This window comes from Spea bombifrons, chromosome 7, assembly GCF_027358695.1.
Source record: "Spea bombifrons isolate aSpeBom1 chromosome 7, aSpeBom1.2.pri, whole genome shotgun sequence".
Classification (NCBI taxonomy): domain Eukaryota; kingdom Metazoa; phylum Chordata; class Amphibia; order Anura; family Pelobatidae; genus Spea; species Spea bombifrons.
In genome coordinates, this window is record NC_071093.1 from 11,154,439 (window position 1) to 11,293,883 (window position 139,445).

The window sequence follows — 139,445 nt, forward strand, 5'->3', positions numbered from 1 at the left end:
CCTTAATCAGCTAATATTCTTACTGTTTATTTGCAGCGGTGATATTTATGACGCTGTGGAACCCATTTTACCTAGAGAGTTGGATACTAGTATGACATCAGGTATGTATTCTTCAAAATATTAGTATTCTGAAATTCTGCTATGTATATATATATCATTTTAAACATTAATACAATTATACTTTCTTAGCCCAAAATACAAACAGCAGTTATACATCCTTGCTTTATTACTGCCCATTTATGTGTTGCCTATTCCCTGTAGTGCTAGGGATAATAGGGTAGGGGGTCTTATGGCATTCTCACGTGGTATTTTCCTCTTTGTAGTTGAACAGGCAACCACAGGATCTCTATCACAATCTACTCAAAATCGTAGCATCAAAAACAAGTCGCCAGATTCTAGTGAAGAAGATGAAAGCAATGATGAAAGAGAAGGAGCACCCACAGAGTTACTCGCAGAGGTGTAGCTTGCATGGATTAGCCACTGTGTACACACAATATTTATTCCAACTTTAGCTGAATATATATGTAGCTTGGGATACCCGTGTCAGTCCAGGAGTGTAAACTGAAAAAGAAAAAACAATTGAAAATTGAATGTTAGTCCAATAAAAGGGTATTATTCTATTTTTCAGTATTTTTTGTTTTATATATATATATATATATATATATATATATATATATTATACCCATTAGTATGAAGACAGTACCGTTGGCAGGTATAGTCTTCTCAATTAGTGACATGTAATGGTTTTCCAACAGGGATCTGCATCATCCATGATATGGCTCCTTACCAGGCCACTGTTCATTTGCTACTAAATACTACATTTTTTTTGAGGTCAGGCACCGTTATTGAGAGAAACCACAGCTTTAGCCACTCCTTCAATACTACAAAGAAGCCAGAGAAATAAATACTTAAAGTGCTGCCACAATTAAATTTGACGTAATTTAAAATTGTCACCTAGCATTAAAATATTCATTTCACTTTGTTTCATTTTTGCCAGTTTCTCAAGGCTGTAATGGATAAAGAGTATAAAGTAGCCCAGAAGCTTTGCCGAATGAGTAAGTATTTGTAACTCCATTACCACGGTAATGTGTACATTAACTGGTGTAAACACCTACTGTTAATAAGTAAAATACAGACTAACACTTCTAAGCTAAAACTGTTTAGGTTGTACATACCCCTTATGTAAAGTTTGACCCCCCCCCCCCAGAGTTATTACTGTTTTGTTTCTATAATTTCCCTGCCCTGCAAACTGTAGTAGTTAGTTACAATGCGGAGTATGGATGTGCTTGTTTATGTAAGAACCAATGTGTTTTGTCTTTTTGTATTTAATTACAGTCCTCCTATATGAACCTGAAAATACAGAAGCTAAAGCTTTTTCCCCACTTATTGAAGAAATGCTGCAAATTGGTAAGCATTAGAAAAGTTACTTCAAACAATAAGCCATACAAGTGAACTTGTAACATATACTAGAGTATAGTCCCTAACACAGGAGTGTTTGGAATATTGTAGTTTGCTGACTTCAATCTACATTATCAAGGTCGAGGCATGAGTGAGATAAGAAATCCCCCATATTAACTGTGTACCATGAAGGGGTAGATGCAGAAGCTCAATGGGGTTGGCGCTTTATAATACTTATTAAAAAAAGGAAGCTTGTGAACAAATGTTATTATACTATGTATGTAAGAAACAAAAAAATACTTGCAATCTCAATAATGTTAACTTTTTAAAAACAATGTTCCAGAAGATGAGCCAGACTCCAGTGATGATACAGATGATACAGATGATTCCACTGATCTTGATGATGATGATGATGACACAGATGGAGACAGCTGTGATGTTGATAGTGACGAAAGTGAAGAAGGTTCCACAGGAACATCCAAATCTTCAAGTAAAGATGATAGTGATGACTAGCTTGGTTCTTTTGGAATATTGATTTATGGTCTATCATTATGCACGTTGGTCATGTGTGCGCTGGTTATCTGTATATTTTAAAAAGCCATGTTGCTAGAGACTTCTGCCTACTTTTAACTACTTGCTTGGTGGCTGGCCATTGGACACTTAATGAGAGAGGTTTTGTGATAATTAAGAGCTTCCTTATACTGAATGGGTGAGGCTCGTTTCTATGAGGTGTACTAACATCTAGTTTATTTTTAAAGAACGTTAAATAAAATTTTAGAATTTTTTTGAATTGTCGCTTCTGTGGGGAGTTACAGGTTTTGTTGTTTGGAGGCCCATTGCTTGCCCAACATTTTAGTGAAGCATGATTGTACTGTAAGATCTGTGGGTTTTTTTTTGTTAAAGGAACAGTCTTACCCCCAAACTTCTTTTATAATGTATACTGGAGTACATTTCTTATCCAATACATTTTACTGAATGTAAATCATTGCAGGCATTCTTTAGTTACAACATTAGACCTCTTTCTCACCCGCCTCCCCCTGGCTGCTGATGCTGAAAGCCCAAAGCTTACTTAAGTATTCCTGCATGTAGGGCTGCCATTTGGATAAATCAGTACTTATCCATTATCCAAGACCATCGGGGAGGCATCCCAAATGTATTCTTCAGCATTATAACGACCCCAAACATGGAGCCAAAGTCATTAAGAACCAAGGAGAAGTTATTAAGAAGTCCTAGAAGGTATGAAGGTATGGCCCCCCACAGAGCCCTAATCTCAACTGCCGTAAGGGGGGAAATGAGTCCCCAGCACTCATAGGGTTAATAATGCACAGTTACTGGGATGACATAATTGGTTTTATCCTCTCTAAATAATAAACTGTAGAATTGTGTAGAAATGTGAACTATGGAATATTAAAAAAATAAAAGGTCTGATTGGCAAAGGTAAAAAGTAATAAGATTCAGGTTTTGAAATTATAAACCAGTTGCGACAGAGTAGCTACATTCTCCGAAGGTATCAATGCATGAAGTTGACATTTAGGCAGCATTACAGATTTCAGTGAAAATGTCATCTATGGAAATTGAAAAAAAAAACAGACATTAAAGTATATACTATGCATTCAGAGGACGTCTGCAAAAAGGCACAACGCATACGCATCAGGATGATAGGAGTTGTATTACTTTACGTCTAGAGACATCAACGTGTTCAGCAGACGAAAGTTAAAAAGGGGCATTACGAAAAAACCTTTGTGAGTAATAGAAAGAAACCTGTGCTAAAGCATTTCTATATCAGGTCAAATGCGAGTTAGTAGTTCGAAAGATGATCTTCTTGATTTTAGTCTCTACGTTATTAGATTTAAATACATTTTCTCAGATGTATGAAATGTTCAAGGTCTAGTTCCCCTAGTTATGTGATAAGGCAGCCATGATGACCAAAGATTGATAAATTAGAAATAAATTGATACAGAGGAAGAGAACTGTACAGTGGAATGGAAAAACCTTCATATCACTAAGGCTCTGCTCAGACCTGTGGTTATAAATAATATTTAGGACATATTTATTTAAAGTAGCAAAAATATTAAGTTCATACCGTGTAGGTTTTATGCTTGTTCTCGCACCCTACCGACAATACGAAAATACAACTTACTGTATATAAAAGAAATTGTGTGAGTTTTTCATTTAAATAAATGAATAATTCTGTTGGAGCAGCATATGGAAGATGGCATGACATGGTGTGGCTAAATATGTGCATGGTACGCTCAAAAATAGGTAACATATTTTATCCAAGCTTTAGTGTCAGGGAGGCCACCGATGGTTTGTATAACGTAGCACACAAGCACATCACAAGTACACCACAAGGCAATTTTTGTGTTTTCAGATCTCCCAAGAAAGTCTTCCGAAGCCGAAGGATCTCATCAACATGTAAAGTCTTAAACAGAAACAATTTACAATACGTAATCACTGTTCCTGGAGCGTGAAGAAAAATATAATTTATACATAAGTGGATTAATAAATTGAGAAGAACTCTCGCCACATTTATATCCCCTAAACGCATAGTCGATACGGCACAGGCAGAATTTCAAACTCTATAATGTTCTCCCAGTATGGATTATCCAAGATTAGGTCTTCAAGGATGAATTTAATACTTTTTCAGTCACCGGTTTCTTTATTAAAATGCCCATCTGAGATTTCACTTTTAGGATTTGGATAATAGATTTTGAACGGCAAATGTTGAAGTGAAATATAAAATTTAATTCTTGCCTTTGAAAAATCTAAATGCAGTAATGGAAAAAAAAAACACAATGCTACAATTCAAACAATGCCGCTGATCACTGAGTACATTTGACTCATTGTGATAATGTAGCATTTCTTGTAACTGTTATTAAGGGGGGAGCTTTTAATTCAAAAGTTACTATAAAATAACTTCCTTTGTGTATTTCAAAGAGAGATAAAGAAATAAATCGCTAATTCGTATAGGAAAAAATCAGTAGATTAACTGTGGTTGAAAGTTGAAGGGTTTAAAACTCTAGATGACTACTTTGGTCTTAATTTTGTTATTCAAAGTAAGATGGTAAATAGGATGCATGAAACAGCTCCTCTGAATCGCCGGTCTCTCCTATTTATTATATTTATTAGTTCTAAGGAAGGATGAAACTGGAATTGGAGTCCACACGCACTTTTTAATCATGGAAGAACTGGTAACTTTCACTAGAGTGGGAAGACCAGGGAACAAATATATAGTGTCCACAAATAAACATCTGAGTAGATTGTTGGTTTTGGCCACTAGAATTGGTTAAAGGTGCTGTTCTTAGTGGATTTGTATGGCACCTTCCCTGTATGGTGACTGCCTACCACCTTCCTTTTGTAGTCAATTCGTCTTCTTAAAATATTGGTTACTTAGAAAGTGTAGTTTAGGTTTAAAAGTGGCCCAACCAATGGAATTATCCAGTAAGCAGGAACATTCTACATTGTTGATATGGTAATAAAGATTTAATCCATGGCACTAGAATGGTCTCCTAGTCCCAACAAATAGTAGGAGAAGATTAATGTCTCAGTCCTGGAAGAGCGGGTCAGAACCAAGCCAACTAAAGTCCTCTTTGACTTCCATACTGATGTCTGAAGTCTTCATACATGTTCGGCGAGCTTTCTTTATGTGAGCCGGACCCAGCATGTGACTTGGTTTGTGCCTAACCACATCATATGGACAAGGTTTCTGCCCAGCTTGTGCTGCCTTCAGGCTTCTCCTGGCCAGTGCCACCCACTAACGCCTGCATACTGGGCATAAGAAGACCGAAAATATATTACTTATTGAAGCAGCTGCATTGAAGTGAGCATGTTAGTGGTTTGCTTTTCCTTTAATTCCAGGAACCATTTTTGAAATGAATCATTATTTTGTCTCATTTCTCATTTTCTAGAGGTAATTTTCTTGTGAATCATCTTTCAAATTACAGCAATTTTCTACCTAAAAATAAATCCCATTGGTGCCCACAGATTTTTTTTGTTCAAAATAGATTTTATGCCTTAGTTATTTAAATCAATTCTCTTATTTTCCATCACTTTTTATTTCACGTCACCTTATTTCTCCAACTGCTTTCCTTGCAGCTGTCCCTGATTGCTTCCAGACATCTTCATTGAACCCTGCAGGCTTACCGGACAAAATTATGGGGAGAAGGAAGTTGAAGGAGGGGGTCTGTTCATGACAATGTGTGGCCCCGTGAACTAGAACCGCTCCAGCTTTGTCTTCATATGTATAGAAAATACCTCTAACTATTGAAGAAGAAAAATCACTTTTGTTATATTACCCTAGCTGTATTGTTCTGTTCTCCCGGTTCTTTTAGTCACTTTGTCAGTAATAATCTGAGAAGCGGGGGTGCCAGACACAGCACAATAGTAATTAACGTGCTGAATCGCAGGGTAATTGCCATGTATCGAACATACAGCTGGGATTCACAGAATGACGCGCCACTTAAATCATGTACAACCTTAGGTAAGCTGTGTATGCAGATTCTCCATCCAGGATCTCGGGGTTCTCCCCAAGTGTAAAGGTCATGGACCTCCTTGTCTAGAAAGATACCAACTGCACCCCACTGAAGAAGCCCAGGAGAGGCCAAAAGGAATGGCTGCGGTTGTTGGTTGCATTGTGTGGAGGAACTTTGTCTTGGATTTTGGTTCTAGGGCTTTTGCCTTGTGGGCACAGTTAGATATATTGATGAAGGTTTTCCTTCTGTAATGGTACAGGAGAGATCAAAATTGAGGCTCCCTTTAGACTAAGAGCCATGGCTCTTGTTAGAAATGGTTAAATTTCCAGCCGGATATCACTGGCCTCTTGAATAAATGCAATGATTATTTCTGAGCACGATAAAGAAAGAATACCTGCATCAATTAGTAAGCGGGTCAATGCAAATGCAAATAAATGGAATGATTATTTGGCTGGAATGGACCTTTAAAATGGAACAAATGGGAAAATGCCACAGATGATCAGAATATTAAAAAATGCCTATTTTCGGTAATAACTGTTTTCAACATGGAAGTTTGAATGATGTTTGAAATAAGCAATTTGCACAGCTATTTCCCATCTCTTCTGCTGAGAAGCTTGTGTCCCAGCATGGAGCTGACCTTCCCTTTTGAAAATGGCTACTTATCTAACAGATTGAAATACCTGTAACTTTTTTCAATTGATGAAGTTTCAAGGGAATGCCAACAATACCCATAGCAGCATTGTTTCCGCAGCACACAAGCTCAGTCCTTGAATTGAAGAATCAGAAAACCTTCCATAAAAATGCTAAAAACGTGTAGTTGTTTATCACTTGTTCATTAATCCCTAATGAAAGTGAATGGTTTTTAGACGAGTGATCCATTTTAAAAAAAACCTTAAAAAAGTAGGCAATTAGGCACGTGTCACTGTGGAAAAATAAGGATATTAAACTTGTAATATGGAGTGCTTGAGTTATAATACAGCCCAGGCAAGGATACTGCCTATTACCGCAGATCGTAATCACTATAGCAGATGATTGAGGAATATAATGTGCTCCCAGGTATATTTCTGTCCAAAAGAATTGTTGTGGGTTACTTCCAGCGAATGATGTGATGGATGAATCAGTTTCAGGTACCTGCGGAGGATGAGCTATGGGTTCAGAGAACTTTGGGGCACACTGCCCTCTAGTGGAGCAGAAGCCAATGTTTCATTTCTTCTGCAAAAAAAGTGTGATTTTATAAAAGACAAGAGCCAGCTGTCCATCTCACAGTGAATAGTAATAAAATAGACCCAAAAAAGGAAAACGTTTTAAAAATATGCCTTTATTTACACTGAAGCTTGCCTGAACATCATTTTACCTTTAGGGTACAAAAAAGCCAAAGAGCACTGCCCCACTTAGGGCATATTTATACTGAGGATCAAGGACTATTATTTACTGAACCAGTTCCCGTTTCTTTCCAATGTTCATGCAGTCTTCGTCATCATTTTATCATAGCCATATTCCATCTCTTCATCACAATAACACAAATGCCACATGCCAGCACATTTCAGCTATCTCAACTACTCACCAACATATTGCTATCGCATTCACCTGCAAATCCATTATCTTTTTGGCCCTATGGCCCAATGATATATATATATATATGCTCATCCAAGGAGATATTCAGAAACTGTGGAGACCTTCATATACAACCTATACTGTATTGTATAAGCAGATATATCATGTCCTGAAGAACCTCTGTGTATAAATCAAAAATCCATCACTAGAAGACCTGCTATGGTGTTTTAATAATGAACAAAAGCCAAGTAGACTCAAAGACACCATTAAAAAATTGGATCCATGCACATAAAGAATATTCTATAAGAATATATTATTACACACTCTGTACCCCCAACAGAAAGGCTTGTCTCGCTACAGTACACAGTTACACTGCTACATTTTCTGCATTAGGAAAGAAACCCCTATGCAAAACAAGAAGCAGCTCATGGCTTTGGGTATACAGCAAGCTATCAGGCTATGCCCTCACCTGGACAAGCAATACCTCCACCTGGATTCTCCAATGACTTGTTAAGAATGGGGGAACGTGTTCAATGCTTTGCCCATCCCTCTGGAAAGAAAAGATTTAATATAAAAAGCACATCTTTCCCCATACTTTGAAGTATTACATCCACTATAAATCAGCTTGTTTGGGAGTTCATATTATGCTGATTAATGTGTCAGATCTAGATTATTAAAGCTCTAGCCTATGTTGGCGATTTCTAGGTTCTCAGCTTATAGTATATTCATCAAGTGGGTGATACAGTGTTGTGTGAGATGATATCAATTCATTGCTATTTTATTATGGGGACAATTCATCAAAATGTCTAAAATAACTCACTGATTGATGAATGAGCCCCACAAAATAACACAGCATAAAGTGATGGTATCTTAAATAAGATCATATCAACCATTTGATAAATAAGGCCTATTCATTGTGAACTGTATTGGTGACATGGTTAAGTGGTTACATTTTATTAATTCATGTTTTACAGACTATTAGAATTTAATATTGAGTGTAAAAATATGTAACGGTTTAAAGGGAAAGTGATGTCAATTCTTCCAGGCATCAGTAAGACACACAGTTTACCCTTTATTGTTTATTGTATTGGGGGGCACCACTGCTGGGTTTACTGCATCCAGCTCCTAGGAGGCACCACCACTAGGTCTACAGCACCTACCTTTTGGCAGGCACCACTTTTGAGTCTTCTCTACTGTCTTCTGGCAGGCACCACCACTAGGTCTACAGAACCCACCTCTTCGCAGGCACTACAAACTGAGTTTTTGACTGGGACCACATCCGGCTCTACTGCACCTACTTCCCAGCAGGTACCACCGTTGGGTCTCCTACACTGACCTTTTGGCTGGCCATACCTCTGGGTCTATATGAGCACTTTTACTTATAATAGTGTTTTCCCCTATTGTGGCAGAATTCAGGATAAACAGACCAAGCACATCTCCAGTGAGAAACACTGCCTAGTTATTCACTCAGCAGCTGCCTGATGACCAGAGCCATGTCGTATGGGGTTGTGGCACCGTATGGAAGCTTTATCTCCATAATGCTTGCTAACAGAACAGAGATCTATGTTACGGTGCCCCTAACCAGTTCAGTGCCCATAGGCACCCACCTAGGTTGCAATATGGAATAGCCACTCTGCAAATTACCACATGTTTAAAAGAAAAGTGACAAGGGTACCAGTAGAAACATTATGGCGGATAATTAGATAAACGTGATATTTGGTGAAAAAATTCTCTGCCCAAAGAAATGTATAAAAAATCACAATACTTCTCCTATTTCACAGCTGCTACCCTAGAACAGCATTCTCCAGATGCTGATATCAAACAACAAACTTCAGCTTAGGGGCGCTCGTGAAAAAAGAGAGAAGAAAAAAAACAACAATAGTGTAGCCAATAATAACATATATAATATCTCATTTGGTAGTAAGTATTGCACTCATGATCATGTTTGTCAGGAGCTCCAAGTTTCTGTTACACACAAACATGTATCTATATATATATATACAGTATATATATATATATACACAGTATATATATATATATATATATATATATAATTTCTGTGGGAGCGGTGTCTGTATAATCTATGGCTCTGGGCAGGGTCGGACTGGTGATGACCAGGTGACCCTGGCACTTTAAGGCCAGCGGCTGCCTGATGACGCAAGTTCATCTGACGGCTGGATACATTTTTGTGCTCACGTGGTGTGCAGCGGGACACATCCAGCCGGTGGCCGCACGCTCCAGCACCTTATCTGCCTCTGGAGTGATAGATTGGGTGAGTATGTGGTGCTCTCTGCAACTAAAATGCAAAGCTGATACCGTCCTCATACCAGTATTTTAGTTCCAATCATGTTTCTATCCCATGGTATCTCAGAATGTGATTATAATTATTTTTAGAGGGGATTTCAGAGCATTCATTGGTGCTTTGCAGATGCACAGTATGTGTTACCCAGGTGCTGGGGCAGAAATAGATATCTGTCTATATGCTGGCAAAATGAATACATTAGATTTCATTTCGCTTCATAAGCGGCTGATATGTACACGTCAGGCCGGTATTAATGCTGCTTTAGTTCTCTTTTTCAGACGTTCTGCATTCGTTTAGTAATGAAAGGAGGTTTGCTCTGTCAGTCCTATAGCCCAATATATTATAACACGCTTGGAACTAGACTGGCCTTAAAGAAAACAAAGTTTTGTAAAGCAATATTTTGCAAGAAAATGTATTTCTTACATGGTGACAATCCCATGATTAAACAAAATACCAAAAGCTTTTAAATATAAGGGGTTTTGTAAAAATGGTGATTCCGGTGCAATTTTTTTTTAAAAAAGGTCATGTAACCATAGCAACCATGGATCAGCACATTGTCTCTTAATATGGAGTCACCAATAAATCACATGACTACAATGGGGACCATCAGGCTGCAGATAAAACTTTATTGGAACAATGCGAATACAAACATTTCATCAATGCAATACCAAATCACTTTATCCAATACTGTATTTAAGGGAGAGTTAACAGGAGACTTTACAGTAGAGTTGTGTTGAGTTCAGCTCCTTGACTTTCCTATTCATGATGAGCTTCTGCTGTAGAAAGTACTTTGCAGGCCCTGTAAAATGTACAGCTAAATCAGCAAGATTTCTTTCGGTTTACACATTGAGTCATGCATTATACAGGGCAAACTCAGACCTTCTTAATGGGGAAACATACTAATGTTGGCCCTTCATAATGAATAGGGAAGAGGGTTAAAACCACAAATCTCCTTCCAACTATCCCTTTAGTGAATAGACCACAATCAGGGCCAGACTGGGGGTAATGGGGCGGCCCAGACACTTTAAGGACAGCAGCCACTTAATGACATTGGGGCGGCCACCAGCTGGATATGACAGGCTGCTTCTTACATTTTTATGGCCACTTAGAGGGCAGCCGGGCATAGCCAGCCCATGTCCACACACTACAACGCTGGGTCTGCCGCTGGAGGAGATCCCATTTGCCCAGTGTGTCAGATGGCTAGTCCAGGCCTGACCCCAATCATGGTCTATTGCTGCAGAATGGAGAGCTAATGCTTATTGTGCTGTCCTTCTCCATGGTGCTGAATCTGAAAGCTCCCTGCCTTATCCACATGTAATGTGTAATGAATAGCATGAGTTTGGGAAGGAATTGCATGAACAGTGATCCCTGATAGAACTGGCACTGGCATCTACAATGGCTCCATTACTATCCTGATATGTTTTACACAAAACAATAAATTTATACTGTTTCTGCCAAGAATTTGCTTTGATTCTTCTATGCGGCATAATGATCTGTTACAATAATCATATTAATTATTATGTTAATAAAAGTCACATCCACGTATTTGAAAAAAATATATAATAAAGTGCATCAGAACCTGTTGACCAAGTAATTTGCATTAAGGAATTCTAGGCATGCAATTTAGTGGATAATTAAATCGGATGTTCCCTATATGAACAATCTCCCATAAAATGTACATCTGAAATTGTATGATGACCTCTAGAACAATAGTAGATGTTTCAAAAGAGAGATATATTGTTCTGGAAAATGAAATATCTTTTTTTAATCTGAACACTGGCGCCCCCTCGTGTCCGTTTACAAGATCGGTTTGTCTGAAATCCTGTTTCTAAGTCCCTTCCATAAGGAACAGACCTGTTGAATTCTGCCGCATTCTGGAACATTTTAAAGAAATACAAAATTATTCTTTAGAGATCTTTGGGTGTCATAAAATCCCTTTTTTATTTTATATATGATCTTGGCTGTAATATCCAGCCAGATGGCTGAGCCTCATGACAGTCATTGTTCACTGAAGATAGAATGTGGTAGGTGGTGTGAGGGGGGGGGTCCGATTTGGCTCTTGCAAGGAAAGGGTTAATGCAATCCCGGTTACATTGTGTTGTTTCACTGGAGTGTAACAGTAGAGATATAGGTTAAGGAGCTACACCCACTCTCATCACGACCACCCACCCACCCCCACTCGCTACACTCCCCACAGCAACATTCAACATTTCTAAAAATTGCGCTGCGTGCGTAACTGCTTTTTTTTAATGCCGTGTCCTTTTCTGGGGGCATTTTCGTGATATGATTTTATAATCGCCCTATAAAAGCTCCGGGCGGACGGGGATCCGTGTGAATAAGTCACGTTAGCCTTTGGCGGCGCTGACCATGCGGACTGGGCGCAGCGAGTGGTGCGGTCGATATTCTATACCGGAGCAGAAGGCGTGTAACTGACTGATGCTGAGCATCTACTGCTCCTCCACGTCCCAAACTGCAAGGACAAGTACCTGAGGAGCACACGGGGACAATCCCGGTTCCTTTATGACATTCAGACGTCTTTCCTCTCTGGAGTTTTTATAAATTAAAACTGAAGATCTGGAGCAAGAGTGGATCGGAACACCTGCAAGTACATAGCAGGTGAGTATATATATATGTGTGTGTGTGTATATATATATATATTTATATATCTTTTGTTTATATATATATAATCCAATTGGAGCAATCATAATAATGGATAATTGAATATCATATATGCACAATATAATTAATGCATATATGTGTAAATATATATTCAAGAATATAATGCATTATATAAATTATAAATTACAATACATATATATATATATATACACATTAATATATGTAATGCATTATTTTTTTACACACATATGTATATATATGTATATATATATATATATATATATATATATATACATATATATATATATATCTGGTATGATTTTGTGTATATACATATATATACTTTGTATCTTCTGTCTTTTTAAGTTTACTGGAATTGGGTAAAGGAGAAGATTTATTGCTATAACCTGTTACACCATTCTCTATATCACAAGAAGTCTCTTTCTATTATTCCAAGGAGGAGGTTTAAGACGTAATTTTAATATATTACTCGTTTTATCTCCACATCGTGCGAATCTGGTTCGAAAGATAACTCTAATTACCGAACGAATGTTTTAATTTGGTTAATTGCCTTTGGGGGGGGGGGGTTGGTGAGAATAATGCAGTTCGTGTGAATTGATGGATCAGTTTATCAAAGCAGTCATCGGATTGTGTTTACTAGCTGGTTAGTTGTCTAATTAATAATGGCTGCTGGTGACCTGGTTATAATTTCCCCAAATGCCATTAAACTGTTAGTGAGAATTGTCAAGTCCCAGTCTCTATTTAAAACGAATAATATATACAAGGTGCAATAAACCGGACTACGATGCCCCTTACGCAAATTAGATGTTGATAAATGCCCTATTTTGTTTTTGTTTTTGTTATTTTTTTTTAATCTTTTTCTGTATTCTATAAGTATACGACCCCTGCCCCATTTTTCAAGTCATTTGGCTGATGGTTTCGGATTTTTAATGTATCTCAGACAAGCCTGACACAAGTCATTATGGAGTGTCTATTGAAATAATTACTGGAGAATTCATGGTCTACTGATCCGGTTTATTCCACACAGGGCAGAGAGAGAGAGAGAGCTAAGACACAAATAAGACAATAATTTCACTCTCTGGTTTCCAGACTGAGCCCCCTTGTTACCCTTCTCCATAAAACTACCAGTGCCTCTCTCCTGCCTAACAAGCTACAGAGATGTTCTTCTTGACTTGGAATCAAAAGGAAGTGTTGAGAACATGTTCTGGATTCTGATGGTTGCTGCTGAGCTATAGTGTGTCATTCCAGTTCAGGAGGGCTGGTGGTGTCCACAGTCTGAGATCTTGTGCTCTAAAAGTGCAATCATTCTTTATTTGAGGTGGATCAACACACCTTGACCAGGAGGAAACGATTCTGAGCACCTGAGAAGACCATCAACCTAAAGGATTGCTTCACTGGAGAGATGGCATCTTCTTCCCCACCTTCTTCTAGTGCCAACCAGGACACCAACCCAACCAATTTACGACCCACAAGTAGGAATATATTTACATTTGTCTGATTAAATGTGTTTTTGTGTCATTTTGAACATTTATCTCATGCTCACACACCTTTCCCACTTAATAATAAACTGTCTATGGATATTTGTGGGATATGATGTTTACAGCATGATGTACTTCGAATTACATATATTATGGGGGATTTTTAGCGTTTTTATCAGACGCAGTTTGAATTCGTTACTCTTACACTTTGGAGATTTAGAACAACCTCTAATCAGCCTGCATTTTGGGGATAATTGCAGCTATTCAGGATGTAATTGCTATGTGTTTGAGGTCTGCTATTGTCTAGAGAGGGGTGTGAAGGGGTTAAACACAGTGCCTGCACTGCCTGGCAATCTGATGTATTTAAGGCGATCCAAAAGAAGGGGAAAATGAAATAAATAAAAATGGGATGTAGATGACATAATCAGCAGAGACAACGAGCAGAGAGGCAGAGAGAATAAGGCAGGCAGCCAGTCTTACCCCACAAGTGCTGGGAGCTTTGAAGCTTGAAAGAGCTATTATTGTGATTATGGAAAGTGAATGGGATGGAGGGATGGAGAATTCTGATAAACACAGGCTTAGGTTCTTTTCTTTCCCCACCATCACCAGAGATCATGTCAGAGAACATCAAACTGCCTTAAACAATGACATGATGTGACTTAATATAGGTCAGTTTTTGCCATCAGGCAACATTAACTAAGGGACATAAATGACCCAGGCAAAAAAAAAAAATGTTCTTCCAGTTCCTTCTATTCAATGACATTTACTGTGATAGACAATAACACGACAATGGGGGTAATTCATGTGTATCCTCCAGTTTTAATAACTTGGTCTATCGAGGGTTAATGTTTATGTGTCATTTTCATAATGCCTAAGGTATGGCTCCATGTAGGAGCAAATGCATATATCTTAGACTTAGCAGAGGAGGGAACTGTATATTAAAAGCACTGACACTGAAAGGATTAATCATAATTGTATTTATTTGGGTAGTTGGATGAAATGCCATTGAGTGTCCAAACCCCAAGGCTGGTGATGGTATATATGGTTTAATATATATATATACATATACATATATATATATGGAATGCTATCTATCTACTCTTCAGACCTCTGTCCCTGGGCTTCTCATGTTATCCTCACAGTCTCCTAGCCCCTGCCAGTCCTCTAATTGCAGCCTCCCTCCTCTGGAGCCACCTCCCCACACACCTGCCTGCTTTTATCCTCTTTGTTTTATCTCCATTAGGATAGTTGTAGAGCATTGAATTACCTCTGTTTTGTTTTATTGCTTAGAGTGTGTGCTTTAATGTCCCTAAATATTTATTTTATGATATATTTACATTTAAGTTGGTGACCTCTGTAACCTTTTCGTTTTCTGTTAAATTCCAAATGATCTCCAGATGATTAATCGAAATGATTACTCCAGGACTGATGATCTAATTTAAAAAAAAAAAAGCACAACGTACATGATGTGAAACTGTACAATACATAGATTTATCGAAAAACACCTGCTACATGCCTTTTTTTTTAAAGGGGAAAGGTACATGGCAGCTATGACGCCATTGACGTCATTTTATATCTTATCAAGTTAAGTGATCCTCTAGTTACTTAGTTTTCTAAAACATAAGATTAGCCGACACGGTTATATTATTATCACGGTTCTACGTGTATATTAATATTGGTGTCCTAGTTCTTACTCTGCTACAGAATACGCTCCACTTCAAACATAACTCAGCAAAGAAGCGTCAATGTTGGAAAATATTTAACATGGCACTCCTTGGGGGAGCCTGCGACAATGTATTAATTTACAATATCATTATTTACATTATTATAAATTCAATAGTGTAATACACATAATAATGCCATCCACATGGAGGGTAATATTATAGATTATATTTATTATTATATATATAATATATAATATATCCAGCTGGGCATAGAAGAAATAGAATAAAACCCAGGCATACAATATGGAAAAAAGAGAACACACCCAATAACAGAACAAACACTATGTATTGTATAAGGGCTTTAGCTGTACAATAACAGAGTAACTTCTTTTGTGGAAGACCAGGTGCTTCTGTGTTTACAGTCTTGTTCTGGTCTGGGTTCAAATGTGAGTTTTGTTTCTACGATAAAACAGATGAAATAGATCATATAATGTAATGTTCCCACTGGCAGTTACCTCATTAATATTAGTGTATAAGAGAAACAGAGTACTCTGTTACCTTTGTTAAAATCATAATATAAAAAGGGATATTATATTATACATCCAGTATGTATATATATATATATATATATATATATATATATATATATATATATATATATATATATATATATATATGTATGCGTGTGGATATATACCGTATATATATGTGTGTGTGTAGATATATATGTCTGTATGTATATATGTCTGTATATATATATATATATATATATATATATGCATGTGTATGTATGTATATATATATATATATATATATATATACCCATGCATATATTTCATATATTTGTGCCGTGGATATGGTCACCGTGGGAGAGTCCAGATAAAATCAGAGGGAAGGAATGGCATGAAAGGGCAAATTGAAAAGATAATGACGAGCGACTAACACGGGGGATCGATAGCAATGGGCAGTTCGGATAATCTATTGTGCTGTATTTTCCAAAGACATGCATAACATTAAAAGAGACGGCTTCTTTAAATAACCCTGCTGTCTGTCTGTAGGGGCTTCTCAGAGGTAACAGAGGGGATCCGAGGAAAGTGCATTCATTACAATGATCTGTAATGCTTGGCACAGGCACAAAGCATTTAGGAGAGAGGGAGAGATAGAGAGATGAGAGGGAGAGAGAGAAAAGGGAAAAAGAGAGAAAAGAGGAGAGAGTACAAGACAGCAGACTGGGGGGTGATGTGGGGGGTTAATAAAAGAAAAGGCGGAGTGGGTACATTTGGAGAGTAGGGTGTTTTCACCGAGAGGAGAGAGTAGCAGGTAATGGCTTATAAAGAAAGGAGAAGCGAGAGAGACTTAGTGGGGAAAAGGAAAAATACTTAGGAGAAGAAAGAAGGGGAATGAGAGCATGAATACTGTTACTAATATTAATACCCAGTCGTATTCATAGAATTCTCTATAAATCGTTTAATACAAAAAAAAAACAACTAAACGATGCATGGGGTATCGGGAATGGGGTAATATGTTCAGTTTCGGTTGATAATCTCGATGTCTGGGATATTCTACACATTTTACATTTTATCTTTATATCAATAATGTAACATTATCAGGTATATAACATGCTTATTGAACATAAAATGAATATTAGTTGAATTAAATAGTCCTTTAAAGAAAAAAAATATTTCATACGAATACAATCGAAAAAGGGAGTTATTCAGTAAATCTATTTGATCTCATCGAGTCCTTTAATTCCCTGCAGCCAGGTGTCCTGTACGGGCTGGCAGGGAAGGGGTTACCCTGGGGCTTATTGGAAAGATAGAGGGTCCGAGGTGGGGCTCAGATGTGTTCCCAGAATGTCATCCCCCAGCCTATTCCGCCGTAACCGAGAGATCCCGACCAGGCAGATAATTCCGATTTCTCAGTCAATTAATTCTTGCAATTCTTCATGGCCCCATTCCATGGCAGCTCCTGAAACTCTTATTATTACCAATTATTGCATACAGCCATGGGTCCAGAAGAATCTCACCAATGGGGTTATAGGCTACGTTTCATATCTATCTATCCATCTATCTATCATCTATCTTTCTATCTATCCATATCTAAGCAAAACGAATATATATATATATATATATATATATATATATATATTCTCCATATATATATACATATATATTCTCCCTGCCCCCAGCAGCAGAGTCTAGCCCCAGGCAGCAGTGTGTGACAGATCGCCCCTAAACTATACATCGTGTGATAAAATGTGTAACAATACTAAACATGCTCCGACCATGACAGCTACTGGAATAGATTCCTATTATACGGGATGGACGCGAAATATACGAAACCGAAAGGCTTTTGTTTTATGTTATTAATCCGGTACCCTGAGTACTTCAATTTTATGACTCTTGCATATTCGTATAAATAATACTATTCTATATATAATGTTCATAATATTATTATTAGTATTATTATTAGTATTATTATTTTTATTATTATTGTTATTATTATTGCTAATATTATTAATAGTAGTATTATGAGTATTATTACCATTGTGATAATTGTTATAACTAGTAGTAAATGCAAAAGAAAGAAAGAAAGTTTATTTGTATAACGTATAGTACTACTACTAGTAGTAGTGGGAATAATAGTAGTTGTAGTAGCATTAGTAATGAAAAATAAAAAAGTTTTATCGTTATAACGCATATTTTTATTATTATAGCATATGACAGCAATCATACATAATTATTTTTGGTTTGGGATTTGTAATAAATTGTAATTGCATCCATTATTTTTGCGGCATTTCAATTCCTTGTGTTTCTTTGTAGCCTATGACACTTGGTGTGATGTGGCACATGGATGCACCAAGAAACTGGGACTGAAGATATGCGGTAGGTGCAAAACCCACTGGAATGTATTACCGGTTTATGGAAATACCCGCTTGTGTCACCAATTAAACATCACTTATCTCAATGTATTATCATCTCAAAGTATTACTTATGTGAGGCAGGCAGAGGCAGAATTAGTTGTGAAATACCGAATATTGTACTGAACAAAATCATTAATGTTCTAAGGATCTAATGCAATTAATCACATAGACTGAAATACACCATATTCAGGGAAGAATAATCTCTGTAAATTTGAAGGCAATTTTAAAATTAAACTACAGCGCCCCCTTGTGGAAATAATATGCAAGATAGCAGCAAGTGTTAAAAAAAATAGAATATTTCAAAAAGTGATACTTTAAAGACCCTGCTGTTATTTTTTGTTCATTTTTGCATATAAGAATGGAATCATGAAATCGATTATATCGTTAATATAAAATCTAATCTAATTGACTACGTTTGTTTATTTAATTAATTAATTTAAAATGTAATCTAAAATTCTAACTTGTATGTATATATGTTACATATATATATATGTATATATTCATGACTCAGAACACCTAGCCAGTAGAACGAATTTTACTAGATTTCTAAAGATTCCACATTAAAGGCATATTTATTATTGAGATCTTGTGTTTTTAAAATTTATATTTAATTCTAAATTCCAAATTAATTGGATATTTCAATAAGTCCTACCTGAAATTCAGGAAAATTGCATTTTGTTGAACATATGTTTGTTTCAGACAGGTTAGAAACATCTACATTAATAGTCACAATGTAAAAAGTTTAATTATTCTTTTTGGCATGGTTACAGAATAAAAATATCACATTTGGAGATTAATTAAATAGATTTAATGAAATTAATTAGTATGACAATGTCACTTATACATACAATTATTATTTATAGTGTGATCATTAATAACATTACTATCAAACATGTTAAATTAACCTGTTATGTTTCAGATAAGTGCCATTTATTAAGTCCCTTCCAGTATCTAGTTTTCACAATTATCTATCTATATATATATATTCGATTTAATGTGAAAATACTGTTTCCACAATAAAACGATTCATCACCATTCTATATTTTTTATTAAACCTTAATATTGTAACCAATGTAGCAAAATATAAGTAAGAGCACAATTATGTGTCTTTTATGTGTAGGAACAAATTATTTAACCTTATACTTGATGATCAGATGAATCATATATCACAGCTACACAAATACTGCTGATTTCTACGAAAATATTTCTTTTTTAATATTCTGCTCAATTTCTGAGAACAGGTTCATAGGGGGAATGAAAAATATGATGTTTGCTAAACATGCTCAAATAGGGAAATGATGGGGGTCTTGCAACCGGAAAGGGTTAATGTTATTAATTGCCCCATTGATTTGATTGTCCCTGAAGGATGTGGATGGCTGTGGAGGCACCAGATTTACCCCTCTGTTCAATGTGTCAAAACTGTTGAAGCTTATCTGCCTACAAAACACTGATCCTCTGGAAACTAAGATTGATGAGAAGCCCATTATAGAAGATCTGGTTTGGAGAGATAGGATTTGAAAAGGACCTCCTGATCACATACAGCGTTTAACCCTTTAAGTCCCACATCTTTAGAAACCTAGCACAGACTGACTTTGGTTTTTATAGAAAAGATCATTTGCACGCATATTTTCATGTTACCTTTGTAAAACATATTTAGAACATATTACACTGGAAACACTGAATCGAAGTGGTGGTAGCAACCAAATAGATGTGCTTGGAAACAAGTATCCTTTCAGTATATAACATTATGGTTCAGGAGATGTGATTGTAACAGTGAATTTTGTGGGGTTTATAAATACCATCTGGGATGGGTTTGATAGACCATTTCGTTAACAGCCCTTCTACTGTCTGTAGCCTGGTTTTTTTCCCATTATCTTTTTTTAATTTAGTAGGGCAAGCAGAATGGATACATTAATGCACCACTGCACATGGAGAGCAGATTGCACTTTATGGTAGCCATCCTAAAATAGGGAGAGCAGACTTACTGGGGAAGTGCTGGATCACTGGCACACTCAAAGGATGAATATACACTCAGCTGGGGAGTGCAGAGTGCAGACTGAGCACAGTGGGGGTGAGCATATGAGACGTAAGGAAAACTCTCAGTGAGAAAGCACACAGGGTCTCTCAAAAAAGAGACTTTTCCTTGGAAGGTGGGTATTAATAAAGACCCCAAATAGATCACTGGAAAAAGCATGTTCAACAGTAACTCTTCCAGCACTAATGCACAATGATTCAAGATTAAATATATTAAATACTAATTTAAAAAAAAGAGCTAAGGGTTCAATCAGAGTGGCACAAATGTTATGTTCCTGCTTATTTTTCCACCTTCTAGCCTCATTATTTTTTGGGTGAGGCAGAGTGGTATTGGATGGAACTAGTATTTATTCACCTCCAGCTGAACCTGTGAAATGACACACCTGACCTATTCTCCTTTATAGAAAACCTGGTCCTGTGCTGTTTCATGCCTCCTAATGCATTGTCTATCTAACCATTGGCTGGCTGGACTGGAGGTTGTAGCACAGCACCAGGTAGACCACAGGAACTGACCTACATCTGCATCTGTGTATTGGGACAAAACATTTTCATTTAACCATTTCAGTGCTTTTAATTAATTTTTTCGCCGAGTTGTTTGTGTCCTTCACGAACATTTAGTTTTGTATTGAAAAGGTGTCAAGCATTTGATAGAAACGTATATCTGCGTGCAACAATACAGTGACACTTATGTGTCCATGACACGTGGATCTGCTTTGCTGTTGTTGGGCTGCAATTAGTCCATTCGACTTTACAGAGCAATCAGAATTTGCTTCATGGGAGAGAGAAACGTGAATGAATGGATGAATGAATTCAAAATGTAATTCCAGTTCTCTGTCAATATTTAATTGAATGCATTTTCTTGTTTTAAAGAATGAAGTCCCTACCTTGTAGAGATATCATTATTTCTGGGGGCAATATATTGTTTGGTGATCTGGCAGGGCCCACCTGGATTTTTTACCACATCAGAGACCGCTACCTGTTATTTAGGGGCATCATTAGTATACTTTATTATCACAGAAACATTTCCCTCCATGTTCCATATGGTCTTATCTTTTGTATGCAAAGTGATGGGTATTACCCAGTAACATTCATTGAAAGGGGTTGCATAGGCAGGAATAGTTTACCTTGGGAAGACTAGACAAGTACCAGGGGACGCCATTGAAGGCAACAGGAACTGTTGATGGTTGAAGAGTCCATAGAACATTTGCTACAGATGGAGTAGTAAGACATGACAATAAGCTGACCCTCTTGCAATAAAATCTAAAAAGAATACATTTTTGGACCACATACATTCCACATACATTCCTTAAAAGGAAATAATCAGTATTGTTCTTTATTTAGAAAAAAATATTTATTCTTAATTAAATAATACATTGAATCGAAACGCATGTCTACAAAAATGAAACTGATGAAACAGGACAGGCAACCTCCACTGATCCTCTTGTCTTTGACCTAGGACAAGTAAGATAATCCAGAAAGAGGAGAAATCATCATATTGTTCAATATAGTAGCCATGTCTAGGGATGTTTTTTCCAGAATTGGACATAATATCTGCATTCAGGGAGGAGATGAACAGTTTTAGTCCTATGTAACAGTGAATCCAGTGTGGACCTACATACTTTTATGGTAAATGCAATCAATATATAATCTGCTTTCATGTTTTTAATCTGGGTCTGGCATTTAATCACAATCAGCTTGACATACAAGTCCCTAAGTGTCCTTCATCAACAGCAAATGTGTCATAACATATTTGCTAAAGGTCAACCTGAAAATCTGCACAGAAATCCAGTAAAATGTGTAAATGCCTGCAAGCAATTTTTAAGTAAAAGGCATTTTTAACCTTTCCTCAAGCATAGGAAGACCTTTCACCTAACTGTAATTATGTACTAGAACTACAGTATTTTTAAAGGGGGCAGAATAAAACAAGAAGGCTCGCTCAAACAACTGCCTTACACAGTATGAATACCTGGGATCTTTCTTGATAAATATCTTTAATATATTAGCAATCTAATAACCTTAAATATATTGGCATCAAGATTGCATGCAACATCTAGTCAATGGTGGCAACTCAATCATTTTATTACTCAGGTACAAGGTGGTACAAAGGGTCAATGGGTAGTTGGGTTCTAGGGCTTTTTATTCCTGAATAGGAAATTTGTTCCAGTACTGGATCCTTCTTCTGTTTCTTGGTGGGCTCTATATGATGTGTATTATAGGTGATGCTATGTTGGTTACAATACAGAGTTGTGTTCCAACTGCGGTCTCTGGCTTCTGTATAATGGGCCAATTTATATGGGCTAGACATTGCCCTTTCAAACACATATCTTTATAGAAATGTGTCTTTACACTCCATGTACCCTAGTAGAATGGGGATATGCACAAAACAATGGAGTAAAAAGACAGCTGTAAGTTTGTGAATGTCAGTGAGAATGGATGAATGAAGAGAGAATGAGAATGAATGTAAGGTAATTGGTCAATATATAATACAGGGTACTATATATATATATATATATATACACACAGGTATTTATATATATATATGCTATATATGTTACATTATTTTGTATGTAGTAACATAATAACATGAACACACATATGTACTTTGCAGAGAACTGTTTCCATGGGAACAGAGGAATGTAGCTGCAGGATACATAGTAAATTAACATATGCTTTTAATGTGCAATTCAATTAATTTTCTTAATGTGAATCACCATGTCACGGTGTGTGGTTTAGATAGTAAAAAAAAGGAGAATATTATCTTCATTTGGTTGCCTAGTAACTGCATGTTACATTATTCCGGGCAGATCTCCGTCCAGAAGGTGGGAGGTCACCTAATGGGTCTGAATGGGATTGCAATGATTGTAGAGCAGCAGACAATAGGTGAGAGGAATCAGACGTCCCTGTCGAGTGGGAGCGGTAATCACATTTTTATAGTTACAGCCTGTGAAGGGCAATGTGACATGTTCAAGGTCAACAGAATATTGACACAGTGGCATCCTTAGGTATCAAGCATGATGAACTTACTAGAATTACAATTAGCATCATTTTCCTAGAGACTACGTCAGGGTGTTTAATAGTCAATTATTTAACACGCTTGTAATATTCTTCTATTCTGTAATGGTTAAACGTGTTCATATTAACATGATAAAGAAAATGATTCTTTTCTATTATTTGCATTTCATATGAATTAGCGCCAAACATAATGCGACAATAGAAGGATTTTATAAAGAATAATATTACTGATAATTGGATATCATTTAACCTTCTGGTGTTGTACCTTTTACTAGCAATGTATGGAATTGCACAGTCCTTATATCAAGTAACACATATTGTGATTGTGTATTTTCTATAGGGGAGGCTGTAAAATAAGGTCATGGTTCTTATTTAGGTAGTTATGGAACATTGTAAACTTATATTTTATTGTTTATTCTGTAGGAGTTAGCAACAGGATATCAAGTGAAAGTGGCTGTCTCATTAATCATACATCACTTCACCCCCTATCTGGCTGTTAGGTCCATAAACTTTGCCTCCGGGCTGTAATAGAATTGATTCATCCCGAACTGCTTCCCAGTAGCTGACTAGCGAAGTGGAATCTGTCTGATCAACTTAATAAGAATTTAGCACCGCATCAAATGATGGAGAGTCATTTTTTTCTTGCATGGCTGGATTCCTATCACCCTTATTTTTAGCTGATGTCACTTTGAGCTCGTCCTCCTGGGACTAGATACTGACCATAAATAGTCTTTCTGCTGTCCTTTTTACTAGTAGTTTGTGGAATAATCTTTGACTTCACATATTGTTGTAAGCTTGATATCGCACCATGCTGAACGGCGAGAAGTCCATGGCATTGACTTGCTCTCATTTTAACAATATAGGTTTCCTGCAAAGGAACAACAGTTTGGAGGACAAAAGCAGGAATGTGAGCTCCTTCAAAGAGAGACAATCTTCCAAGAACCTTCTGGTCTGTGAGAACATTGAGAAAGATTCCTCCATGTTCCATCGTGCTGAAACTGACTTCTCCAATCTTTATGCCAGAGGTAAGAGTCCATCGGGCAAACTCTGCCTAATTAAGCTGCCCAAAGCTTTCCTTCAGAAAGTAAAATCTGTAGAGATTGTAATAATAATACGCTTTATTTTATGCATTTATGAAAGTTTTGTTATGAGATAGATTGTGAAAACTCTTACAGACAAACCAATCAATAGCCTCAGATTCCACCAAATTAGAATTATTGTAATGTAATTATTTCTGGATTGTAAACTCAGGGCCATCTTTATCTGTTGTTTCTGTAAATCTGCATTGTAATGTACTACTTGTTATGTCCGGTTTACCAGTTGTGTAGCACTGTATATAATGGTACTATTTAAATCACTCAATGTATAGTAATAATAATAAAAATCAATACTAATAATATTATTATTAATAATATGATGATGAAGAAGAAGAGAAATTCCCTCGCATTAATTAAAGTATCTGAAAATAGTTCTAAACAGGAGGGTATTAGAATAGTTATAAAATACCATATTATTACATAAATATTAAATGGCTGTTTCATGCATAGTTTTAGTAAACCTCATAAACCGGGGGGGCAAGAAGAGATTACTCAGAGAAAGATGGGTTATTCCCAACGATGAACTGCTACAGCTATCGAGATGATACGGATAGCACACTTAAGATTTTGTCCAGACAATTTGTAGTCTTCTTGTCTCAGTTATATATAAAGGTCCTAATACCTGGCAGATGCCCGTTACTTGGCGATCCATCTCCTGCACTCGGATTAAGTGAGGGCACACTACTAATTGGTCATTTGCTCCATAGATTTACTGCCTGCCAAGAATGGAGAGGAGTTTACCATGCAATTCCTGTTGGAGGTCGTCGACATTCTCTTGAACTACGTAAAGAAAACATTTGACAGATCCACCAAAGTACTAGACTTTCATCATCCACACCAGCTTTTGGAAGGGATAGAAGGTTTCAATCTGGAGCTGTCTGACAATCCTGAGTCTTTGGAGCAAATCTTGGTCGATTGCAGGGATACCCTGAAATATGGGGTGAGAACAGGTAATACTTCCAGGTCACATGATGTGTATTTCATTATTTCATGATTTTATCAAAAATCCAGCACATGCTGTATAATGTGTATTTTTTTGTAATATTGTGAATAGGTGATCCCATTACTGGCTTCTGGCTCATTGGTGAAATAGCGCATGCACAAGAACACAGAGCGAAGGCATGCTGTATATCACGATCTTTTATATTTCATAGATATCTATTTCATATTTGATTATATTTCATCTCATATTGTAAAATACTATTATAAGATGAATATTTGACTCCAGCAATAGACAACTTCCTTTTTTAAACGTTTTGCCAAAAAGATTTGCCATTCACATAAAACACAAACCCATAAGAATCGCAGGGGAGACATATCATTAGGCTGAATGGCAGTGGATTTAAAGTGATTCTACTTTCAATACACCGGAGGCTCCAATATAACGGCTATTGGTGGGCCGTGAAGCGTGCACTTTCATTTGGAGCCGGCCTGAAAGTACAGTCATGTGTTCATTTCCCTCTTTATGGATAATCTGCTGCAGCCATACACATAATGTCTAGTCTACTACATCTTAATGAAAATGATCTCAATATGCTAAATCCAAGCCCTATATGACAAATAATTTAAGAGTAATGTTCCTGAAGGGAGGCAAGAAAAGCCATATAGTCTTATTGTGTTTATAAAATGTTCTCATTCATCAGTGAGCCTTTACTTGTGACATAGACACTTTGTATTCAGAAGCTTCATTCTTTATAAAGGGCGTTACATTTTATAAAGATTTGGTAATGTTTGAGCTACAACTTCCACAAAGCTTATTCATATGATCCAGAATGATAGGGAGACATACACATACCTTTATTCATTGGATGGGTTGATTCATTCATTAGCCTTCGCAATTACATGTACACATTCTTTAAAAACTACCAGTCGCCATGTCCTGGTTAAATAGGACATTTTAGACAACCTGTGAAATGAAGCCATTTCCACTGCTGCACCATATAGAAAGTTGGACATTGGACAGTTAGGCTATTATCCCAAAAGGGTCTGAGCTCGTCCTGACTTTGGAGATCTGTGGGTTGTTGGCCAAGTACGTATGGTTTGGAAGTCGCCTGTCAAACTTTACATCAGGTGATGCAAGATGTCTGTTTTTCAGGTCACCCTCGCTTCTTCAACCAGCTTTCAACTGGCCTGGATATTATTGGTTTGGCCGGTGAATGGCTGACATCCACTGCTAACACAAATATGTGAGTATTACAAGATACATTCTCTGTAACTTCTGGCATTAAGCTATTTGTTTAGTAATATTTCTCTGTTTAAGAAAAAAGAAATCTTTAGATGGCGCACAGACATGATAATAGAACATTAGGTACGTAGCAAATCCTTGCTTGGATCACCTCCCAACACGTATTAATATAGAATATCTATTCCGGTTTATGACAATATGTTGGCTCATAAATAGCAATTACCATTGTTTTAGGAAAGTGTAGGAATGCCATGTGGTGGAAAGGGTTGAGAGGGTACATAGAAAGTGTGAAATGGTAACTGTAATGGCCGTTACCTTCAGCATCAAAACATATAGATGAAAGTCTTGACGTATATGTGTATCACTCGTGGTTTGGTTGCAGATCCACATACCGTACATTTACCTGCATCCAATAAAACATTATGGTGGTGTAGTGGTAAGTAAGTAAAAGAGTGTTAGTATGAGTGGGGGGGGCACAACATGGGTTCTATGCCCCACAGTCAAGTGACGTTTATTACATTAATCTTACGACTATTCATGAAAAGTTTTTAATGAATTGATCTTATCAATGTAGGTGCATCAGCAGAGCTCAACTCAAATAATTTATAAATTGCTTACAAATGGCCAGAATTTCTTTATAGAATCAAATACAGAACGTGGTTATGGTAATAAATTAGAGACAAATGGGACTGCCAGCATTCAGTATGCTCCATTAGATTGTGTTAAGTGCTGAATAAATAGCCGTTTCGCTAAAACTAGGGCATAGTTTGAAGGTTTTTCTTTTTTTTTCTCTCTCTTTTTAATCATTACTTTTTATTTCAGTCTAGTAAACACCTTGATTATGTTTGACAGAAAAATGTATTGTACGATATAAATAAGTAGCCAGCCATTCAGACACAACTGCTGCTGGCCATTTGAAATTGTATATTGATCTGTGCATCATCTGGAAAGAAAACCGATTTAAATATGAATATGAGGTATGCGAGGCTCTCGTGTTGCTCTTTTAATGAGGGCTGCTTATGTAAAGGCAGGCTGGAGACGAGCATTTAAAAACCAAAATAATAATTTATGTTCTTTATTAGAGCCAGTCCCATTGATGGTTATGGCTGTGATTGATGGGTCCAATAATCTCCCTGGTCCTTCCCCAGCTAGCCTACCTTATCTACGCAGCATCGTAGGGGTTAACGGAAGCGAGTTAAAAGTCTGTACGAACGACCAGTAAAGTAAATGTACAGACCTTTAACTGTTGGAGCAGGGAGACCAGTGGTCTCTGCCGGCCAAGTTGCGTCACCAGGATTTTAAAAGCCTGTACGAGCGACTCTATTGGTCGGCCGGAAGCAGGGGGCTCCTCTGCCTTCAACCAATGAAATACAGGTGTACTCCTTTGGTTGATGGCAGTGGAGGCCCCTGCAGGCGACCAATAGAGTTGCTCGTACGGACCTTTAAAATCCTGGCCCCAAAGCTGCTGCGTAGTCCGTACCGGCACCTCTTTGACCGTCCTTACTCTAGGGGAACAATTTTTTATTTCTATAATGAAAGGTGAGTCCAGAAGGTGTCAGTGATCTCCTCCTTTGGGAACGCCCCGCGAGTGTCATTCCGAATAAAAAAAGGCCCCAAAATGTTTAGGGCGCTTCTCTTATTCACTCTATTACGGCTCATTCCATTCAGTGGTTCCTCTTCCCATCGAGCGGAAATTCCAGTTGACTTCACTTTTGCTTTTAGTTTTTTTGTCACGGGTAATTATAAAATCATCATTTATAATTACCCCTGACAGATATTGACTTAATGATATTGTTGAAACAAAGTTGTCCTTGGGGGGTTTTTACAGGCACAGGCTACATAAATAATTGTATTTGGGTTTTTAAAAGACGACATTCAATGGAACTAATTATGTTGAGTTGTTCGTTGTAAAGACATAGACCCTTTTTTTTTTCATACGGACGATGTGTTGCTTTACAAATTAAAAAACGAAATCAATCACAGGATACGTAGATGTAAGTTTGAGTTTAGAGTCGAGTAATTAGATGCTCCCAACATACTTTTATTACATCTTTCCTATACAGAAATACAGAATATTACCTGGGTACCAAAGCAGTGCAGTTAGATTTAACCCCATTAAGTTGTTTTTTTCTATTAAAAGATATTTATCTCACATGGGCTCACGCTGTGCTTCCCTTGTTTAGGTTTACGTATGAGATCGCTCCTGTGTTTGTCCTTATGGAACAAATCACACTACGGAAAATGCGTGAAATCATTGGATGGTCCGAAAAGGAAGGAGATGGGATATTTTCTCCCGGTAAGTTCTCTGACCTACTAAGGTCTCCATTGTTGGGGAATAGAAGAGTCGCATATTATCCTATCTGAAAGCTAGACAGATGCAAACTTTGGTTATTTGGATCCCAAAGTAAAGTTTCTGATCAGTTTTGTTAATATTATATATTTTTCAAGGTTGGCTCAAATATTAGGGTTGATATTAAATGTGACCAGTCTTTGAGACTTTATCCAATGGGAAATATTTGACGAAACCAAAATGGTGAATGGTTTGGAGGATACAAATTACCAGGAAAACTGGGGAATTCAATATGTATCACTTGGAGAAAAGAAGAGAGAGAGAGGATGTGATAGAAACATTTAAGGAGGTTTAACAAAGCACGGGGGGGAAAGTTTATTTCATAGGAGGAGAAATGTTAGAACAAGAGCTCATAATCTGAAACTAGAGGGTCAGCGGTTTAGATGTAATGAAAGGGGGTTTTAATTATTGAGAGTGATAGATAAATGGGTAAGATCATATATTGTAACCCACTTAATGTTCCCTCATCTTCCATCTGATTCCAGGAGGAGCTATATCCAACATGTACAGTATTATGTGTGCGCGCTACAAATACTTCCCTGAAGTCAAAACCAAAGGAATGGCTGCTGTCCCCAAACTGGTGATCTTTACCTCAGAACATGTACGTTGAATGACATCTTTAAGATGACGTCAGCCAATGACAATTTGTCTAACACTACGTGCATTCAGCATTAGTTTAGCCAATGATAATGTGTATAATAACAGCGGATCACAATAGGAAGGTTTCCCTCTCATTTTTTTAAATGTGATAATGAAATAATATATATTATATATGATTTATATTATATTATAGATTTAGTGGGTGGAACATAAGGAGGAAATAGGCAGATCATGGCCAAAAATGGACATAGTGTAATTAAAAGGGGAGGAGTATGGCTAGAAATGGGTAAATTATAGGCAGGAGGGGGCAGGGTTACTGTAAAGTCTCTCTCCCGAGAAAATGGCACCCGATAGAATGCCCGGTGTTCCTCACTTTCATAATAGGCATTTACAGTTTTACAGGACATTTTCATACTGGAAAGTACCATATCTTGACCATATATAACGTCTTAAAGTTAGACCAGACAACTTTACCCTTATAATTACCTATACAAATGGCACATGATGCAAACATACGAACTTCCCCGCTCCTGGCACCAGGGAACTACAGCAAGCACCACATTGCATGCAGGCCAACCATCCATATATCCCTAGAATTTTATTATTATTGTGTGGTACCCAGTATGGGTTCTGTATACATAGTTGTCTGCGGTCCTGGTAGTTGGTTCTCCTGCAGGACATAGTAGGACATAAGTCCTGCCAATTCAGGATATCGGCAGCCATGAGAATGGGATGTGCGTTGAGCGTTAAGGGATGTTTGAGTGAGGATGTACAATAATGTGTTTGTGATAAAATACAATGCAAAAAAATCACATCATTAGGGTCAAGAAGACTGGAGATCTGCATTTCCATGAAATATTGATACTGTTTTACAGAGTCACTACTCCATGAAAAAAGCAGGAGCTGCGCTTGGATTTGGGACTGAAAACGTGATCCTGGTAAAATGCAATGAGAGGTAAGGATCGCACGGCTCTGTTATATGCGTTGGAGCATGACATTTGTTTTATTGTGCAGAAGGTGCGGCTTCTCGCTATGTGTCAGATGTTAATGCCCTGTTCATAATATTCCAATGAATTAGGCCCTCTGCAACCACCTCCATGTTCCGTATTTATTTAATTTCACACATGTTCCTTTTAACAATAATTACAGAGGGAAGATCATTCCGGCTGATTTGGAAGCAAAAATCCTTGAAGCTAAACAAAAGGTGCAAATTTATTGTTCTGTCTTTAAAATTTCACTGAAAACTTAAAGAAACTCTATTGTCTGATTTTTCCTAAAATACATTAGAGACAACAGGATTTGTTTGTACATATTTACAAAATGTAAAGCTACCACCAGGCCCAGACTGGCCATCTGGCATACCAGGCTAATGCCCGGTAGGCTGCTGGCCATGGACTCCTTGAGGAGCAGATCGGGTGCTGCAGTGTGTGGCCGATGACTGGATATGTCCAGCCACGCACTGCGTTAGCATAAAAACATAATGTGCGGCCGTGCATATCCAGCCGTCAGCCGCACTTACATCATCAGGCTATTGACAGAGCTGCCTTGTTAGCGCCATGACGGCCCTGGCTACTACTATAGTCTGCACCCTTACAGCGCTTGCCCCATCATGTAGGTGATTTGAAGGCTCTCTAGTATGTTCCTTCGGTTCTTTTTGGCCCTTTGCTTTGAGATGAAAGCACTCTTTTTTTACCTACCTCCTGAATTAGGTATAGACTGAAAAAACCTTCAGTCTGTAGTGCGTTGGGAGGAGAGCTGGGGGGGGGGGAGATAGTTAAAAATGCCCATTCCAGTATAAAGGTGAACCCAAGGGAAATGCATGGAGAATTAAATCACTTGGGGTGGGAGTCCATCAATATACTCGCATGCTGCTTTTTTGGGTAGTACCCTAAACATGTGAATCTTATTAAAAGCAGCAAAATATGAATATGCATTGTTCAATCTAATTTAAACTTAGTATATATAACTTAAAATATGTATGCTACAGGGGTACGTTCCACTCTATGTGAATGCGACAGCTGGAACAACGGTATATGGAGCATTTGACCCAATACACGAAATAGCAGATGTATGTGAAAAGTACAACCTTTGGCTTCATGTGGATGTAAGTAGCCGATCTGCATTATAGTCAATGTAACATTAGAATGTACTGGAGAATGACCAAATATTTCTTTTCTCTTTGCCATAGGCTGCATGGGGAGGTGGACTTCTGATGTCCAGAAAGCATCGCCATAAACTGAATGGAATAGAGAGGTACATAACTAGTGGAGATATTTATCAACTTTGTACTCACTTAAAAAAAAATGGCTTTTGCTCCAATTTTAGTTGTTTCATGTAAAATAGAATGTTGCTGTGTAATGGGACCCTTGTCATTTCATAATGAATTCCCTTAAGATAAATGGTGATTGGTAATCAATTCCAACAAACTGAATGATTCAAAACCCAGATAAGTAGAAAACTTTTGAAGTTCCTTTGCAAAGCACCACATTCACTTGTAAAGCGTTTGATTCTTTAGAAACATTTGATTAGACTGTTTAAGGAGGCAAGCTAGTGTGTAAGCTTCTGTATATACACAAGCATGATAGTCACCAACCTATTTTATCTATATTTATAATTATATGATATATATTATGTGTAAAAAAATATAGATATATATTCAATAGAATTTAGTGTTTAATATTTTATATTGGGCCAATGTAGAAAATGATCTAAAGCTGCATAAACCTTTGAGACTTCATAGGTCTCTTCTTCAGGTGGACTTCTGGAGAGGCTTCTGAGGCCCCCAAAAATGGAATGATAGATGGATAGATCGATAGATAGATAGATAGATAGATAGATAGATAGATAGATAGATAGATATTTCTATATTGATGACTTACTTGTTAATACAAGTATTCTCATTAGTATGTATTGATTAGACAGTAGCTGACATCATTAAGCCAATGCGACTCCTGTTTCCATTCCCCCTGGCAGCCAACTGTGATGTGACCTCTTTATTTGCCCCACTGAAATTCAACCACAAAAAACATCTGTGGAAATAAGGCTGCGCTGATTACAAACAAGAGATTGTCTATTGCTTTAAACGTCACACGGTCTATTGTACATGAAAGCCGAGATTGAGTGCTCAAGGCAAGGAGCAATCAGAACAAGTTCTTCTATGTTATATGAAAAATGCACATTGTTTTTAAGCTTCCAATGCCCCGGGCTTTAGAAAAAACGAAGACATTTTAAGGACTTGACATAACCGGGCTATGAAGCACAATCTGACCAACTGCTCACATATTACTTTCATTGTATAGATATAGTTTAGAAATGGCCTGAATATCAAGAACCACTGCTCTTGGACTTCAATGAAGATACAGAAGACTAAACAAACATATTTATGAATCATTAGTTGGAAGAGAGATATTGCAGCTAAAATAAATTATTTAGACTATTATAGCCTTTGAACTGCTGATGGAAGAAATCACGGTAGAAATGTAACATCACATTTAAAAAATGTACAACCTATAGAAGACAAGCACGAGAGAGATTTCGTATCGCATTAGAACAGCATACAGGCATTACTAGGCTAGCGTGTTAAAGCTGCTTTATCTCATTTGAACTATAAACATGGTGTACAAGCAATAAGAGACAAGCATGGCAATACATTCTGTATCATATAGAACAGTATAGGGCCAACCGGGAACAAACACCGCACTGATACTATGTTCCATTACAGCATGAACAGTCTATTGGGTACAAGAATGGCAGATATTCTATATACTTTTAATTGTACATGTTCAAAAATGTCTAACCCCCATTCGATACACAGACTGTACCATTTCCATAGTTCTCCTTTGCAGTCAGTTGTGGGAATAGTCTGCATCAAACCAAGTTACACATCCTTTCTTCTTAACAATTAGAGAATTAATCGATTGCCCACATTGATGAGTTTAGAATGGGCAAAGCCATACATGAGTTGCTACTGTATAATATTCTATGTGTTATCAGCTTCCAGCAAAAATGAATAGATATTCTCATGACGTTTTGTTCATAGAGCTGACTCTGTCACTTGGAATCCACACAAAATGATGGGTGTTCTTCTCCAATGCTCTGCAATTCTCTTAAGGGAAAAGGTAAAACCAGTAGATATGATTAATATCGAATATCATAAATGAGTTCTGATGGCATTAAACTGGAGGGGGGGGTTATGGGGAGAAAGCAATTCTAGTACAAAGCTTGTTATGTTGATATGTATTGCTAATTATATACAACATAGTGTTTTAGACAAGTATGAGGGACTTGAGGGCCACATCTGGTCCAATGGCAGCCTTTTGAAATCCTCGCTTTATGCCGATGCATTGCTCACAGCTTCAGCATTGGATGATATAGCTGACATTTATTCCTTGTTTGTTAAGGGCTCCGGTTATCTGATAAGGTCAAAAACTCTTATCAGATTCTATTAACCTGCTTCATTTAAATGAGAACCTTACAGTCAAAGCAGATCTGGAGCACCACAAATAAGCCGCAAAGTGACAGGTTAACAGAACGGATACATGTAACTAAATAGTGAGCAGAAATATTCAACGATGTTACATAAACAAGTCATTTTAATCAAACTTGTATTATTATTGTATTTATTTTTTTACTTACATTAGATTACATGAGTGTTTATAGGAAGCCAGCAAATTCGCTAGTGCTGTTACAATAGGGGGACAGTGAAAATTAATAATAATGTTAAAACTGATACAATTTGACAATAAGATTGGCACACGGTAAGGTATACTGGTACTAAACGAGAAGAGAGTCTCACAGTGGAGACAACATTTTTAAAATTTCCAAAGTTTTCAGTTTCTACTGAAAGAATGCCATGGTAACCACACAAACGCCCTTGCCAATTAACCCCCTTTTACCACCCTGAGCTAGACGTGTTGGTTTTAATTAACCCTCATTTAACAAGTAAGAATGGGGTAAATTGACCCATATATATACAAAATGAAGAGCGTTCCTACCCTTTTGTCATTCCTTAAATGTTAGGAATGTTAAATTCCTAACATTTTTCATTCCTTAAATCACCTACAACTCACTCTTTATTGGATATATATATAAATATGTATATATATATATATATATATACATGGTGTATATGCACATATATATTTTATATATAGTATATATTATATGTGAGAAAACATGCTGTTTTGCTGTTGTTTAGGGTATTCTCCAAGGTTGCAATCAGATGTGTGCAGGGTACCTCTTTCAGCAAGACAAGCAGTACGACATATCATATGACACCGGAGATAAGGCAATACAGTGCGGACGCCATGTGGATATTTTCAAATTCTGGCTGATGTGGAAAGCAAAGGTAAGAACGCTACCGCCACGGCATATCTTTACAAAGAAACCTAAGCACGTGTTATTTAAAACACTCTCGTTTTTCAGATAAATTTAGTTTTACAAGTTAGGTGATATTCGGCTTGCTTAATTATTAGTTCTTTAGTTTTATCAGTTATATACCTATTTATATTCACAGTTATATAATATGTACATAGGTGGAACTTCCCAGGCTAGACTACCCAGAGCTCAATGTCTTGGTTTTCTGGCCCTTTTTCTAGGAGGGGTTAATACGGGGTTAACACTAACAGCAGCTTTGGCGCCAGGATTTTAGAGGTCCATAAGAGTGACTCTATTGGTCGTCGGCAGGAGGCTCCTCTGGCATCAATGAAGTACAGCTGATCTTTATTGGTTGCTACCAGATGAGCCCCCTGCCTGCAACCAATAGAGTCGCTCTGACAGAATCCTGGCGCCGAAGCCATTGGTCTCCCCAGGCCAAGTTGCTCCGAAGTGTACCTTGCCCTGCCATTTGCCAGGGGGACTAAAATCCCTGTTCCTCCCAGGCCAAGTTGCTCAGAGCAGTTGTCTCAGACTTAGTTGTTGTGATAAATAATCTTCCTCTACTTCATTCCCAAACAGGGCACTGTAGGATTCGAAGCACAGATCAACAAATGTTTGGAGCTTGCAGAGTATCTGTACTCCAAGGTCAACAATCGAGAAGAATTTGAAATGGTCTTCAAAGGAGAGGTAACTTCAGATGTACATTTTTTACATTGAGGAGTGATAACTCATTACAAATATTACAAAATTGTATTGTGAATTATATGATGTTTAATTTAACCATGCATTATTATATATGTATCCGTTACATCTGGCTACCTTATTGACCCTAGGCATGTTTAGGCATATTGTTACAGGTCGATTGAGTTAAAATATATTTGTGTTTACGGAGAAGCATACGTAGATAAAATAGTCTTTGGTGGTTTCATATAAATTTCAAATCAAAGTGGCCAATGTGTGAATAAGGTGAATTTTAGCATTTAAAGGGGGTTTTCCCTACTAGTATGTGAATCCCTACAGTAAAATAAACATTCTTTGAGTCATTTACATTTGTATGACTTTTGCCTTTCAGCCTGAACACACAAATGTCTGCTTCTGGTACATCCCTCCAAGTCTCAGGGGTGTCCCCGACTCTGAAGAGAGGCAGCAGAATCTGCACAGGGTAAGACGTTTGATTTTGAATTGGATACTTGCATGAAATTAAATAACTGAACTAATCGGTTGAAATCAAATACCAATAATTATTGATTGGATCAGATTTGCATTTTTGTTTCTGTTTACTGTCCAGTTTCAATTAGTAAGGAATTATCTGTTATTATTTCTGCGACCCTGGAAGAATCTAGATGTACAACTGTGCTAAGGCATCGTTTGACTTTTTTAGTAACAAAACCAAAATGGTGACACGTAGATTATTTTTTACGGTCCCCGTAAAGGACTTCAGTACAACACTTTGCTGCATCTTACAGGGTTTCGCAATATCTCATGCTTTTATTTCTTTTTTATCTTTAAAGGTTGCTCCGAAAATTAAAGCTCTAATGATGGAATCAGGGACAACAATGGTGGGATACCAACCTCAGGGGGATAAAGCCAACTTTTTCCGAATGGTGATCTCCAACCCGGCGGCCACTAAGTCAGATATCGACTTTCTTATTGAAGAAATTGAGAGATTGGGGCAGGATTTGTAATAGTTGGTTAACCCCATGTGTGCTCATCAGACGACTCCAGCACCGTGAGGGTTAGTGGGTTATTTTCCAGTGCTGGAGTCAGGCAAGGTTTCAAAATATAAGTATTTCCTAAGTGTATGCACAATTCTCTCCTAGCACCTTATTAAATGTAGGTTGCTGACACTTATATGTAGATCATAAAAACACAGATAAATAGATATATAACATTGTCTAATATGTGTACAGTGAAACTTTGTATAAATGTGCTTGTTAGATGGTAACAGAAACCTACGTGAAAAACCAATGGAACGAAATACTGTAACATTAAATAATCAGTAGGTGCTCACTTACAAGTCCCAATATCCTTATGCAAGTGTATGGAGAGCAGGATTCAAGGGTCAAGTCCAAAAATACAAAAGGTTAGATCTATTGCTTGGAGCATTCTAGTAAATGCTGTACGGACGACTGAAGGGTGTATTCAAATCTTTATATTATTTTTTGGGGTTTGAAACTACTTTTTTTTTTACCTGATCGTAAGAGTTTGGACACGGACTCTCATCTCCCCTATTAAAGAGTTCTGAACTGGCTCCGCACATCATAAAATTGCCGGTATATAAACACTTAATAAACACTGCAAATATTGTGGCAATTATGCAAATGATTTTTAAGGTTTCTGGCACCTTAAACGACCTTTTGGTGAGTTGATATAAAATTGTTCCATATGTAAGTTGATCCACTTCTTAAAGATCTCCGATAAAGGTCATTTTCCAAAATGTATCCTAAACCTTTCAAACTCGGATGACCCAACTGGGCCAATATCCGGTCGATAACAGCTTCATAAGCACACATTAACAAATTTGTGTTACTGTCTCTTTAAATGCATAGAGGGACCCTAATAAGGAGGTTACCTAATGGCATCAGCAAAGGGGGGTATGGAACTTTGGGAAGTGTGATAGAAGTCAGATGAAGAATCTATATATTTCCTTGCATATGAATCATCTTATATTAACTATATACTCCCTGTTTGTATAAACCCTGTCTAACCATACCAAACCTTATTGTTGGTGCTTTTCTTAGTAGCAGAATAAGCCTGAAAAGCATTATCCAGTAAGTAGTTGTGCCCCCCTCTTTAGTGTCGCTGGGGGTAATAGTTGCACAGTTGTCGTAACAGGTCCTATTCTTGCTGTATTTCTAGGGATTAATTTGTGTAGATTGTGTATATTATTGTTAAATGACTATGTGATTTGAGAATAAATGTCATAGTTTTACAGTAATTTAACTGTTTAATGATAGGTAAAGAAGATACTTGTTTATATGCAGAAATTTACCATGTTAAAGAGGCGTCTTGTATTTTCTTCCATTTGTATTGTATTCTATTTATATTATATACATATAAATATATATATAAAATATAGTATATATATTAATGAAGTAAGTTCTAAATAATGTTTGTAATTGTAATCCAGTGTCTTTGTGAGCCAAAGAAATCTGACGAATGTAGTGGAAATTGTAATTATTATTCTAATGATCCGAGAGTCAAAAAAACACAATAATTAACATTTAAACGTAGGCCGGGACAGAACTGTGGATTTCCCAGATTCTGGGGATTTCCTGCAAGTGAAGGTTTATATTTAAAGCTCAATAAATCAATACTTTCCTACAGGTACCCACAATGTCCATTTTTTTAGTAAGTCCTCCTTATTCTATTTCCTTCCATTGTTGAAAAATCACACCCCATTAAAGGTCCCCAAGGGGTCAACAGGCGCACTTACCACAGGGCGAGAAATAATTGAATTAAGGCAGAAAATATCTTATAATAAGGCCCCCCCCCCAAAAAAATGAGGCCCAAAGTACATGGAAAGCAAAGAAAAGAGCCTAGCTCTGGCACGTGGTGCACCAGCCTTGTGTGGAGGGTCTTAGGAGATCATTTATTTTGCCCACTGGTATGAAGACACTATCGTCCATCCATGTGAGACCATAGTATGCGTCATAACTAACGATCCATTGCTGATTACACATTTAGCTTGTAGAAGTGTCCTCAAGGCACCCCGGGAACAAAGCATTATTGGAAAACCCCAAATAATAAAAAAAACTGTACTTTTTAGAATAATTTATGGCTGATTCATAAATTCCATGTTATTTACCAGATATTAAACCTATTATTCCCTGCTGCAGTTGCACTACTTCTCTAAGCATTGAACTGTATGTGAACTTTATGTACGGTATGTGTGATGTGTCTCAACTTATTGACCTTTACTAATATATAATCTATGGATATTCTATAGCATATATAAAGACTGAGCAGCACCATACTTTAGAGTCTGTAAATATATAATATGTGCTATACCATCAGCTTTCTGCCTGTCCTACCCCTCCATGCCTCTAAATGCAGATCCCCTGTTCTCTTGCTATACACACTCACTAGATGCTTGCTGCTTTTGTGAAGTGGAGCTGCAAGTGATGAGGCACTCTAAGAAAGGCAAATTCACCCAAGAAATAACGGGTTAATGCGTTGAAAACAAGCAGTTGTCATTTGGACCAAATCTGTCATCATTCTTGGTGTATGAACCGGCAGATTGGGTCTCATAGGCATTTCCCAGCCTTGCCTGGTATCAGAGAGGGTGTTTTTTTTATCCTCTGTATAGAAGACAGAATACAAAAATGAAACAAATAAATATAAACTTTCAGATAAAACGGATGCAATAATTATATATTTTCCCTAAATGGTGGAGTGGTTTGAATATTGCCCTTAATTGTCATTTTTATTAACGTTAGTGATCATCACAGGTGGCCACCTGGCTACTGTGTACTTGCTTACAGGGCATTCTACTGAGCCCATTTATTCTCACTATAATTGAAAAATAAATGTTGTCATATTGGTCTTCGAGAAGCTTGTGGAACCCTTTAGAGGATCAGTTCTCAAAGATTAAGATAAAAGGTTGTGTACTTTTTCAAGACCTTGGAGATCCCGTCTTCAGATGTAATGTAGTTTACTCTACAGAAGAGTATCCCAGTCCTCATGAGTTCACCTACAGTTGACAATACAAACCCAAATCAAGCCAGCTTTAAACGGAGGAATATGATTAAATATAATTCAGCATATCTACACCCCATACCAGAGATCCAGCCCACCCCAAAAAGTGCCCACAACTGTCCACCTCTTCTGACGCCAGCAGTCGTGTCCCCTCTACCTCTCTGTATGCCCGCATGTAGCGCAGGGAGGTTTCGCTTGATTTACATAGTTATATAGTTATATAGGCTGAAAAAAGACATGCGTCCATCAAGTTCAGCCTTTCCTATATCTGTTAATTTGTTGCTGTTGATCCAATAATATCTGTTATTAGCTCAATTCCCAGCACTAGGTAAAATTTGAGGCATTACCCATAGTTACGCTAAAAGTGAAGTTTTATTATGTGAATTTCCACTTCATTAGAAGTAAATGCAGACGTGGGACATTGTTCTATACAACTAACTTCATTGCTATAACTGGATCAATTATAAACCCCACTGGAAATGAATACATTACGGTAGATTTCATTCGCAAATACATCCTCAGGATATATGAATGAAGTCTACAATTATATATTTAAACTGCCGCTAAACATTAAGCACATTATTTCTATCTTTTATAGATTTCTTTTTTTGTTTAAATGTACTTTTTTTTGCCCCGGAAGTCAAACATATGATCAGGTGGGGTTTCCATTTACCCGTACCCACATTCCCTCCGCTCACACCATAAAATGGTCCGAAACCTTAGCTTTTCCTACAATTCTTCACTTTTTCCGGATGTACGTACTGGAAATTAAAAAGCACAGAATTGTTCAGCTGGACCCAGGAGTCAGAGAGTCAGGTATTGTGACTTTGTGACTGAAGTCACTGCTTCACATAGTTTTATCAGGGCACGGTATATTTGGAAAGAAATATGGTGTGGCACGATAAAATGGTCCGCATTATGTGACTATAAAATATTAAAGATAATATGCAATGCGGTTTAAATTTTTCAATAAAAGTCTATGTTAAATCAGAATTTTTACTTCTTTCCTTTTGGTGACACACATCAAAAATTTTGCAAACCACATGAAACGAGTACTGTTGCACAGAGTTATGTGTTATTGCATAGTTATGTAAAAAAGAGCAATTCTGGTGCAAAGTGGTAAAAAGTGGTGCATTTACCATAGATACACGTTAAATATTCCATGTCATTGCATCACTTTTACCACTTTGATCTCCCCACTTATATTAAAAGTTACACAGGATGATTCCATAGCTGTTATTAGACTTCAATTCCCATCATCTAAAAGCCAACAGGAACCGCAGTACCACGAGAACTTCACAAGTCTAGGTCAGATAACTTGGTTTATTCCATTCTCAGTGTAATTGATGAATATGGCATTGGATATTATATAAAATATACATCCCTGGTTGTTGAAGACACAAAGGGGTCTATTAAATACTATGCATCATCATGGATAGACCCCAGTGAGCTCCTCGTGTAAGACAGTCTGCATTGGTCCTGCATAATGCATAGGTAATGGCTTAATGGCTTCATCACTGATAAAAGGGGCTTATAAAGGTCCGGTTCAGCCCTTCTTTCACTAAAAAGCTCACTGTGGTGCACTCTTTGTTATGTATAGCGATATCAGGGACTTGAAGTGTTCATCTCCCATGAAAACTGGACCATAGAAGGTCAGTGTGCTGAAGCTCTGGAACTGCAGCTACTCCTAAAGCTAAGGTTTTTCACCCCCCTATTAACAAATTCATGTTAAAGTGCGTACAAAGTAGGGCTGTATGGGATACTAAACATTTAAGCTCTGACTTATATACCAACAATAACATTTTTGAAACTACAGCTTTGTTGTTGTGTGACGATAGTGAACAAAATGTGCTGTTCTACTTTCTTCTGTCCTCTGTGTCAGCCCAGAGGAAAATCCCCATCTGTATATTGGATTCATTCTACCCGCATGACTAGTAAAGAGTGGGAATGGGAGGCTTGTTTCCTCTGCACATGGCAGCCAACAGTCTCAGACGTATGTTTCTGCCTTTATGTGTCTTTTCATTGAGGTGCTGTTGGTTTCCCTCTAGGCACCGTGAGCGATATGTCTCTGATGTCTCTGGACCTGCGTTTTACCCTGAGGGGCAGCCCCTAGAATTTCGATGGTAGCGTTATTAATGTATCTTGATCCGGAACATGGATCCAGCACCAGCAAAGGGTCGCCAAAGGGGGGGCTAAAGCCCCTAGTGTCTTGGTGGGCAGCCAAGTCTCTGAAGCTGCAGCCTGCTTCCTTCCTCAGCCCTCTTCTCGATAACCCCAGACTTTTTGTTTTTCAATGTGAAACATAATTTAGGAGGCAATTCTTTAAATATTTTCCAATTTGCATTAGTAACACTAACAGCAGAACCTTTGCTATTTTCTCACAACCTGAAACAATAAATCATGAATATTGGAGACAAATTAGGCCGCGCAGGGGACTGTGCAACACGCGAAGAATGGTTTTTAAGACATCTGCACATTTACACTACCAGCAAACCTCTCCATGTTGGACGACACAAATACTGAATCCAGAAATACTGGTGGCCAAATAGGCAGGGAGGGGGACTTTTCTTCCTGCAATCAATTTGGAAATGTCTGTGAGACGGAGTGATTGCAGTTTGCATGGGTTGGGCACAGGTGACAGCAGGTGTCTATAAAAAAGTACTCGGATGACCCCTGGGATACCAGTCTGCCCGTGCCTGCCCTGTGCCCTCAATTATTTAAATATATTTCTAATTTTGGGGGAAATTCAGTGCCCTGTACCATGGGGCTGGATGATGGTCGAGATGGTCCATTTTTGAAGCTTGTTGCTGGATATGTGTATCCGTCGGTGCCGTGCTGCTGTTGTGGGGTCGGCGGTCTTGCAGTTCAAAATCGAGTCTGGATTCTTAAACCTCGAGATGCTGCTGTAAGCGAAACGCATTGGAAAGCCCCCCCTGAAATTTAATTTCCAAATGAAATTTGTTGTCTAAACACAAATGCGTGTATGTGTGAGTATTTGGGGTCGGAGTGAGTGTGTGTTAGAACATGTGGACTGAACCAACCATATGGTAGGGGAGCTAAGAGGTGAAGGTATATGGAGCTTAAAGAATATTAAAGAACATTGCTTCTGCTTTATATTAGATAGCTTCATTTTTACATCCAAATTATTCATACAATATTTATTAAACATTATGTTTTATTGCATGAATTTATATAAAGAATCACAAAAAGGTAGGTAAAATGTTGACTCGACACAAAATGTACAGCACGATGTACAGCACAATGTACAACACAATGTATAGCACAATGTACAGCACACGTCAGCTTCCTATTGGCCTTTAGCACCAGATCTATTTCGGAACTCTCCTGATTACCTGTATCAACTCCTGTTATACCCACCGTACAGCACTGCGGATTATAATGGAATTATATAAATCAACCAATTAATAATCAGAATAATGACTGTATGATAGTAACTGGAGCCTAACAGTCACCTGGCATGGGGATGACTGTAGGACAAACTACTCGTCACAGCCTGCCCCTTTGATGTTAGTGGATGGAAGACCATGCAAGGGTTATTGTATAGGAATGGCGCCTTGGAATAGTATTGAATGGAAAAGTGATGTTTCACTGAGAAATGCATATTATATGTTCTTTCTATACACCAGTTATTCCGCCCCACCGGCTTTACACACATAATACATAATACTCTGTGATCCATGTACTGGCCGGTGTATATCCTCCTCCTAACGGCAAATGCTTTTCAGAAGGACTCCTTATATAACTATTTCTTTGCCACCGTCAGTGAGTCGCTGCAATAAAAACCCTGCTCTGGATGATTATTAAAAGGTTAATATTGGAGGAGGCATGTGATATGTGATATGTGATATGTGATATGTGATATGTGACATGTGAATGTTCAAAATGCATTAACCAATATATAAACAGTGCACCCAACAAACACCTACATAGCTATATATTTGTATGAAACTTTATTTAAAGTTTCGACGTTTTCAGTGACGTTTAAATTGACCCTTTTTTTTTTAACAATATCTCTCGGGCAGCTATGGCGATAACAAACAGTAACGCTAGGGGGAGCCAAAGATCCCGTTTGCCAGTAGCGAGAACACTCGCATTCCGCAGCAGTCTGGGCGGCAGCCGCTAGATATCGCTGTCGCGGGATCGTCAGGGTCTTTCGTGCTCCCAGAAGCCTTCGGTGCTGCCAGTTTGCCACGTAACAAGCTGCGCTTCAGTGCGCTGTCACAGGTAGAGACAGGGACCGGGAGCTTCTAGTCCTGTCTGCCGGAGGGGGTGCGAGACATGGGGGGCTCGCAAAGCGTGGAAATCCCTGGAGGAGGGACCGAAGGCTATCACGTCCTGCGGGTAAGTGTGTCAGTCGCTTCGGAGCTGCGGGCGGTGGTTGCTGCATCCCAGTAGGCCTCTAGGAACTGCCTGCTTGTCAATGTGCCTGCCGTGTACACAGCGCTGATTAGCATCATCTATAGTGTATTGCTTTCTGACAGGCAGTGTCATAGTCACCCCTTATTTATGGGGTTTATCAGTAATGCATCCTGCAGGGAAAGCATCCCACAGCCATTACTGCCCTGCACCCTTCATATCCTCTAAGCATCTGCAGTAAAGCCGGAGTGTTATAGCAGCCATCGGATCATACTATATAATATAAATAAAAGGCTTCATAACGTCCCCGCTACTTGGACCCGGTGTTCATAACTTAGTAGATTTACCCCTCACCAATCATATTATCATTTTATTTATATAGCAGTTTCCGCAGCGCTCCTTACAGTCCGTACAAAGGGTCTGACGGACAAACGTTAGGTAACGGGGGTCCGGCTCACAAGCTTACGATCCAGAGGGAATGGGGTGTCGAGAAGTATGAGGTAATTAGAGGGGGATATTCTTCGGGGGGGGGGTTGGATCTTCAACTGGAATGGATTATACTAAAAGACACGATCTCCTAATAACTACTTTGGGGAGCTGTGAGAAATGTCATTCTTTTAGTCCCAGTTAACGCGACGTTTAGGAGTTCGGATGCATCCCTTATAATAAAATACATCTGTAAATGTACCGTACAGTACATCGCATCGCGCTTACCCGGGGAATATCCGCAGGACCAAATAGGCGGTTATTATTGTGAAAAAAATAATTATCAGTTATTAATTTCCCAAAGCAGCGTGTAATGGCTGAATGCGCCTGTCTGCATTGTGGTCACTGCTGCATAGCTGCCAATGTGTAACCCTCGGTGCGCCACCGAGATAAAAAACATTTCCCCGGACAAGCGGAGCAAAATATGAGCCGCAATCTAGGATTTTAGTATTTGTTGGGTCATTCTGGCCGGGGCTATATGGCTGGCAGGAGAGCACAAGAGGTAAATGCATAGGGGGGATTCTGCCCAATCTCACTATACATTTGTGTGTGTGGGGGGGGTTAATTAAAGGGGACACTTGGCTATCATATGCATTAAAGTGTGTATGATGGCTGTAAGGGTACCTTTTAATGCCATGTAGAGCATATAGATATTGTATGGTAATGCTGCTGTCTGGCTATTGTTAGACCCTTCTGTCCAGACTCTGCCCAACCCCCGGGCCGTGTATATTCAGGTTACCGTGCGACCTGCTGCGGCTTCCTTCAGTGAAAAGCTTTGGTTTTATCCGATAGATAAGTCTGTAATGGTGACGTGTTTAGCACGTTTTCCAGGGTCTGGGTATTGCTTCTCACGTGAAATGTCATTAGATGGGTTTGGCTACATAGAAGGATAGAGCAGAAACTCACCTGTTTAATGGAGTCAGCACCTCTTATCCCCTATGGATGCAAATGTATATAAGCCCCCCCCCATTCTCTCTGTGTATTTAGCATGTTTTGATGGGGTGTTACTGTGAAAATACATATTCAAGTAATTACCAAGTAGTTTAAATGGATTGATTCGGGGCTGTACACTTCACGAAGCCCCCAGCGAAGCTGCTATAACGAGGGGCTGATCAGTGCTTCAAACCATATTTTTGTGGACAGATTTCTCTTGATGTCGGCCATTGTTTAAAGTTTCTACCAATATATTTTCCATATTTAGGTACAAGAAAATTCCCCTGGACACAGGGCCGGGCTGGAGCAGTTCTTTGATTTCATTGTTTCGATTAACGAGATAAGACTGGTAAGTTGTGAGTAGATTTGCCTGACATTACTGTCTCTGTTGTATTGCTAATATTGGGCTTGCATCTCAAGATCAACACCTCCTTTAGCTATCCCCATCCTCAGAAGAAGCCCCTCCTTCATAAATGATCCTTTACTCATATAAAAACCCAACTTTATAAGTGTAGCCTGTGTAGTATTTGTACCTTCTCTACAGCGTTTTGGGAAGTCAGTAGAATTATTTTGCACCAGAGGGTTGCAGGCCATTAATTCCATCATATTAAATCATCTTTCCTCTGATTGAGATGAATGAACATCTGAACATCCTGTACAGTGCCGTTAAAACGGATTAGGAGCAGTGCATCATGGGAGAGTTTTGGGTCTGGTAAATCTATTTAGAGTCAGAAGTCTTCTGTGTAACTTTCTTTTCCCGCTGTCTCATTGCTCAAAACCAAAATTATCTCCTAGAATAAAGACAATGACACCCTTAAGGACCTCCTGAAAGCCAACGTTGAGAAGCCTGTAAAGATGGTGGTTTACAGCAGCAAGACGTTGGAGCTGAGGGAGACGACCGTGACCCCGAGCAATATGTGGGGAGGACAGGGCTTGCTGGGGGTCAGCATACGCTTTTGCAGCTTTGATGGAGCGAATGAGAACGTGTGGCATGTGCTGGTAAGGTTATCATTGTTTCCCGGGGGGGGGGATCCATTACAGATTCCTGGTGTCTGCGGATCATAGCTCCTAAATATTTACCGCTGTTCTCCAGCATCATGGATGTTCTGGGAAAATACCTGCAGAACATACATCTTCTCACTATTGGGTGCTACAAAAAACAATTTGTAGGAAATGCGGCCTATGTTTTTGGTTGACCACAGAAAATCTCTTTATTTTCAAGAATGCTAACGCAGAATATGCATATCTTAAGTCACAAGACCCCTGAAAATGATGTGCCTCGCTCGCACGCACCTCTTGTGTGTTATAGAACAACTTATTTCGGTATACACACTGTATATACCGCTTAGCTGGCGTATTGGTCAGTGATGTTGGAAGTGTGTAAAAGTTCTGCTGTATACTATGTGCCGAGTTCTTAGTAGTTTGTTTATTTTTATGCCAGGAAGTGGAACCGAATTCTCCGGCTGCTTTGGCTGGTCTGAGACCCCACACCGACTACATCATTGGAGCGGACACTGTAATGAATGAGGTATGAGCTTTACTTGTTACATTACTCTGTATTCTGTACCACGATTGCCATTTGTGCATCCGGACTCTTACTTGGAAATACATTTCTGATATATCATGGTTAGCTGCAACGACGTAGATGACTGCAGACAGAGCTCTTTCATTTATATGCAAGACAATAGAAATACCTCCTCATCCGGTATTAAACTGGGCATTTCTTTTTATATTGCGAGATGCTCCCTCATGTTCTCGATCAGATAGTTTTCAGGTCGCGTGGTTTCGGTTAGATTGAGAGTTTAGATACGGATGTGCTGATGGTGCTGCTCTAACACTGAATTTATTTTTTGCAGTCGGAGGATCTTTTCTCTCTCATTGAAACTCACGAGGGGAAGCCGTTGAAACTTTATGTTTACAACACGGACACAGACAACTGCAGAGAAGTTGTCATAACGCCTAACTCTGCGTGGGGAGGAGAGGGCAGGTAAGGGGATTTATATATCCACGGCCCAAGGTTGTTATACGTATGAATGTGATATGGTTAAAAGAAACTTGGTATTATTGTCCCTTTTGCTTTGCAGAACTCTCCATAACATATTACCTTCTGGATTGTAAGCACAATGAATGCCAGAGCAGCCATATAATCTGATTCCAGATCTCTATTTACTGCTAGTATTGGGCCTGACACGTAGGGCATTTTTAGAGCGTGTTATGTAATGTGTCATGTCTGTAATAAGTCCCCTGAAGCCGTGTCCTGTGATTCTTGTAGTCTAGGGTGCGGTATTGGTTATGGATACCTACATCGGATACCAACACGGCCGTTTGAGGAGGGAAAGAAAATCTCTTTGCCTAGTCAAGCTCCTGGGACACCCCTGAGTCCCCTAAAAGATGGGTTTACGGAGGTATGTTACATGCTTTGCCATATTGTGATTGTTTTAATGCTTAAAAGTGTATAGTACAGATTTAGTGGTTTTTTCTAATGTGGGTAAATGCATGAAGGTTACTGTTTTCCTTTACCAGAGGTGAGTATGTCTTGGGCTTATGCCATTATAATAAACGTACCTCAAAGCAGGACAATCATCTGAAGACCACACATTATCATTGAATTTATATATATTGTGTTCAGCAAATTCTGTAGTGTTATGAGAATGAGGGGAGTACAGAATTAACAAGAATGATGTCACTCTGGGTGATGTGCATTTGCATTTAGTCATATGACACAAGAAGAGCGCATAGATAGGAAGAGGACTGTTTAACACAAGATCTGTCCCTTTCCTTGCGTTGTGGGTCAGGGAATTGGTATTGTTTTGTGCAGGCACAATGGCAACTTAATTTTAATATTAGGAGTTGTTACTATGCTTGGGTTCGGTAGTAAATGCGGCTATTTTTTAGGTGCAGTTGTCTTCTGTGAACTCTCCTCCTGCCGTACCGCTCGGAGCCTCCGGTATAGAAGCCAGCCTTTCCGGACTCTCTCTCGGTTCCAACACACCTGCAGTCAGTAGTGCTCTTAATTCAGGTACAGATCACTTGCTATTTTAAAGAAACTTAAAATATTGAAGCATAATCAGTTATGCCAATAAATGAAGAAAATGGCCTTCTATTAGCTTGCATATGGAAATATTTTTTTAAAATTTTTAGAAAATGTTTTTCCACAAACTGAAATTTCTTTGTTTTCAGGTTTACCGACAGTACCTGTATTAACTCCCCAAATTAATCATTCCCTCGCATCTGTTCCTCTAAACCCAGCCGTTTCCCTCCCAGGTAAGTGGAATTTAAGATAGTACAGATCTGACGAGAGAATGTCTTTTGTATGAAATGTATGAATTTTTTTCATACGTTTGTGAGTCGCACCTGTGCTCTGAAGGCTACAGCAATCTCTATAGATGGTGAGATTTATAGAGTATTTGACTTGGTAACCAAATAAGGATTGTGAAATTTAATTTGACAATGTATGAATTCAGGACACTTTGTGTACAGTTTCATCTTTTTAGCCTCCAATGGGTTAAAATAAGTTTGGACCGTAGAAGAAAGCTGTACAAAACTTCCCACCTGCGTTGCATGTTTGGTTTGATCATTAGAGTCTCGTGTCCGTATTTAATGATTTTATTTTTATTTTTTTAATTTATTGCATATAACCGTGACAATTAGCATGAATGGTCATTTGTTCTGTGTCTCGATACTAATAATCATGGTTGAAATATTGAGGCTTAATTCATTTCTGGTATAACCTGAACTTTCCTTCTACTCAAGGTCTCATGCCATTATCCACTGGACTCCCTATGCTTACAAATCTGCCTAATATTCCAAACCTTACACAAAATGGTAAGTTTTACTGAAACCACGCTAGCCTTGTTACTTTTTGCTTCATATGCTTACACTTATATGAAGAGCTGAAAAAGTATCTTTATGCGAGAAAACAATGCAGCATCTTGTATATATTTATATATATTTTATATATATTTTGTATGCAGTCCATTCTGACGCTCGGCAGATATGTAACTAGTTACATCAAGTTAAAATAAACATTTGACCCAACTCTGCATAAACAAACCTGCAACAAATTGACGTGTCCAGCTGCCAATAGCTAAATAAACTAAACGCAGCACATTGCAAAATATTCCCCCTGCACATTTTACAAAGGTTGATTAACTCCTTTTATAAAGGTTGACACGTCTGTTTTACTTATCTTCCTTACAGTTTTTAACTTGCCTCCCCTCGGCCCTTTGAATCTTGCTGGGCTTCCACCGCTTTCAGTACCGTCTCACCTTCCCGCGTTTCCACTGGCACCTCTTCCTAGTGAAATCATCCAGTCGGCGCTGGACCACATCCCCGCTCCCACCACAGAAAGCGCAACGGTCGCTGCCGAAGACCTAAGCCACGCGGCCCCTCCGGTCACAGAGAAAGTTACCGTCAGCAGCACAGAAACACACACTGCCGAAACGTCCTAGAGGGCAACCTTTTTGTACGGATTGGCTTAATGTATTTAGCCACAGAAAGTGTTTGTTTCAGGATACAATCAATCATTCACTTCATACTAGTTTGTACTTAAATGTAGGAGACCTGTAAATAAATTAAGGTAGCTATGAAGATGAGGTCGCTGAAGGATGTAGAAAGTGGAGATGGGAAGACGCCGCATTCTCAAATGGTTGTAAATTATTTTAAATACAGGGGAACTTCCATCTGAAGTGGTCTTCAATAAAGTTAGACGTGCACTCAACGTGTGTATGGTTTATGCTCCCTTTCAGCTTGTAATTCTTTGTTAAATGGCTTAAGCTCTTTCTAGCTTCGGACGGGCGAGCGATGTGCTGCGATCTGATAGATCATTAATACCGTGCACAGCTTTTACAGGGAGTATCGGAGAAGTGATGTTATAGTTTAATCCGGGGTATATGTACACAGCAATAAATGACTGGAATTTTACACTATTATACACAGCACTTTGTCATTTTTCTCTAACGGCTATGCTCTTCTTCCAAAGGATACGAGGCATATACAATGCTATAAACCCAGAGTTGGACCAAGACTCTTGGATAAATATCAATCTATGCTACAGTTTATTTTTTAGACATTTATAGTAATATAGTTTAATCCTGTAAATTTCCAAAACATCCCTTTATCACGGCAAAACCAATTGTACTGATAATGAGCAGTTCGAATGATTGCTGCTGGACTAATAACTGAGCGCTGCCATTACCCAGTGTATCGCCTCACTGTATCTATACCTTTTTTTGCTTCCATTGTAGATCAGTTTTCTTTATCACTTCCGCTACCCGATCTCCTCCATGGATTCAGTGCGTAATTATGCACCAATACCTATTAATCTAACCACGCAAGACCTCAGGCTTAAGCATACTCTATTAACACAGATCGCTTACAGACCTAAACCATACGCTATAAAAGCCACACATTACTCATCCCGTACAGACATTGTGACCTGGTACAGAAAATGGCAGAAACATTTGGTTTTAACTCGCACTTTGATTCACTATGAAGGGCCAAATGGCTTGTCCAGCAAGAATGCCTGTGCTGGCCCTGTATACCACATAAGTCACTATGTAAGGGGACTGAAGAAGGTTCACCGATTTAACTATACAATACACAGGGCCAGCCAAGCTGTTCCTGCAGCAGTAGTTCACTGGAATTGGACCTTCATAAATGTAATTAACAAAATTATATATATAATAACGGCAATCACGTTGCTATTATGCTCAGGCAAGTGGCTCTCCTACTCCCCATTCACAAATCACAAGAATTAGAATCCCAGAAGATAACATTTTTTAAAAAGAACAACCATCCTTGAAATTTCAACTTTTATTATTTATTACTATTTTGGCTACATTCTCTACAATTTCAGCAGCATCTTAAAGAGACAATGTATATTTATGTACAATGGAAAAATGTAATAGCTTGCAACATTGGAAACGAGGCACAGTTAACTGTACAATATTAAATGGTATCCTGCGTTAACACGGTCTCCTCTTCTGTAACATGAACGAAATTACACATTTAAACATTGTGAATGTGAATAAGGACCAACCCCTTAACGCTACGGAAATAAGCGATCTATTCAAACAACGGGCACGGCTGCCTTAATCCGCCGCTCGAGGGTCTCCTTTCATTTGTGCAGTAACGAAATACAGCGTCTTAAAGAAACAGTCCACAGCTTGCTAGGCAGTTAGAAAAAGAAGAAAAAAGCTTATTAAGCCAAGAGAAGTATTTTTGAATGGATTTTACAGATCTAACCCCCGCAAATTGGAGTCTTCAAACGCCAACTTGCCCCGGGAAAGGTGCATAACATGGTACAGTACAAAATCTTACCCGGAGGCTCCGAGCTGTAAATTTCCAAAACATCCCTTTATCACGGCAAAACCAATTGTACTGATAATGAGCAGTTCGAATGATTGCTGCTGGACTAATAACTGAGCGCTGCCATTACCCAGTGTATCGCCTCACTGTATCTATACCTTTTTTTGCTTCCATTGTAGATCAGTTTTCTTTATCACTTCCGCTACCCGATCTCCTCCATGGATTCAGTGCGTAATTATGCACCAATACCTATTAATCTAACCACGCAAGACCTCAGGCTTAAGCATACTCTATTAACACAGATCGCTTACAGACCTAAACCATACGCTATAAAAGCCACACATTACTCATCCCGTACAGACATTGTGACCTGGTACAGAAAATGGCAGAAACATTTGGTTTTAACTCGCACTTTGATTCACTATGAAGGGCCAAATGGCTTGTCCAGCAAGAATGCCTGTGCTGGCCCTGTATACCACATAAGTCACTATGTAAGGGGACTGAAGAAGGTTCACCGATTTAACTATACAATACACAGGGCCAGCCAAGCTGTTCCTGCAGCAGTAGTTCACTGGAATTGGACCTTCATAAATGTAATTAACAAAATTATATATATAATAACGGCAATCACGTTGCTATTATGCTCAGGCAACCAGTATATGCTAGAACCTGGGCATGATAGGAGTGTGATTTCAATAACAATATTAATCACACTCCTATCATGCAAAGTCAGCCAGTACATGCTGGAATCTAGGTATGCCTGGGCATGATAGGAGTGATATATATATATATATATTGCATTTTTTGTAAAATTTTGGTGTTACTTTTAATAAAAACCAATAATATTTTTTTTGTTGTGTTACTTCACTTTTAATAAAAACGGTTAACACCAAAATTGGACAAAAAAATGCAATAACTATATATATAATGTCTAACAGCAACCACACTCCTATCATGCCCAGGCAGCCAGTACATGCTAGAACCTGGGCATGACAGGTGTGATTACAGCCTCCCTATGCCATGCCACCACCCCCCTATACACACATTCATTTACAGATACTCATTCATTCCCTTAATCACACATACTTGCTCATAACCCTCCCCCACCACCTTATCTGAACTGCAGATCTCTCACTCGCAGACTAGTGCAGGGGCCCTGCTGCTTCCTCTAGAACAACTTCTCTGGGACCGCCCCCAGGGGAAGAAGGAACGGAGCAGAGTCACGTGATGTGCATTCACGTGAATCCGCTGGGTTCCTGCTTTGCCTGGGCGAGATGCTGCTCGCACACTGTGCAACCAACGTGCAGGTAAGCAGTCCAGCCCCTGTGGAAGATTATTTTTGGCCATTTCCTTTTATTTCAGCATTTTGCCGATAATGCCCTTTTCGGCTGATATATTTTGGCCACCGATATATCCGTGCATCCCTAATTTATCTCCCCTCCATTTGTTCTATTCATGTAGTCTAGCACCCAGAGCCCTCTACCGCTCCATTGAGGCAAGTGGCTCTCCTACTCCCCATTCACAAATCACAAGAATTAGAATCCCAGAAGATAACATTTTTTAAAAAGAACAACCATCCTTGAAATTTTTGAATGGATTTTACAGATCTAACCCCCCGCAAATTGGAGTCTTCAAACGCCAACTTGCCCCGGGAAAGGTGCATAACATGGTACAGTACAAAATCTTACATATGTTAGACGAGTTTAACCGAATAATCCAGGTCTGTATCTGACATAATTCAACTTGCCTCTTACAATAGGTGCTTCTATTTTTTTTTTTCAATAGTAAAAGCAATGTTATTTAGCAGCAAATAAAAGCGCCATCAAGGAGACAAAAAAAAATGCAATATTCAAATTGGAGAAAGCAATACTTTTGAACGTTTGTACAAGGATCAAAACCGGCTGCTGAGAAAAAACAAAAAAAAAAAAGGAATAACTGAAAATTGCATCTGTACACAATTTACATTAGCAGTAGAAGGGAATTTCTCATTATCCCGCATAGGCCATTTCGGATAAGGATTGCCTGCGTCAGGTACCTACTGTACAGGCCTTAAGTGTGTATAATAAAAGGATTAGTACTGGAGGAATGATCCAGACTCTAAAGAAAATCCAGAGCGCTGCTGGTTTGCGGATTAAACCCGGCTCCAGACTTCATCATGAAAAGCTGAACAGATCTAACGACCGAGAAGCCATCATGGACTCGCTGTGATTATGAATACGTCTTCGCTTTGGCTTTAATATTGTTGGAGTTCTGGGCAGCAGATGTTCCCTTTATAAGCAAGTTATTTTTGTTATTTTTTTAATTTAATTATTTTACATATATATATGTATAATGAAAAATGCCCTTCATGCTAGAACTCTCCAGTATCAACCAATTGTGTTTTAGTATTACAAAAAGTATTTACAAAGTCCCATTCAGGGGGGGATAAAAGGAAAGAAGAGAAAGAAAAATCCATCTTAGACATACAGCAAGCCTGATATCGTGTGCAGCATTATGTTTATTTTGACATTGGGCCCCAAACCAACGACCTGTTGCTTATACAGGGACTCTTGGACCCAAACAATGTTTACAAGGCAAACGTAGAGCATTAAACGGTCTGCTCGTCGTGTCTGCAAGGACAAACACAACCGCAGAGATGTTTTCAAGCAGAACCATATGAAAGCCATAGTTTATTTGTATATGGGACTGCCTGGCGATGTCCCAAAGGGGGCAAAGCCAAAAAACTAAACACTCTTTCTCCCCCCCCTTGCGCATATTAAAACATCTGCTTACAAATTTATTAGAACACACACAATTTGTCATTAATCCGTCATGCAATTCTGTAATGTACCGTAAACCTCATTTAGGTGAAGGAGTCCCTTTAACACCTGTACGCAGATCAAGTAATTTTCGGAGGCTCAAAGCCATTTAAACACATTGAATTGAAGCCAACGTCAAACATCATTACAGTCAAAGGGTACATTTTTTTTTTTCACATTTTTTTCCCTCTCCGCATACGAATAACACTATAAAGAATAACCCACCCCACAAATGCTCTCAATTCCTTCTTTGATTGGAAAAACAAAAACTTTTTTTTCTTAATTTTTGCCTTTGAACTAAATTTTGCACCTGCAAGCTCTTAAAGAAATAATCATGCCGGCCGTGATTTGAGTGTCAGTATGAAATAATGCTCAATGCAGGGGGTGTTGGAGATGCCGCTAGCCCTGCCATATGCAGGTTTCCTGAAGAATTGGATCTTCTCATGTGAGGGAGAAGGTATGGGTCATTAGCCAGTTGGTGGACATCAAATCTGTCCTCCTTCCTGTACGCTAAACACCGTCTTATAAATGCCTGCAAGAAACAAAAGACACAAAATAATCAACCTATGCAAAAGGCATAGAATCCCTCTAAAATAATACCAAAAGACAAAAATCTACAAAAAGCATTTACCTTGGCTTCGTTGCTTACAACAGGCTTCACCGGAAACTGAACCTCTGTGGCTTTTAATATGGTGTTTTCCTGTAAGATGTCTTGCTGGGATTGATTGTGACCGAAAGGCTGGAAAACAGCGCAGGCATTTTTAATTCCAAAAACACCTTTTAATATCTTTTTTAAAAAACATTTGTTTTTTCTCAAGGAAACTGATTATTCTTACCTTTCTACCATAAAGACACTGGAAAAATATGACCCCAACTGACCACACGTCTACTTTATTTGAAATCTTGGGTGGCTCCTTACCCACGACAAAGCATTCCGGGGGCAGATACCTGAAAAATAGGCAAAATTATACAATGCGCATTACTGACCAGTTCTAACGATAGTATAAAGAACCGGGTTTTCATAACAGATGCAACCCCGTGTAAAATACACAATTCCAAATGTAAAAATGCAATGTTGGAGAATCTATATAAGAATGAGTAACACAGAAAAAAAAACTACATTAACAAACTTTCAGAAACTTTCCATCTGGAGAAAAGATTGGTGAGGTCCCCAAACACTTATGTGAATCTCCATCTTCCAACGATGTCCCAATAAAAAGTTTAATAATTTGAGGAAAGACCCCAAAACTATGAATGATTGCCTACATTATGTAATTTCCTGCTACGTAAAGAAAAGATGAAATGCTTTTAGCCCCTGCGGACACACGTACCAGTACGTCCCTGCCCCCTGGGAAGTTAGGTCCATTCCATCAACACCGTAGCTGTCGTCATCCATTATTTTGGACAATCCAAAGTCTGTGATCTTTATTTCCCCGCAAGCTGTGCCATCGACCAGAAGGATGTTTCCTAACGTGAAAATAATATTTCTGGATGAAAGAATGACTCTGGACTATTCAGCAAAGGTTCGACAGAAAAAAGAAAAAAAGACTTCAAACCACCCGAAACGCCACATGAGCGATAATGTTGCTTATAACGTAGAGCAGTGTACCTGGCTTTAGGTCATAGTGGATGATGGGTGGTTTGATCTCATTTAGATAACGTAGTGCATTGACAATTTGCATTACAATGGATCTGGCTTCTTTTTCGGTCATCAGCTTATGCTGCTTTAGGTAGAAGTCGAGGTCATTGCCTTCACAGTATTCCAGCACTGTACAAAATCTGCAAAAGAAAAGAAAAACGTATTTCTCCAGAACCAGTTAGTCTGCGAAAATACAGAACAACAAGACAAATGAAGTCATGTACTGGGTGTAGTGACCTTGATACCAGTACCCATGATGCAACGAGTTATGCACACTTACTTCCAACTCATTACTTAAAAAAAAAATATATATATAATATAATATATAATAATATATATATTTATTTTTTTCATTTTTTTTTTTCGTTTTTTTTTAAATCCTCAAAACTATTTAAATTAATCTGTGATATAGGACCATGTACTGATTACATTTAAAAGTAACCCACATCATTTTTAGGACAGGTTTGCTTTAAATATTAAAGACTTCAGATCACTAACAGGTATTATTATATATTATATATCATTGGAAAATAATCTGCAAGTAGAATACTTTTCTGATTTAAGACTGCATTGTGCGTTTCCAGGCAACAGATCTTTTTTTTAACAAGTAACCCCCTCATTGACGGCAGATTTTTTTTTTTTTTTACTTTCAATTTTAATAATTTGATTTAAAACGAAACGAGGGCCGCAAAGATAAGGAACTGTTGCGGATCCAGGTCGTGAAGTACAGCATATAATTAGCAGGTCTTTCAAGGTAAATACTACTGGATAATAAATACAGAGAAATCACTAAAAAATTAAAATAAAAAATGTACTTACGTGTCTGTATCCAAGGAAAAGTAATCATAAAGTTTGACTATTCTGGGGTGATCCAGTTCTTTGTGTATTCTGTACTCTCGGCAGGCATGCCTAAAACAAAGAAGCGGGTTAATACGCAGCGTGACAAGCTGCAGCTATAAGGACAGACAGGTAACTATTTACTTGTGGTAGTTCTCTTTCTTCTCGTCCCGCCAGCTCTTGTTGAGCTGATGAATTTTCACAGCAGCATATCTCTGTTCATAAAGATCAAAAGCCTGCGAGAAAGAGGGGGGAAAAATATGTAGGTTTTACGGCTACTGAATGTCAATAAATTTGACTGTAAAATTCAGAGCTGTAAGAAATGATCCTTCTTATCGCACGGACACTGACAGCGTTACGGCAAAAAGAAGATTTTATCTGCTCAACAGGCTGCTGAAATAGCCGGAGCTGCCCTACAGAATACGACAAATCACGCAACTCCACTGGCACCAAACCTTAACTAATACACAGCGGGGTCACTGCTTACCAGACACTTGAAAAGGGATATTGATCTAATAAATGGGTAGGGGTTCACCTAGCTGAGCTGCCCTACGTGCCGCACCTGCCTGTACCGGGGTTTATTCACTAAAGGCAGAGACGGCAGATCAGGTGTGTTTTAGCTCTTTGACTTCCCTATAGAACAGGGGAGTCCAACCTGCCCTCCAGCTGCTGCAGGACTACATCACCCATACTGCTCTTTCAGCTAAGAGGCTGGCTGAGGAGTATGGGAAATGTAGTCCTGCTGCAGCTGGAGGGCCGCAGGTTGGACGCCCCTGCTATAGAATATGAAGCTCCAACCCCAGCCTGACGCTGGAAGAGCTTGGCCTGCCCTGTATAATGTATAGGGAAACTAGAGAGCTTTCTGTAGTCTCCACACACGTTGAATTATACTTTATACTTGTCCAGCTCAGCCCGTATTTTGGGAGAATTTTGCCAACGTTCATAATGAACAGCGAAGCGAGGGGGTTGAATCTAAAACTCTCCCATTTGTTAGTTACACTGTGGTTGTTACACCTGTTTATTTCTTACCGCTGCCGTTACTAAATCAGACATCCACAACATGAATAGATTTAGGGTATACAAAAATAAGCTCTAAATTACAAACTCTCGTGGCATGTAATGTAATCCTTAAATACTCAAAGTGGACCAAAAAACATTAAATAGAGCTTTAATTTAGTTTAAACCTTACCTTGTACACTTCACTAAAACCACCTCGGCCCAGAAGATGAAGCAATAAATATCGTTCGTTCAGCGTAGGGTGATCTTTAAATCTAAGTAATAGAGGGAATGAGCTTAGCATTCAGGGTGAACGTAATCGTGTATAAAATAATAACAGCAAGAAACTCATCATTTAACTAACAAGCCTTTATTTTTCAACACTTTAGCAAGGCGCCAGCTCAGAGAGGCGGCTGATCAGTAGCATTCACCCCTTCATGACCGCACCCTGCTGACGGAAAGCGTGAGAAATGATTCTTTATATAAACAGACTCAAAACATTGTGATAAGGACAGAAAAATGTTGCCGATTAGTGGCTGATTGTGCCGCTACACGCAGAATAACAAAAATTAAGAGTTTGGATTCCTGCAGGGATCTGAAAGTGCCTGCCATATATGAGACATGCTAGACACCCAACATCTGGTAGGCATCTAAGGGTTAATGCAGGGAACTCATTACACAGTTTTAATGGACAGCTATATAGTGTAACAGAATCCCCAATATTTATGCCTTAGATAATGTAGAAAATGTAAATGACTTTTGTATCTGGTTAAAGAGTAATCCTGTGCTCGACCAGGAAGCTTACTATCTCAGCTCCCCTCTCTATATATTCATCATAAGAGGGTACACAATGATATGTTCAGATCAAGACCAAGCCTTACTGTGAATTGTCTTCGTTATTTATTCTTTTCAGCTCTCGTATGTGAAGATTCCGCACCCTTTCCAAACGTTCCAGCTCAGCCTGGATTTCCGCTTCCTCCTGGAAAATGGGGACACTTTCTATCTAGCGAGGGTGCTGACTTTATACACAATACGTCACATTCATAAAGACAAGGAGCAGCAAGAGACTCACTTAGGAGTGAGAATGAATACAATAACATGGGACTGCTCACAATCCAACATTAAGCAAACTAGGATCCAGTAAGGAGAGATCTTCTGATCCATGCATCAGGCCATTGTGTCTTGGCCCGACGCCACAGCACCCATATACCCAGATTATCCACCCCTCTCCGATGATACGTTTTCTCCCTATGAGTGCCACTAGAGGGAGGCAGAGAGTCACAACGTGATCTAAGGTCTCTAACGATATGCTGCCATCTTCAACCCGAGTAACCCTACTGGAAGAAGCCACTCAGCGGCAACCTTTTAATTACATGAGCTACGCATCGGTGTTCATAATACCTTCTTCAGGTGTCCCAGTCGAAGCTTAAAAATTTCTTCCTGCTCATGGTATTCCGCTAAAGTTAACCTGAGTAAGGAATAAACACGTTGATGAGAAGGAGGGAAAAAAAGATTCACATTCCTGGCATTGTTTCAAGATGACGTTACATAAAATGATATAATGTCATTGGGAATGAGATTCTTCCAAATAAAAAAATTTAAATAATCCTTTTTCAATTAATGCTGAACATAAAAAACTGACCCAGAAAAGATTCTGACCAACTGGGATCTAAATAGCAAAAGAGATATGTCACTGGGAAGAGCAAATGTGTAAAAACAGGTTTCAGCGACAGAGATTAAGTACGCTGGCGTTGTGTCCGAACTCCCACAAAAGTTACATACTACTTACGGCAGCCATTCTGCAAGGATAAATTAGTTGTTTTTAACTTTGGGTTTTTAAGCTCTTAAGAAAGTTTCTTCCCTGAGAAGTGCGAGGTTTTCCTCGTTGTACTGTAAGGTTAAATGTACAGGTCAACTCTCTTACAAGGTGGTTGTTACACTGGAACAGGACGACCTATTACCCGTTCTTCAACATAAAATAAATGTTCTTATCTCTTTCATGCAGATTTTATCTCTTCTAGGAGCTTAATGGCGGTTAATTAGTGTCATCACTATAAGATAAATGTGGGATTTGGTTGTGTTTGCCTGGCAGCCCAGCTCCAATGATGCTCAGTGGATAGGAGAAAGCGTATGCACATGCGATGGAAACCAAAATAATAAACCAACAATATAAAAACCAAAATTCCTTACAATTGGGGTAAACTAGGTTTGACAAAGGGATCGTTTTCAGCCCCATTTACAGCCTTATTTTTCCTCTGCTTTGGTTCAGAATTGGCGGAGGGCGCCTGAGCGTTATTAGTTGATGGCGGCTTCCGCTTGGCCAGCAGTTTTCTTTGTCGTTCTATATCTTCTCTTTGCTGGTTCACCCATTCCTGCTGTCTGTGAAAGAGAAGTAGACTTAAATACATAGGTGAACAAAAAGACCTGTTAATTTTGTAAATGCCTTATTCTTTTATTTCAACCTAGAGGCACAGGTGAATCATATGCCAAATTGACCATAGTATTAAATGATATTACCGCTGCTAACCCAAGCATAATAGTTCTTAACTTTCCAAAATGATCCTTTAAAACGGTGCAGCCCAAGTTTTTAACAGACAGGGCCAGACGCCCTGCAGTAAGACTTTTACTGGAATATGCCACGTTTATTGTTTCTCTGCACAAAAGCCCTAAAGAGATTCTGCAGACTCTCCTTAGCGGACCTTTTCTGCCAATAAAGTACGATGACATCATTTGGCTCTCGCTTATATACATCCAGTCACAAGAAGAATTTCAGAAATTCCAGAAGAAAACACTAACTTGACGAGGTTTTGAAAAGCAAAACCGTCTGTCCACTGTTCGGTGAACGAGGCTCCGTGCCGCACGGTTGTGAAATGTCCAAGGCGTAGTCTGTCCTGCATGCTCTTCTCGCGGCTGGCCAGCTTCTCCTGGGTGCTCTGCGCAAAACAAGAATTACACCTATGGGTTACAGCATCCACCGCTCCCTCCATAAACCAAGCGAGGCTAAAGCAGCTCGCCCCCCCCCATCTCATTTATAAATCATGTACAAAAGTCCAAACAATGAATCCTTTATTCACATCACTGAAAGTTTGGAAGGGTCAGCACTGCCCTGTTGACCGGGCCATGTCCATAAAACCAAATGCCATCAAGAGTTGATGACATCGAGCAGAAGACAGGGAAGCTACAATGTACCGCGTTTCTGGTGACAAAGCTTTTATCTGATTCTGTATAGTCCGTATGAGACTATGGCATCCAAATCCATAGAGTGAACTCAATACAACATAAGAAGCAGTCAGTGGACCGGATTGTACTATAACGGTATAAAGCAGCTGCAGTCGCCTATAAACGCCGGAGCACTAATGGATACGATTAAAAGGCCACATACATTGTTTTTAGTAAATCCAGTGTCATGTTTTGTAGCTGCACTGCATAAACTACCTCCTGTTACGCAGCAGAGGGACCCGTCCGCCTCGGCCAGAAACCGCCACTGGGTACGTCGCTCGGCACGTAAGGCGTACAGAAGGGACAGCCGTGTTATACATGTTCACGCTTATTTTATAAATTATGTTGGGATGATTCCAAATTATCAGCTGCAAACAACAATACTCACCTTTTCAATAAGAAGTTTCTTGCTCATCGAGATGCATTTATTTAATCTTTCTTTATACTTTTCAAGAATTTTTTGCTGTTCGTCTATCTGTCGCCTGAGATCACAGTTCGTCTGTAATGGGAGACAGAATTCATTTTAATTCAAGCACATATTCAAATGCTAGATGGCAATCGCCTTCACTTGTAACGCTTCACTTAGCCCTTTTAGATAAAAAAACAAAAAACAAAACAAAAAAAAAAGCCACAAACAGCGAATGATTCCAAATGAATTCAGAATGAATATAAGTTTTTAAACAAATTCTATTGATATTTTCCATCTTTCAAAATGTCATAAATAGCACACCATAGGGTATAAAGTTTAATATCTGGACCAGGGGCCATCAGTTCCAATATTTCATGAATCTTTTTAATAAACGGGTATATAAAGCCAAAAAAGATGTTCTAGAATCTAGATGAACATTTATTCTGTTTAGTTCCAATATAAGGGACCTAAAACAATTGACGCTCCGATTAATTTTCAGGTACATTTGATGACGTCTTGGTTTTCAGCTCAAATGGACGATAGAGGTTTATGTCACAGAAACAGTTAAAATGAATTTTCAGTGAAAACATAATATTGCATCAAAGCAACTGTCAGAGCAGAATACGGTAAACGATGGAGGCGTATAACACAAACGTTCGACAATATACCAAGAACGATGGGTCTACGTTCCACATAAGATTTATACACAAGTCTTTAATGCTTGACGTTTTATGGTGCGGTACTCATCCACTTCAATAAAAAAAAAAAAAATTTGCTTTATATGCCAATATGGATATAAAAATAGCCATTTCTATGACGATCCCAGAAATCCATGTTTTCTTTGTATTGCGTGGTACACAACGCAGTACCAGTTAATTGTATCCTCCATTATTCCAGAACAAAGACCTGCACGGATTTCTCATACCTAGAAAATCTGACTGTCTTTCTATTTTTCCGTGTGACGGATATTTAGAGACGTGCTGTATGTATTATATGCATAGGCTGGGCATTTCGTAACATTTACACAAGCCCGAGATTAGCTTTGCAACAAGAATGCTGAATTCTATTTGAGAGCAATCGCCTTATCTATATGTGAAAATGCAGGAAAATGCTAAAATACTGCGGCGTTCAGCCTCCTAACATCAGCGTTACAGCCGACGAGTTCAACCACCGACAATGAGCCAAGACCTCTTTAAAATAAATATTTTACTAGGAAAACACTGCCTGGCAGAGGTAACCAAATAATAACTATTACCGTATTGGCCCGATTATAAACCGAATGCTTATAGTTTGGTGCTATTTTAAAGAAAAAATTATTTTTGGAATGGTAAAACAGTATTTTACCTAATGAACAGGAATACATGTATTTTAAGATTTTTGGTATCTATTATGCTGTTAATCAGCATAGGTTATATACAAACAGAAATATGGAAAACCGATTTTAAGGCACCCCACTTAATTCATAATGCACCTTACTTATAGATATGCCCCTCTGCCCCCAGATACAGAAGCAGTCATAGAAGCCCCCGGTGGAAATGCTGGCAGCAGCAGAGGGTGTCCGGCTGCCGGAGAGGAGGATCCATGTCCCCTGCAGCGCTGTGGGGGATCTGGATCCTAAGCCTGCTGCTTGAACGCAGCAGGACTAAATGTACCGGGCGTCGGGCGATACAAATTGCGCATCCCTGTGCTAAAACCAGATTAAAGATTTAAGGGGGGAGGGTGCGGCCTATAATCGGGCAAATATGGTAAATATTGTTTTAAACATCTTGGATTAAGGAGTATGGACAAAAAGACTGCTCAGAGCACAAGTAAGTCTTCCTGCATAATGTATGGATGTAATAAAAAGGCACATATACATATGAATCTCTTCATGTGTGAGAAAGGATCCACTACTTTATAGTTATTCAAGTTCCATTATTGATTATTGACAGAACTTACCCTGAGCAAATCATCTATTCTGCCCTCCTTTTTTTCCAGGTCCTGGTTTTTATTACTTTCTAAGGCTGCTAGTTTCAGCATCGTGAGATCCGTCTGAAAGGAAGAAACGTTTATTTCACACACTATTTGTCAGAAGAGCATCGCTGATTGATTCCCGTCGCCTTTTCCTGACTGCATGGACGCTGATTAGTCTACTACTTCTAGACCGTAACATCTGGACTTTAAATAAAGATTTGTCTTATCTTTCCCTGTTCTAGGAAATAGCAGCGTTTGAACGTATACAGCTAACAAGGTTTTGGGAACAATTAAATTAAACGAACAATTAAAGATACACTATGGCTCCCATATAGGATAGCTGTGTGGCTCCCGGAAAGCAAGCCCCACCAGCCCACATTAGTAACAGGACATTGTCTATGTCTGTATGAGTCCTCCGAAATAAACTCAAATGTAACAAGAACGGGCAGTCTTGAGATTTCATGGACACCATACACGTTAACGTAGGGTGGGAAACTGCGTCTAAACCAAGTGCCTGTTACTGCCTTTACTGTTCCATTTCAAAGACTGCTGTTTAAGAAGAACATAAAGCGATTTCTTAGAAATAACATCAAGTACAACCCGCCATAGAGACACAACAATCTAAATTATTGTGTCTTTATCAAAGGACGCAGACAACGGTTCTAATCATTATTTGAATTTTACTGTCCTACCAGCTGCCTGAGAACATACAGTTCCTTATCATCCTGGCAAAAATATAAAAAAAAACATTTTTAAAAAAAAAAAAGACAGTGGGAAAGTTTAACTCACCTGGATTAATTTATATGATAACTGCTTTGTTGGAGTAAGAATATGGTCCCCAAAAGCTAAAGCAGTGGGAGAAGGGCTGTTCTGTCGGACCTTAAGCAAAAGTAAAGAGATAACAAATTAAACGTATTTTTATGAATGAGGTCTTTCCCAAGAAGCTCCCGTACACACACACACACATCAATCTTTGTCCTCTGACCCTTTTAACACAGAAGTCAGAAATATGGTTTCTAACAGAAATGTTCTACAGAACTGCATGTTTCAGAAACCCACCATATATGTATACCAAGGAGAAAAGAATCGTCGCTTCCATTTCTCATGATCTGCAGGACTATCCCTCCCAACTAACCCCTTTCTGACAAAGGGTTTTACTTTCCTAAGTGACGGCAGCTTTTTGCCATTTGTAGTATATTCCAAGGACAAACAGGGCTTCTTCTAGTTTTTGTTTTGCATAGTTTGTCATTTAGTATAAATTAAATGTAAACATTTTATTAATAATAATAAAAAAAACAACTCTGGGTTGGAACAAAAGAAGATATATTTCTAGCGGGGGGGGGACACAACATTGTTTTAATTTTTATTTTCTATTGGGGCATTTTCGGTTATTCTGTTATTGGGCTCCTCCCAAATGACGCCCTGATCTCCCCTGTTCCAGAGTGGAAACGTCCCCACTGGTGCAAAAACCACAGGACGTACTATTACATGCTCTGTCATCTGGCTGTGTCACTAAGGTGTTAAGCTATCTTTCCTCTTATAAGTTACTGGTTGTTGACAATTGGTTCAGATAGTCTATGTAAGGGGGCGGGAGGGGGGCTCTTCAGTTTAAGGAAATTGATTGGCTAATGCTGGCTCTGCCAGAGACTTCAGCTTCCATTGAATTTCAGCTTCCATTGACTTAAACTGAGTTACAAGGAAACAAATATCTCTAGAACCATGAAATGCGTTTCTTTCAACCGTGGGCAGTGGGTCCAAAAAAGTAGCACAAGGCGAACATGATGTCCATGATCTTAATAATACTGTATCATCCAGCAGCAGTAACGTTGATTGTGTTGGTAACTTACAGAAGACGGTGTGGAATGTGAGTGTGAGTTCTGCGGAGACCGTATGGAAGGAGGTATGCCTCTTACAGGACTGGAACCATTCCCAGCTTGGTACTGAGGAGGAAATTCAGACACAGTTTTAGTGTTAGGGGACACACAAGAAACACATAAAATACACATCTATGGTGTGTTAACATCACTTTTTTTTTTTTTGTTTATGAGGACCTCTTATGTATTTTTGCATTATAATGCAATGTGTGAAGATGAAACCATACTAATTCCATGTCAACTGCCCCGCATCTAGAATTCTGTCGTTGATTTGCTCGTTAACGCCAATTTTAATAAAGCTGTAATAGCGTAAGGGCTGGTAATATCACATTGTAGGGTTCGGCAATCACATAAAAATAAATCTCAGCTAAGAAAATAACATGCTATAATCATTAACAGCTTCTTTCCAAGTCACTACAGTAGGAATTAACATGGATAGGCATTAAATGCCTGGGCTTATTTTTTTTTGCCCCAGTCTAGCAGGCCAAGAATACCAACACATCTCAAGCACGTGGAGGTGGCTAGCGGGTGTCTCTGCTCCCCGCTATCAACATTGAATTAACATGCACTTATGTCCTGATGCGTCTACTGAAGCTTTATGGGACAGGGACCATCTTTCCTAATGTATGCAATACCTATTGTATCGCAATAACAATAATATTGTGTTTTGGACAATTGTACTTAATACGACGGCACTTAACGTACAATCCCTTTATAATACTGCACATCTGTGCGGCTTAGTACATTAAATCCGCACTGTGCGGGTGCTCAATAACCACCTTCTGGCTCAACGCCATTTCTTACTGCAGACATCATGATAGGAAATTTCTGCGGCTTCACAAAAGTGTCTTTGGACTGTAAGGAGTGACAAAAGCATCGCAACAAATTCCCTTCGTCGTCAGACATACCGATTCTATGTTGATGGAATCTTACCTCAAAAAAATCACTAATCTTGAGTCCCCGTCCCCCGTTATTTTTTCCTATAGAGAAATAAAAGAAAAGAAATCTTACTTATGAAAAGTATGGATTTCTTCTGGCAGCAATCCACAAAACGAGCAAGCATACAAAACATACAGACACACATAACCAGGCGGAGGGAGACCTAGGATGTCGGGGCAGGCGAAGAATGGAGAATCACAGGAAACAAAGACAACCCTGTTTCCATTCTGAGCAGTCGTCATAGGTAAGGAAGCCATGCTTAAAAGGCATTTTCCTAGCAGTGGGATATTTTTAGTAGCTTCCCCGAGGTTATCAGAATCGTGTACTTGTTCCTGGTCTTAATCTAACCCTTGCTTCATAAAATGAAATCTGTTATGGTCTGCAAATGTGGGGCTTTTGGCACAGCATACGGGTCAGAAACAACAAGTGTCCACCAAGCCACCTTGTCTGTTTAACGAGGTACACAAAACGGTCTAAATTAAGGAAAGAAGTCCCTGGTAAACGGGCGATACACACCCAGCTTGTAGAACGTCTGCGATAAAAACACATTTGCCATATATTTACATTCACCATACACTTTCCATTAGAGGTTGAGGTTAATGAGGTGTGGTTTCCAGCCACTATTCAAACTGCTGCCCAGGATCTTCCAAATATGTTTACTTGCACCCTTTCTATATACAGCATTAAGCCACATTCCTCACAATTTTGGCAGCCGTTTCCGCTACTTGGCACTCTGCCTGGACTGACTGGGCAACAACTGCACCACAATGCAAGGAGATACCACGTTAGCTTAGTAGGTGTTTCTAGCATGAAATCAAGATATCAAGGTGTATCTTGACTGGTGTTAACCTTGGCACCGTTCCCACCCAAATTACTTTGGAACCTGAAAGCTCTATAATTTAGCTTCCTCCGTGTTTGGCAGCACAGTTCGTTAGCCTAGACTTCTGATACGCTCAGAATCCAGAGGCTATTACGGAACACTTGGATGGACTGGAGCAGAGGTGTGTAAAGACAACGTGCAAGTCCACTTGTTATGACCCTTCAGCCAACATACATGTGATTAGCTTCTGCTATTCCAACGGGAGTGCTACAGCACATGTTCAGGAAGTGTACTAAAGTACGCTTCCTGTTTACGTTAAACGCAAGCAGGGAGAAGAGGAAAATATGATACAAAACAAGCTTGAGATGACAGCTACTTCATATGCCATACAAAACAAAATGGAATTTTGCACTTGAGTTCAAACGATAAAGACTCCAATACACATTTCAAAATAATTAAATGGAGACTAGATTGTCCTAAAAAAAAATAAAAAAAAATAAAAATAAAAAAAAAAGCCTTAAAATAGGAGGGGGTGGGGGTTGTTTTCAGACACTCCACACAAACACTAACCATCAGCATCTCGACATGTTTTACCTTGACTGCTTTCACTCTGATTTTCAGCCTTTCTTTTTCTTCCTCTTGAAGAGTCAGGCTGCTTCTTTTCTGGCGTCTAGAAAATGATTGTGAAAGCTGACAGTATAGCACAGCAAATATCTACGAACGCTAATATGTATTATAACGTGAGCCAACGAAAGCAAGATGTTTAATGTGGGTGTATTCACTAAACCGGGAGCGTGCAGGTCATGCTAATATCATGAACCAGATGTCAAGAAGCACTTCAACTCTTGTGAGGCCTTCATAATGACTCTCCGGCAAGAAGGGTTGAGCTCGCCCAACGTAACTCGTACATCAACCACCGAGACAACCTTCAAGAAATCTCCGCTGTACATTTTGAAGGGCCACCAGCTACCAGGGCTGGCCATATATATTGCATAGTTAAGTATCCAAGATCCATGTTACAGTTTAGTGAATATTTGCTTATGATGACCATTTCTTGTTACTAATCCTCTGTTCCAGGGCATGTTTAAAATCGGCCATAAAACAGATAAAAGAAATAGACCATGAAGAAAATGGTCGGTACCAAGGGAAGGAGGAAATAATCCACAATAGCTGAAAGCTTACCTCTGACTCTTTGTCACTTAAAGAACCAAGACTTCCAAAACTGTGGTTTGAACTTTCATTGTTTGTGGAGGCCTGTTATACACGGGAAAGAAGATATATGAAATCAAACCATTAAAAACAAGGGTAACCTTGAAGCACAGGTGCAAAAGTACAGTTTATTGCTCACTTTTAACATTGCGAGATAAGTATGCCGGATCCAGCGCACACAATCTAATTCTTTCCAATACACATGGATCAGAGATATGTTTGCAGGAATTTGGTAGTCTGAGTGAAGCTTTTGGAACACGTCAGACATTTCCTTTATTGTAACAATAAAACAAGAGCAGATGGAATCTTATAACATTCTTACCAAAGATCAGCTACTCGGCTGGCAAAAATAATATTTCGAGGTCTTTAGAAAAAAAAAGATTTTTTTTAAGTTATGCATTTATTTTTCCATTGATTGCCAGCTAATAAATAATTAGCTCCATAATGTTTTAGATCTCGCCCGCATCATCATTCACATCTACAGTTATTAGGCTAAAGTGACCTGGAGTAACTGGTGTGGAGTTTGAAGGCAGTGAAACATTGAGGACCTTGCAAACCGCGGGGTCACCGGCCACCGGAGGAGCAACAGTGATTAGATGTGCGCGTTAGTGTCAGAGCGTGCCAGTGTCTAGTTGTGCGAGGGTTTAGATGTGCGTGTTAGCGTCAGAGTATGTGAGCGTCTGGTTGTGCGAGGGTTTAGATGTGCGTGTTAGTGTCAGAGTATGTAAGTGTGTGTGTGTGTGGTTGTGCGAGGGTTTAGATGTGCGTGTTAGTGTCAGAGTATGTAAGTGTGTGTGTGTGTGGTTGTGCGAGGGTTTAGATGTGCGTGTTAGTGTCAGAGTATGTGAGTGTTTGTATGTGTGTCTGGTGTGTGAGTTACATGTCTTGGTGCGTCTGTGTCTGGATGCGTGTGTTAGTTTATGCATGTGTGGCCCTCCTGAGACCAGACTCTGCCCCCCCCCCCTCCATGGACACCGGGCACAGAAGACGAACAGATTTTTTTTTTATTGATTTTGAAATCCTGAATGTTGTGGTATTGGACGTGGGAGGGTGCGACGCTGGGGTAGATGCACGAAAAACAGCATAACAAAGTGCTCAATTTTCAAAATTCCCAAAGGGAATCCACTGCAGAGCAGAGTAAGTTTTACTTGGCTTACTATGGTAACCACACTAAAGAAAAATGTTTCTCGTTACGTTTGCATTACATTTTACCTGCTGATATAAAGCAAGCAATGAACGTATGGATCTAGAATTTAGGTGCCACTTCTCAATAACAAACCACAAGACGTCTGCTATAGGCAAAGCCTGTATGTGCTCCAGACCTCAAAAATCCAATGGTACCCCATGGGTGGGCAAGTAAAGCCAAGTAATTCTTACAAGTTACAAATACAGCTCCATAGTGGTAATGTCTGGTTACACTACATATAAAACAACAGCCCTGAGGAAGCCATTTGTATGCATAAGTATTTCAGAACATCTTTAGTAATATCAACCCAAGATGCCTCAAAGAACGTCCTGGGGGTTTCAAGTATGCACCGAGGAATCACAGCAAAAATACGCTTCTGGGTAGCGGTGGTCTGATAACTTGAAACCACAGAGCTGCTATGGGAGCAACGGGACTCTCCATTCATAGACGCTGTATCCAGAAACGCACAGCGCGTGTCGTAACTACAAAGGCGTACAGGCACTGCAAACTTATAACTGAAATCATGAAATGGATTTATACAAGGAAAAAATAATTTACCTTTCAGATTCATGACTGGCAGTAATAATGTACGCATGTCCTCATACCATCTCATCTGCCAGCCTGTACCTATCCTACAGATTACATGTTTTCTGAACAGGGCACCATTGGTGGCATTATGAAGCCTCTTAATATTTATAGAAATACATATGAATTAGGGCTTTTATACATGGCCGATTTATAGACATCTTCAATTACATTTTCTATTCTGGCTTTGAAGTGCTTTCCGGCGATACGTTCAGCAAACCTAAAGACTAAAGGTCTGCACTATGCAATAACTATCCACTCTGATGAACATCTGCATAGTGCCAAGACACATGATGTACATTTTGAATATGGATTTACATTGCACGGGTATTACTTACCTTTGCTCCTACACTGCAACTGCCAGTGCTCCCAGTGCTGCCACTGACACCACCGGTGAACCGCGCTTCTAACAACTCCTGCCTTCTTGGGTCCAAGCTTTGGAGTTCATCCATGACACCTATGAAAACAGGAGAGCACCATGACGCATTCAGTAATCATCGATTCTATTTGGTAACTTGCATATAAAATTCTGTAGGCTTTCCTAGGTGCAGAAAACAGAGTCAAAGCATCCAACAAATGAGCCGACGGACCGGAGTTTGCAGCACAACTCAATATCCGTTTTAATTTATAGAATAGCTTACGTGAACCAAGATCAAAAGAAGTCCCCTGAATCGCAGAGGCATTGCGGTTACAAAACGAAGGCAAACATCAAGGATAGCAGCCTTCGGGAGACCACGGAACACAATTAAGGTACTTTGATTTAATTACACCAGTGAATTATGCCGCGCAAATCTCCACTCAACCTCTGAAGTACTCCAGGTGATATCCAGAGCGGTTATCGACTGACTGCCGACCCAAACGCATTATTCTACATGAAAAATTGGCCCGTGGAGACTGCGGCTACTCGCTAAACACGAGCATTCACCATATGTTACTGTTGCTAGATCTCAAGCCGTCTCAACGTCCGCAGCTTCGCCAATGGAAAGGGTGTTTATTATTAGAGAGTATAAAGAGTTATGTTCCGGCTGAGTAGCTATATCACCAAGCATTAACTTTTATCGCATATTTATCTTTGCCACTTTCTGTGCTGCACACTCCCAGGTATCATAAGGAAAGCTCTCTCTTTGTATTTCAAGCAGCTAATACGACAACCCACGCTGGAGTCCGTGAACATTACCAACGCAAGCAGTATTTCATTAAATGGGATTTTAAATGGAGTGCAGGCATCCCTGTGACATCTAGGTAAGTCGGCAGAGTTTGTGGGAGGAACAGTAACAGGCACGTGGCTGGGCAGATCATTTGAGAAGCCGTTTTTGTAAGGGGTTGCTGTGTTACCTGGGATTTTCCTAGCCCTGGGTGTACAGGAGCCATCGCAATCAAAGTAACAGAAACAGCCCAGCAGCATCACACGACACGCCGGCTACGTATCACCTATACGGTTTAGCTTCGAGTCTGACAAAGAGCTATATAGTTATTGTTGTCTGGGGCAGGTTCAACAAACCCCCAGGTGCCAGGTCGCCATGACGACTAGAAGCCACTTATAAGGCAAGGTGGGAGGAAGGACCGGGGATACCATTGGGAATCCGGCCCTCCTGCCTGGCTGCAGTGGTGCGGGTGCCATGAGGCGCCCCCGCAGGTCATGTAACACGCACCAGGTCGCCACGAGGTGGAGAGGGGGTAGTGTTTGTGTGTACTGCATGCACAGTGCCAGAGTCAGTACGTGTGTGTGTGTGTGTGTGTGTGTGTGTGTGTATATATGTTTGTGTGTGTAAATGTATAGTGCCAGACTCAGCCTGTCCACTGTGCCAGATACAGTGAGTACAGTGTCTGAGTAAGTGTGTGTATATTTTATATACGCTACCAAAAGGGTTTTCTACTAATCAATTAGCCTTTTTAACTTAAACTTGGGTTAACAGACACATTGTGCCATTGGAACACAAGGGTGATGGGAGTGATAACAACCCTCTGTACATTTATAGAGATACCCCATTAAAAATCAGTACTTTCCAGCTACAACATTAACATCTACACTGTATTTCTGATCCATCTGATGTTATTTTAATGGACCAAATTTGATTTTCTTTCAAAAACAAGGACATTTCTAAGTGACCCCAAACTTTTGAATGGTAGTGTGTACATATATATATTGTATTGGGGTGTTTGAGTGTATGTGTATAAGAGTGTGGTGTTAGCGTGTATTTGCATATGGTGTTGTGTGTGTTACTGCATTAGCATAAGTGCGTATGTCAACATATAGCATAAGTGTGTGTGTTACTGAAAGTGTATTGTAGTAAATTGTGTCAGCATGCATGTGAATATATGGTGATAACATGTATGGGTAACTTTAAGGAGTTGAGCGTATGCTGTTAGAATGTGCGTTTGTGTAAGGCGTTCAACTGTGTGTTAGTATGGTGTTAGCGTGTTTGGATGTCAGCATCATATAGCTAAATACAGTAAATAATTGGAGGAAATTAAATGTTCATTAATAAATGCCTCAGCACATTAAACATAATGGAAGCAATATGATTCTACCTGGAATGGAGCTCACTGTGCCTGCTGCCACTTCTGTTTCATCTATCCTTGGTGCTTTCTCGCATACCGTGATGCTGCTTGACCCTGCGCAGCGCACCTCCTGTCCCTCCTCTCCATCTCCCAGGTGTCACCAACCCTAGTCTCACCCCGGACACCATTATTATCGGGAATGTGTGCCAGGGATGAGCCTAGGGTTAGAGGCACCTGGGAGATGTAGAGGCGAGACGGGAGAACCTGGATCCTCCTCTCTGGCAGCCGGTTGGTGTCTGCGTGATGGCAGGGGGGTTTCAGAGTGGCATATTTGGGGGAGCACAATGGCATATCTGGGGGGGGCAGGTTTTTTTATTCTGTTTGTTTTTAACATCCAGTTATTTTTTATTCGATTGAAAAAATTATTCGGCAAACTAATCAATTATGAAAATAATAGTTGCAGCCCTAGTTATTTCAGAGGAGAAATGTTAGAACAAGCTAGAATCAGCTATTTAGATGTAATAAAAGATTTATTTTACAGAGAGGGGGTTAGATAAATGGAATAGCTTCCAATCAGAAGAGGTAGACACGTACCTAAAGAAACCCTGTATGACAAAGCAGAGGTATAGCCGAGCGTCTGAAAAAAGCATTCTTGCTTTCATCTCAGCACTCTCCAACAACCTGTCTGCAATCTGGAAACTCAGACATATTGACACGTGCCACATAAGGGGTACCTCTCACGTGCAAGCAGATATCTCCTGCGCACAAATGCCATATATATAAAACTAAATAGTACAGAAGGTCGCTACAGAGCTTTATAGTCATGACCATTCTAACTACCCAGCCGTATCGTATTTTCTGACAATGTCCACAAGTGAAACATCAACCATATTATAGGACCCTACAAAGATATCTGGAGTATAGGGCGGAAACCATTTAAATTCCCCTCATCAGCCTACAAAATTATAGTCAAGAACGGACATGACAAGAAAACATATCAGAAGCTCACAATTTGGTAAAACAAGGTGATCCAGGACCAAGTCACATACTAGTTATCAGTGTCTTCAAAATGTGGCGTACATCGTTGAAAGGTGGTGGGGTCCCTTCAGCATTTAACCAGCACCTCTGATGAAATGTGCCCTGCTTCTTGTTATTATGTTGGACTTTATCTGCTACCTTGAAGCTCATCATTTTAGGTTGTGATATCTCGGAGCTCCATCACATGCTTAATGTTTCACGATAGAGAGCACAGAAAGACCTTGCAAAGTCCTTTTCTCATAGTTCAAGTGGTCCCACTAGAGATTTAATGTAAGAAGGGGAATAACCTGCAGTAAGGTAAGGAGACTATGATAATGATACGAAAATAATGCAAGATTATTCAAAAATTTTAACTTGACAAAAAAAAAAGAAAAAAGTATTCACATGGCTAAAAATACTACAAAGATGTGGTAATGAAAATTGGGGGGTTTAAAGAATGAATAGTTCTTAAATTAGGTCATATGGCTTAACGGCTACGAAGAGCTTTATATTTCTTATATTGTGAAATATACATTTGTATAAGAGCCAAGCGCAGGCAGCTTTACACGCAGCCAATTATTGCACAACTCGTCTTTAACTTGTGCATAATCTCAGCTCCATATGCTGCATTTCAAACCTACGGCTGTTCAGGGGAAAGCGACGCGGCACTAACATGCGCAGAGCCACAAAGGCCAGTGACTGTTCACTTCAGCTACGCCAAGTAACCAAAACAGAGGAATAATAATACCTCCTCTTATACTACGTAAAGAACTCCCGAACATAGAGACTGCATAGATCTCATAGCATTCCCCAACTCCGGGCACATTCAAGTTGTGGCATGTTAATTCCAGTCATATGCTTTACGGAGGGGTGTGCCATACAGCGTATAAAAGAATTCAAATAAGATCTACCTATGTACTCAACGCCACGGCACCTAATATTTTACTACTGCCACCTAACTTATGTCCTATATTCTACTGATCTCTACAGCTACAAAATTGAAATGGACTCCTAATATGTTATGTATAGGAATTAGAGAGGCCCCAACGTCTATGATTAAGCCCGTTGTTCTCGTGTCTACGAAGATGAATAATGATTGATATTTTGTACCGCACTGGACTTGTGTAGATGTTATTTTAAACGGCAGTCAAGTGAGCGCGCCGTTTATCTGCTTGGTCTATATTCATTCGTTTTGTGATGGAAGGGACATCCATTGCGGCTGCATCCGGCTGTCCAGTCGTGTTCTACTGGGTGAGATGCTTAGATCGCTGTGTATTGGAGGCCCTAACCTTGACTACCCTTCGCCTGGAATGTTGACCATCTGAAAGATCTACAAAGAACTTTAGACTGTTGGTAAGCAACAGGTTTATCTCCGGTGGTTGTTAAACTACACACACACACAATACATTCAGGGCAGTTTCTTTGTATCTGGCCAAGGAACCACAGTCACCACAGTCAACCCAACCACACCAAAAGCAAAACAGAACCAAAGCTCATGAACATGCAAAATGTTCAGCTGACTCAGCAAATATACAATCACAATTACCGGTAGTTATGATTTTTGTACACAAGTACCACACCGAGATCATTCTTTATGGCAATACTAACGAAGTCCTCCTTATGCTGATGAAGGTCCCTCTGGGTTATTAAGACATTCTACTGCTTATCAAAACCATATGGACAAGAACATAATGAATGTATTTTATATATTAAACTGGATTACGGTAAGTCATCTGAAAAGATACAAACACTAATTTTGGAATTGGTGAAACAGAAAACGGCACTTTAAAAAAAAAACATTTGCGTCGTATTGGTATAAAAGTGACAAAAAGAAAACTTATGATGGAAGATCTCCTTTTACTTCCCTGAAATAAGGCAAATCCATAACTTTGGAAAAACAAAAGTATATTTTTGGTGCCGATGAAATGTAAATCTCATAAAAATTACATGAATGCATCGCAAACTTCCTACTATCTGAAAAGTTGGATAGCAGTCAAAGATGAACAAAACATGTTCTAATTCTTGAGTGGAGCATCAGATCTTAACAGATGGCAACTAGTCTGTAAACAAGTTATGTTAATCAAAGAGCACTTCCACGCCGATCCATAAATACATATGAGCTAATAAGTAACAATGACTGTGAAGGGCAACAAGCTAATGGACCAATACATGCCACAGCGCAACGTTTCTATATTATAACATACTATAATATTTAGAAGGAAAACAAATGTGATCGAGGCTTGATATTTTTTAAGTTGAAACACAACGGAGTATGAAAAATGATGATACACCACAGAAAAACCCAATTACTTCACTAGGAGAAAAATACAGCCCAGATGAGGGCAACATTTGGCCTGCAGGCTCCAGACGGACAGTACAACCTACCCACAACCAGTAAGAAAGGAAGCCGTGCTTAGTGTTAGCGTGATAAACCGCACAACAGTTGCTAGAACATTAGCAGAACACTAAACACAAATGCATAGTGCTAGGCACCGCCGAGGCATTTCTCTAAACCCGGCGCAATAGCCTGGGAAATTAAGCCACTTCGTTACAACCGTATGAATTAGGTTCTCCTTTAACGTGTCGAGGCAGTGCGGAGAAGCGTGATTTATGGAAACAGTCTTCTAACAATTTGTCTGTGCACTTCATAACACAAGGCACTGCCAAATGCAATTGTGTTTTCTTTAATGTGGCTCCAATCCATCTGGAATTGTTCTACTGACATTTGTTCCTTTCACATGGGTCACAAAATGGCTGCCAGCAGCTACAGTCTTATGGTCTTTTAATCATTACTGACTCATGCCGGAGCTGAAAACTCCGTAATAAAGAGAGATATTCATTCTTGTAGTTCTGAAATGAACCACAAGGAAAAAAAAAAATCCACCTCAGCTGCAGTAAGGAATATTTTATTGGAAGCCGTTCACCTTCCACAGGTTACAAATGCACTGCTAATGGAGCCGATAAAAGAAATGGTTTCAAATATAAACTCCCAGATTAATCAAATTAATTCCCAGCATATGGAGGGCTTCAGGGTTATTTTACATCGTTACCTTTTCAAACTGACACGTGCACGGCAGAAGAGGCTACAAACAATGGAAACCTAATTCTAGGGACACTTCAGAAATGTCAATATAGCGAGTATAATCACAAAAACTCAGTACAGGACCAGGAACGTACACGGTACGTCATAGGTTAAAATTAGCACACAACCCGGCTTCTTTTTTGTTGGCTCTCAGCAGACAGATTCTATGTGACGGCACTTGATACAGAAATTCAGGCATTCGGATGGTGGAACGGAGACACTGCTAAGGTCTCTGATGACCCCCTGTGGCTGATCAATCAAGGTGTGATCAGGAAAGTAGGGTCTGGTTCCTGAGCACTGTGTAACCTGCGTGAATTTTGTCTCCTAAAGTAAAAATAAAAAATACACACATTCAGAAACCGTTTCTCTTGCTTGTAAAAAAAATGCTTATAAAGCACAAATAGGTTGCGGCATGAAATTAATTTAGAGTTAGTTTTCCCAAAGCTCTACACATTACAAGTTGTCCGTGTCTCAATTCCATACTGAAGACCACCCAATTCACCTACAGCAGCTCCAACAGTCATTATGCCCATGACGAGATTCTGCTCCAAATAACGAGCCGCAGTGTACAGTAGTGAATGAATAGCATTTGAATATCCCATATATCACATTAACACTTCTAAGAGAACACTAAAACCCACTTTGAATGCTTATCACATAGAAACAGTCGGTTGTACATAATCCTCTGAATAAAACAACGTACTTTTCATTTTTTACCAGATAAAGAACTGACTCCTGCCACATAATCAGCCTGCATATAGCATACTGCTACTACTACTCCTTTAGGACAAACATGTACATGCAACGTGCAACAAGAGCTCTGTATCACGTAAGCAGAAGGCTGGACACATGTGGGCATCACAAGCCAGGAAGGAGAACATTGGTCACATAACATAATATGTATATCCTTACACATCCTAATATTGAATTTGTATTACAACCTAAAGCCTCGACTGGCAGGAGCTGTCAATCTGACTGCAAACAGCTCTGGCTGGTTAGAAGACCACCGCTCGTCTGCCTCTGCCTCTAGGAAAGTGTGGGTGAGGACGCGAGATGCTACGTCTAGCTGTGGGCACAGACAGGATAATATGCATTCAGTTGCGTCTGTCGTGTCTTCAAGAAAAGAAGATGCGTGTGGTTGCTCCGGCACTCGTTTTCACCTGACAGAAGCTTGGGAGAAAAAGGACACGTTTGTGCCTTTTTCAGAAAGACACGTCCCGTGGGAACTGGGAGGAATCCCAATACACTGGAGGAACGTCTGAAATATCACATGTACGGCAGTAATTATTCTGTATCCTGGCAATATTGTTTTACAAGCGACGCCGTTTATTGGTGGAACCCAAAACATGTACACATTTCATCACGTCTACAGAAAATCCACTCGCCCATCTCCTAGCGAACTAGAACGTCAACCACATATTAAACAATGTATTAAAATACATTTTACTTGGCTGCCAATTTCATTTCGATTGGGCCACCTACATTCTTCAAATCAAATCCATCAACACAGGCTAAGAACGTGATGGCAACAGAGTTGGTTCAACCATCAAATGCGTGCAGAGAGAATGGCATTCAAACCATCACAACCATCGGACGAGGGATGGGCAGAACATCAAGAAAGCGCATTTTAAAAAAAAAAAAAAAAAAAAAAAAAAAAAAAAAAAACTTAAAAAAATCCAAAAATGCTATATCTCCCTGCCGTGTTGTAACGGATGTCCGGAAGCTTCTCTCAGAGTAAATGAGAATTTTAATGCATTTTCAAATGTGAATTGATGCTTCCATTTTCTCAAAAACTAGAGCCGTCGGTCCATTTATTGTGTTGAAAAAACTGCTTATTTGAAAAGATTCTAATGACACAAATCTAGAGGTCTACCTAACCTTTTAACCACATTAGTCTGCCGGGAGAAAAAAAATGAGAGATCCACATTAAATTCCAATGTTAGATTGTTATAATACCCCTCAATCTTGGCATATTTGGAACATTCCGTGTAAAGCGGCATAATTTTTAAGCATAATTTTATCAAATAATAATATGTTTAGGTTTTATATTCCACACATATGGAATTTTGCAAAATTCTAGTCCAAAATGGTAGATGTGGAGCAATCACCATAGCAACCAATAGAATATTTCTGCTGATTGCTTAAAATTTCTAGAATTGCCCTTTATAGCCCAGAGCCCGAAAAAGTTAAAATGAAGACATTAATGAAGCGCGCAAAACAACCAATCTCGTATTAAAGGGACCGTTTAATGCCCCACACAGCCTCGACAAAGAAGAAGGTATATTCCAAAAAACAAACAGGACCAATACACATGGGGGATTTGGCAGAAGCCCAACACGTATTTTCAAGGGGGACACAAAATTTTATGGGACCTCCCAGCTATACGTATTAAATGATGGCTGTGGTATGTAAGCCATAAGATACAAGAATGCAACCGCATTCTCTTTTCCTATCATCATCTACGCCGCGCCCAACAACGTTCAATTCTTCCAGCGAGCCAGCGAATATGTAATATTTTCCCAGCCCTTTGTGTATATAAGTCTTCACATACAGGTATAAGCACGATAAGATTTTAATATGGTTTGTAGCAATAGGAGTGAAGATATTGATAGTCTTACAGGTATGTCTCACTTCACGCTGCTACATTAATAGGTCCTGTACCAAAATATTTTTAATTTAATTTGTCCTTAAAATAAAAAAAAAAAAATGAATAAAACGAAAGCCAAACCGCAGTCAGGAAACACGAGAAAGATGCTTCTTCACCATACAAAAGCGTTCAAATCCCCAGAATAATATCCGAGATAATTTTAGGGAATCCAAAGAATGCCTACCCTTGTTTATAACACAGGATAATACCTTGTTAGGGAAAGAATGCCGCGATGATCAAGGCTATTTATCTTTCGAACACTTCTCCTCCTATGGGATCTGCGATGCAGAGATATAAGTCACGGGGTCTCCCCGGCAGCAAAAATTGAATTCTAGAGTATTTTCGATGTGCCTATTTAATATAAAGCATTACATTTAACTGCATCCCGGGCAGGGAGGGGAGCGAAATATTTGTATAAGAGCAGGACGTTAGGAGCCATACACAGAGAAATTCTGGAAGCCAATATAGAACGTTTTCCCGGAGATTAATATTAAATATATCCAGGAGGCACCAGCAGTAAAATATTAAGATATGTCTACTCGGTCACAGGATTTTTCTCATTTTAAAATGCCTCTTCCATATAAATAGAATTATACATAAAAGGTGCTCGCTGTATAATATTAAGCATCACCTACAGAGCACAAGGAAAATATACACACGGAATTTGAATTATTTCACTAAGGAGCAGCATCTACTGATTTTTCTCATTTACGATATCCTTCTATCATTTTGCAGATGCCAATCACCATGCGCCGATGTAGGCATTTAATTATCTCACGGCTATGGAAGGACAAATAAAGCGTCCAAGAGGAATCATTTTATGAGAAATGAAATTCACTTCCAGTTCCAACAGCAGGAATAAGAAATCTCCCAAGGCTAAGTCCCCTTGTCACTTATACCTGCGATGGTAGGGGGGGAAGCAGCTTAAAATTACCCTGGGGCTGCTATCCAAAACAATAGGTGCATCATATGAAGAGCAACAGCAGTATATCCCTTATGCCACTAGTCTATTTTTATTATATATAAAATGTTTTGTTTTTTTGTTTTTTATTACATATGGCACAGTGAGGGAGGCTTTCTATATCAGTTGCAGATTGGAGCGCTCTCTATTACCCCTTCCATGGGCATCTAAAACTAAATCATATATATATATTATATATATATATATATTATCATATTTGCTCGATTATAAGACTAGGTTTTTTTCACAGCAAATGCTCTGAAAAATAACCATTGTCTTATATTCGAGGTCGTCTTCTAATCAAACTTCAAATAGACTACAAGACTAAGATCCAGATCCCGCGCAGAGCTGCAGGGTACCTGGGATCCTCCTCTCCGGCAGCCGGTGGAGGTCTGCACCCATATGTCCTATGACCCTTCCGGTGTTCATTCACAGACGCTCCGGCAGAAATGCCGGCAGCAGCGGTGGGGGACTAGTCTAGTAAGTCAGGGGAGAGTTAGAGTGGCATGGGGGGGGGTATAAGGGTCAGGGAGGCAGTGGCATATAGGGTGTTAAAAGGAATATCAGGGAGGCAGAGTGGTATATAGGGGTGTATAAGGCATATCATGGAGGCAGTGGCATATAAGGGGGTATAAGGCATATCTGGGGGGCAGATGTGCATAACTGGGGCAGGTTGGCAAATAAAAGGAAATAAAAACAAAATGCATTTTTCTCAGTTTTTTTATTACATATGAAAAATGGTTTACATGTGAATATTTACTAACAAAACTTTTTTCTTATAGGGTAGTCTTATATTCAGGCTTTTATATTATATATATATATATATATATATATATATATATATATATATATATATATATATACACACACATATATATATATACATATACATATATATATTTGTTTGAAGCGCTCCATTTTTAAACACATTGTTTTTCTTTGTCGTACTGCAAAACATCAGAAGAAAAAGAAAAAGTCAGATTTTATTCCGCACCAGGAATATTATCCCATCGTTTCAATGAAGTATGCCACATAATTACCAATATGACCAATTCTAACAGAAAACGTGCTTTAAGATCTGAGTGCAACTTCACAGCACCGAGCCGATGATGAAACCCCATTTTCGACATACCCAACAGATCTGAAAATATAACTGCATTTTCAATCATATCCAATTATTTCCCGACACACAGAAGAGGAAAAAAAAAGATGAGGCTCACAATTCCATTTTGCTCAGTACAAAAAATAAATAAAAGCCAGAGAATGGGTGTTCTAGAAACAAGTATATATTCCCAAAAATTGCTTAAAAGTCAGACTTCTGCAAACAAAACAGAGATAAATGACCACAAAAAAACCCATAATAAATATATAAAAGGTTTTTCAGCAAAATGTGTAACTCGACAGCTGCGTCCAACTGTACGAATGCGAAAGAAAAGCGCATGTCCGCTCGACGTGGTGACCATGATGTATCGTTATTTGTCAAGCTTTACGCGTCACATCTGGAGACAAAAGGTGTATGTATGAAGGCACACAATGCCAAACGGTTCGAGGCTACGTACCTATTATTTCTTTTGTGGTATTTCCCCCCGCTGTGCCCGCCACAAATTCCTCCAAAACAAAAGGCTGCTAATAAGTTACTCACCTACAACTGAAAACTCCCTGTTAAATAAATCTAATATCGTACAGCGCTAAATAACCACTGACAAAACAAAAATGAAATAAATGAATAAAAAGACAAAGCTTACAGATCCTCACAAACAGTAGGGCAAAAATAATGAAAGCAACTTATTCTTCACAAGGGGCCAGACCCTGAATACTTAAATACAGGGGAAAAAATACTTGGAGCGCAAACTCTTAATAATGGATCTGACAAAGAAAAAAGAAAAAAATGGACAGCGTGAAATATATAGAGCGATGTCCATTTTTATATTTGATTTAAATTCCCTGTTAAAACAATAAATATGTAAAAACATACAGCAAAATATACCATGTTTTCTATCGATGCCCTGCCGCCATATTGGTCACTCTCACAACTCTCAGACTAACCGATATTGTCAACCTCTGTTTCCAAAGGTAACGCAGAACTGACATTTTACCAGGATGAGGAAGTCATTCCAATATCTGTTTAATTCCACAAGATGACTGAATCTGACAGAAAAGAGAACAGCGGTACTTGAACGCAGGTTACTCGATTAAGTGCATCTTCCAATAACGACAAGTCAAGGCTTGGGCTATTAAAGGGTTAATACGAGTCTCCGGGGCAGCTCATTTAGGAAGTTCCCGGGTACGGTAATGAGGAAACCTAATCAACGTTTGCTAGTTACCACCTCACAAGACATAAGAGCGTCACTAGAGACAAGACAGGTACGTGATATCCTTGTGACGGCTTTGTGCCTTTAAGGATACGTGTCCCAATAACAAAGAGCCTACACTGCCGGTTACCATGGCGACATTAGGAACGAATTTGGCCTCCTTGTTTTAGAAACACATTTAACGCCCTGACATTAGGGCCAAGTAGAATTATGTATGAAGATAAAGCTTGGGGTTTTATTTATCAGACGAGTACAGGGTATCTCACCGGCACATTCACATAATGACTTCGTTAACACACTGGGGTTGCTGCCATTAAAGCCACATCTCTTTCTCGGCCTTCAGCTCCTGCGTTAACACCTGTCTATTCCTCGTAACGAGAAGCCAAATCTCTCGAGGAAAGTCTGGCATACCAGCTTGTGGTTTTCCATTATTGTTATCTATTTAAGGAATAGGATTTCATTACACACCATTATTCCGCCCAAGAAAAGCGGCCAAATAATGTATCTTTTTTAAAAAAAAAAAAAAAAAGATACATGTTATAAACAGCCAAGAACTGTATCAATGTAGAGAATTAAAATAAATTCTAGTATGTCTAGTGCAAATCCTTATAGCTGAAGGGGTGGCAGCCTATATGCAAATATTCATTATTTATACCTATGGGAGATAATGCACCTTTCTTTCCTAATGGTCTGCTCGGATATTATGAATGGGTTAAATTTAAAATAATAGCACCAATAAAAATTAAAGAAAAAAAAAAACATTTCTCTATGTGGTCTCAATATTACAAAATTGTACTTTATACAATGCACTGTTTGTAAAGGGGGAAGTCCGAAGGAATTTTTATCTGTAGACCTGTCGGCTGCCATCATTGTCAGTTGTGATATTTTATGAGCCTTGTCCAGCTCCTGCTTGGCACTGAGAGCATATGATGGCTGGAGAGTCCCTTTAATCACACAGCCGGACGCTCTTACAAACGAAAGTCTAGCAAGGGATGGACTTCATTGGCATTAGCAGAAAGCCTCCATAAGCATTTGCCCTTTTGTCCACCCTCTGCTACAGTCTGTGTGTTCGGCCAATCACATCTCCCGGATACTTGCCACCAGCAATGACTAGATCAACACCATGGGCAAGAGTTTATTGAGACCCCCATGCCCACGTGCAAAAAGATTCTCCCACTCAATGGGAGTGCTTTCCTGCCAGATTGGCTGCTTGAAGCAGCCAATCAGTGATGAGAATACTCAGAACTTACAAAGTATTTTGATACGCATTGTTTATTTATGAGGCTGCCTTTAAAGAAATACTGGTACATGCTTTCACGGAAGATGCTCCTGGATCTTTTATATATAAATATATAAAAGAATCACAACATTTTAAATCTATTGAGAAAATGATGTAAGCTTTTTAACGTTTCTTAAAGAAAAAGAAAAAAAAAAGTGTTGTTCCTCTATGATGAAATAAACTTTGTGTCCAGTTCGAGTGCCGTAGACTGGAGCTTTTTACTATTTGACGGGTACACATTATGCTCCTTTTACTGACGATCCTGTAACCTATTCGTGTGACCCTTGTCTTGTTCTCGAAGAATTACAGACAGATCTAATTTTATGGCCGTGCTACTAGTGAGGTTTTACACAGTAAAGTCAATCAAGAAGCAGCTCATAAATACTCCGTCACAAAGAAATGCTGCTGATTAGACACAGGTTTTTATTTTTGCTGAAAGAGAGAGATCCAGACAATTTAAGAGATATTCAACTTTTTGCATGCAACTAACGTAAAGATAAGTTCCGGGTGGGGGGTGCTCCTCATGCCCTCTTCCCCATCAAACATGGGGGAATATGTTTTCCGGCATCTGCATATGTTCTAGCTCTATCTATATCCTGGCACAATCTTTTCTACAAACACCTGACTAATGAAAATCTATGGAGGAAAGGACTTTATTAGCATTGCCATAAAGCATCAACTCAGTGCAGGGAAAGTCACCCAAGATTTCACACGACTAACAACAATGGCAGCCTCCAGGTCCGCAGATAAAGGACGTTTACTGGAACAAAACGAGAAACAGTTTTTGTCAACGCCGACTTACATTTCTGTATACAGCACTGGATTTTATGAATAATATTTCATGGGACGACTTCCCCTTTAAATGAGAACCATCTTAGGGATTTTTCTATCTTGTTTTCTTTTAACGCCTTGGTGGAAAAGGAATAAATACATGGGCAGGTCTGATGCAAGAAAGGATTACCTGGTAACAAAAGGCAATTTGGTGCAGACATAGAAAACGCGGAGTGACTCATTTTGTCAGAGAAAAGATATAAATCCAGGAGTCGAAGAGAATATATAACAGGCAATCAGAACGATAAAAAACAAGTAGGTGAAGCCAAAGCCTAAAACGTGGTATTCTCTTCCCTGATGAACATATTAAATAGCAGAAAACTATAAATCAGAGATTTTCTACAGGAGGTCAGCCTCCTTCCATATAAACTAAACTCGTACCGTTACTCAACTCTGCAATAAGGCATCACGTGCTTGGTTTATCAGGTCCCAAATGTATTATGCATGGAACTCCTATGCAGACAGTGAACAGGTCCTTCTCTGCCGAAAGGAACAGAGCAAGGCCTGTTTGCATTACTATAAATATCAATGATTATCTTACAGGGCCACAAATGGTCTAAAAAGAGTATATCCTTTGTGACCCTGTAAGATAAACTTAACGTTTCCTCATCCACACTAGAAATGGAAGATTTTTCATGTCCCTCTGGTTGATGTAACATTAAAAGGTGAAGTCCCTGGGCTGTGTACAGAAACGTAGGATTGACAGAAACCTTGTCCTGATTCCATATTCCTCCAATAAACCTCCTTTGCCGTCAGACCTGGAGGCCGCCATTGTGACATAATACTTTGGGTGACTTGCCCTGCTCAAACACTGCACTGAGCTGACACCTTATGGCAACACTAATGAAGTCCTGCTTGTACAATGAAATCCTTTCCTCCATAGGACCTTCATTAGCCTGAGTGTCCGGCTGGGTAATTGAAACTGAGCCATTCTAATGTTTACATAAAATTTAAGAGGCAGGTCTATCTCAACAGTAGCATTTAACTCGTTTTTTATTTGGGTCTCAAAATGACTATTCGTTTTATCCCATCAGCGTCCTGTGCTGAAGTTCTCACTTTTCTCCTCCCCACATTACAGGATTAATGAACAACAATCAGAAACTTGAAAAAAGAGTGGGAGATAGCTTCCTTCCCACAGGGTCTCATAAGAAAGCTATTCCCGTGGTAAAAAGACACAATAAAATGCAGAACGTGAGAAACCCCGTTTGGATGGAGATTTATCCCCATCGTTTAGCCCCTGCCCCTCTCCGCTCTAGATTGGATCCATCACCCTTCGTAATGACGGAGAGACGTCACCTGCCTAATAAAACATAAATAAGTGATGTTGGGTAACTAATCGGTTAACATTAAAATATCAAAACTATGAGCAAAAGAAGATTAGTAAAAATATCTTGGAACATTAATAGGTTCTGCGAATGCTATGTGGGCCTGGCTTTCATCTAACGCTGCATAACTAATAAATATTCACACTTTCTTTGCATCGCTATCCCAGACCGATATGTGCTGCTCATTATACGATTGTTTTTAAAATAGCCGGTTTTGTTTTAAATAGAAGCTTTTCCCTTACGCCATAGTTACAGCACACAAAAAAAAAAAAAAAAAAAAAAAGTTATCTGACGTAATTTACTGGCATTGGAGTAAAACCCATCCACGAAACAAAAGAATTGCTTTCTACTGCAATGGGGAATCTGTCCCAACTACTGCAGAAAGCCATCAATAATCTGCTTATGGGGGTATATGTATAGAAAAGTAATTCTGTGCAAAGGTTCTTATCGCCATGGCAACCAAATGCATTGTCCTGCTAATTGGTCTATTCCACATGTTGCCATGGCATTAAGAACACTCTTGAAACTTTGGACCGGAATCGCATGCCGTATATAATCTCAGGAGGAGAGATATTTCAATAATAATGATAAATAAACTAATAAGGGAAATGTATTTAGACTTGGGTCACTACCTCGGGACATCTCAACAGTTTGGTGGCTTAAGCTATGCATTTTCAAGCAATTAAATTATTTTGTAGGACATACAGAATAGAATTAAATAATAGATACTGTTCATATAAGTGTTTTCAGCTCCACCTACTTAGCACTTTTGCAATTAAGTGGACACCCCAGCCATCGTATGCACTTTAAAGCACGTGACAGCATTGAGGTGCATGGTGCCCCTTAGCAAACCCACCCCATGGTGGGATTCTGCTGATGTCGCCATCAGCTCTAGTTCTGGTTCTGGAAACGTTCCACAGTGTGCTTGTGCAGAGCTTCCAATCGCTTTTATGAGTGTGCTTTCGGGACACTGACTGGCTGCTTCAAGAAGCCAATCAGATGCATGAAGGTTGGGCCATGGAGGAGGTGGAGAACTGCAGCTTCTCCTAAAAGTGCTTTAGTATTTTCCCAGCTTTATTAAATGCACGGTAAAAGACGAATAACACGAATCCTAGTTATTTTGTTAAATATCACCAACATGATAACCTCAAAGCATCTCCAGAGCAACTAAAGCGGTGTTGCACACAGATCATTAGATTAAGCACAATAATAACCTCCTTTTAATGCTTATTTTTATTGACAATAACATGACATAGATTGATTAGGCTGCCCGTTTCCACCACATGATCACGACAAGCGGAGTAATAAAAGAGTCTTGTGCGTACCACGGAAAGCATTTAATCTGCTGAGGCACAGAGCTGGCTTTTAAGTGTACAGAAACGAGCACTTCACATACTAAACACATAAGCATATTTATACACATTTATAGTTCTTTGCCACTGGATCCACAACTCCTGGAGATCTTCTAGATCATAAGCCCATTTCATTTATTGTTAAATGAATATTAGAGACCATCCATCAAATGCCTCTACTGAAAGCAGGCAGCATACCTTAGTACACCTCTTGCACGTGCTCAGCGGCAGCTCAGCTCAACCAGGAATAGCAGCAGCCAATCACATGCATGCTATCAGAACACTGGTCTGATATTGTGCACACATACATGTGATTGGCCACTGCCGCTGAGCATGGTGTCTACTTCCTGGTTTCAGTGCAGGCAGCCAGGGAAGATGTTAAGCAAGATAATAAAAGAATGATTACAAAAGAATGCATGCATGCAATATTTGACATGCAAAAAAGGCATTGTCGTCCATGCGTTCCTTTAAAAACTTTAGGAAAGCTCAGTGATTTTTTTATGCATTATGCTGGGCTAACATGCCTTCCGTTGCAAGACAAATATTCCCAGGGTGGGCTCATATAGCGTAGTCAAGTCAATAACCCCCTAAATGGTTCACCTCATAAGTTTTGTGAATCATCCGAGAGAAGAAAATGTTCAGTTCCACCACGCCAAGTCAAAGCAATCCACAACAATAATCACCATCAGTGCACCTAATTTCCTCATGCACGACTCAAATTACGACAAGACACACGCAAAGTTTACAATTTGCCACAATTTAAAAAAAATTTCATCCACTAGATTTCCTTATTCACCCCAACGGATTAGTTTATATTAAAATATTTAAGTATCCAAAAATCCAAATCCATGTGCAAATGAACTGAAGTCAGAATACTGCAAATGTTTCTCCCCTTTTCTTTCTCCACGAATCTGCCTGAAATATTCTGGCCTCTCGGAGTACTAAAACAAAAGGGTGAATTAACAGGGACAGCCTCTCCAACGTTCCTCCAATCAGAGGAAAGGGTGTGCCCGGAGGCTCCGCCCTTTTGCAGAAGCGCTCCGAGAGTCCTGGTTCAAAGGGGAAGCGAAAGAAGAACGGAGACAGAAGACCATGAGGCAAGTACGTAGGGAGACATTCAGAAAGTAAATGAGAGTGTGAGACGGCAGGAGAGAGTGCGAGTGAAACGCCCTTAGGATTAGTCAGCTGTGCAATGGAACTAAGTACTGAATAAAAGACTACTTTGATTATAAGACAAGGTCGTTTTTGCAGATGATTTTTTTTAAGCTTAGGTCTCTCCCCTGCGACACCACAAGTGACGAATCTGATGAACCTTTGAGAATTTTAGGTCACTTGGTTCCAAGTCTAGGAGTCACTTTTCCAGATCTTAGAATTTTTAGATCTATTCCCTAAATAAAACTCATGTATAGGGGTTTACAGTTTGAAATATATCATACATATGTGCTAAAAAACCAACCTTATATTTATGCAATGGGGAATGTAATTTCCTCTTCCCCTGATTTCTATGATTATCCCGCCTCTATTGATAAGTTGCTGGTTGTTGATTGGTTCAGGCAGCCTTTGTAAGGGTAGGATGTAGACAAAGGACAGGAAATGTATCCGATAATGCTGGCCCTGCCACCCTGAGACACATGTAAGAACATCCAAGTAGAAAAATATTCCTTTTGAAACTAAACCAAATATCTCCAAAAAAATATACTGATTGTCTAGCGGAACCATAGGTAGTTATACTTAAGCTTAAAGCTGAGATGGTGTCAGCTTCTCTTTAGGGACCATCTGTAGGACCATCTTGGATACATCGCCGTGAATCAATGAGAAGCTTTCTTCTACTGACAAAATCTATCAGACATTTACTTATATTCCAACAACTTGGGCTGCCCAGTTTAGGTCTCGACAACTTGGTCTGCCCTGTTCTAGATACACGTATATCCATGTATAATAATACATAACAGCGGAAATATTTCACAATGTGTAGAGCCCTGATACTAAAAAAAAATAATGTAAAAATAAAAAAAAAACTATTCAATGGTCAATGTAAGTTGGGATAGGATCAATTATAAACACAAACATTAACATACCGCTTTAACAAAAAGTGGCCTAATGCGGATATCTTATAACCTCTTATACACACCTTTTGTAGCCACGGATAGTTACGTTACACCTGTTAGCCTGAATGGCAACCTGGCCAAAAGCAGACGCTAAAGTAAGGGTCCTCAGAACACGAAATAAAGAGCGAGATGTATAGCACTTAAAGCCCTGTTCCACTAAGACAAAAGATTCATTGTACTCTAATATGTTAAACCAGAAGAAAAGATCAGATCTGCTGACATCATCACAGAAGCTTTTTAATACATTTGTTTCTATGGCAACTGTAACTATTAGCATCACATGACAATTAAGTGTCCCAGCAAAAATTAAATGAGACTTAAATATAAATTTAAAAACAGAATACCGATTTCCAGGAAGGGTTTTAACATTTAACTAAAATTATGTTTCTAGAGCTGCATTTAGTTATAAATGTGTTATATTCATATATTCAACACAGTAAAGTTCTTTTGGCGCACCTAATCTGCCCATAATTCCCCGACGTGGAAGCGACTTTCATCGGTCGTTGGTCCTGTCTCAGATTCAGGGCAGCTTTATACCTACCCCAGCCGTGTTTAAAGTCCCTCGCTGTATTAGCATCTACTGCTTCTGATGGGAGGCCGTTCCATTTATCTACCACTCTCTCCGTAAAATAATCATCAGTACATTATATCTAAACCTTGAACCTGTAGTTTTAGACCATGGCCTCTTTTTGTAATATTCCTCCCTCCTGGACTTTGTTAAACCACATTAAGGAATATAAGCCATACAACGGAGATCCCTTAGTCTTTCCTGATCTTTTTATCCTGCAAACGATTACCGTTTTGGTCGCCCTCCTCTAAACTCTCTCTCTCTAATAAGCCGATATCCTTGTTTGGGCGACATAATTCTGATCACTATTAATAAACAAAAGCCAACTGTTTGGAGACCGCACGCACGGGTAACGCGTGTTTTCATGGCTTATATATAGAAGTCCATAGGTTGCGTGCAGCACGTAGTAGTGCAAACAGTGCATCACGAGTACACGTGCAAAGCACATTTAACGCCATGTCAGCGTTACCCTGAGTCAAATATTTTTCTATGACAAGTGCTTAAAGTATGCAGCAGCCATTATTTTGGGAAACGCCACAAGTTTTTTGAAATTTATTTGGCAAGATAGATATAGAGAGAGAGAGATAGATAGATAGATAGATAGATAGATAGATAGATAGATAGATAGATAGATATTTAGAGTAAGGAGGGAAAAAAAACGTTTCTAAATCAGCCATAATATAAAATCTTTAGGAAACCTTCAGTTTGTACTTCTATATACAATCTATAGAAGTAACAAGTATCCTATATATAAAAATATAAATATATATATTTATATTTTTTCTTTTTTCTTTCACAATTCTAGTTAGAAAAATAAATTCACTCCTAGTACTTCAAGCACAAGGAAAACCCAAAGCGTATAAGCCATGGAGATCATTAAAATCCCTAATATTAACAGATGCAAAAGTTGAAGGAAAAGCTGTAGCGCATGCATTATGTTTCATATACGTCTGATACGCAGCCATTCGTCTTGTGTGCTAAAGCGATAGCAACAGTTTCATCGTTTTAATGAGTAGGGTCAGCGCCCTAATGCCATGTTATGACCCCGTCGCATTGAAAGGGTTAACCCTTGTCAAACAAAGGGGCTAAAGCAGTGCTTTGCCGGCGAACTGGTTAAATTGTGATATACGGGAGGACAAAGGTCTTGGCAGCTGGGCCTAAATCACCCGCTGAACACCGGCTGATAAATGCTCCATTCCTACACTCAAAAGCATCCTGGCTCACATAGAGTTGGACTTCAATCTCCCTGGATCCCCGCTTTGGGGCGGGTGGATTTACTAGATCAGGAATCTGTGAGATCTGCTCCTCCCCGGGAGACTCCGCTGCTAAATGAATAAAGAGCAGGAACTGACAATGGGTCAGACCATGAATCAGGCAGCCCGATGAATGAAAGCCATTCTGTACCGTCAGAAAGGCATCGCCGCCGCCGCTGCACGGTCAGGAAGTGAACACACTGCAAACTGGAATATTAATGCCCACAGCAAAATAATAATAATAATAAAGTAATAATAATAATAATAATATATCAAAGAAATCATTTTAAATCAATACAAATAATTTTCAAAAAATAATTAAATATGCCCAAAATAACTTATAGACAAAATCCCATTAAAAACATGCAGATGTAAGTTAGAGGCGCATTAGTTTGTAATTAAAAGTATTCCGGTGAAATGATCACAGCTGATGGGCATGGATGGCCTTGATCGCTGCAGACTCTGCGGGGGACTGAACTTCCCAGATGTGAGATGTCTGTGCAGGCAGGGGGAGGATGGTGCTGGGCGGCTGTGCTGGAGACCGGATGGGAAGGAGCGCAGCGCACACACCGGCCTCTGCCATGAAGCCTCCACGGGGACCTCCACGCAAAATACAGCTGGGCGACCTCATCTGTTGCTGAACTACAACTCCCATCATCCCTAGCCACCGCCTACCCGGGGATGATGGGAGTTGTAGTCGGTCGGTAGCTGGGGTTGGGGGGGCCGTAGATTAATTTTGCCCATCCCCATTTTTTTTTCCACCCATGCAAAAGTTGCCTGTCATGGGTGCCGGGGAGACGAGGCGCCGGATCAGTGCAGCAGACACCTTTTGACATGCCGTTCACAAGTCCTAGCTACCCCCGCGGCCTCGGAGTAACCCCTCCACCCCCGGGGGCACCCACATCACGCCGCCTCCCCCACCATCCCCACTGCCCTCTAACGCTCCCAAAACCAGGCCTCAGTCCCCTGAGAAAGTCTGCCACGATCTCCCCCGGCTCACCTTACCTTCTTTGGCCTTGCCAGGTGGTGTATTATTCCGCAGGAAAACCGAGCCCTGCGTTGGGGACGTGGAGAGCTGGGACCAAGATGGCGGCCCCTCCAAACTTCCACTGTTACTTTGGACACTCATCAAGCTACTTTCTTGGATCGGGGGAGGCACCGGTGGGCCAGGCCGGTCATGGCCGGGTCTCCCCGTGTAATAATAACAGCCTCAATAAACACGCGAGATAATCCACCCGGCTGGAGAGCTGCGGGAGGGCAGCGGATTCCCGGCTCTCGGGGCCCCCCTCGGCTGGGCTCCGATCGGGTGCTGATCACACAACCTGCCCGCACCTCTGCACTGCGTCTTCAAGTAGCCTGTGTAACCTTTGCATCAGTTCGGCGTCACGCTCCGCTTGTGCAAACACTATCGCGAGGCCCGTGCACCTCCGGCAAAATGCCACTGATAAAAATGGCAACACGAGCAGCGCACACACTCACAAAAATCACACACGAGTATCCTCCTCATCCACCGCCCGCTCCTCCATCACTCAGCGCCGTCTCCACACTCTCTTCCACACACTTCCACGCACACTTCATTCACTCAGCCTCTCCTCACACCATTTTTTCCCACCCTCTCCCATTTTTTTTCACGTTCACACGAGTGGGATGCTCTTTTGAAATGCGCATTTTTTTTTAATTTGAACAAGTGCATGAGGAAAGTTTCATTTTTTTTTTTTTAGAAGACATTTTGGATTTTCTTTTCCTGGCGAGGAGGAGGCTGGGGATGACATTTTAATTTTTAGTGCTTGGGGGTTTTTATGTGAAGGACATAGAGGTGAAGACAACTTTCGGGGGGGGGGGTAATAACCCCATAATAACGATTTAACCGCTAAATTTAATATGCAAATTCAATTTAAAACAATATTTAATTTTTTTATATTTTTGTGCACATATTGAATGTCTTATAAGACATTAAAAATGTACATTTGAAATAAAGAACCAATATTGAAAAGATACTGATTTTAGAGCAAAATAAAAATTCAGTGTATCATCTTGAAGAAAAAAAAATGGAATTTTATAAATATACTTGAATCAGCATTTTCTAATGTTCACACTGTATATTGAGCATTTATATTAAATTAGGGGATTTTCAGGATACTCTGTGGATTTAATAATTTATGTTTACGTCGATCTGTTTGATCGGCAGAGATCTTTATTTATTTTGCAATCACACAGAGCCCTCCCTCGGCCTGTAAATCTTGCTGCAGAGACCTGTTCCTTGATTTCCGACTGACACGTGCACTGGGAGGTCTATCAGGGAGTTGTCTTCGTAGGAACGAGGTCTCAACAACGTTCCCCGATGGTCTCCTAGATACATTTACAGTTACGTACAGGAAACACGACTTCTGGAAACTAGCACCCCATGCAAAACCTGAAGGTCTTCTCACCCGCGACACCTAAAATATTATTAAAATGATGTAGATTGTTTCCTTTTTTTATCTTGCTCTTTTTATGGCTTTTTTACCGATTGTACAGTCATACCTGGGAGCTTTATGGCTCAGGCTCCTCGATGCCCTCCCATGCGGGATGCGGGCAGCAATCCTCGCTGACGGCAGTGGGGGGTCCCGGTGATGTCGAGGGACACGCAGTTGTTTGGGAAATTGGTGGGGAAAGGGGCGCTGCTCCCACAATCCAAAGTTTTCACGATTCCGGCGTCCCTGGGTAAAACACAGAGAGTTACCAAGTGCTAAATTCTGAGCGATCAATACAGAAAACAATTTAGGTTTTCAGCACAATTTTAGTCAACGTTTTGCTACAGAAGTGATTCTCCAGCCATCATATGAACACGTGTTAGAGGGGTGTCCCTCTTAAATTAACGTTTTTCCCTATTGCGAACTCATGGGTTCATGCCCCAGTGCCTCGACTTGCCAAACACATCCCCTGCTTGCCAGCATGCACATTGTACTCCCCAGCAAACAGCTCCAGCACCGGCTCATGCAAGAGTTCCAGGGGGACTAATGACACTGCTGGTATACCATTATAAACTTTGCATTTGGGATTTGTTAGACATAAATTAATCCCTACGTGGTTTGGAGTTGATTTATTTGTAATATTTAATAAAGCGTGAAAAAGCTACAACAATGGAGTGCGGCCATTTATAGGGGGACCAATATATATATATTGTTTATTTCTTTTGAAACCCAAGATTCAGAGCTGCAGTGCCTGGGAAAATATGATGATGTGATTTGTGAAGAAGGCAAGTCCCGGCCTTTCCCAGAAGGATCTTTGCCTGCGCTTGCTGGAGTAGCTCCCTGGCCAGCCGGCCATCAAGAGGCTTGGATTAGGGCCCAGTGAATCTCAAATTACATATTAAAAACAACTATTATGCAAACATGCATAGATCAATGAGATATAACGTCTTCCTGATCTGTTGACTGCCACCTTATCACCACCTCCTCACCTTTTTCTGTGGTTGCCTTGTAACACGTGCAGCGGGGGAGGTGCAACGTGCCACTACACATCACTAACCCAGCCAGCTCTCCGAGCCAATTCAAACCACCGAATCGGCGATTTTAAACCAAATCACCTACCCCATGTACTAGAGGAAATTACATTTGGGGTTAGCCAACAGATTATACACATATACACTGCTGATATTATGAGACATGGAACAGCTTTTGGAAACATGATCTAAGCAGAAATATAAGGGCATACTTCCGCCCCAAGGGGGCACTGTCATTTTCACAAGGAAAGGAGGAAGGTGTCTTTCTTCCTTGTTGAGTTTCTCTTTTGTTGGAAACATTCTCTGTTATTAAGATGACAAAAATTAAGATGCTAGCTTCCTTTAAAATAATAAGATAAAACGCCAAACATAATAATGTTATGAGCAAACCGAGGTGTGCATAATCAATATTGTTTGTAATGTTACAAAGTGAATTTAAAATGCAAAACCGTGCAAAAAGTATTAAATAGCATAGGCTACCAAACCAATCTTAATAATATCCAAACATTCTAGAATCCCTGCTTCGTGATAACCTCTACCCCTACTGAAAAGCTGCTCATTGTATCCACAAATCTTGATTAATAATTTTTCATTCCAAGTAATCAAATAATACAAATTAGCTCAACTTCTCGCTAATGCTGATTGGTTACAGACTCCAATGGCCTTTTTTTCACTGTGTTTGGTTTTCAACTCTGGAATCTGATGACTGGTGGTTACTTCCTTCTCTGGAAAGAATTATTATTTTTCTTTCGTGTCTCATTGGGGACCAAAGCTTTCCATTGTCTCATGTACCCATGGATTTGTCACATTTCACTAGATATGTGGAACAAAGAGGCATGGATACGGTGGCACAGGGCAAAGAGTGTGGTCATAGGCAAGCCATGGTCAAACAGAAAACACTAGGAGGTATGAAGAGCAGAAATCAACAATCAAACACAGATGACCAGGTAGGAGATCCATCATGTGGGACATGTCAACCAGGTTCATGACAGTATCATAGTGATATGTGGATCCCATGACTGATTTTTGACTGTCCGTTACCTTTGGCTCCATGGTTTAAGTTTGGACCCGTCTTTAATGCAGTTACATAGTTGTTACGTATTTTGTTACTTAAATTAATTAATTGCAATTGAACAAATTGCATTTCATATGTGTTTTAATAGAGGCAATGATCTGGTATAGTTTAAATTACTTTAAAGGTATCTAACTATACATACATGAAATTGTAAGTTCTTTTGTGTCAGGAACTTCCTGTTTAAATGCAAATCTGTACAAAGGTAACATGTCAGCAGATTGTAATGTCCTAACGTATTGCACTGCACCCTCAATGTGGAATATTCAACCCAGCCGCAATCTCTCCTGCTTCTATATGTTTAATCATTCCCTAAAAACATATCAACACAACTCCCATTTCCCATTTAGACCGTAAGCCCCAGGGATCAGGGCCCCTGCACTTTCTTTTATAGATGTATCGGAACGTCATAATTCTGCAATGCCCACCAAAGTATAGCACGTTGGACTCTGTACCTCTGCATGCTGTCAATAAAATATATTTTTAATAATAAGATAATAATAATAATTATACCCTTGCTGTTGAGGTATAAATCATATCAATTATATGCACACAGGCCAGTTCATAGCAATCTTATACTGAAATACTTTAGGAAAAACTACACGTTACATATAAGATTGACGACTACAATATACAGATTCATTTCCTTTTTCATATACAAAGCAGACGTGTCATATTCAATAAATTATTATGGCGACCTCATCCTCTCTGGTCTGTCTCCTTTGATCTATACCTATACGGACCCGCCAATTTCAATAAATGCAGTGCTTATATTTTACCAACATTGTATGTAGTGGCACTTTTTTGGTTGAGAAACCTTTTAAGACACTAAAGGGGGTCATACTCTTCACAAAAGGGGGCTCGTATCATATACACGTATAAAAACTAGTCATTATGCACTTGTAAACCTTTTCTTAAAATGTAAATTTAAATTAACTATACTTATCAGTGTATTATACGGAATTGTAGTAACACACAATATTTTTGGATACTTTAATGGGAATGTTCTCGAAATCATAGCAATTGGACTAAGATTCTTATAACTGATTCCAGAATAGGGCTGACTGCTGAGTTACGAAGGAAATCATTATTACGATAGGCTTTCTCTACGTAACTCAGAGCAGAACACTACAACATTTTCTTGAAAGGAGGGTCCCAGGCAAATATTTAAACCTGACGGACATTTTGTATAGCATTCCATTTCATCTGTTGCTCCAAACTATTTTTAGCCCCAGTAGCCTCCACTTCCTTAAACACACAGTGGTTTAGTATCTGCTATTTACATTTGATGAGTTAAATTTACTACCGAATCTGTAACTAGAGGGGTAATTAGAGGGGTAACTACACATGGCCATTCTGGAAGACTATATTGTAAAAATCAGACTTGGTATTGGGCAATACATTTGTTTTTCAATCAGAATTCAATAAAACAAGAGAACAATAATTAAAAAGCTATCCTAAATTACTAATTTCCCCAAAAAAGATTGATACATTCTTTCTATGTTAATTTTTTTCTTATCACCTATCGGATTTCACATAAACAAACAGGAAATGGTCACGGTGACATGCTGCTTAAATGAATGACACTGTAGGTCACAGCCCTCCTAATGATCCAATGGTAGATCACTATTGTGCTGTTAAGGCTCAAGATAGTGAATTAATACAGGGAGTGCCAACATTATTCTTAAAATATAATTTACAGTTGTAATTATGACAGAGACACTTTTATATATAACCCGTATAATGTTTTATCGTTTTAATTGTCATTAGGATAAATTAAATTAGATCAGGTCAAGTGTTTGCCCCAAGCAATGCCCACATACAGGAAGATGACACTTCTATCCTAAAAAAATGTCATTTTCATTCGAAACATAGTTGGCAAAGGATGGATCTTTATACAAAGTGTCACATTTGAGACTACCATTATACAGGCTTAATGTAGCATGCTGATTCCTTCCTAGATCAGCTTGCCGACATACAAGAAAAAGGATCCGATCCCTGCTTATACCCATTCTGACTAAACAGCAGAAAAGGCATACGAACTGTTCTGGAGCTCCCATGACTCCCATGTTGTGGTCGGGCATTTCAGAAAAATATTGTTGTTAGATTGGTTATTTCGCCTGGCATACCGCAGGGCATCACTTTACATGTGCTGGTCAGAAAACATGTGAAGTGTATATGTGTCCCTCTATATGGCAACTCTGCGCCATCTTTAATGCTATAGGCTTACTTTAGAGGCCCACAATAGCTGTCCCTTGGGCCCCCTCAACAGTTACCGTGATCTGGGGCTGGAGGTCAGTTAGCTGACGACACAGACATCTGCACTGAAGCTTCCACCCCCAGGACCTGCTGCTTATTAGGTTGTCACCTAAATATAACTAAAGAAAAAAATATTACCCATCCCCCAAAGGAAGGAACGTGTATCCAGTCGCCCGACACTCAAATGGTTAAAGCACTGGCATGTGCTGCATGACTTTGGCCAAATGTCTTTGTACGCCATATATATGTAACTCACTTCACGTGCATTAGAATGAGAATGGTATTTCCATCAAATATTAGCCCAGGTCAATTGGAAATTTGGGCTTTCGTAACTTCAGACATTAGAGATCAAGGACATGATCATTTTTATTTTAGAAGCATAAACTAGATTATTTTAATATTATCCTCATATTTTTGTCATGATTTAAACCAATTTTTAAAACTTTCCTGGATTGCACTCAAATCCATTTTAAGCAGTATTATTGCTCTTATCCAAGAAACTCTTCATTTATAACCTAAATGTGTTTTTTTTTCCGTTTAAATAATGTGAGGAGAACAAGGCACACGAAAACTGCCCTCAAGATGTTTTTTTAATAATGGAGACATTGGAAAGATTATGGGCAGGAGTTTTCAACAAACTTTTTCAACACTAATTCCATGGATTTACTACAGGAGTAGTCGCAACTGTGACAGGGCCCAGCTCTCTAGAGGGCCCGGGCGACCCCTGCAACCACTTGTTCCTGTCTCCTTGTGTGGGTCTCTCCGTATTCACAAGCTGCCTGGGGTCAAAGGTGGCACTGTGGGACATTTTGCTTGGTGAAGTTGGGGGGCCCAGGGGCAATTTTGGCACCCTGGCTCTGCAGTTTCTAGTTATGCCCCTGCACTTAGACACACACAGCAACACACGTACACTCACACACACAGACAGTATGGAAAATATGCCAATGAACAAGATGGTAAATATGCATCTAAAAGATTTCTCTGATTTAATCTAAACGTTGCTGCTCTGCTTTTGTAATACAGAAATTAAGGAAGAAGCTGGGCCCAGATTCTGTTAAATATTTCATTATAAAACACAATTGAATCTGTGGGTTTGTGGAAGGAGTCCTAGAGGCAAACAGAGCTATAGGGAGCTGAATTCCCCACATTGGTTATTAACTGGGTTAAAACAACATCACATGCATATTATTTTTTAAGTTGAAGCCACACCCACTTTAACTCATAAAGCTCAGTGTATCATAATAGGCTGGAGTTATATAAGCAGGTTTTCCATATAAGGCTTGCTAGAGCCACACCCACTTTACATCATAAAGCTTGGCCGTGTCATAATAGGCTGGAGCTATAATAGCAGGAGCCAGCAGTGTGTGAGCTCAGTTAGGCCAAAAGAATCTTGAGGTTTTTAGACAACCCACGGGCAGCACAACTCATTATCAGCTCTTGATGAATGTTTGTGAGGATCTGCATTCCCTTTTCGATTCAGGGACATTTACTTTTTTTTGGTTACCGTTTTATTCCGTTCTTTAGTGTGAAACAACATGCTGTTTTCTGTTATAACTTAAATACATTTTTTTTTAATGCAAACTCTTGTGTGTTTTCGTTTGAATCTGTTCTTACCGTATCAAAACATGAGTGTGAATGGAACACAGGGCTAACGCTCTTATGATGTCATAGCACTTCGGCATCAAAAAGAGAGATTGTCCAAATATTTTCACTGTTATGGGGAGGTACTATAAAAAGTGCAAAGAACCATCAAACTGGTCGGAATCAAACGGCACAGAAGAAAAAAACAAAAATGTCCCAGCGAGTTGGATGCGGGGTTTACGGGGAAGGTTCTCCTGGCAGATACTAAACCAGCAGATAACTGCTGTGATGCAATCGGTCCTTTCATCAGCGGAATCAACCCAGCTAAAATCCAATATACTCCTAAAGTATTATGCATGATCAAAAATAATGTTCTTTTAATCAATTTAACCAAATTACATTAAAAGCAAATTCTTTAATGTATTTAAATTACCCAGAACCAATAACTGGTGTTGTAGGCGGGGCTAAGCCATCCTCCAATGAGATCAAAGCTGACACCTTTTATCAATATCCTAAGACTAACGGGTGGGCTTGATTCAGGACCGTGACATAGTGCCCCAGGTAAATCCTTTGTTTACTTCCAAGGTCAACCGAATGGGCAATGTGGCCTAAATTCAAGGGTAGCATGTTCAGTAAAGCAAAAATGGGATAACATACCTCCCAAGTGTCCTAGTTTTTGCAGAACAGTCCTGATTTTCAAGCACTGTCCTGTTGTCCATTGTAGCTGCCATGATTCAGGTTTTATTTCAAATTAGGGGAAACTGTAGAGATCATTAGCTAAAATCACAGGGTCAGAGGCTGAGAAGTAATGAAAGGAAGTTTTACTTTACTGAGAGGGTGGTAGAGATATGGAACAGCCTTCCAGCAGAAATGGTAGACGTTAGAGAATCTAAACATGCATTGAATAGTATATGGCTCCTGAATCTAAGTCACCTTGTACCTCATGAAAGTCAAAAAATGTTTAAAATACATTTATCAAAAGATCTTTGACACTTTCTTTATGCTGATTCCTGCACCGCCTGTAAAATAAATAAGAAAGATGGAAAATTAGCAGCCGGTATGGAAGTGGAGCTTAAGCACGTGTTGGAAAAGAATACACAAAAGAATAAATGTTAGCATACAGAATATAAACTGATACACGCTGATAAGTGGAGAGTCTCCTTTGTAATTTCCTGGTTTGATACTTTGCTGCCTAAAATAATGTAATAGAATCAGTATTAATAAAAATATACTAAATAACAAAAAATATGAGGTCACCCCAACTAATTATTGAATTTAAGTGTTTCCACCAAACCCAATGCTAGCAGGCATATAAAATCAAGCACATAGGCAGACTTATCCATAGGCAAACATTGGCAGTAGAATGGGTCGTACTGAGGAGCATAGTGACTTTGGTCGCCATCGGAAGCCACATTTGCTACGAGTCCGTTCCTGAAATGTCCTGCTGGATCTGCCCCGGTCCACTGTAACTGCTATTACTGTGAAGTGGAAGCATCTAGAAGTAACAGCAGCTCAGGTCATTATGCACAATGCCAAGCAGCAGCTGGAGGGGTGTAAAGCGCACCGCCACTGGATTCTGGAGCAGAGGAGATGTGTTCTCTTGAGTGATGAATCCCACATTACTATCTGGAAGTCTGACGGATTCATCTAGGTTTGGCGGATGCCAGGAGAACACTACCTACGGTAATGCATAGTGCCACATGTAAAGTTCTTGAGTCCTCACAAATGCTCTTTTGGCTGAATGGGCATAAACTCCTGCAGACACACGCCAAAATCTTGTGGAAAGTCTTCTCAAAAGAGTTGAGGCTGTAATAGTTGCAAGGGAGGGCAAGACTCCATATTAATAACCATGATTTTGGAATGGTTTATATAGGTGTGAGGGCCAGTAAGTGTGTGTGTTAGCATGTGTAAATTTGTGTAAGCATGTTTACAAATGGGGGCCATAGTGTATGTTGGAGGGGAGGGGCAAGGAACAATGATGGCACAGACAAGCTGTTTGGGGCAAACATGGCACATGATTTAATACATAGAAGATATGTTGTTTAGTGCCGGTAATTTGAGTGGAGTCATGGGTATACCAGGTAATTCTCCAGGTCACTTTCTTCTTTCTCGGGGCAGCGGATTAGCATTTGGCTACACCTGCTCCCAACCACTCCCCTCCCCCCCAGTTCCCTCCTCCTAAAGGCAGTCTCCTTTGCATGGCTAGCCCCACCCCTTCACATCAATTTCCATTATATCATTCATGCATTGTGTAAAAAATGAAACAATACTGTAGACCCCATATCCAGGAGTCATAATTAGGTGGGGCCCTGGGATGATTTAAATATGCACAGTGCCAATACATTAGCAAGCCCTTGGCTGTTCCTTTAGATAACTACATTACCTTTATTGAATGCTGGAACTTGTTTGTATTCATTACAGCATGAACAGATGACACAAACCAGAAAATATCAGTTGATCTATTTTGAGGAGAACATACACCATTCCCCTATACTAATGACTAAAGCGGTTAATGAATTCTTCTAGGTCACACTTTCCACCCCTATCAAGAAGTGACACGCAGAGACACTAAGATGCTACTCAACCCATTCAAATAAGGGCTGTGGCCTTATTACATTGCCCCCACGTCACTATGGATCTAAAGACCTTACTTGTTCTTTTTTGTTTGACTTGTATTGTTTATTCTGTCAGCCTTCACTTCTTATGAATGTATATATTTCAGAATATATGCCTACTCATCATATAATATCTGTCACTATGACGAACGAGAATGAAACTGCTATGTATTCTTACAGGTCTCCATGAGAACTTGAGTTCTTCCTGATATATTAACTATAGTATGCTGTATGGGAGGACCAAGATTTTATGAATATAAAACCTTGCTTTATGAAATTCTATGCTTTTTTTTTTTAAATAACAGAAAGAATAACTAGATGAAGGCATACATCCATACAACCATAATGATTGATCACCAGATACTGAAGTATTGGTGGATTCTTCTTTTCACTTTGTGTTGGGTATTTGCACATGAAATGCATCATTTCTACAGATAATACTGGTGACACATTTATTTCAATATACATTTGGGAAAACATTTTATGGCTAGTTCTGTGAGCTATGCTCCTAATAACATAATTTCCACTAATTTGATTTTGTTATTGGCTTATCTTACTATTCATTCCTTGTCCTTTGCAATCTATTATACTGATCATAAATCAGAAGTAAAACTGGAGATTCTAAAAACTCACAATGTGGTGATGACCCTTTTTCGATGTGGATGACCTGTTTGGTAAGTAGTGTGCTAAAGGACTGACATATTACTTTTTAACACACGTTTCAAGCATTTACTATGCAAATACGTGTTTTACTTATTCATATTCTATTCTGCAGGCAGTGGCAGTGAAGCTTGGGTAATCAAAGCATAAGCCTCAGTCTTAAAGTCAAATATAGAATGAGAATGCTATGAAGAATACAGGAATGCAAGAGATTCCTCATTAAATAAGCCAAGTGACAGGTGCACCAACATTTCATTTTCCGGGAAATGCACATTTCAAATGTCACATATTCATCTGATTCCGTGTACACCCAGAGGTGTCCTCAGCAGCATCCAACTCATATTCCTTATTCATATAATTTTTAATCTTTAAAAAATGATTGATTTAATAATGCTATTTTGACCACCGTATGCCACATATCTCAGGTTCCTTGAAGCTAATTTCAAACTAAATATCACCAAAATAGAAACACAGAACGTGACGGCAGATAAGAACCATTCGGCCCAAGTAGTCTGCCCAACCTCTGAATACTTTCCTTAGTCCCTGGCCTACACTTTATTGGGTGATGGCAGACGAGCCCCCTGTCGGTGACCAATAGAGTCACTTGTACAGACTTTTAAAATCCTTGTGCCACAACTTGGCCACTGGTCTCCCTGCTCCAAGAGTTAAACATCCGTACGAACGACCAATAGAGTTGCTCGTAAGGACCTTTAACTCTTGAAGCAGGGAGGCCATGGTCTCCCCAGGACAAGTTCCGCCGTCAGTAGTTAAAGGGCCGTGCAAGTGATAAGGTAGGCTAGATGGGGAAGGGACCAGGGAGATTAGTAAACGATTCTTCGTGTTGTGTGTCTTCGTCTTCGTATACGTTTTGCCGCCGCCATGTTCGTTTCTTCGGTATTCTGGCTGAACAACGAAAATGCACCCTTTGTGTTCATTTTCATGTTCCCCCTAATATGAACTACCGTATCAGTAAAGTAATATTTCCTGATATTACTTTTAAAATGTTGTCCCTGTAAGTTATGACTAAGTCCTCTTGTTGTAGTAGTATTTCTTCTTTTAAGTAAACTCTCTCCCTTTATCGTGTTGATTCCCTTTAAGTATTTAAATGTTTCTATCATATCCCCCCTGTCACGTCTTTTTTCCAGGCTATATATATGTTAAGATCATTTTACCTTTCTTGGTAAGTTTTTTTTATCCTGTAATCCATGAACCATTTTAGTAGCCCTTCTCTTTATCCTTCTGGAGATCTCCGGTACTGTACACAATAATAAATAAATAATATTTAATAAATAAAAAGAATTACATAGACTGAAAACCAGAACCAGAACATGCTAAAATTGTTTGATTGATCATTGTACGCATACAGCCATATACAGCTAAACTCCAACAGCTGTCTGGCAAATCTACATTTGCTTTATACAGTGTACAGGGCCATCCACACTACACAAGTGCATAAAAGGAACCGTCTTTTTGCATCTAGACTGTATCGATTTGCCATGTTTGGTTTTCTAGTGGTTTCAAGAAAGCTGTGTGTTTGAAACATAATTCTTTTATGATGCATTTACAAGCAGCGATACGATTGATGTCATCAATAGACCAAAAATACAGAGGGGGATAAATGTGTAATTAATTATGGATTTGTTGTTCAGTTTTCAAACAGAAATTTTTTTGTGTCGAAAAAAGAAAACAACATGACATCTAGTAACTGCTGATCATACAAGCGAGATAAACCGGTAATCCGGGAATAAACTAGATTCAGCTTGCTTACCTCGCTCTGGGGATGGACAAAGTACACAGAGGGTGGTAATAAACCATATTTGGAGCAAATTTGTATGTCTGATTGAATTACCACAGGCTGATGTGTATGTTCTAAGTTCAATTGAACACCTATAAAAGTTCAATTGAAATTAAAGGGAGAGTAACGCATAATAGTAGTTTTTTCTACATAAAGACAGCTAAAGAACTAGCGTGGTTTACCGTTTTTGGGTTGCCTGTTTGTGTTTTCGATCTAATAATTGAAAATATTATTATAAGATCATAGTCATATCCACAAGGCTACTCAGAGTCACCTCTGGCCACTGCTTCCTACGCCCATGAGCTGTAGGCAATTAAACTGTTTAAACAATTAATATTCTAGTATATAATTTGGCAGTTATTATGGTAAGTTAATTACTATGAACTTGTTAAACTCGTTCACTTACAAAGAATGCCATTTAACTGGTAATATGTTTTTTTAACACTTCCCCCTTACAGCTATTCTTTTTTCTATGCACCCTTATATCTTCAGCCTTAGTCCTCCTAAGCCCTGCTCACGCCATACATTTAACCTTAATTAATCTTTCATTTTCTTGCTTGTATTAATGTTATGTTAAGCTTTCTGCAGACCTGTCAGTTGGCAATAAAGGCAGTCATGTGATATTTTGGGTGACTTTCTCTGCTTAAAAAACACACAGAGATGATTCTTTATCCTTTCCATTATGGCTCTTTATGAGTCAGATGGTCCCTCTCAGTGGTTAACACTAAGACATTCAATTTTCACATCAAGGCATTATGGAAAGTTAGTGTGTTTGTTTAGTAGATTGGACAAATATGGCAAAGCTATAACACACGCACATGGTAAATATGTAGTCAACTATTTTTTTTAAAAAAAGGAAAAAGTGCTTTATTTGCTATCTATACATTAGTGGATAAACTGTAAATTGAAGTGTATGTAGTGGATCTGTCACTTTCCCAAATTCAATATTTAATAAACCCATGTATGTACCCATGAGATTAAAATAGCCAACATATAGTATTTGTAATAAACCACCCCCTTAGGTATATACCATGGGGAAAGATATCTTGACTTAATTTTCAATTATCTTTTCTCTACTGTAACATTTAAAGGTGCTGTTCCACCTAATCTGCAGAATTTAGCACTTTTATACTGAAATGCAGCTTTAGACTGTTGTGTGTCCACTCCTACCGCTTCTTAGAAATACATTTTTAATCATATAATATATTGCCTCATATTTTGCTGGGGACACTTAATGTTAATGCAACAAAAAGGGTGGTATAGAAACTGACATTGCTTACTAATAGTTTATTATGTGATGTTTTTAAAGGACTAAACCTTTAGAGTAAATAATAAAATGAAAGATCTGCTAAAATGTTTTTTTTGCTTGCAATTAATGTTTTGTCCAAGTAGAACAGCTTAGAATTGATATGCCCTATGATAAACTCCGGAGCAGTCTGCATTCATTACATATTAAAATACATTAGCCCAGGACATGTAAATCATATCGATCGGAAATATTAATTGCTCTGCAGATACAATGCATCAAAATCTTGCAACAATCCAGTGGTGCCGAATTCCCACTGAGTTTTGGCTTCTGTCCTATGTGTGTCTCATGGTTGGCTGTCAGGATAAAACTGCACTTGGATCAACCCTACAAAAATAAACACAAAAATAATTTCTTAGTTATGGGCGGTGTTCTGTTCCGGCTAGGGAAGGGCTGCCGCATGGTGTTATGTGCAAGGAGGAGAGGGCTTCCGATGGTGGGTGCGGGGAGGAGTGTGCTTCCAATGGTGTTGTGTCCTGGGAGAAGAGGGTTTCCAATGGTTTTATATGCAGAGAGGAGAGGGACATGCAGCATGGTGTTGTAAGCAGGAAGGAGAGGCGCTTCTAATGCTGTTGTGTGCAGTGAGAAGAGAGGGCTTCTAACGCTGTTGCCTGCTACTGCAGTAGAAAAGGGGTTCCTAGGTAGTGTTATGTGCATGTGAGAGCTGCGGGTAAGCATTGAGGGACTGCCAGATAATGTTGTGTGCCAGTGGAAGGGGCTGTTGGGGAAAGAGAGAAGGAGAGACAAGAAAGAAAGAACTTGCCCATTAAATATGGCCTGTAGGGTGATACATATATTCTGTGTATACATATATACTGTAGCGCATCTCAGTACATCTGGGACATATTTCAGTTTATTCTGATGTCACTTTGATGATATGCAGGATGTGTTTTCCAATGTTCTAGACTATTGAGAAGGCACCTTTTGTACTGATCATAGCTAAGCCTCTTATGCATAAGAGAGTAAAGAACACTAATTCTCTGACAGACAGACAGACAGACTGGGAGGTACGCATAAGAGTATCTAGGGATTAGCACAATCAAGGTTTGTGAAGTAGCGTATTTGACTGCTAATAAAACTGTTGACCTGCAAATACAGTGTATAATCTAACATGCGGATACCCGTCTCTGCAGTCTGTATAACTTCTTATTGATTATGAATCATGATGCAGAAACTGATCAATGTGTCCCCTTTTGTTCCCATTGATTAAAGGCCAATGAGGTTTTGCAGTTTTGATAATTGAGGTTACGAAGGAAAGATTAAAAAAGGTGAGTATTGCCAATTTAGCTCAATACATAGTCAATCTACCGTCTATATTTTAATAGTACTAAATAGCAAGAGGTTATTACATAACCCCCCCCCCCAGAGATCATTAGAAGGGGTATGGAGCAGTGACTGAAGGGAGCCAAATGGTGAAAATTGGCAATCCCGTTGAGGATTTGTAAAAACCTGGATATTCATTAGCCAATCAACGACATGCCGATATTGTGCCGCATAACAATAACCCTGAATGTTCGGTATGTTGAGGCCCAAGCTAGCCTTCAGCTGCTGAAGCCGAAATAAACTAATACTTGCCCTCCTTCCCTTCCACAAAAAGCCCTGGGAAATGTGGACAAAGAGCTATCCCCATGTAGCACATCATTTAACAAGAACAAGAGGGTACCTTGACTATGAGGGGAAATAAATTTATAAAGTTCAGTCTGTTAGCGGTTCTGGGCCTGGTGCATTACCACTTGAAAACATATAGGCATTTAGCGATGTGTAGCGTGAATGGAAAGCTGTATTAATGTGTCCTGGATCCATACACAGGGAACCATCTGTCCATTAAATATGTGTTTTATCAGATCGGGTACAAAAATGTGTTTAACATACTCCAATTGAGATTGACTCCTTTCCTCTAGGAATGTGTCCAAAATGATTTTAGTTTGCAGGAACTGTTGCTTATTCTCATAAGTAGGGTTATCAATGTAACTATGGAATGACAGCGAGAGGGCCTGATTTAACTTTTCGAGTTTGGGATGCCATTATTTACACTGTTCGGCCATATAAGTATAAATGGACCCTAACAACCACTTTAGCCATTCGCCAAAAGAAAGCATGGTTGTCTGTCTGCTCTGTATTGTCATATATGAAGTTGTCCCAAGTAAATTCCAAAAATTGCTTAAAATCAGTCTTGAGAAGTATTTAGGATGGAATCGCTAATTAGACCTTGAGATGATCTTTAATCGTATAGTTCAGTGTAATACTTATTCCCCTTGACTTGAAGCAGAAAGGAGCTGCCACACATTCTCCAATCCATTAACATTATTCCACCTATTATTCCTCAGATCTTCCATCTTATCTGTGGCTTGGAGGATTGTCTTTGTTTGTGTATCTACATCAGCAAGGAGTTGTTGCAGCGTGTCCTCTGAGTCACTTTGTCTATTTTCCAGCTCAGTTACTTATGAAGAGTTATGAGCGTATGAAGAGGCAACTTGTTGTAGTGCCACAGAGCAGGATTTCCAATAAGGCCAATTTAAGTTTCCCTTCTTTTGTTCCTAGCCTCTTCTCTCTCTCCTGTCCCTCCTTCCACTTCCTTCCTTTACAATCTATGACTTGGCCGGCAGCAAATCTATAACAGTCCATAGTTGGGCCAATATGTATGTAAGATAGGGTTAAGGCAGGTACACAAGTAGCTCCCATATAAGTCTGACCTGGAGCACAGCAACCCCCAAATGTGGCCGCTGCTGGGTCCCCAACAAACTCATGGCCGATGAGGCAGATAACAGTCCAGCATGCAGCTGTGTCCAGCTCACGGCAGACCAGCTGCTCCCACGAGGTGCCTCCACACACTCCCACCCGATGCCAAGTGGTCAGACTGCAAATATCAGTGTACAAACAAGCCACACTCGACTTGGACCCCACAAGCGGAGGCCTGTCTGTGATAGTCGAAGGACTTGTCTGCCCTACTATCTTCCTGCACAAGTGTTTTTTGTGCTTTTTGGGACAATTTCAGGGCCTTGCAGTGAGGAGCACATATAGAACGCAGCTGCTCTCTCTGACACTGCCCCCAGAAGTCCCAAGTGCATGTCATCTTAATAATGTGTGTATACTCCAGTGTGTGTGTGTGTGTGTGTGTGTGTGTGTGTGTGTATATATTCTGCTTGGAAATGAAACCGGAAAGATTATTTGAGCTTTAAATCAATCTGATATATAAACCGATGATTACAAAGAATCCTTTGTATTGTAAATCTGTTTTGTTGTTAATTTCCCATCACAAGATGTTTTGTTTGTCTTACAAACAAATACTACTTTTTTTTTTTGCTTGACAGATGAAATGAAGGCTACACCCTGTTTTATAACAAAGTCTCATAAAACTACAAGAATATATTTGTAGCTTAGAGAGCTTTAGCGGGGCTGGTCCAGACGTACAATTATCTTCCAGTAAAACTGCAGTTACTTTTTATCCAGAAAAAGAAATGTGTAGGCTTTTTGTATCAGAGATCCAAACACTTACATGCATTTGTTTTTAATTTATCATTTACCTGTGTCAACCATAGAAGAGTTTATGTGAATGTGGGTTTATTCACTAAAAAGTTCAACTCCCCAACATCTTTATACATTGGGAAGTTTCAGTGAGCTTTTCATGCAAGAAAGGGTGTCCTGGCCCAACCAAGTTAATATAGGAATGTTTGCTCTTAAGTGATCTCACCAATTAAACTATGCATTATACAGGGTCATCTCTCCCCTTCCTGCAGGAACCGCTCATTGGGTATTGGTAAAGAAAAATCTCCTACAATGCACTGGACTTTGACTTTGGATAATTTCTCTATCCACCATAAATAGCTTTAAGATGATTGAAATAGTTTAAGATGATTGCTTCACATTGATTCATTGACAGAAAAGTGGACAGGAGACCATAATGTGACCTAATAAAACACACATTGTCTGTTCTTGGTTGGGTTAAGACATTTTAGATATTCATGATTCTTTAGTATCGTTCACTTATTGTATGTACTTAGCACAGAGATACAAACCAATCAATGGGTAATTTTTATGATGGCTTCTTGATTTTCTAAAATTTGGGTAATCCGGATATGGACTCCAAACCTCATGGACAAAGCCAAAGCTGATATAAACATCTGTGTTGTTGGTTCTCTTATGTGCCATGAATTTGGTAACGGTCTGCCTTTACAGATGGGATTATCCAGAAGAGATCTCTTCTCTGTTATTGTGCATCAAAAAAAAAATATATTTTAGCTGATTCTGGGAAATTAAGAGCAAGCGACATCCCTGTCCTTAAATAAGGTAGACTCAGACATTATAAAAGATATAATAGATAAAAGGGTTGTTTCAGACATAGACCCTGGTCCACTACGCTAACACACGTCTGGAAAGGAACATGTTTCCACATGTTGGTTGTCTTTTGTAGGGATAATCCCTTATGATGATTTAGCACATCTTTTATACATTTAATTTACAAGACACTTAGCGACTCTTCTTAAGAATCTCTTTGATTTGGCCCATAAATGTCAATATGTATGCCTGGCATTGTATTGATAACACTTGCGTTGTAATTTGAGCTTTGGCTGTCATTATGGGGGAATGCGGGCTAATTTCAGACGCATCTGCAAAAGTTTATATTTAAAGGGACACTCCAGCCATCATTTACACTTTAATGCATATGATGGCTCCATGGACCCTTTAAATGTCCATGTCCGTTTTGCGAATGCATGGGAGGAATTCTGCAGAATTGGCCTACTAGGCCCAGACTGGCCACGTGGAACACCAGGTAAATGCCAGGTGGGCCACTGGCTGATACAGCCTCACACCGATTTGAGCTCTGGTGGCAGATCGAGTGCTGCAGTGTGCAACCAGCGGCAGATTTGCCCAGTCACATGCTATGTGAGTATATCCAATGTTTATGCCACATTTATGCCATCAGGTGGCCGCTGGACTTAAAGCAGCAGGTCTGTCCCGTCATTGTCAGTTCAGCCCCAAACATATTTGCCTATTCCAAGCATGTATTAATTACCCGCGCTGTATTTGCCTCTACCACTTCTACTGTTTCACTTTTGTACCACCTTCTCAGTAAAGTAACATTTCCTTACATTACATCTCTGGCCCTCTTTTTTAAAATTAACTTCTCTTCTTAGTATTTCCTGAACATTTTGCAAATCACTGACCAATCAGTCTGTGGCAGTACCGGCACCGAGCCACAAAGAACAAGTTTCTGTGCCACAATCCACCAGACACAAAGCATAGACATGTATCACGACACTACGCAGCTAACCCCAACTCAACAAAACACCCTATTGCATCTGTTTAATTTCTCTCAAATGATGTCATCACTGTTATGAGCTCATGTAGGCAGTAATCTCTGACCACACTTCTAAATGGTCATGTGAGATTCCTAGCATCATTTCTAAAAGGTCACTGGGCAGACATTTTATTTGTATTTTTTGATTTTATTTGTGCAATTTCCAATTTCCTAACTCTTACCAGGTATTAATGATTTCTGCTGGATTCACAGTTTAACATTGGTCATGCATGGGATTTGTGAATTATGTGATGACATTTAGCAGAAAATATGAACAGCAATACGAAGGGCAATCTTTTAATACCTAGTTAAAATATTCAGTGTTTCTCCGTCACAACACCATCCTCAACCGAGTGGTCATAACAGTGACGACATGCCTCACCCATGTCATATAGGGTAGCATGACATCACCTATGACAGCAAGCAGTTCCATCCTTCTACTGTCAGGACTGGCCTGTCCAATTCAGGATCCTTTGCAAGGATCTTGCAATCCTTTTATCAGAAACAAACCATCGTTCTCTCTTTTTTGTTCCCTTTTCACATGCAGTACCATGTACATGTTGGCCCTGACTAGACTGGGTCTAAGATAGACCTCTTTAGCCCCATTAAAATGAAACCTCTGTTTCTGTATAGGTCTATCCACTAAACAATTTACAATAAAAAAATTTTTAATTTTTATTTCTGTAACCGTTTCACATTATAATAATTATGTTAAGTGACTTAGTCCCTTTGAATTTTATTGCTGGGATACTCCCCAGGAGGAAGATACAGGTGAGTAATATAACCTACCTGTGTCTTCTCCCAAGGAAATAATAATTATTAAATAACAATGAGAAAACCTTGTCACGTCCATACAGTAACTAGATGGTATATTTTAGTTTGTATGCCCACATTACAATGGATCAATGTTAATGGCTGAACAACGACTGTATATTATGTAGCACATATAAATACCATATTACATCAGCTTTCATTGCGCAGCATATGTCAATCATTCATCATTCATTATAAAACCCTACATGTTTATGTTACATGTCCCTCCCGAGTCACTCTTTTCTGTGCTAAATTTTTTACCTGGAGATTCGCAGACAAAGCAGGCAGATTCGCCATTTCAGAGTAATGCATTCTCTACCCATAAACAATAAACAGCTCAATACTCCAATCTTATTTCAATTTGATCTATGCCTTTAATCTTTTTCTTCCCATTTTTGCTGCAGGAAAGAAGTCTAAATGACGACAGCTAAGGCATTGCTGGAGATTTATTCGTGGCGTTGTAGGATTTTTTATTTTATTTTTTTGTTAGGTGAGTCTCTGATTCACGCATTCCTAGAATTAACCCATTTTCTGCTGGTGGAGTTTGACCTGCCATAGCTGAGTCAGAATTCATAAGATTATTTTTTATTTACTAGAGTTGTTAGTGTCAGCTCAGACAATTATAAATGATGCTTATGTAGGTGATATTGTCACACAAATCCTTGGAATTCAGCATTTACAGTCATTTTAAACAGAAGCCTATGATGGTCGAAAATGTAAACACCCAAAATCCATCTTACCTACCGTTTCCCAGTGTCCCTTTTTATTAGGTGCTGAATCATTTCTGCAGCAATAAAAGTATCAGTTATATCTCTACTGACTGTTCATAATGTGTTTACAATTCTATAAATACATAAGTTGTTGTTCTTGTAGTGGATTATCCAGTTCATAAGTGGATCCAACTCGAATATTCGCCTGGGAGGACTTTGCGGAAAGTGATCCATGTGTCTACTGTTTACACATATATTGCCCGTTACCAATAATCTCATATTTCTTGGAACAAATGCTATGTCTGCAGTTGGACGCTTGGTCTGAGACAACTAAGGAAATCCTGAAAGCGCAGGTCACGTATTAGGTTGAGGCTCCAGGTACAGTGACTGCTTGGATGTGCCTGCTACCAAGAAAAAACCAGGAAAGACACACAAAACACACACAAGAACACACAAAAATGTGGACAATGAGGCATCATCCATGCCTCCGTTAAAGAGTCGCTAAGGTGCATCTGCGATGTTGTAACATAAGACTGCACAAAGAACAGCAGTCCACCTATCATGCGCATGCAGCATCTGCAAAGAGAATACAATACAGTCCTTCATAGTATAAATGGGCCAGTTGGGGAGATCAGAGATCTACCTTGTAACCAGTCCATAGAGCAGCAGCGCATCAGGAGGCCTTTTCCCCAAATAGGGCGATCTACCCCCAGTCTGGTTCAGAGGGTATTCACCCCCAGGACCTGATGCTCTAGAACACGTCTCGGAGTCCTAGGCAGGTGCCTAGTAGTTCTGTTCATGAACCAGCTCTAATTTGCATGAGCCTGGGAGTTCCTTCTTCATGCAACAATTTAAATCTTGTTAGTTCCCATTCATGCACAAGAGGAACATCTGTAAACTGTCCACATAAATCAGAGAAATGCAGCAAACCACGGATTCAGTGTGCTTATGGGGAGAAAAAATTGTAAAAAAAAACCCCAAAAAAAACCCTCCAACATACAGAGTTAAGCGGTAAAAATAAAATACACATCTGACAAACTTTGCGATGTACTTCAAGGACTCCAGGCAGAATCTGGCTTCCAGGTCGATAGAAATATGGAGAATTTCTCCAACCGTCTAGATAATTAACCATCTCTCTACCCTTATTACCAATGTTTGCAGCATAACAGCGGAATATTCACAACAGCATTTACATTCCTTGTAATAAAGTCTTTAGTAAGAAACAATAATAATAAAAACAAGGAACAGCATGTAAAATCTGCTAATTGGAATACCATTACACCAGCTGTCTACTGTAAACGTTCTGCTTCTAGTAACCTCAGACTTGTCAGGGGGATATTAACAGTCTTTCAATGTGTTGCAAGGGTTAAACGTAACGGTTAGCTGGAATTAACCTTGTCAAATAATATTATAAATCTATTAATTTTTGACACTAGCAATTGGAGGCATGACCTGCTGGCACACTGCATTATTATCCTGTCACAGCTGAACTGGTGCACTGCTTTTAAATCAGCTCTCTAAAAAATTAACATTTTATACAAATGAAAAATATATCCAGCCGAGCACAGCGTCTGAGAGTTAATGTAGTCTGTTCGTACAGGAATCCTAGAACCTTTCTGCAGTTTGGTGTACGATGGCAAAATTCTAACGTGCCCTGCAAGGTGGAAATGATATTAATGCCGTTTATAGTATCCATTGCAAATGCCGGTACTTGGTTAAACAGGGTGTCTGGTGATCTGCTGGGGTGCCCGGCACTTGAGTGGCGTGCGGGGGCTCGTAAGCACAATATATTTTTGATTTGATTCACTGATATGGTTTTATACTAAAAATGCCACGGTGGAGCTGAGTCCTCAAAGTTTTGATGTGAGGAGTGGGCTATGCCTTTTGGCCACCACTCTACCTTCAGTGGGTCTTCTCTTTGGCCCTCTTTAGGCTTCAGTATGGGAGGAAATCACTAAGATTGAGGACCCGGTTTGTCTTGGGACCCTGCCGCTTTTGGATCACTGGGAAGCACAAGACCCTCGAGCATCAAAACCACGGAAAAATAAAATAAAAAAACACCAGCCATGGGCTGGGGCCTGAATTGACACAAAAAGATTAGACATTTGGGGCAGCTGTACTTTGGTTTTGATTACGTCCCAGAGGAATCGTCTTCTTGGTGGAGGGGGTGGTTGAGCCTTTTGGGGCACCATCCCTCCCTGAAGACCCTTGACTTTGGTCTGGGAGGGAAGGAAGGGGCTGCATATCCCCTTTGGGAAGTGCGGCCCCCTGAAGAAAAGAAGAAGGGAATCTGGTGTCCCCCGTGGCCTTCTGGTACAGATCAGAATATGTTTAAATTGTTGTTGCTAAATACATTATTAGAGAAGACAAAGTTTAATTATAAGTTGTAGGACACAATATTCCATCTGAACATGACTGCTTAGGCCATATAATGACATGGAGAACTTCCAGTGAGGGACATCACTGAACTGTTAATGAACGTGTACTAAACATTAATAACACATAAGCCGGCAAGTGGGCTTTAATAACCTGCCGAATGCAGGGCTTACGACCCAAAGGTAGATGCTCAAATCGGTTCACTGTAAGCTTTCATCTCAAGGTAGCACTAGGCATCAGACCTTGGCTCCCCAAAATCTTCCTAACTAGCTTTCTGACTAACCAAAAAGCCAGCCAAGGATGTCTCAGCCTGCGATGACAGCAAGACAGTAAACCGTACACACAAAAAAACAAGGGGTGGGAGGACGAGACAAGATGTTGTGTCCAGAGGGAGCTGCTAAAATTTGTATTTCCTCAATTCTGATAGCACTTTTAGCCATATTATATCATTGCTATCAATATTAGTTATAACCATCCTGACCGAGCTGGCTTTATTTTAGCAACTTTGTTAGGAAATGCCAAATGAAGTGTTATTCTCTCTGATCGATTTTAGCCATTATCTCTATAATAGCTAGTGACAGCACCGAGATAAAAAGTACTTAGTTAGCAATGTAAATATAACGTGGAATACTTACCACTAGTGGAGCTTGAATATAAAATCAACTGAACTTTTCTTCAGCTAAGAAGAAAAAAAGATACATGTATGTCACCCCTCTATTTATCACAATATAATTATTATATATAAATATAATATATAATATTGCAATTTTTAAAAATATATTTTGTGTCAATTGTGTTACTTATCTCCTTCAATAGTAGGTTCCGGATCCCAATAGTAAAATTGCTATTTTCATTAAAACTAATAAAAATCATATTATTACCATTTTATGTAATATATCTTAGAGTTTGTTTGAAAAATTGTATATTTTTTTGCATAGCCCAGTTTTATTCCTGCTATAAGACAGCGAGACTGCTATGTTAACAGTGCATTATTATGTATTTTATGTCTAAAATGTAGGCCATGAGTGTTACCGAGATGCGTTTCCATGGCACTGAAGTCATCCGTATGGTTTCCCTATTATTAAACCGAAATCAACATAGTCAGTTATCGAAAAGAGTAAAAGTGCCAAGAACCAGGAACCTCAATGTACCCTTCTTTGTGAGGTTTGTATAAAATCTATAGACCAGTTTGTTGTGGTGTACCGTATATCTGCTAAAAAATTAATTGAAAATCACAATGACGCTTATTAATGAGGATGTCAGTTACATAAGACATTTGACTTACTTATAAATAGCCTCACAAACATGTGAGTCTGGCTAAAAGGAAACTAGTTTTCATAGAATAATGTTAGAGAAAATCAAGTGAATAATACAACAGCTGATTTCCAGACCACTCAACACCACTGTGCACGCTTACCACCCAGGGAACGTGCTGGTAGCTCCAGTGGGCTTAAAGACGCTAATTGTTGAGAACACAGTCTGACGTGCTGATTTCCTATGGAAAGTTAAATAACATATTGGAAGCTGTTTAGAGCTGCCCATTCTCGGCTCACTGTTAAGTATCAACAGTCTAATGGAGAAGGTGTATTGTGACTGCCACATTGTGCAATGTGAAGTAGGAGGCAAATATAGAAAGGACTTCTGCTAACCTGTAGGAAGTTCAAAGAAGTTAGATGCATAACATTGTAATTTAGGTTGAAAAAAGAAGGCAAAAGCTCCACATTGAAGCGGTTTCCAATTGACTGCAAAATTAGACTGTATTCTCCATTGTATACCTGTATATTCTTCACACAGTGTACCAGAGGAGATGCAGATGTGGTATAGGACACTATGTCTTCACAAGAGAATGCCCGTCGGTCTCGGAAGAGTTCTTCGTACTCCTTCCAGTTCCCTGATGGGTTGAGCCTTTGAGTTCGAGGGGCTCCCCGATGATCATCCAAGACTGGTGAAAAACTCTTAGGAAAGTCGTAGTCAGGGAGCAGAGGTTCAGTGTAATCCATATATCAGAGCCGAGGTCAGGATGCCGAAATTCAGGGTAGTCGAGATATCAGAGCCGAGAACAGGGAGCCAGAAAACTAGGACAGGCTACCATATGGCTTGTTGGATTACCTACTCCGTGAACAGTTGTTTGGCTTGTATGACTTCCCATTTAGTTTTATTCTGCATACATTAAAAAAGAATGCTTCACAATTGTTTGGTGTTTCTGGATGGCCTCTATGGATAAGATCAACCTGACATGTTTATGTTACTAATTCTTGATATTGACACACGTGGGCACCATGCCAGCTGTTAAACTTAGTTTATTCTTGGCTTATTTGTACACATTGTCTGTGTATTGTCAGGGTATTTTAATGTCTCAAACTGTACAGTGTTTCATCAATGTCCCCGCTATCTCCTAAAATCTAAATAGATATTTAAAGATTAAGTACTTCTAAAATTCTACAAACAGCGTCAATTGGAACTCAAACTGCTACATCTATATGATGATTGCTCTGTACTTAGGAATTTGCCCTAGAATTGCAGTTCAAAATGTAACATAAATTGTTGAATTGACACTGCAGGTTATTGTGTTCAAAGAACAATTCTGTTGTGAACTATAAAAGTGATCTTATCACCATGAAATGGCTGAAATTCCATGGGGTGGTATGAGGATCACACCATTTTTTAATTAATTAATTAATTACAAAAAACAGAGATTCTACTGTTAAAGCGGTGCAGTTAGATATGATTTTCATGGTGTTTCCCTGGAGAAGTTACGGGCATTTCTATGGATTAATATGTTGTAATTAAATATTAACGGTATACTTTTTAACAGGGGGAGAAACCCATGATAACAACAGTGTCCTTTTAAAATTCACAGCCATCTGGTAAATTAGCCAAGAGCACTCACTAATGTTAATTGTCAATTGTTTTGTATTTCACATTGTTTTCAATTGTCTATGTAACATATTTAGTACTCCATGCATGTTTTAAAAGATCAATATCTTCAAGCCCTATAACGATTGGTTCTTTCTCTGGTAACAGTGTTCCGAGGGTCATGTACATACCGTCATATCTTATTTTATAAATTGATAGGGATACCAATAATGTTATAATATCAAAATTAATTCAAATTAATTCAAACAAAACTCCACAATCTGCATGGCCATTACAAACACTGAAAAATAACAAAATAACATTGTACAGACTGAAAGGAGGCTACAAAGGATTGTGGGTAGGGAAATAAATATTCATGAGTTGACACGTGCTGCTGAGGCATCATTCACAAAGCCTGGAACCTGTATTAGACATGCCAATATATAATAGAGTCTTATTAAATATATGCTAAAGCAATTATGGCAAAGAACAAATGATACCGCTGTTAATTGTGTTATTATTCCTGCATAAACAAGAGCTTTTAAGATTTTTTGTAAACCCACTAGAGACCTAGAAAAATGTATCCCCATGAAACGTTTGCTGACACCAAGGGACAAAAAATATTCTCCAGCTGTTCTCCAGGGCATTGTCAGCCGTAGCCAGCTCTGTGTTTGTAAAAAGATCGCCCTCAGGGATTCTTCTTCATTACTGATTTCCTTCAGTGGTATGTATCTGATACACTCAAATATCAACAGATGATTCAGCCCATACTCAAATGAGCAAGAACAGACAACTGTAGACAACTTGCCCTTCAGTCAACAACTCAAAGTTTATGTTCACTTGTACTGTTATGGAAGAAAAATCTCTATTTGGCTATCAAAGTGACACTGTCACAGAGAGACAGTCTCGACTCGAAAACACGTTTCTTGCCACAAGAGAACCAACAATCTCAGATGTAAATATTGTACTTCATAGTCCTCGGCAGTGAGTTGTTATTCCACTAGGAACAGTGAACAAGGGGTCCACACCTGGAAACCTCTTTGATTCTTATGAAGAGTCCCTAGCGTCTTCTTATTATACAAACAAAGAGAATAGCTCAGCTGAGAACAGACTGAATAACTTGTTATTTGGAAAGACCGTCAATGTATTTTATGTTTACGTGAGCCACTACTGAGGATCACTACAGCAGACTTATCACACCAAGGCTAGTCTACAGCAACAGCACGGGGTACATTCTGTTTGCACAAAAGAGGCAACAAAACTATGTAAGAATTTAAGTGTTTTCATGCGCAAGCTAAAACGGCAACTCTCCTGTAGCACTTTAGTGAACATACCTTTTATAAAAAGCCTTCTGGTGTCTCAGAATAAGCAAATAAACTAGTCAATAAACCAAAAGAGTGGGGGCTTCCTCTTTTCTGGGCAAAAGTCAGGTACCCCCAATAAACACACGCAGTTCAATGTATATTAATGATTCACTGAGTACCTAGGTAGTAGGAGCATTACATACAAGAACAGCACATAACAATGGTGACATATTACACAGTTCTATACAAGGAAATGTTTACATTCAAGGATCCTTTAGGGACAAAAACAAGTGACGTACAGTGTTGTACTCCAGAGATACCAATTTAAGCAAAACATGTATTCTTAGAGAACCAGAACCAGTGCAAAACATAAAAGAGGACTCTAAAGGCTCTAATGGCATTATAATATCAAAAGTGCCTTAGTTAACATACCACTAGATGTCAGAAAATAACCTGAACACTGCTCCTCAGAAGGAACATCTTCATTCATGAGGATGCACTTGTAGGGTACTTTATAAAGGTACATCATTATTAGGTTCTAAAAAATTAAAAAGTTATTCAAAAGTTATATGTCAAATTTATGTGCAGTAACCCCAGAAGAACCTGATGTTTCTTTAGCTCCTGGTGACCTTTGTTTATCATCTTCTATGGGTCCAGGTATTAGATGTTGCCAGCATGATTTTGGTCAAGGTGTGAATCTTTAGTGGACCATCTTTAAAAAAAAAAGACTTTCACTAGAAGTCCCCACAGGGGTGTCCCGGTGCAATCACATCTTGTCCAGAGGGAGCACCCTCCACTAACGCTACCTGCTTTTCCTGCTGTGGAGTTCTGGGATGTGATGTAATTTCACAGAGTCTCTTTATCATACTTGCATACCCAGGGATAGACAGAAAATGATGGAGGGCACTTCAGTAAATTCCCAACATTCACCAATGACTTCCACCAGCCTTGCCACAGAATTACCGAGCTAAGCTCCCACTCAAGGTGCAGACATCCAGCCAAAAACATTTTTATTGGGAAATTCTGCATGCTTTATCCCTTTCTTACTTTATATTGCTATCAATCGTATGTCCAATTATTTTTGTTCATACCATTTTCTGTATCTATTCATTGTTTCCTTCTTTGCTTGCTTTCTCTTGTGTGGGAGGCTGAACCATCCGGATGATGCACCAGGGCTGGTTAATCGCTTGGAGTCAGTTTGTCTCTCCCTGCCTATCCTTTGGATTTCCTTTATGCCATTAGATTTTGGTCTTTAAAACTGGCCGTGTTTACGCCTGAGCACACACTCATTCTATGAGAACTCGTTTGTTATTCAGCTGTCCTTGGATTTTGTTTTGAATCAGTCAAGGACATGCTGATGGCAAGGCTAAGGTCCTATTTCAGCAACAGGTTCCTCTTTGGAATAAACAATAGACCAAATGCATTATATCTTCTTTCAGATAGTTCTTTTCAATCAAATGTGCTCATCTCCATAAAGACTCTGCTGATTCGTGTTTATCTTCTGTTGCCATTTATATAGTTCCAGGACTTTATTTATAGATTTGTTCTCCACTCTGCAATGATTATCTTTCTTGTCAATTTAAATACATATTTAATCTTCAGTTTAAGATTAAGTTGCCAAATTCTATTCTATTTCTATTGAGAAAGTAGTAGTTAATAAAGCAATGTAATTCAAACATGCATGGTAAAGGCATGAAGTGCTTCAGGACATAAGGCAAAGTTGCAGTCTATTCACTAAAGGGAGAGTCCACAGAAAGGTTGTAGTGTTAACTCCTGACTTCACTATGAAGGTCTAACCCTAGTGAGCTTCTACTGAAGTAAGAGCTTGGCTATAATGTACATCAGTGAGATTTATTCAGTACCCGAATACCTGCTCCTGTCCCACCTGTCTGTGTACCTCACCAGTCCCAGTGCCTCCTGTAACGTAGGTATTGGATGTGTGGTAGGCAGCGTAGTCCCAATGGCAGCTGTGGACCTGGAGGCTCAATCGAAGGTGAAAGGGTGCTGTTGTCGATGAATACCCTACCATTAGCCCCAGGAACCGAATCCAAGGACCTTCTTACAACTGACTTAATGGGCCAAATGGCTCTTCCCTCTTTTATTTCGAGGTTGCTTTCATAGACAGACCTTTTTTACTTTCCTCTATCTCAACCAAAAAAAAGTGTGGCTCTCCAACTGATTGTCACCATATCAATGATAATGAACCTCCACAGGTGTAATATAGTTGTATTAGATAAAAGAAGTCTAGTGCCCAACTACAGTTTCATTGTATTGATAAGTGCCCATAGATACCTCTTTAAACCTTCATTATGTTTTATTATTTAGCATATGAGGCCCATATTAACTGTTTCAAGAACACATCCTCAGTAACATTAAATAATAGTAAGTCCAGCTCAATACATTTATGTCATAAAAATATCTTTCCATTTTCTGTTGGATGGGAAATGAGAAATGTATTTTTGAATTAGAAGCATGAATCCTGATGCAGACCCATCTGCTTGAACAAATGATTCACAGCATACTTTGAAATTCATACCCTCTGCAGTGATGTGAGATCACATAAGGTTTCTGTTCCATTTACCTGCCAATAATAAAAAATGACTATCACTGTGAGCAAGAATTTCTTGCGTAAACAAAACAAAATTGCATAGAAAGTATCATTTATTTTGCCTAAGAAATATAGCTGAAAAGCAATAAATATTGATTCGATAGAAATGCGGTATTTAAAACAATTTGTAACAAGAATTTGATCGCACAGAAGTGGCTTTTAGGTTAAATATAGACTTTCTGAGTATTTAGGTGTAGCCCACAGTTGGTTACCTGGACAGTGGTCAAATAAACTAAGAACCATTTCAAAGCAGAAATCATCAATTTGAGAAAATTCTATTAATAAAAAAAAATATTCTAGATTGCTAATTGAGTTAGAACTGATACATTCAGCCTCTACCCTCTTAAAATGGTGGAATGAAGGCAGCTAATGGTGATAGCCAAGGAACCACATATAGCTACAAGTCGATATCTTGCAGAAATCTCATATAGTATACAATACCATGAATAGTACAAAATACAGAGGGAAGCAAACATGAATATAAAATGAAAGAGCTAACTAAGTTACATTGTTAGAAGCTTAGATATATTTACAGAGAAAGAGAGGTGCAGAAACGCTTCTCTTTCTCAGGGAATCTGTCTTCATCATTCTGGCCTCTCGGTGCCATGGGGAGAGCATCTTCTCTATTCTTCCAAATGGGGAAGAAGTTGTGACTGAAGGCTCCACTCTTTTCTGAAAGTTCATCAGGAGGCCATGTCCATGGAGAAGCTGATAAAGAAAGAAGACACAAGGAGCAGCAGGTGAAGAAAGAAGACAAGAAGATGCAAGAGAAGAGGCAGAGCTGCGTGGCAAGGAGACAGGGACACGGAAGCAGTCAGTGGAGAATGTAGGGAGACATTCAGAGAGAGAGCGTGAATGAAAGTGTGAGAGATTGAGAGTGAGAGAGTGAATGAGGGTGTGCGAATTATGTTTCCGAATGTAAAATGCCTTCCGATTCCTGTCAGAAAACGAATGGACGAAAACATTGAACATTGAACAAGTCTAAAGCCCCTGTAAAAGCAGGACAGGAAGGCAGCTTGTCAAGACAGTGCCCTCTGGACTGTCCCATACATATCCAGAACACTTGCAGTTATGATGTCCCAGTGACTTAGTAAGACAGTTATGGGTTCCATTGGAATGATTGTTGCCAAAACTGTATTATTTTTAAAGGCATGTTGGAGTCAATTTTGTATAGACTCCAGTGCATTTTACTGCATGCAAATTGGTGCAGGCATTCCTTAGTTATTAGAGTTTGAAAACTTCTGTTCCTATTACTTCTCTTCCTGGTGCCTCTATGAAACCAGTGTAAGCTGGAAGACTCTGTGCGGGCAGCCTCTGTTTCACCACGGGGTCACGTGACCCCGATATGTGCCTGTCTCCCCGTGCCAGTTCAAAATAGTTTAGGAACTAGGAACTAGTTAGCGGCACAGCATAGTATAGTGTGTATGTACCATGGGAGGAAAGCCACTAACTGGAGTAGACAGACCACGTGGGTAGAGAACAGGTATCCAGGTAACCCAGCGACCCCAAAGCCTTTACCTCTCCATGATCTCTGCTCCTTGCAAAGAGACGATGGAAGCCCGATGCAGGAGAAGCAGCACCCCATCACGTGCAAGGCATGCACCTCAAAAAAATACTGTATCAGCATTCACATGTGATTGGCGGCTGCTGATCCAATTTACTTGAATAGAAGCTCAGCTTCCATTGACTAGAATGGGACGTGTAGAAAAGATTTCTGTAAATTAACCTGGGGGAGTTACACAACCTAATTTCCTAACCACAAGATCTAAAGAATCCCCTCACCAATTTGCATGCAGAAAAAAGCATTGAAGACCAAGTAAAATGGACTTCAGTCTGTATTTATCATCCAAACAGGCCTGAAGTGGACCTTTAATCTCAGTTGAAATCATATGACAAATACTAACACATACAAATGACTTACTTTATGTGCTGTATTTTATCTTTTATATATATATATATACACACACACACATACCTCACCTCTCCATAATAATATATCAGGTAATGCATGATAATGTGTAAAGAGTAGGTTTATAGCACAATCGTTCTAAAAAGATGTGACCCTGGTACATGATTTGTTAAGTGATATTAGGGACTCAAGCAGCAATTAACTTGTGACCTGCAAATGAACCTTTCCAAGAACAGGAATTCATTTAACCTGAATGCATGTATTATGAATGAGGACACAAGGCAGATCCAACTAAACAAATTACAGGATTGTCCTTCTGCCCTGACAAGCAATGTTTTCACAACAGAATTTACAACAATTACCCATTCACAATTATTTTACGTAAAAAAATATACAATGTCTTATTCAGTATCTTATTATAAATCATCCGGAGATATATATCTCATCCAGGGATTCCAATTGCATTTATTTACATAAATGTAAATTCTGCATTTGCTAAAACTATTAATGTCACTCCAGTTGCTGTTGAATCATAGCATGGTAGGGAGTCATGCCACCAGTTTCAGGGGACCGCTGTGGCTGCTGTCACTAAATATATTTCAGAAATATATCCGCTTTAAAGGATATGTTGTATTACAATGTCTACCGTTTTTCCTTCAGATACAGATATAAAATAAATGATACATATTATACATGTAAAGCTTTAAACTGAAACAATTTCTTATTATGTTTAGATGCCATATTATTATTTATTTTCTTTTTTTCATCCAGTAATATCTTTGTAGCAGGTATTACAATCGAGGCAGAATGTACACATGTCATTCTAAACACAGAACAGCAAGTATGATAGTACCTAGGCCTTAAAGGTGCAGTTACATTTAGACAAACCAGTAATTGCAAGGTCAATATAGATGGTTTGAGGAGTTTGGTGTGGAAGAACTTGACCGGCCGCACAGAGCCCTGACCTCAACCCCATCGAACACCTTTGGGATGAATTGGAACGGAGATTGTGAGCCAGACCTTCTCATCCAACATCAGTGCCTGGCCTCACAAATACTCTACCGGATGATGGGCAAAATTTCCACAGAAACTCTCCAAAATATTGTGGAAAGCTTTCCCAGGAAAGTAGAAGCTGTTATAGCTGCAAAAGGGGACCAACTACATATTAATGTCTATGTAGTTAGAATGTGATGTCATCAAAGTCCCTGTTGGTGTAATGGTCAGGTGTCCCAATACTTTTGTCCATATAGTGTATATATATATATATATATATATATATATATATATATATATATATATATATATATATATATATATAATATAAATAGCATTCACTGCCCTAAATTGCAGCAGGGTAAGTGGAACAGCATATATAATAATGGCAATAACAATTCTACATTTTTCAGTTCCATGTGTTATTATATTTACACAATAATAGATTTTTTTTTTTAGGAAAGCTGTATTTTTGTTTTTTGTACTCCCCCCCCCATTCCTCCGCCTAACACCCATTATATGGTTCCAACTGGGAAGACACTTGGCATTTATTTGTAAAGATTTGAATATATGCAATTGCAGATGCTCCTTATACAAAGCAGACATGCAACTGTACCAGCATAGAAAGACTCTGAGTTAATGCATAATAAACACACAGAAGGGCTGATTAAACAGTCTGTTTCATTCAGTGTAAATCATTACAGAAATTACATTAGCATGAAAGATACGAGACATTACAACTATTCTCATTGGTACATAAAAATAAAAACCGCAGATGACATTGATGACTAGGTCTAGTAGCATCGCGTAAACCACAAGAGACAAAAGCAGTGGAAATACATGAGAATATCATCTACTCTTAAAGCAACAGTCCCACTAGGAATTCACATTATGGAAACCGTTTGGCTTTCTTATTAACGCTGACAAGCATCTAATTATCCTTAAAGTCCCGGTAAAGTTTTTTTTTTGTTCTTAAGAAAAGAAGAGCCGGTTGTGTCCTTAAAGCACCGTTAGATCCTCACATTACATAATATAATTCCACATTTACTGAAACATGATTGTCGTTCCCTACCCATTACTGCGTTCTTAGATATTTTATAGTGTGACAGAACGTAAATAAAAAAGTTCATTGAAAGTCCAACTAAAAAAATCAATATGTAATATAAATTAAAATAAAAGAAAGTTCCAGAAAAAAGCTGACTGCTTGCAGGCCTGTTGCTGGCAAAAAGCCGGTGGTTGGCAATGAAATATTCTAAAGCTTTTGAACTGCTTACTTTATATCACAAATGGAAAATGGAAGTCATTCAACAAGAAGCATCGGGACTTATCGGGACTGTCCACATAGATACTCAAACATTAATTGCCTTAAACAATAGGAAGCTCCATTGGTCCCATTCGTTTTTATGACTTTCCAGTAGACGGTAAACATTTGCTATAGCAGAATCACCAGGTGACATTTTGGATTCATCACTCTATAGCTATTTGCAAGGTTTAATGCTAATATGATAAGTAAACTCATGTTGGATTTAGGGTTGCCATTTATCCCGATTTCATTGGAATAGCCCCAGAATAAAGTCTTAGGTGCTACATTCATCCTTTTTAACATAATTTTATAATTCTTCTTTTTTTCAAAGCTTCTTTCTTGCAGACACACATACCATCCAGAGCATAATGGAGTCCTGATGAACAGGCAGACAATGGTACAGCTTTATAAATAGCATTTTATTTGTCTTCTGCATTCTCAGACTTCAATTTGGTAAACACATGATCCACATTTACCTTTTTATCCCCCAGTAAATGCTGAGTTGTGACCATGGAAGTCTGTGTACTGCAGGGTGATGGTACAGGGGAAACTTGGGACAAATAAAGCTGATGGCCCAACTTAGCAGGGCGCTAGAACTTGTGTTTAACACATGTTGATTAAGGGTCACTGTTCACTGGATGAAGGACAGAGTTGGTATTCCATGAATGCCTGCGCTCACACACCAGAGGAAAGTTGCGCTACAGTGTGGAGGTGTGCATGTGTAGACCAACAGTCCCATCATCATAGATTCTGTGGACTAATGCCATCTGGGGAACCCCCTCCATGGTTCATGCCATTGATTGGCTGCTTGAAGTCAGGACTTTCTCAGCATGTGTACTGGGGTCTCATTAGGGCTAAAATGCAGAGCAGACCCACTGATTCAGCTCCTTGGTAAGCAATATTGCCATAAAAATTAGATGGGACTCGCCAAACTTGGGGCACTTTGACGTAGTGGAGGGCTAAGCAATAAATCGCCATATAGTGTGACAGAATCCCCAATATGGATGGGTGCTTTTTGAATTGTATCCACTGGGCATGCGATGAATTCTTGCTTTGTTTTGTGCAGCATAAGGAGAACCCTTATTTAAAAAATGCGATGTAAATGTATTCATTCATACATTTTATTATCAGACGTAATCTGCAGTTATCCCAAATCTTTGCATCTTTTAATCTTATTTACCGGTATTATTTTTTGCTTTTAAATTCTTGTCACTTTTTCTGCAAGATCTGACTGACTTCTTATGGCATCTAAAAATATTTAGGTGTCTTGTTGCATGAAAAATGTGTATATATTCCTTTGGTAAATTTGAATATCTTTATTATTTCATACAAATGTTGTAATCAATAAAGTGATAAGTACATCTGTTAGCACTTGATGTTGTGTATATATATATATATATATATATATATATATATATATATATATATATATATATATATATATATGTGTGTGTGTGTTATTAATTTCCTAACTGTTCATTTACTTTTGTTGCCATTCATCTTAAATAATTAATTAATTTGCTATAAAGAAGCTAATAAAATAAAGAAGCATATGAAAAAAATATGTATTGCAAAATCTCAAGTATATTCCACTTTTCCTTTATTTTATGGAAGATTGTGTGTACATTTAACATATATGCAAAATAATACATCATCCTACATTTTTTCCTACACACATATACATTTATAGATATATATATATATAATGTATATATCTTTAAATCAATATGGTTGTGAATGTTTTTCATAGGTGAAAAATAAAATAATTATAATAAGAATTTAACACACACCTTTAGTTTCTTTATGCCATCGTAAAGAAGAAATGCACCTTTTGTTGGCACTTTTTTTTTATAATAAAATATATATATATATTTCTTCCAACATTTTATAGGTTTTATTTAGTGACATTCAAACCACACACTCTCTCTAGTCGTGAATCTCCACTTCAAGGATGAGATAAGTCAGGAAATGTCCTTGAGATGTGTGGACAAAACAATGGGCGCTGAGCTACTTCTGAATTCCATTTGCATCCTTTGTGTAGAGTAGACATAGTATTGCCCATTATTCATCTTGACCAAGCAGAGATTATTTATTCACTGCGAGCTGTGCTCTTCACTAATTCCCTGTGGCTTTTTTTCACACTGCCTTCTGTATTACAACTTTGCAGCATTGTGAATCTGGAATAAATGTAGCATATGCTGTGGAAAGAAAATATGTAGACTGTATACATTATTCTAACTAGTAAATGCAGGCAAGAAATGCATCATGAATATATCACAAATAAAATACAAACACCGCATAGAAGCAAAATAAAATACACTGACTCCGGACATATCTAAATACGATCCTGCTCTACATTCATAAAAAGCAGGGCTGGCGTCAAAAATCTAGGATCCCAGAACAAACCTAAAGATCCTTACACATGCTCCTCCCGGTGCCCACTCCATGCTTGCACTGGGGCCACCATGGCTCATCCAGAAATGGACCATCTGGGCCCAAAAGCTTGCAAGAGTCCAGACGAAGGTAGTGGGCTGCAATGGCCAATAACAGATTTGGGAAGCCAGGACCCTCTGCTTGCCCAAGACCCATCCACGGGCATTGCTTGTACCCCCATGATCGTTGGCCGCATAAAAGTGCTACATTTTCAATACACTCCATGAATTCTATGTAGAGACAAGCAGAAAGCAATATTGATTTGATTCCTTTCTGGGGCCATAAACAGTAATACTTCTTCACAGTACAAAAGTTAAATGCCAATTTAAACCCGCAAAGGGAAGTGTAAGGCCTTATTTTAGTAAATGAACGAAGCATTAGCAACACCATTCCTACTTTAAATGTCAAATGGCCAAACCCTTCACAGAAATAATTCAGTAATCATCTTGGACTTACCAATGCATCCCCAGACTTGCCCCCCATGACCCAGACTCCCTATTGTTTAGTGAGGCCAGCCAGAGGACCAACCTCCTCTGGTGCCCGGCACTTCTGCCGGGGCTCCTAGGACAGAGTGCCGGCGTGACATTACCTTCCAGCGCTCCATCATAGAATCTCCAGCGGAAGTGCCGGGCAGCAGCAGAGGTTGTCTATGCGCCTTGTCGTGCCTAGCATGTCATAACTTTAAAATGGTGTAGAGCGGTATTGCTGTAATGCCTCGACGTTGAGGCAATTAGAAACACTGAGATCAGCAGCAGGGGCCCCATGTGGCCCCATCCCCAGACTTAACATCCACCATTTATTGTATGGTGACAGACGCCTTATTTAAAAGAGCTCCAGAGGCGATCAATGATAGTGAGGCATTCAGCGACACATTAAAACCCCCCCCAAGACACAATGTGACCGCTCCAGAGAGTGGTCACAAGCACCACTTCCAGAGTGCATGAAAGTCAATGGAACCCAGCTTTCTAATCACAATGTGATTTGTAAAATACATTAGACAATTAATTCCCCACTGATGTCACCATCTTGGGAAACTTTCAGTTCCAACATATTTTGACAAACAGTGGTGGTAAAATTAGTGCATGGAAAGGGTTCAAATAACAGCATTTGAAATACCTTGGAGTGTCTCTTTTTCAAACATATATGGTTCTAAATGTGGCCCTTTAGTCCCGACAAACCCATGCATGGGGGTAGTACTGTACTGAAGGGATGTTGCTCTATATATATATCGGGGGGGGGGGGGTTTGACAGTGACATATAGCAAGAGTGAAAAAAAACTTTGACTACGGCTGGTAGAAGAATTAGTGGGTGGAAAGGGTTAAAACACCAGTATTTGTAATACCGTGGGATGTCTTAATTTTCAAAAAGATACGGTTTGATGGGGTAAATTGCATTGGGCAGTTTCAAAGATGTCCCAAATAGCACACGAGGGCAAAATTACCCGATTTGGTAAAAAGCAAAATGCTCCTTGTCATTATTGCCCTATAATGTGCAGAAAAAAAGCAAAAAAACGTTGGGTATTTCTAAACTCAGGACAAATATTAGAAATGATTTAGCAGGTTTTCTATTAGCTTTTGATGATGAGTATAGCTTTTTCAAGTAAAAGTCGGAAAGTCTTTTTCTTCTCAAATTAATATTTTATTTTTTTATAGTAAATGATATGATACAATCAAGTTAATGACATATAAAGAAGCCCCTTCCCGTCCTGGAAAACAATGTATACCTGTTCACAATGTTCACTAAATGAGAAAGAAGAAAAACGCAGCTAAACACAAGCACTGCAGTAGAACCCTGCGCGGGACTGCTTTTTTAATCCCGCCCGCTCCCACTGATTTTTTTTACCAATCCCGCCCGCTCCCGCAATGTGGGTGTTCCACTCCCGCCACATTTGCGGCCAATTAAGCCCACCTCCTCACCTGAACTGCAGATTTCCCAAGCAGTCCCGCAAGGCTGCCCTCAAGTTGCTCCCTCACAGCGTCTCTTCTCTTGCTCCGCCAAGGAACAAGGCGGGGTCACGGGAAGTGACATCACATCATGTGATTCAGTTTTGTTCCTGGGCGGAGCAAGAGAGGAGACACTGTAAGGGAGCAGCGAGAAGGCAGCATTGCGGGACTGCGCGGGATTAGCGGCCTGACCACCCGCAACTTTCTTGGTGGGTCCCGCCTCCCAATGCAGTCCTCCACACTGCAGGAATGTTAAAACAGCCATTATTACAAATGGTACATAACATAAAATCAGCCCTTCTCACTAAGGGGTTAATAAAGCCATTTTCTACTGTTTAGATAGATTATTGTGAGTTTTAGGGGAACTGGGATACACTCACTTAACACACATTTAGATCATAAAAAGAGGGACACGTGTGAAGTATTTACATTTTAGTTATACTGTCAACTTGATCTGCACCATCACGAGTTAATTTACGCCCGTTATGTAAGCAGTAACAGTCCGTTACCGAAACCCTACCACCATATATACATATATTATTATCTTCTTGTCACAAGATAGAATATACTGCCTAATAATGCCAGACCATAATCTGAAATAAAGGTCTACGAACAAACGAAACCGGAACTGGCGACCGCGCTTCCTGTAGAACGTTTTAAAGCAGTGCGTCATGGACGTTGTAGTTTTCCGGAAGTTGCGTTTATTGACAGACATAGTGGCTGGACTACATTTCCCATCACTGCATAGGGCACACAAGGAAGGATTTCGGTAAGAGACGGTGTGTTTAGCACATGCAATGCATACAAATCTTTTTGGGATGTGGTAGGTGGTTACCAACTGGTTGAGCTATTTTGGGCATCTACTTACACATCCCAGCAGACGTCAACATTGAGCAATCTGACAGTCTCCTGCTGTGTAGGACTGCAACCCCTATCAGTCCTTAATTGTTAGCTTAGAATGATAGGGATTACAGTCCATCAGCAGTCAGGAGACCAAAAGTATTCCAACTATTTCAAACCTTCAGGGTTGTGCTATTAATGTGTATTATATAAATGTTACAGCTATATATATATATATATATATATATATATATATATATATATATATATATATACAGACACCATGTATATTCATGTTGAGTATGAACAGCTTGCATGGCTAAAAGTGTGTTTTCTTTTTACAGCTCTGCTCAGGACTTCACATTGGGATTGGAACCGTAACTCACACCACAAGGGGTCGGAGTGCATTTAAATACCCGCGACACATGTTTCAATGCTGTAGCACATGCAGCGCAAACTAATAGGTCTTTATCTGGAGGCCTGGCGTACATGTAATAGGTGGGAGTTCTGCTGTGAATGGCAATGGGAGCAGAAAAAAGTCCATATGTATCCACAGCCCCCCACAGAGCTTGCAGAAGATTTTCTTCGCGGGCTAGCACGATAAAAAATATCTGCTCAATAGTCTGGAGAAGGCCAGTAGGCACCTTTCCAAATTGTGCGTATGATATCCTCAGGATTAACATGGACATTTTACGCAAGCTTGTGTGTCAGGTAATGATAGTCTGGTTGTGATGTAAAAACTTAAATTATTGAAAAACTATAACATACGCCCATATGCTCCGTCTCGCTGTCTGTATAGAGTGAGTGATTCCGATTAAGTAGGAAATATGCCTGAAGAAGAGGCCTAGATAGTCTCAAAAGCTTGCAATCCATTATACATAAATTAGCCAAAAGGTATCGTCTTTACCAAATTAAGTAGGACTGGACAAACTATTTTAATGAGAACAGTTCTCTGGCCCTTGAGAACTAGATTTGGAAAGTAACCCCTTGTTTCAGGGTTTTTAGAATATTTGTAAATGTGCTCTTTTTGCTCCTTAATCATTCAGAAGGATTTTTTTCACTAAAAGAAGAGATGAAAAAACATAATGTATACTTGACATATGACGGATCTTTTACATTGACTGTTTAATGAATGAATGTGAGGGCCACCAACATGAAAAGTTACTGATAATCTAAACTCCTGAGGTGCCTTGCTTTGTGCATCTACAAGCAATGTCACTTTTGGCCAGCTGACATGACGTCCATCAAACAAATTATCAATAAATTAATAATTAGTCCTCTAATTTCACATTTTTGCATAGGTTACGGCTATACCCAGGGCCGGCCTTTGGGGTGTGCGAGCTGTACGGCCACACAGGGCGCCATGCGGCCGTCCCATCACTAAGGCCAGGGCTGCGCTGAGGCGGGTGCACGGCACCCAGGCAGCAGGGAGAGGAGGAGAGAGGGCCACCAAGTGGTCGCACAGGAAAAGATTTTCCGCAACTGCTCGGCCCCCCTTGTCTCCTCTGCTCCCTACGGCTGCTCTGACTGTGGTGGTGGGAGTGCAAGGCCATAGTCGCGGTCATGTCCCGGCGCTTAGCGGTGAAACTGCATACGCCGCGGCCAGGCAGTGAGACGGGCCTCATGCTCCCACCACAGGATTTCACCAGGGTAAGTGAACTGAAAGGGGGGTGTAGTTAGTAAGTAGGGGAGGAGATCATGAGAAGGGGGGGTAGTAAGAATCTTGAAATAAAGAGTGAGAATGAGTAAGATAATGAATTAAGTCTTGTGTGGATGAATTGTGTGAATGAGAGACAATTAATGAATTGGTGTGTTGATGAATTGTAAATGCATGAGAAAATAAATGAATTAATGTGTGGATGAATTGTCCGAATGAGTGACATAATGAATTAATGAATGTGTGGATGAATTGTGAGAATGCATTAATGAATATGATTTGTGTGAATGAATGAGAGAATGACTACTTGTGTAAATGAAAGCATGAATGAGTGACTGCATAAGTGTTTTGTGTGTATCATAGATGTATTAGTGATTTGGGGAAAGGCAGAGATGGCACAAGCGGGGTGTTTATGGGACAACGATGGCACAGGGCGGGCTGTTTGGGGACAAAGATGGCTCAGACTGGGCTGTAATTTGTGTGTGTAATCTGCCCAAAAAAGATCATTAAAAACAGAAGGGTTAAATTAATGAAAAAAAATGGCACAAGAGGCGAAGATAGAAGTTTTAAATAAATTTAGATTTTTATTGTGAATACTAACTTCCTTTGGTATTTCATATGTGTTCCTTAATCCCCTTAAATAATAAAAAAAAGAAATTAAATGTTTTTGATATTTTAAGGTAAAAAGCATCTATATTGGAAAACATATATAAAATATCCACATTCTTGATGTTAACCTAAAACCAGTAAAGTTACAGGTATATTGCACCCTGCAGCCCTGGTTTATACGATAGGGAAGCGGTTTAACCCACTTAGCACAAAGCACGGCGCATTTAATGCAGAATTCTTGATTGGCGCTTGTTGAAGCTGCAGCGGAAGCCTCAGTGGTATGAATAGTTGGAATTGCTTAGCACAGGATGTTTGAAACACGAGCCGGTAAGTAGTAGCATCGAGCAGTTATCCGAGACGTGTGTACAGACAGGACTGAAGTATAAATTTGTCTTATACCAGAGTAATGGAAAATACTTAATAAGCTGCCACGCGGAGGTTGAGGTGCACTATGTTTCTCGTATAACGCGTACCACGTATGGAAATCACTTCTGGGTATATACTTGTGATCCTAAAGGGATAATGATAAAGAGAAAAGTAAGGAAGCGAGACTGGGATTTTAAATCTGTAGCAGCAGAAGCCATTCTGTATCAGCCGGTGGGATGAAGGGTTTCTTAGATCGCCCACATCTGTCAGCCTGTGCAATTCTCCATTTTAGGAACTGTTTTGGTTTCGCACATGGATATAGAATAGTAGCAAATACAGCCTTTTATACGTCTGTTCGTGTTTCTCTTCTGGTTTAACATAGGTGGTTAACTTAGGATGTAAGTAAAAGAGTTTCTTATGCTATATGAGTTATATATTTTGAACCGGGTCTAGCGCAGCTGAATAAACATACATTTTCTTTCCTCCTTAGAAAAAATCTGTATTTCGCAAAGTATGGACCAAGCATTCCAAATCTGCCATTTCTTATGCGAAAGGAAGAATTTATTTTGACAATTTCCGTTGTTGTTTTAACAGGTAATTTATTGATGCCGTGAATTAATATGCGAGAGAAGGGTACTGGCTATAGTTTGAAAACTGTGCTTTCATTAACGTTGACCTGTCAACTCAAATAACTGTTGATGGGTCGGTAGAGCATAAGGGACTTATACGTCATGTATAGCTTTGTTGCCCCTTTAAGTTATTCCATTGATTTTAACAGGCGCTTTTACCTGTCACTGATTGGCTGGTTCAATCAGCCAATCAGTGGCAAGAAATGACGGATCACAGTAGAGGGCAGATGCAGCAAGAGGGCTGAAACTTCTAGGTGTTTTATTTTTTTTCTTTTCTTGTTTTTTGAAGAATGCATATTAAAGTGTTTGCCTTATTCAGATTTCTCGGTCAATATACAAATTTAATGAAATGGCTACAGATCGGTTTTCTTTTTTGTTTAAATCTTAATAGCTCTTTAGTTATTGTTTTATATGTTTTAACTATTTATTGCATTAACTATTAACATTCTAACATTGTACTTTTTTTTTTTAATTAGTATTCCTGCAGAACCACAGTACATGTATGAAATGCCCAAGTGTCCAAAATCAGAAAAGATTGAAGATGCTTTGTTATGTGAAAGTCCAGTGGTAAGTTTTAAGATGCAAGTTACATAAATATATTATATATATATTGAAGCATCATCATAATATTCCAAGTGCCTTTCTCCAATAGCTGAGAAAAGGTGGCCTGTAGAATGGCATATTTATACAGAGCAATACTGGGGCTAAATGGGGGGCAATTACCATAGTAACCAATAGAGTGTTTGCATGCTCTTTTCTAGGGGGAAAACCTCGCTCTGCCTTCGGATTACACTCCATCATTGATAGCCATTACAGGTGATAACCAACTGCTACGTCTCTCTGCAGATTCAGGAAATATCATTGATAAGGTCTACCTCGGATCATACAGAAAATTCAGGTAAAAGCAAATAAATGTGGATTGAGCGTATTTACAAGCATTTTTACGCATTCACCCTTCCCCCCCATTCCATCTTATTCCACTTTGCTGTTCCACTTTACAGAGACCTTAAAGTCCCCATCTTTTATTTTGTCTACCCCAAGCCTCAACTATTAAGCCAGTATCACAACCTCATGCTGACGAGTCCCATTAAGGACAAAACAGCTGTCCATGAGTGGTGATCTGGCTACTGCACCTCTTACCCGAGTCTAAAGGCTGTCCTGTACAGCGGGCGATTACTTCCAAGGGATCCATGTATAAAGTGGATATTGAGGCAAAAGGTGATTATTGTTGACCTTATTTGCATGCGCCTACCCAGAATCCCTTGTGGTTGTGGCAGCACCATGAGATTTCTGAGGGAAAAACAAGCCTGGCTTGTCTGGTGTCTGTAATGCGTCTACTACCATCTTTTATTTAACTCCCAAAATGTCAGAATGATCATCCATGACTTCGGTTAACCCTTAGGAGGCATTTTCTCAAGATGGCACCTATATAATGGGACAGGATTTCATCTGCTCACATGACACTGAGGTGCAGCGTTGAATTGCTTTAGCTTTTGGCTTTGTTCTTGCAATAAATATTTTTTTTTCTTCTTCTATTGTCATTAATCATAAAAGGTACATTACCTGGGATTCTCCTCATGAGACTTTAGTACTGAAGTCTGTTCAGATGAAAGCAAGGACAGAATCTCAAGAGGTATGTTCTTTATAACAATAGAGAATATGTAATTCTTGAGCGGTGTTGTAGATCTGATCACGTTGGTGTGATTCAGCCAAATTCAGTCACTGTAGGAATACAACAGAACTGAAGGGGATGTTAGTGATTTTTTATACTAATAAACTTATTATTAGCAGAAAGGCGTTGGTGTGCTTATATTGGTCAATTGAATATAAGGCTTTAAAACTTTTTTTGCAACACCTAAAGGTACTGTTTCTCGCAAAAAAAAAAAATCTTTCCAGTTTTAACTTGATCTGTTTTACCTTTTATCTAATCTTTAGGTAACTGTACTCTAACAAACTAAGAAGCTTACAAAAAGCACCATCCCCAGGTCTCAGAAAGCACAGTTATCGTTAGTGTAATATTTCCTGCTTGTGTTCGCTAATCACTAATTTTCTTTTAAAAGTGGAATTTTTTTGAAGATAAGTGCTGTTCTTACTGTTTTTCAGCAGTCCGGTTGCCAGAGGTCAGTGCTTTTTTATCTGGCGGTGTTCTCCGTGTTCCCTTTCTCATTAGTTGGAGTGCTGGCAATAGATAAAGATGTGAGTGTTTCACATAACGCCATTTGGTAAAAATGATTTTACTTTTTAAAGGGGAAGTATCATTAAAATATGTTAATATTTTTTTAAAACACAATCTAAATTGTCTAAATTGTCAGAATAGGTTTTAGATTAATAATAATAATGTTAGATTTCATAAATATTAGTCCCTGGAGTGCTTTATGTAGAAAGTGCTGATATATAGATAACTTTATCAGCTTCCTCATGCTAATGTAATCATTTCTGCCTACTTTGTTGTTAGCAACTGCCTGCCTGCTTGTAATAAAGAGTGTTTGTACTGAGATACATTATATGAGTAATTTCCAATTGGGGTTAGCGTTGCCATATCAGCCATTTTTCCAGGATGCTGCCTGTTAATTAAAATTCTTTAAATTATGGTTTATTGGCCGTCATATAGATTTTTGGATCCAGCGTAACAGATGCAATCATTTCACATGGCATGCTCATTGTAATGCACAGTGCTGGTCTGGTGCGACTCTACAACTTTGAAAAAATCACTGAACAGGTAACCTTATTGTCTTATATTTTATTAAAAAGTACAGATCCTGCTTTGGTGGTCCCTGTTCGGGACAGATCCCAAGGATCGACACTGGCACCTCTGATATATATTACACTGATCCCTGGGGGCGCATCTTTTTCTAATGCAGAGTATATTTAGTGTAATTCAGTTATTTTTGTAGCAAATACCAAATATATTTTGTGCTTGTAGCTCAAGCAACAGCTGTCCGCACACGCAAATTTCCTCTTCCAGAAACATAAAGTGTTGTCATGGCATTATGATTGGACTGTGGTACAGGTTGAGTATCTCTTATCCAAAAATCCCTATTCCGAAATCCAAATTTTTTTCAGATAAGGAAAGTTTAGAGATAAGAGATACTCATTACTGAGGGGGGACAGAACAGAGGTGTCTGGTCTTTCATATATATCATTTCCCTGCCTCCTTCTCCCCGTGGCCCCAGAGGGCTTCTGGTCTGTTCTTCAGGCGTCCTCTCCCTTTTCTGGACAGGGAGTGCCCTGGGACCGAGGGGACAATCCTGAACAACAGAGTAGACACAGGTGAGACATACTTCTGGTCCCGAGTATTTCAGATGAGGGATACTCTACCTGTGGTTATTGTTCATTCTGAGTGGGTTCTTAAAGTAGAGGTCAATTCATGTTGTACTTTCTGCACTACATTGGACCTTGGCATTAAGCGATATCCATTGAGAGCATACCTGGGATCTTCTGGGTATGAATCCCTCCCTCTTCTGGGGGAATGATGATGTCGGTGGGTGGGGGCCAATGACGTTCCAGGTGGGGCTAGCCTCAAATATTTTACATTTGTATGGGGTGGTAGGGGAAAATGGCCACGAGTGGGGGTGTCTAAACGCCCCTCCTGCAACCCAGAGATTGTTGGCCATGGCCTGGAGTGCTTCACCCAGAGTCTCCAGGCAAAACCCGGAGAATTCTCAGGTATGATTATGATTGACAGTTGCCATTGTCACAAGCCTTTTAAATACGGGGAGATATCGACAAAGAAGATCATTGCTCTTTTCACCGGTTAGTTAATCTCGCCGTGTTTCTCTTTTTAGTATATGCAGCAGAAACTTGTCATTGGGCAAACTTGCACTTGGAAAGGTGAAACAGGGACGATAGGCAACTTTCCTTTTGGCATTCCCTGCAACATTACCTTGACAGGTACCTTTGCCGTATGTATGTTGAAGACATAGCCTTAATGAAGCTTGGGATGCCTTTAGTAGCTCGGACACCATGTGTTTACGGATCGCATAGTTTGTGGTCAGGTGGTGTAATAAAGAGATGGTAAAGTCTGAAACAAGCATGCCTTGTATTAGAAGCAATTATTCATGTTATATTCAGCTTGGGATTCCATTCATATAAATTAAGATATATATTGTCATAATCTGGGTTTTTTCTTTATGATTAGATGGGGTCGGCCTTTACTTGCTTTTCACGGTGCACTTAATCTGATCAGTGACCATGTTTTTGTTGCAGTTGGCTCCTGATTAAGTAAAAACTCTGTCTTTGTAGAAAGCCCTCCTTTACTTTTTGAAGTATCCTGTCTCGATAATGCGTTTCAAGTAGGAGGATGCCCTTGGCATTACATCATCACTCCAAACAGAAAGAAAGACAGAGGGGTTTATCATATCCGGTCGCTGGATGATCACAGGCTGGTACTAGTACTTTCTGTATTATTATGAGATGTACATAGCATATAATTTGCA

At 39.2% G+C, this 139,445-nt stretch overlaps 5 protein-coding genes across 10 annotated transcripts in view; 4 read left to right on the plus strand and 1 right to left on the minus strand.

Moving 5' to 3' along the window:
• The window catches only part of ERICH2 (glutamate rich 2), a 7,683-nt gene extending 6,265 nt beyond the window's left edge, over nt 1-1,418 (plus strand). Inside the window, exons 9-12 of the mRNA XM_053471256.1 lie at nt 37-101; nt 324-457; nt 998-1,055; nt 1,336-1,418. Coding sequence (XP_053327231.1) covers nt 37-101; nt 324-457; nt 998-1,055; nt 1,336-1,418 — 340 coding nt within the window. The remainder of the gene's footprint in view (nt 1-36; nt 102-323; nt 458-997; nt 1,056-1,335) is intronic.
• Nucleotides 1,419-11,957: 10,539 nt separating this feature from the next.
• GAD1 (glutamate decarboxylase 1) lies at nt 11,958-37,167 on the plus strand. The gene is made up of 17 exons (XM_053470823.1): nt 11,958-12,342; nt 13,685-13,838; nt 18,331-18,393; nt 24,341-24,502; nt 25,282-25,524; nt 26,670-26,760; nt 28,943-29,055; nt 29,595-29,710; nt 30,585-30,664; nt 30,859-30,913; nt 31,697-31,813; nt 31,898-31,962; nt 33,749-33,827; nt 34,907-35,056; nt 35,665-35,772; nt 36,158-36,247; nt 36,597-37,167. Exons 2-17 carry the CDS (start codon nt 13,769-13,771, stop codon nt 36,768-36,770), a joined length of 1,776 nt encoding a protein of 591 aa, XP_053326798.1. The 5' UTR covers nt 11,958-12,342; nt 13,685-13,768; the 3' UTR covers nt 36,771-37,167.
• A 6,801-nt stretch (nt 37,168-43,968) lies between these two features.
• GORASP2 (golgi reassembly stacking protein 2) lies at nt 43,969-50,507 on the plus strand. Its single transcript, XM_053472312.1, has 10 exons — nt 43,969-44,145; nt 45,848-45,928; nt 46,375-46,578; nt 47,021-47,107; nt 47,436-47,566; nt 47,852-47,984; nt 48,475-48,598; nt 48,760-48,843; nt 49,333-49,404; nt 49,780-50,507. The coding sequence occupies exons 1-10, from the start codon at nt 44,083-44,085 to the stop codon at nt 50,028-50,030; spliced, it is 1,230 nt and encodes a 409-aa protein (XP_053328287.1). The 5' UTR covers nt 43,969-44,082; the 3' UTR covers nt 50,031-50,507.
• Nucleotides 50,508-54,167: 3,660 nt separating this feature from the next.
• On the minus strand, nt 54,168-93,342 carry TLK1 (tousled like kinase 1). 3 transcript variants are annotated; one of them, XM_053472310.1, is made up of 21 exons: nt 93,069-93,342; nt 70,691-70,809; nt 68,555-68,626; nt 67,967-68,042; nt 66,547-66,593; nt 65,587-65,679; nt 64,529-64,618; nt 63,725-63,817; nt 61,766-61,876; nt 60,955-61,091; nt 60,349-60,537; nt 59,560-59,626; nt 59,040-59,137; nt 58,352-58,433; nt 57,307-57,398; nt 57,145-57,234; nt 56,296-56,465; nt 56,018-56,153; nt 55,523-55,634; nt 55,318-55,425; nt 54,168-55,218 (listed from the first exon to the last, which is right to left on the minus strand). In XM_053472310.1, exons 1-21 carry the CDS (start codon nt 93,094-93,096, stop codon nt 55,042-55,044), a joined length of 2,187 nt encoding a protein of 728 aa, XP_053328285.1. In that variant the 5' UTR covers nt 93,097-93,342; the 3' UTR covers nt 54,168-55,041. The 3 variants fall into 3 exon arrangements, with proteins under 3 accessions (XP_053328285.1, XP_053328284.1, XP_053328286.1); XM_053472309.1 differs by lacking the exon at nt 93,069-93,342 and adding an exon at nt 92,595-93,041; XM_053472311.1 differs by lacking the exon at nt 93,069-93,342 and adding an exon at nt 92,590-92,717.
• Nucleotides 93,343-131,605: 38,263 nt separating this feature from the next.
• The window catches only part of DCAF17 (DDB1 and CUL4 associated factor 17), a 12,006-nt gene continuing 4,166 nt past the window's right edge, over nt 131,606-139,445 (plus strand). Inside the window, exons 1-10 of one of the 4 annotated variants that reach the window (XM_053471579.1) lie at nt 131,606-131,731; nt 132,093-132,459; nt 134,871-134,974; nt 135,486-135,576; nt 135,771-135,907; nt 136,564-136,642; nt 137,113-137,205; nt 137,621-137,728; nt 138,795-138,900; nt 139,252-139,394. In XM_053471579.1, the coding sequence (XP_053327554.1) occupies nt 132,265-132,459; nt 134,871-134,974; nt 135,486-135,576; nt 135,771-135,907; nt 136,564-136,642; nt 137,113-137,205; nt 137,621-137,728; nt 138,795-138,900; nt 139,252-139,394 (1,056 nt within the window). In that variant the 5' untranslated portion in view covers nt 131,606-131,731; nt 132,093-132,264. The remainder of the gene's footprint in view (nt 131,732-132,092; nt 132,460-134,870; nt 134,975-135,485; nt 135,577-135,770; nt 135,908-136,563; nt 136,643-137,112; nt 137,206-137,620; nt 137,729-138,794; nt 138,901-139,251; nt 139,395-139,445) is intronic. The other 3 variants (XM_053471580.1, XM_053471581.1, XM_053471582.1) reach the window with 3 other exon arrangements.

What these genes read in the sequence shown, in the direction of transcription:
- GAD1 (XM_053470823.1), top strand. Translation starts at nt 13,769, where the DNA reads ATGGCATCTTCTTCCCCACCTTCTTCTAGTGCCAACCAGGACACCAAC. An exon ending in CTCCAATCTTTATGCCAGAG is followed by an intron (nt 24,503 to 25,281) that starts GTAAGAGTCCAT and finishes TTTGCTCCATAG; the next exon opens with ATTTACTGCCTGCCAAGAAT. An exon ending in CAATTCTCTTAAGGGAAAAG is followed by an intron (nt 33,828 to 34,906) that starts GTAAAACCAGTA and finishes GCTGTTGTTTAG; the next exon opens with GGTATTCTCCAAGGTTGCAA.
- GORASP2 (XM_053472312.1), top strand. Translation starts at nt 44,083, where the DNA reads ATGGGGGGCTCGCAAAGCGTGGAAATCCCTGGAGGAGGGACCGAAGGC. An exon ending in AGAACGTGTGGCATGTGCTG is followed by an intron (nt 46,579 to 47,020) that starts GTAAGGTTATCA and finishes TTTTTATGCCAG; the next exon opens with GAAGTGGAACCGAATTCTCC. An exon ending in CGGACACTGTAATGAATGAG is followed by an intron (nt 47,108 to 47,435) that starts GTATGAGCTTTA and finishes TATTTTTTGCAG; the next exon opens with TCGGAGGATCTTTTCTCTCT.
- TLK1 (XM_053472309.1), bottom strand. Translation starts at nt 92,718, where the DNA reads ATGAGTGTCCAAAGTAACAGTGGAAGTTTGGAGGGGCCGCCATCTTGG. An exon ending in GAATAGATGATTTGCTCAGG is followed by an intron (nt 61,877 to 63,724) that starts GTAAGTTCTGTC and finishes CTCCCATTACAG; the next exon opens with ACGAACTGTGATCTCAGGCG. An exon ending in CAGGGGGCAGGGACGTACTG is followed by an intron (nt 55,635 to 56,017) that starts GTACGTGTGTCC and finishes CCTATTTTTCAG; the next exon opens with GTATCTGCCCCCGGAATGCT.